Below are 121896 nucleotides of genomic sequence, written 5' to 3'. Positions count from 1 at the left end.
ACTTCAGCATTGCTGTGAAATAGATACCACTAAAAGTGGCACAATGAGCAAACCTGTGAGTAAATTCCATTAACTTAATAGACCCATTGTATTCAAAAATCGTCTTAGCCAATTCCTAACATCTTTCTTTGTTCTTTCTAACATATGAAAAGAACAACTGAAAAAGACCATTCATATCATCAAGCACACCCAACTCATTTATAATGCAGTATATCACACAACTACCCCTAAGTAACAACCCATTATTCAATGGGGAGGCAATGGCCTAGTGGTATTATTGCTTGATTATTAATCCAGAAACTTTGTTAACGTTCTGGGGGCGAGGGTTCAAATCCCATCATAGCAGATGGTGGAATCTGAATTCAATAGAAATTATCTGGAATTAAGAATCTACTGATGACCATGAAACCATTGTTGATTGTTGAGAAAAATCCATCTGGTTCACTCATGTCCTTTAGGGAAGAAAACCTGCAGTCCTTACTGGTTTGGCCAACATGTGACTCCAGAGCCACAGCAAAGCGGTTGACTCTCAACTGCCCTCTGAATAAGGGCAACCAGGGGTGGGCAACCTCGGATGGTGATGGCTAACACTAGGGGACATAGCTTTAAATTAAGGGGTGGTAATTATAGGACGGATGTCAGAGGTAGGTTCTTTACTCAGAAGGTAGCAAGGGCATGGAATGCCCTGCCTGCAGCAGTTGTGGACTCGGCAACTTTAAGGGTGTTCAGATGGTCAGTGGATAGGCATATGGGTAACATTGGAATAATTTAGGTTAGAGGGTCATTAGATTGGTTCCACTAGTCGGCGCGACATCGGGGGCAGAAGGGCCTGTACTGCACTGTAATTGTTCTACGTTCTATGTTGGCCAGCCAGCAATGACTTTGTCCCATGAATGAATAAAGAAAATTCTCCACTTTCCCACAATTCACTCTCTTTAATGGAAATGTTTTTCTCTCTGAGGTCCATTGGAATGCCAGCCTATAGCTTGCCTTGTTTGGCTCACGGCAAAGAGGTAGTTTTGAATTTAAGGCACTGGCCTTATTTACACTGAGCTGATGAGAGTGGGGTTCATGTTCTGAATCAAGACTGATCAGTTTGGAACTATCATAGCTAGCATCAAAGTAAGTGTGTCAGGAGGATCTTGTGATCACAGGAGATTGTTTTTTAAGGCAGCAACCACCTGAATTAATTTTTAACTATATAATAGCTTGGATTTTACTGCCTTAACGATCCAGCAGGTGCATTCACACTCATCAAAGTGTAAAATTGACAGTAACTTCTGGCACCATAATTGTACAGTTAAATATAAAAGTCCAATCATTTCTATCAGTGATACTCTATTCTTCCAGATATTCTTACAATCTTCATGGATGGAACTGACACAGAAATAAATGTTATGGTGTGGACTTGGATTATTTCCTCACTCTCCTTACTTTAAAGACATATAGGAAAATTAGAGCTTGTGAAATCAGAGTTAACTGAATGTGTAATGGCGTAATAATGGATAAATGTTACTGAACAATCTATCAAGCTTTGAAAATTTAATTCTATATGTGGAGTCTCACTCCATTAGAAGACAATTAATTTTGCTATTTAATTAAAAAGGTAAACGAAACTATCTTAAAAATTATTGCTGAAAATAATTGCTGATTATTGCTGAAAAACAGCTGTGGTCCTAAGAATCTTATTCAATACCAAATTTCATATTATGATTTTAAAATTCACATATTCTTAAAATTTTTAAAATAACCTTTTGAAAAAAGTATTATATATATTTTAAAACCTCTACCTTAGTCCCATAAATCTGTCCCAATCATTTATTTTATTCTTTGCAAAATTCAAGTAGAAATGAAGGATGATCAGCACCTTCTTCTTCCTGGTTTACTGGCTCTTATATCTTGTACATGTCTTATACCTAAGCTCGCTTATACCTTGCTTGGTGCATCACTATTGATCACAGTTCGTCTGTTAATTCACATGGACTGCATATTTACCCTGAATAAGATAGTTATGGTAAATGATTATCTTTCTGAACTTGCATATATCTGAGAACATGTAGCTGGGGTAAATGAGTATAGCTATTTGAATCATTTCCTTGTGTTTGTATTGAGATAGTTGCAACCTTTTTGTCTGGTGTAATATAGTTCTTTTTCTTGTTTTCATTATGTTAGAAGTTCATCAACAAACCCCTGTGAATTTGTTCAGTAACTTTTCTCCAAGCTTTCGAAAAAAAAGGACAGGATCTGATAAGTCACATTTCACTTTGGGATTTAACTTGCCTGGTGTTAACATCAGCCGGGATCATAACACTGGGCCTTTGTGAAAAATGTTCTTTGTCATCATCAGTGCACACCACCACTTTGTCACTGATTACAAAATCTGACCAATCCTTTCTGCCCCTAGGTTAAGTAACACAGTTAATTCCTCGCTAATTGGAAGAGTAGAGACAAACAGACACAGAAAACCCCATATTGCAAACTCAAGTCTGTTACTTTCTCTATTTGACACAGTCAGTCATTGTCTGCATTGAAGGTTTCATTGCTTGGAGGCTGCATTCACTGTGAAGATAATCTCAAACAGATGCACTTTGGTGTCTTTCTTTCATTTGCTCAGCCATGAGGAATTATGTCAGAAAGGGACTTTAAAAAAGGCAAATAGTTATTTAGCAACAACAGTGGTCAGATAAAAAAAACTGTCAAACACTCAGCAGGAAAGTCTTCAATTTCAGCTAGATGGGGCTGCTCCCATTGTAACTTCTGTTGAATGGGCTCCGGACACGTTCAATTATTTTTGGATATTATGCTCCCACTTGTTTTTTAAGTCAACTTCCATTGGGTTCATAATTTAGAGGAAACTTGCAACATTAACTTCCTCATATTAGAATTGGCAAATTATTGTCCCATGCATGTATGAATGACACAATCATTATTATTCTGAAAACAAAATAAGCCACGGTGTGTGCGCCAGTTGACAGGAGATTGTGCCTACGTTCAGTGTACATCTGTCTCCCATAGAGGGCAGTCGGGACGTTTGCAAAGAAGTGATTCTCACTTTAACCACCACTGCAATGCTTTCCTTTGGGTGAAGAGTATTCAGAGCTTTATTGTTGACAGAATGACTCACAAAACTGGAATCCTTCTTTCAATTCTGTAAATTCAATGGTATACATTCATGCACACAGCCTCTCAGCTAGTTTGTTGCGATAAGATCCCTCAGAGACAATTAGGATTTTTTATTCCCCCCTTTATGTTTTGCCTCTGTTTATTTGACACATTAAGTGTTTCAATAAAACGTAAATCAGAAATGCTGTATATTAAAAACAATAGGTTCTATTATCTAATTAAATAAGATCAAACAAATTGGACCTAAAAACATCGGGAATTTGAAAGTGCATTCATACCCATGCCATGTCATTGGCCTTTCCATCAAAGCTACAATCTACAAACATGCTCTAATTCCAGCGTCTGAGCTTGAATCACAGCAGGTCAATGTGAAGTAAGCTTGATTAATTGGGATGTGTGGGGTGGGTTGTTTCCTTCAGCATCAATTTGAGCTTTCTTCACGGATTGACAACACCACAATGTATATTGTGATGCTGTCACTAAACTTCTGGCTTGTAAAGGCACTCTTAGGGTGTTTGACTATAGCGTATTTCAAATTTCCAGCATGCACAGTGTTTCGCTTACATTTGGGAAAATTCCTCTCTAACTGGATGATCACTAGCAATCCAAGAGTCATGGTGACCATATGTTAATCTAGTCATCTTCTACAAGATGATGTATCTGTCCAGAAGTATAAATGCAGTATGGTGTAAAATCAAATAATAGTTTATGTAGGGCTCCCTGAGATTACCAGAACAGCGTTTAAACCTATTTGTAGTTAGTATCAATATTTAGAAAATATGGATCCTGATGTCAACACGGTCTAAACAATTAACATGCAATAAAAACATGAAATGCTGTACAGACTCAGAAGATCTGGCAGTATCTGTGGAGAGTGAAAGAGAGTTACCATTTTGAGGTCAATATGACTCTTACATGAGACCTCAACACCAATGGATTGCAGGTTCTTGAAATTTTCATTCATATTTAAATTCCTGGTTGATTTTATTTAAATGTTGTATAGATTCTGTAAAAATAAAAACATGATGATGACTGACAAGTGGACTAAAATTTCCTCTACCTGGAAAACAAGATCATAGAACCATATAATATACTGCATGGAAACAGGTTATTTGGTTGATTATTACAAATCTAGTTGAATCCCGTTTTCCTTCTTAATGCTCTTATTCTTTAATACTCCTGTACTTCAGTCAATAGTCTCATTCCAAATGAAGGAGAATTTATGGGCTCTGCTTTGCTATGCCTCAGCGTCGAGGAAATTCTCCGCTCAATCGACGCTTCATGTTAAGGAACTTCACTAAACCGAAACACATTATGCGACCATCCTAAATTGGTAATCTCTCATTACTATCTTACTCTTTAGTATTTCATAGTCTCAAAGATCTCAAATAGATTACTCACTAACACCTTCATTTCTAATAGTAATAGTTTTTTTTTAGGTCCATCTAACAAAAGCCTGAACAAATTAAATATTGCCCTTTGTTTTCATCTCTGTGTCTCTGGATACTAATTCAAGCAATCAATTTACCTTTTTGCGTCCTTAACTATATGTGTTGCCATTTTGTTGAACTTTTGACTGCATACCTTGGTCCCTCTGCTTCTTTACTCCATATTAAGTCTATTGTTTAAGGAAGTGGGTAAGTGTAGGAGTAACAGCAAGATTTGTGATGAGTGGAAAAGAACCAAAGCTATATTTTCTTTACCTTATGGTACATGGACTGGCAAGGCATCACGGTGGCACAGTGGTTAGTGCTGCTGCCTCACAGCGCCAGTGACCCAGGTTAAATTCGATCTTGGGTGACTGACTCTGTGGAATTTGCACATTCTCCCTGTGTCTGCATGGGTTTCCTCTGGGTGCTCCTATTTCCTCCCACAGTCCAAAGGTGTGACTGGCTGTGCTAAATTGTCCATCAGTGAAAAGGGTATTAACAGGGTAAATGTGTGTTAAGGGGATAGGGCCTGAGTGCAATTGTTATTGGTGCAGGTGTGATGGGCCGAATGGCCCTCTCCAACACGTTAGGGATTCTATTATTTATTTATTAGTGTTACATTAACACTGCAATGAAGTTATTGTGAAAATCCCCTAGTCGCCACACTCCTGCACCTATTTGGGTATACTGAGGGAGAATTTAGCATGGTCAATGCACATAACCAGCATATCGTTGGGACTGTGGGACGAAACCCGAAGGAAACCCATGCAGACTTAGGGAGAACGTGCGCACTCCACACAGACAGTGACCCAAGCTGGGAATTGAACCCGGGACACTGGTACTGTGAGGGAGTAGTGCAACTATTGCCCCTCGCCAAAGGCACTAAAAGTCATTCACATCCAGCAGACTACCTGTTAATTTCTTCCGGTTCTAGCTCACAAATGACCAGGCTGATGGAAGTTCAATTTTGTCACTTACCATGATGGGATTTGAACTCATAACCATTGTGTTTTAAGCTGCTGTATCCAATTCAATTGCTACTCTGTGGCTTGCTCTTACTTTTACCCCAGCCCAGTCCAACACTGGCATCTCCATATCATGGCAGTATGGCAGCACAGTGATTAGCACTGCTGCTTCACAGTGCCAGGGACCCGGGTTCAATTCCCATCTTGGGTCACAGTCTGTATGGAGTTTGCACATTCTCCCTGTTTCTGCATAGGGTTCCTCCGGGAGCTCTGGTTTCCACCCAGATTCTAAAAGGCGTTCTGGTTAGGTGCGTTGACCCGAACAGGTGCTGGACTGTAGCGACAACAGAAATTTCACAGTGACTTCATTACAGTGTGAATGCAAGCCTTACTTTTGACTAATGAATAAACTTTATAAATGAGTTGAAATGTCATTAACCAAAAATTCTTGCCAAGAGTTTATTAAGGACTGCAAACACTTTGTAGAAAAAAAAATATTAAAATCATACAGTGCCCAAGAGGAATTGCAGTGCAAATTGGGACTTGTGTTCCCGCTATGAGGAAGAGACTTATGGTCTGGATAACTAGAACTTAATAAAAAGGTTTTGTAGTAGATTGAAAGAAAATGCTGCAACTTCTTGGTTATTAACCAGATAATGTCAACACCTCTGTTTTCACCATATATGTTCACCCTCTCTATATTAGGAACGCCTGATATATTATCTGTGTTTGTTCAGTTAAATGTGTGAGTTCCCAGCAGGGGTCAAGCTGAGTCACTGCTGGCAGCTGGATTCCCTCCTGGCAAGTAAGAGTTGTCACTGGACTTTGGGTTAGGCCCCAAAACAGACTGCGCCATCATTCATTTTAGACAAATTATATAACAAGACCTCTCAGTCTTATAAACCAGGATTGAACATTACTATTTTGAAATCAAAATACTGAAGCTGTTGGTTATCTGAAACAAAAACATGTTGGAAACATACGGCAGAACAGGGAGCATCTTTGAAGAGGTAATTAGAGAGTTAATGCTGCAGGTCGATGATCTTTGATCAGAAGAACTGATTGTTGACCTGAAATGTCATCTCTGTTTCTCTCTCCATAGATGCTGCGTGGACTTGCTGAGTGTTTCCATCATTTTAAGGTATTATCACTCTGGGTAATTATGATACCTTGTGTAGCCCACGACCACATGAGGCAAACCATTTGGCTAGCTGTGTACCTGGAAGAATGTGAAATGCCTTTTATTATAGGTGTGTCAGTTAATTACCATTCCCACTTCACAATACACGTTGGCTGAAGCTGGTTGAAATACAATTGGAAATACATATCCTTTTAATTAGATGCAATTAAAATGTGAAAAAAAGGAAAACGTGCCCCGATGACTTGAAAGGTTTTGCATGAAGATGATTTTATCTTTGGAAATATCACTAACCTTAACAATGTTGTCAAAAACCAAATGAATAATTTCTTTATGTTTCTGGCCATCAGTCCTTGATTTGATTTATTATTGTCACATGTATAGGTATACGTTGAAAAGTGTTGTTTCTTGCGCACTTTACAAATGCAGCACATCGAACTTAATAGAAAAGGAAAGGAAAGGGTGCAGAATGTAGTGTTACATCCACTAATTTTAGCATGCTTTCAACCAGTGCACAGCTGAAATATTCTATAAAACTTCAAAAGTAAAGTTTATTTACTAGTCTAGTCACAAGTAAGGCTTACATTAACATTGCAATGAAGTTATTGTGAAATTCCCCTAGTCGCCACAGTCCAGCTCCTTTTGGGCCAAAGCACCAAACCAGCATGCCTTTCAGACTGTGGGAGGAAACCGGAGCACCTGGAGGAAACTCACACAAAAAGATGTGTGGAGAACGTGCAAACCCCAAGTGACCCAAGCTGGGAATCGAACCCAGGTCCCTGGCACTGTGAGGCAGCAGGGTGCCCCTCCCTCCCCATGAAAGTAATTGGTCTTAATCTGATTTTAATCACCATTTTTCACCCCACAACCAGATCTAATCTTGCATGTTTTACATAGAGAGTGGATCCCCCACTTGTTTACCTTATTTTGAAGGAGAAAATCAAAGTGGTAGTGGGGAGGGGAGGGGGTGGGCAGTAAATTCAACACAATTTTACCTCGGGGTTTTCATGGTCCTTCTGCAGAATCCCAACACGGAAATAATTCACCTCAACCCCCAACCCGCAATAGCGTCTACCCCCGTCCCTGACAGAGAGTTCCAGGGATTCACGACTCAATTTAAAACCTGGCTTTTTTTTTCTCTCTCTCCACTAAACTTTATTTAGTGCCTGTAACGTGGGAAAACGGAAACAACGCATCCGCTTGAGAATATTTTTTCCGTGTATTGCAGGACTGTTAAAAAAAAAGTTCTGTGATTATTTCTAACCACCTTTCTGTGACAGTATGTGTTTGGGGGTGGGGGGTGGGGAGCGGTGGCGACGCTGGCCTTCGGCAGCCGGAACAATGATAATAAACCCGGGGTAAGCACATGTGCCCTGAGGCGGTCAGTCAGCCAGAATTTGGAGACAATACAGAGGGCTAAGAATTCCTTTCTTTCACCTTTTCCTTTCTTTTTCAAAAAAAAACACAAGAAAGTATTAACCCTTCGTGGCAGACCACAATATTGAGCAAATCCTCAAACCCGTCTTTGGCGGACGAGGGAATTCCATCTGCCTGCAAGGAGTTTGGGATGTGAAAAGCAGGAAATGAAGGGTCGTCTGAGGGGAAAACCTTGCTCGAGCTGCTGGGTGACTGACACCCAGCGCCACCCACATCGACAGATGGTGTGTGTGTGTGTGAGTGAATCCCGGTGGACTACCCGCCAAGGAGTGAGTGCACTGCCCTCAGCGCGCGACTGATTAAACACCGGGACTCATGTTCACCACAACTCATGCAACTTCACTCACTGAAGAAATTTTCAATGTTATTTTTAATATTAAATGACAGTAACTTTTAACCGCACTAGGAGGGTGGGAGGAGGAGATTATATATATATATATATCCTTTTTTTCGGAAGTTTAAGTTTTGATTGTCGACGCTTGTCCTCACGGGGTGAGAAATGATGGTGTATGTGTAGATATATAAAAATAAAAAAAGGAACCCCGAGCCAGAGAGATGAAGCAGGACTGACTTGGTAAGGAACCAATTGGAAGATCAAGCCCTCCTCCCTGTGGCTCTCTGTGGTACAGTCTTGGCTAACACACTATTTAAACGGCAGCTTTACAGACTCCAACATTCAAAGCTATCAGCCTTTCCACATTGAGCAATCGCCTCCTCTTAACTTTTGCAAAGTTAACCCCCACCCCTCCACTTTCTTCCTTCCCCCTCCCCACAAAGTTTTGCTTCTTTAAAAAAAATTATCTTTCCCCCCCCCCACTTTGAGGAAGAACCACAACACCACCCCCCCCCCCCCCCCCCCCCCGCCACCCCAACCACCCTCTCTCAATCTTTCCAAAGACATCAGCCTCCTGTCCAAGATGCGATTTGTATCAGCCGCTCGTGTGTGCCTGTACTCCACGCTGCTGTTCCTGGCTCTGGGGAGCACGGTGGATGTCAGCGTGTTGGTGCTGCTGCCGGTAGAGAGCTCCTACCTCTTCTCCATGAACAGGGTCAAACCCGCCATCGACTACGCCATCCAGAACCTGGGTCAGAGCCGCTTGAACTTCAGCGTGCGCTACGTGGACTCGGAGTGTGGCAACAAGGCGCTCTTTCACCTGGTGGACATCAGCATGCTGCAGAAGCCCGATGTGATCGTGGGGCCGGTGTGCGACTACGCGGCCGCCCCGGTGGCCCGGCTGGCGTCCCACTGGAACATCCCCATGGTCTCCGCCGGACCTCTCGCCTCGGGTTTCGCCAACAAAGTGTCCGAGTACTCCTACCTCACGCGGGTCTCCCCGTCTTACTCCAAGATGGGGGAGATGTTCTTGGCCATGTTCCAGCGCTACAGGTGGAAGAGGGTAGCCCTGGTGTACGCCGAGGATTTCGAGGAGAGGACCTGCTTCTTCACCATAGAGGGAGTCCATGTCGCCTTTCTGGGAGAAGACTACCAGATGCACACCTTCGTCATCTACAGGGAGGAGGACGAGTTCGACCACATCGCACAGCAGATCCAGGATCAAGCCAGGAGTGAGTCTACTTTTTGTTCACACCTTTCACAGCCCATGCGTTGTTTTCTTTTGTTATTGTTTTCGTGCATTGCACCATTTACACCGTAAAGGTGCGCTTCCTATAAATACATTCAGTAGTCCAACGCTGTCATCTCCACATCGTGTAAATAGGTTAAAACTTAACTTTAGACACAGTACCTAAAGCGCATAGAAGATGCATGAAGATGTATCAATGTAAACTCTGATCGGTCCATTTACACCATTCCACCTGTAGAAAACTGGTGGGAACTAAGTAAAAGGACAGTTTGGGTGTAAATGTGCAGGCGCGTACGTGAGTAGCACAAATGGAACACACGCAGGAATTTACCAGGTAGATTAAAGGACTGTCAGATTAAACAGGCGCTAAATCAACATCTCAAACGTCCGGCAGATAAGGAATTTTCACACTAATTTTAAGGTCTATTGTTTGAAGGAGACATATTAGACAAGAGTGCGGGAGGAGGATGGGGGGGTTACTGCAAGCCTTAATACCAGTTGGGTTGAAATACTCAAGCGGTTCCAAATCTGCGCAACAAATACATGTCATTGCAAGGTAAATGAAGTTTTCACTCGTTTATTTAATGCAATGAGTGTCTGGGATGCCATAGAAGAGAATGGGAGAAGAAATTAAACTTTGTTGAGATTGCTCCTCCAAGTGAACCTGTGCACATTTCGTTTTATCTGTCACTGGGATGGGACTTTAAGACGAGGTCCATCTGCCCTCTCAGATGCACATAGACGATCCCATGGTGGCAGTATTCCGTAGAAGAGCAGGAAAGTTACCCCTGTGTCCCAGTCAATATTTATCCCTTAATCTACAATCACAAAAACAGATTATCTGATCATGCTCACATTGCTGTTTGTGGAATCTTGCTGTGCACGTATGGATTTCGTTTCCTACATTGCAGTAGTGACCCCACTTCAAAAGTAATTTATTGGTTGTAAAATGTTTTGAGAAAGCCAGTGGTCTTGAAAGGTGCTATGTAAATGTAAACGTTTACACAAATAAAAACATCAAGGGTTGCTAACAGTAGATTATTTTGATACGTTGGACTAAGTCTTATTCCAGAGAAATGTAATGTATTAATATTTAATTTATGCAATGATTTCAGCTGTGCATCACTTGAAACATACACTTTGTGCAACAAGGAACTCAAGCTGCATTTCCTCAACAAAAATGTGCCATATGAAACTCAGCACTTAACCTTTGAAAGGTGTTTAGTTCTAATTTCCTGTTCCATTATTACTGCAAAGCATCACTAACATTAGAAGCTATCATTGCATTGCAATTCAAATGTGACAATGGGCAGAATTTTGGAATTTTCCTGTCCCACCTGCCACAGGACTCATCGCGAGCAGGACAGTACCATGCAAAGATCCGTTGACCTCGGGCAAGATTTTCTGGTCTTGGGGCAAGTGCGGCTCGAAAACCCTGTCCAGTGTATTTAACTGACCCAATAGGTGTCAATAGATCCATATTCAGAAATTAATTGGAACTCAGGCATTTCACTAGTCATAAAAACCTGCATGATCCTGTGGCTTGATTAAAGTTGCTGGCCAAAATTATTGCAAGTGTTGTAAGAGATTGGGCTCTACCGGATTTATTTCATTGGAGTGAGGTAGACCCTACAGTGTATCATATCCAATTTAAAACAAATTGGAACACTTTTGACTCTTATTTCTGTGCCCTTTAATACTTACAACACACGTGACAGTGCGTTCCAAATTAGAAAACCAGAAATTGTAGAAGCAAGGTGACAAATGCAAGGTTGAAAAGCAGGATTTAAAATATAAGCTTTGTAAAGAATATTTACCACAAGGCAAGGAAGCATTCAGCATGTGCATGTAGTCCAGTGAAAATATGTACCAGGATAATGCAGCAGTGTGTGTCAGAGTATTAACTACACCATTAACACTATCAGTGTTTCCCATTTTTACAGAGCAGCAACTGTACATCATCAGAGCTTTATAGGACTCTTCAGGAATTAAGGAACTGCATTAAGCAACTGAGCTAAATTTATCAAAAGATCATTCCTGTTATTGTTTCATTTTATTTCTTGCTTTGTAGCGACCTCTACACTGAACTGATATTGTCCTATTGTGTAAAATGCAATATAGAGACACTGGGAGTGTATATCATTTAGGCTCAACATCCAGTGACCTAATCTTGAAAATTCTCCTAAAGGAGCTCAACTTGAGACAAATGTGAGATCATGACTTTTGCTTTGTTAAACAGTTTCAACTTGTCCAAATATTGTTAACTTCTTAAGCATTAACTGTCCGCAGGCCAGCCTCCCACTCTGTAGATTTGAGCTCAAATGTAACTTTGCTGCCTATATCCTGAGTCTGATTAATTAATGCTCATTTCTTTCAATGCAGAACACATACAAACTTTACATTGCCTGCTCAGTACATGATTGCAGTATGCGACTTGTACACCAGTATGCTGCTGCATTGCTGCTCGCCTCTCAACAAAGGGTGGAAAATCATGAAAGGTTAACTAATCTGCACCACTGAAAGCCAGGCCACACTTTTTAAACAGACTCTGCATTCTGGCTGCAGCAGGTGCTGGCCGTGACTGGAAAAGGCACTCTGAGCCAGAAAAGTAGTAAAAACTGTTGCAACCAGGCAAAGAGCATGTTTCAAGGTTCTCTGATTCAGCATAGGAGGGGTTAGTGCAGAAGGTAAACTGGCGGAGAGAGGTCCTTGATCCGCAGAACACCTAAAAGCCTGTGCCAGACAGACACAGTGAAAGCGTTGGGACAGTTAGCTGCTTAAGACAATGTCAGTAGTGTATCCTCAAAGCTCCTGGATGTAGTGCCGGAAGACCTCATACAAGTTGTCAAGGTCAGCAAATTCAACTTCAAATGCTGTATCCTTACATCTGAACGACTAGCTTCACACACTGCTCAATTCACCACCAATCATCTCTTATAACCAGCAGTCACACTTGATATTTCACTCTCACAGAATTAGCATTGCAGCAAGCCTCACACCCACATCTCATAGCATGTACACAGCTGCCAGTCATTCAACCATGACAAGTACACTACCAACCACATTACAGCATCCTCACTGACATATCACCCTCTCCCATGCAGGACAAGGTGATGCATAACCACAAACAGCAGCCCCTAAATGGTGGGGGACAGACATAGTTGCATGTTCTAGTCATCATCATTGGTGTAGCCATGGCTGTGGCAGCAGGAACAGTAGTGGGACTGAAATCTTCAAAGGTTCAGGCTTACTCATATCTAAATTTCCTTCTCACATCCCACTTCCCCCTCAACCTCAATTGCTCTGTTCCACTAGCAGCAGTTTGTGTAAGCATGCACCTCTTGCTTCCCAAACTTTCCTTACCATGACAATTCCATTTTGGCTTTCTCCTTTAAGATTGCATTTGGAGATCTGAAGCAGACCATTGGACCTGGACAATATTCAATCTTGGTTGACAATTGGAAAGTAACATTTGTGCCACATAAGTGCCAAGCAGTGGTTATTTCCAACAAGAGAGAATCTAACTTTTGTCCCTTGATGGTCAATGGCATTACCATCGCTGAATCCCCCACTATCAACATCCTAAGGGTTATCATTGACCAGAAACTGAACTGGACTAGCTATGTAAATACTGTGGCTACAAGAGCAGGTTAGAAGCTTGGAATCCTGCAGTGAGTAACTCACCTCCTGTCTCCCCAAAGCCTTCCCACAATCTTCCACTCCATTCTGTTAGTTTTATGATGATCATACTTTAACATTGCGTCAAAGGGGAAATAAAGTTTTTGCACTGTTGCTGAATGGGGAGTTGTTCTTCTATGCACTGGTCCTGCAGTAGGAAGAGCTGATCACAGGTAGCCTGGCTGGAAAGGGGGTATTTTGCTTGCCTCCTCTGCCTCTTCTTACAACTCCTTCTCAGCTGCTTGGTGCTGTATATGTGATTCCCATGACACAAACTAATTTGTCATCTCCATCATGAGTCACAAACAGAAGGCAGCACAAATAATATGAAACAGTTGTTCCCCAGATGATTTATTGAAGGTAAGTTATACTGTTCTACATTGTTAAGAAGGGAATCTCTAGGGAGGTTATTTGGTCAAAGCTACAGCAATTCCTTTTCTAATATGAAGAGAGGAAATCTGGAGATGCTTATTTCAATGCTTTCCTGGCTGGCCTTCTACCATACATCCTATATAAATGAAAACACATTCAAATCTCTGCTGGGCATATTTTACTTTACACTCGTTACCTCTGCTCTGCTCACTGACCTTCATTGGCTTCTGGTCCGACATTGCTTCAGTTGTAAAATTCCCACCCTTTTTTCAAATCACCCTTGGCTTTGACTCTTCCAACCCTATAGCTGGTTAAAATACCTTTGTTCCTCCAATTCTGGCAGCGACGACATCCCCAATTTTATTTGCCCCATCTTTGTTGGTTGTACCAAAGCTACTGAGTTGAGCTTTGATAAAGGGTCATCTGGACTCCAAACATCAACACTTTTCTCTCCTTACAGATGCTGCCAGATCTAGTGAGTTTATCCAGCATTTTCTCTTTTGGTTTCAGATTCCATCATCTGCAGTAATTTGCTTTTATCTGAGTATAGGAATTAGGAGCAGGAATAGGCCTACTTGACCATTCAATGAAATCATGGCTGATCTGATTGTAATCTCCTGCCTACCCCTGATTAGCTTTCAGCTCCGTGTTTGTCAAGAATGTATGTCTGCCTTAAAAATACTCAAAGACTGCTTCCACTGCCTCTTGAGAAAGAAAGTTCCAAAGATTCACTATACTCAGAAGAAAATTCTTCTCGTCTCTGCCTTAAATGGATGACACCTTATTTTTAAACAGTAACCCCTAGTTCTCGACTCTCCCATAAAATAGAGATTTGTCTCCACATCCAGCCTGTCAATACTCAGGATACTTTATGCTTCAATCAAGTCGCCCTTTATTCTTCTAAATTTCAATGGATGCAAGCCTGGCCTGTCCAATGTTTCATCAAAAGACAACTCACCCATTCCTGGTATCAATCTAGTATGTCCTCCTCACAACTTATTTTCTGACCTATCTAGTATCATCAGGAATTTTAGCAATACTACTTTCAGTCCCTTCATCCAAGTTGTTTATACAAAATGTAAAAAATCGAGGCCCCAGGGCTGATCCCTGTTGCACACCAGAAAATGGTCTATGCCTACTCTCTGTTTCCTAGCCAATCTTCTATCCATGCCAATATGTTACCTCCTACACCATGAGCTTTCATTTTCTGCAGCGATCTTTGAATTGGCGCCTTATCAAATGCTTATCGGAAATCCAAGCACATCTACAGCACATGCTTGTTTCTTCAAACAGCTCCTGTAAATTGGTTAAACATGATTTCCCTCATACAAAACCATGTTGGCTATGCCTGATTGCCTTGAATTTACCTAAGTGCCCCGTTCTAAAACAAATGCTAAGTGAACTGGGCTACACAGTGAACAAATGCCAAGTGAACTGGGCTGGGAATCAAACCTAGGTCTTTGGCGCTGTGAGACAGCAGTGCTAACCACTGTGCCACTGTGCAGCCCTGTACTGTATAAGTTACTGTATAAAAGTTTAAACAATGCAATTACTACTAACAACAGCATAAACACTAATTCTGAAAATCTTAGCAGGGCACTCCCTTTTCTACTTTTACTTCCACCCAAGAATTCCCCTATATTTTACAGAATCTTGAGTGTTCCTTCACTTGATCCCAAGGTGTGTGCCATTTCTAAACATTCACTTTAATTCTCCTCAGTGTTACTGCTGTTCTTCGAGGTATGAGATGTCTTGTGGTCCTTCATTAGTATCCGGCTAAGCAAACCCTCCAAATCTACTTCAACACCTCATGATTGTGGACTCCCCAATTCAAACATTGACCTCATTTCATTGTGACTCCAACTCAGAAACATCCCGCGTTCTGATAGCCCTCTATGACTGGTCCATAAGTTCCTGGCAGAATTTGCAGACCCAGGCTTCAATTACACAGATAGAACAAAAAAAACCTCCCTGCAATTTATCCACACAGAATCATGGCACCACTGGGATGACCCAGGTAGAGGTTTAAACTAATTTTGTCCAGTTTCCAAATCATTGCTTTTTCTGGGAAACAATATGAAGATTTTAAACTCCTTATTGAGACAGGTGTAAATATCCCATCTTCATTAAGAAGCTCAAAGAAATAGCCTGTGATTTATTTTCCAATACTTCCCGCTATGACCTTTCAAATAAACATAGACCGCCATTTGATTTACAATGACTTTGTCTGTTTTCAATTTCTCAAGCCAGATGTTTTCATTGAATCTTACATTTAAAAATTTGAATTTTTCAGTCAAAAGTTATACTTCAAAAATATGTAAATCATAAAATTAGACATTCATAACATATGGTTTATATTCAGTGCATAATCACCAATATTTATCTATAGATTTTGGAGTGGAGATTAGAAAACAGTCTGATATTTAAAGAACCAGAGGTAAGTCATAAAAAGCCACAGACTGCCAATTAAACATCCAAGACCACAATCGTCTATACTACTGCATTCAAAATGTACAGATCACACATAATCACAAGTTGATATGGCAGTCATGTATGAAGAAATAAAAGCTAACTTGCAGCTCACATTATGGCCCAATGTTAAAATCTCAATTGCATAATCATTTTCATAAAACAAAATATGTAAAGAATACAAAAAGATCCAGAGCTAGAAAATGCTATTCAGCCTAAAGGGCCTGTTCTACCCATTCCCTGTGTATGATTTAAACATGAACCACCCTTTCAAAGAATCACCTGTTCCCTGCAAAGAAACAATTTTGTCAACTATTTTGATAACCCTCAAGCCTGTCATCAAGTGTTGATCCAAATCTTTTTCCTTTTCAGCTTCTTTCAAAAAACGATACAAGATAAAATTATTTCATGTTTGTTGTTCTTGGTTTCTGAAGAAAGCTAGAAAATGTTTTATTTTATGGCAATGATGTGAGTGCGATAAGAGGATATATCTATATCACCAAAGTTGTTTCTGGAATTAAGTAACATTGCCAAGCATAAGTATGAGTTAATTGTCACCTCTGTACTGATCATGATGACTGTTTCTCAAAGGCAGTTAGAGATAGGGAACAAACTTTGCACTTGCCAGTGATGTCCACATACCTGTGGGAGGAATGTAATTGAAATTTACAGAATACTGAGAAGCCTAGATAGAATGGGCATGGAGAGGATGTTTTCACAAGTATGAGAGACTAGAACTCAAGGGCACAATCTCAGAGTGAAGGGACACTCCTTTAAAACTGAGATGAGGAAAAATTTCTTCAGCCAGAGGGTAGTGAATCTGTGGAAGTCATTGCCACAGAGGACTGTGGAGGCCAGGTCATTGACTGTCTTTAAAACAGAGATAGATAGGCTCTTAATCAATAAGGGGACCAAGGGTATGAGGAGAAGGCAGGAAAATGGGGTTGAGAATCATATCAACCATAATTGAATGGCAGAGCAGACTCAATGGGTCGCATGGTCTTATGGACTTAGGCTACAATGCAATGATCAAGAGTCGGATATATGGTACAGCATTAGTTTTATCAGAATCTGGCAACAAGGAATGAAATTACTGCAGGAGGCAGGTGGGGATTTGGAAGGGCTGTCAGTTAACAGTTAGCATTAACAGAACACTACAGAGTGAAATAAATTTGTTGATTAAAAAATAAATATAGAAATGACAGTGCATGCATTAACTATTGAGCGTGTAAAACTGTTGGGATGAAGTAAAATCAATACAGTTGCTTTTGGTGGGATTTTCGAGGTGGGGTTTTTGTGGTGGCTGGATACCATTAGAAATTTCAGACAATACAAGACTCACAAAGCTAGATCTCAGTTTAAAGATGTAAGCTTTATTTTGCCACTAGGAGAAATCATGAAAGGGCCTGGATAGCTCCCGAGATAGAGCAGCTAGGCCTGTCCAAGGAATTTTGACGTATACAATTCAAAATAGATATGTTATAGATTTTTTTTATCAATTACGTCCCCTTTCATTAGTTTTAAATCAATCATCTTCAACATACATAAATTAACAATAATACCTGTCATATACCTTAGCTATTGTCATTGTATGTTCTGGAATAATAACATTTCATTAGTCCTTAGAATCTGGATGTTCTCTACTCTTTTGTCTATCTCAATGTCCTGTATCCCTCAGTAACCAGGTGTCAGCCGCAAAGTTCAAAGTATACGTTCCCGTACGTTCCTGTACAGTTCACTGTCAAATCTGATTAACATGTGATTGCATGGCTAGGCATGCATCCATTTTATCTGGACAGTGAATAAACCCTATTCATGAAATTTGATTAAGTGTCCTGAATGTTCTTGCCATTAGAAACCCTGCTGATAAAACTTGTATATTTCCAAGGCTTCAATATTAGAATCATAGAATCCCTATAGCACAAAGGACAGCCATTCTTCCCATTAAGTCTGTACTGATCACAATCCCACCCAGGCTCTATCCCTCTAATGCTCATTTACTGTATTCTCTTAGCATATGGCTTTGTCCTAATGTCCTTTATTGTGATGCTTTGTGGCAATCTGCCTTTAGCTAAAGTGTACAATGATTCTTAAAAATATATTAATACATTCAAAATATCAGCATAAATGTTTTTAAGTCATAATTACTTATTTAAGTCTCTTACTGCATTTCATATGTGGGTAAACCACTCTCTTCTTAGCTTATAAGTCTGTTTTACAGTAATTTAACTCAATGCTGGTTGTTCTGTTGGTGTCTAAATGTCTAATGTTTAAAAGTCTTTACTAACCTATTAGGATTTCTTCCCCTCACAATTCCTCTACTTGAGGAAATGAAAGAGAAGTAAATTAGCACTGTAAATGTCAGCCTGTAGTTGAAGCACCGTATCCTTATTTTTAAAATCCTTACAAGGGATGTGGACGTTGTTGGCTGGATCAGCATTTATTGCCCAATGCTAATTGCCCTTGAGAGACCATTGAAAAGTCAACCGCATTGCTGCAGAGTCACATGTAGGCCAGGCTAGGTAAGGACAGCAGATCTCCCTTTCCCTAAAGGACATTAGTGAGCCAGAGCGACAATGAAGGATGGTTTCAGTCATCATTAGACTTTTAATTCCAGATTTCTGTTCAATTCAAATTTCACCATCTGCTTGAAGAGATTTGAAGCCAGGTCCCCAGAGCATTACCCTGAATCCCTGGATTACTAATCCAGTGACAATACCACTATACCACCAACTAACAATTGTAATAATAATTCAGATTTGGCCATAGTTTCACTTTGTTACTTGAATAATGGTGAAAGGTTAAAATGAATGTTTGGGATTTATCATCAGTGCTGGTCCACAGCCAAGAAAGCATTATTGCCAACATTCCCTTTCATTTATTTTTTAGGTTGCATTCATTTCAATGCCCAGGTCCTTGAATGTTTTGGGGCAGTTGCACACTTGCAGTAGCTTAAAGGGGCCATACTGTTCTCAGCCCCACAGCTTAGAGGCATCGTTGATTATATCTGAGAACATTACAGGAAAGCGTTACAGCTGAGTGTTATTACATAAAATTATACATAACATACAGCAAGAGGCCAGTAAGCCTCTTGCTGTGCTATGTGTGCTGGTGTTTATACTGCACATGTACCTCCTCCCAGTGCTTCTATCTCTCACAGTCTTTTAGCAGATCTTTCTATTCTGTTTGCTCCCAAGCCCTTCTCCAGTTTCCTTTTCAAAGCATCCGGGCTAACTTCCTCAATCACTCTCTAACCAGTCTTTAAATAAAGGCATTTCCCCTTTTGCTTCCTCTTTTAAATTAATTAGTAACTATTTTGTACATATAGCCCTTAGTTCTCGATTCTCCCATGAGTGGAAGAAATCTTTCCACACCTAAACTGTCAAATCCAATCCTTTCATAATAAAGTCTGCTCCTAGATCTGTATGAGTTTAAGATAGCTTCAGTGCTTTGGAATTCTATACCCCTGGAAATTAATCCCGGACTTTTGTTAGCATTTTAACTGCTTTGCTGAATCAGTGATCCTGCTTTTAATGTTTTGGCCATCAGGGTTTCTCAATGCCTTTACTCTTCCACCTCATTTTAATAAGAACATAAGAACATAAGAAATAGGAGCAGGAGTAGGCCATCCAGCCCTTCGAGCCTGCCCTGCCATTCAATAAGATCATGGCTGATCTGTCGCTGCTCAGTTCCACTTTCCCGCCCTCTCCCCATAACCTTTAATCCCCTCTCCTATCAAAAACCCATCAACCCGCGTCTTAAAAATATTTAGCGAGGCAGCCTCCACCACTTCAACGGGCAGAGAATTCCAGAGATTCACCACCCTTTGAGTGAAGAAGTTCCTCCTCAACTCCGTTCTGAACCGCCCCCCTTTTATCTTGAGGCTGTGCCCCCTAGTCCTACTGTCTTTTTTGAGCGGGAAGAGTCTTTCCACCTCTATCCTATCCATCCCATTCATCATCTTATACGTCTCAATGAGATCTCCCCTCATTCTTCTAAACTCTGACGAGTACAAGCCTAGTTTATTCAGCCTCTCCTCATAGCTCAACCCCCTCAACTCCGGTTTCAGCCTAGTAAACCTCCTCTGCACTCCCTCCAAGGCCAAAATATCTTTGCGCAGGTACAGTGCCCAAAACTGCACACAGTACTCTAGCTGCGGCCTCACCAATGCCCTATACAGCTGCAGCAAGACCTCCCTACTTTTATATTCAATCCCCCTCGCTATGAAGGCCAGCATCCCATTCGCCTTCCTGACCACCTGCTGCACCTGCAAGCTGGGTTTTTGCGACTCATGCACAAGGACCCCGAGGTCCCTCTGCACCGTCGCCTGCTGCAGATTTTCTCCACGTAAGTAATAGTCCTTCCTACCATTATTCCTACCAAAGTGGACCACCTCGCACTTGCCAACATTAAATTCCATTTGCCATTTCCTGGCCCATTCGCCCAGCCTATCTAGATCCTTCTGTAGACTCTCGCCACCCTCTGCACAATTTGTCGTTCCACCAATTTTGGTGTCATCAGCAAATTGCGACACCCTACACTCGGTTCCCTCCTCCAGATCATCTATATAAATGGTAAAAAGCTGAGGCCCCAGCACCGACCCCTGGGGCACTCCACTAGTCACCATCCGCCAATCCGAATAGCACCCGTTGACCTCCACTTTCTGCCTCCTATTTGACAACCAATCCTCTATCCACGCTAACACCCTACCCCCAACTCCATGCCCCTCGACCTTCTGCAACAACCTCTTGTGAGGTACTTTGTCAAACGCCTTCTGAAAATCCAGAAAGACCACATCCACCGGCTCTCCTCTATCCACCGCCCTAGACACATCCTCATAGAACTCCAGTAAATTTGTCAGACACGACTTCCCTTTAATGAAACCGTGCTGCGTCTGCTCTATCAAGCAATTCCCTTCAAGATGCCTCGCAATTTCCTCCTTAATGACGGATTCTAACATTTTACCTACCACAGACGTTAAACTAACTGGCCTATAATTCCCCGCCTTTTGCCTGGCACCCTTCTTAAACAACGGCGTAACATTAGCCGTTACAGTTAACTTCTAAACATTGTTTGAAATTTAAACCAGGCAGCTTGACTCTGATTGGTCAAGCCATTGTCTTGTGGAATGAACCAGTGAATAGCGATCATTTATTTTGATTATCTGGAACCGGTGCAGTGTGTGTACCTGTTCTTTCAGTCTGCAAATAATAGGGTGCTGTGTGATAATACACACAGCTTCCAGTGCATGCAATTCTGACTGACAATTTAAAACCGTTTTACAGTGTAGTTTTTAGCACACTGTAGATTATTTAATAAATGTTGCCTAATAGGGAATCAGATCGAATGTTGGACACAATGTTTTGCAAGCGCAGGCTGGTGAGATACATTCAGTACTTTGCCTACTGTTAACTATGGAAACTGTTTGAAACAATCCACCAGCCTTTGGGAAGTAATCCGGAGCAGCACACTGGCATTTGAAATTCCTATGCCACATTAGTCATTTGTGTGAGAGACAGAATGTCTTTTTGGGTTGGCGGCAGCACCTGTTAGTGGTGAATGCCACACATGTTGATACTGCACAGTAGCAGAGTGAAAGAGCTAGCTTCACCTGCTGCTTGAACTTTTGAGATGCCTTGCCCTTCCGGGGTAATCTGAGGTGGACTGTGCACTCTTCATGGCCAGAAGTGATGGCGTTAGGTCCATTCATGAGTTTGTTTGATAGACAGTGCAAAGTGATCTGATCAGGGTAGCCATTATCCCACAGGATATCTTTTATGCATCCTATCTCAGCATCAAGTTTCCACAGTGAGCAAATGGCTTGGGCCATATTTCAGCACTCTCTTTTCACACGGTATAAGAACATAAGAACATAAGAAATAGGAGCAGGAGTAGGCCATCTAGCCCTTCGAGCCTGCCCCGCCATTCAATAAGATCATGGCTGATCTGTCGTGGCTCAGTTTCACATTCCCGCCCTCTCCCCATAACCCTTAATCCCCTCTCTTATCAAAAACCCATCAACCCGCGTCTTAAAAATATTTAGCGAGGTAGCCTCCACCACTTCAACGGGCAGAGAATTCCAGAGATTCACCACCCTTTGAGTGAAGAAGTTCCTCCTCAACTCCGTTCTAAACCGCTCCCCCTTTATCTTGAGGCTGTGCCCCCTAGTCCTACTATCCTTTCTGAGCGGGAAGAGTCTCTCCACCTCTATCCTATCCATCCCATTCATCACCTAATACGTCTCAATGAGATCTCCCCTCATTCTTCTAAACTCTAACGAGTACAAGCCTAGTTTATTCAGCCTCTCCTCATAGCTCAACCCCCTCAACTCCGGTATCAGCCTAGTAAACCTCCTCTGCACTCCGTCCAAGGCCAAAATATCCTTGCGTAAGTACAGCGCCCAAAACTGCACACAGTACTCCAGCTGCGGCCTCACCAATGCCCTAAACAGCCGCAGGAAGACCTCCCTACTTTTATATTCAATCCCCCTCGCTATGAAGGCCAGCATCCCATTCGCCTTCCTGACCACCTGCTGCACCTGCAAGCTGGGTTTTTGCGACTCATGCACAAGGACCCCAACGTCCCTCTGCACCGTCGCTTGCTGCAGTTTTTCGCCACGTAAGTAATAATCCTTCCTACCATTATTCCTACCAAAGTGGACCACCTCGCACTTGCCAACATTAAATTCCATTTGCCATTTCCTGGCCCATTCGCCCAGCCTATCTAGATCCTTCTGCAGACTCTCCAAACCCTCCGCACAATTTGCCGTTCCACCAATCTTGGTGTCATCAGCAAATTTCGACACCCTACACTCGGTTCCCTCCTCCAGATCATCTATACAAATGGTAAATAGCTGAGGCCCCAGCACCGACCCCTGGGGCACTCCACTAGTCACCATCCGCCAATCCGAATAGCACCCGTTGACCCCCACTCTCTGCCTCCTATTTGACAACCAATCCTCTATCCACGCTAACACTCTACCCCCAACTCCATGTCCCCTGACCTTCTGCAACAACCTCTTATGAGGTACCTTGTCAAACGCCTTCTGAAAATCAAGAAAGACCACATCCACCGGCTCTCCTCTATCCACTGCCCTAGACACATCCTCATAGAACTCCAGTAAATTTGTCAGACACGACTTCCCTTTAATGAAACCGTGTTGCGTCTGCTCTATCAAGCAATTCCTCTCAAGGTGCCTCGCTATTTCCTCCTTGATGACGGATTCTAACATTTTACCTACAACAGACGTTAAACTAACCGGCCTATAATTCCCTGCCTTTTGCCTGGCACCCTTCTTAAACAACGGCGTAACATTAGCTGCTTTCCAATCTTCCGGCACTTCCCCGGAATCCAGTGACGTCTGGAAAATAACCACCAAGGCATCCACTATCACCTCCGCCATTTCTTTCAGAACCCTCGGATGCATTCCATCCGGTCCTGGGGACTTGTCCACAATCAGCCCCTCCAGTCTGTCGAGCACCGCCTCTCTCGTAACAGTAATGTCATTAAGACCCTCGACGCCTGACATTAGTATTCTTGTGATGCGCACAAGACAGAAAAGCTTCGACAAATTGTCTTTTTTCAGCAATACTCATTTAATTTAAACTGACACTTTCATGCGTTACACAAAGAGTATTGCATTCCTAGAGGTGCTGTACTTCATATGAGAAATTAAACCAAGGCTTTATTCACTTTTCAAGTGGGCATCGGCTATCATCTGGCATAATTTGAAAATATTATTGGAGTTAAAATAAAAGCGAACTTGCTTGGAGAAGTGCCTTTGTGCATGTGGCGAGATATAAACTTGTCATAGGCATGTGACCTCCGGTGTCATCCTTTGCACATAAGAGCATGACAGCAGAAGGCATTTTATCCATCATTTGGAACATGGTGTCAGGCATGTACAGCTGAAATTGAGTAAATTTTGTTAGTGTAGGAGAAGCGGTTAGTGTAAGAAGCAGTAGGGAATAATTAAGACCTCAGTCTTCAAATCTGAATGGTACATGACTGCTAGGTAAGTCAGTTTAGCTATGAATATCCTAATACATGCTCCTGTGGAGATGATGAGAAATTTGAGAATGAATTAGAAATTCTCCAAGTCTCAGTGGCAGGACGATGAAATCACCACAGAGTTAAACAAGAGACATGAATAAACAGCTCTTGTCATCAATGCTCCTCCAATGTCTTCATATCCTTCCTAAAGTGCAGCACCTGGAACATGAAGCAATACTCTAGCTGAGGCCAAATTATTGTCTTGTACGAGTGAGGAGAGATTGAGGAAAATGAGCTTATATTCTATAGAGTTTCAAAGAATCAGAGGTAATCTCATTGAAACTTACAAAGTTAGATAGGATGTTTTCTCTGGCTTCCAGAAACCCAAGGAACATAATCTCAGAATAAGAACTACGCCACTTAAGACTGAGATGAGGAGAAATTTCTTTACTCAGAAGATGGTGAAACTTTGGAATTCTCGGCCCCAGAGGTCTGTGGAATTTCAATCACTGAACATGTTCAAGACAGAAATTGATCAATTTCTGTATACTGATGACATCAAGGAATATGGAGGTAGTGCAGGAATGTGGCGTTGAGGCAGATGATCAACCAAGATAATAATTGAATGGTGGAGCAGTCTCGATGGGCTGAACAGCCTACTCATGGTCCTATGTTTCAACATAACCTCTTTGTTCTTGTCCTCTCTGCCTATATTAATAAAGCTTAGGATATGGTATGCTTTATTAACCATGCTCTCAACCTGTCCTGCTACTTTCAATTACTTACACACCCAGGTCCCTCTGCTCATGAATTTATTTATTATAACAAATAGACTTACATTAACACTGCAGTAAAGTTAGTGCGAAAATCCCCAAGTCACCACATTTAGACACCTGTTTGGGTCCACTGAGGGAGAATTTAGCATGGTCAGTGCACCTAACCAGCACATCTTTGGACTTTGGGAGGAAAACAGAGCACATGGAGGAAATCCATGCAGTTACGGGGAGAATGTGCATACTCTACACAGACAGTGACCCAAGCTGGGAATTGAACCCGGGTCTCTGGCACTGTGAGGCAACAGTGCTTAGCTGCTATGCCACCATGCTGCCCTTCTAAGTTGATTCCTTTATTTTGTATTGTCTTTCCATGTTCTCCCTACCAAAATTAATTGCTTAATATTTCCCTCTATTAAACTTCATTTGCCATTTCTCCTCCCATTCCACCAACTTGCCAGCATGTTGGATTTTCTTAATTGGCCTGCATTTGTCCATGTGAATAATTTTGTCGTGAATTATTGTTTCTAGAAGTTGCCTCACCAGCCAAGTGAAATGACTGGCCTTGCTGGGCTCATCTTTACACCTTTATTGAATAGGATGTAATATTTGTTTCAAAGGACTAACAGAATTGTTTCCAACTTTTTCCTAGTTTTGTCTCTTAAATCCATTCTATTTTCTGTCTTTCCACTCAATAGAATTGTATGACACAGGAGACAAGTTGTCATGTTGTGAATTTGCCCTGATAACTTTGCTCCATTTTCATTTGTTTGATATATTAAAAGCCCTTTAGGATGTCTATCATGTGCTGGATGCTCTGTTTAAATGTCTATCATTGTTCTTGTCTTGGCTTTCTGCCCTTATTGAGGTGATTCAAATTTGTACATTAAAATTAGGGAGCGAAGAAAAGGATCAGGTTAGCAGTGTTTCATTCACATTGTGTTAAAGGAAAGGAAATAACTTGCATTAATCTCTGGTCTTCCTTGATCTCAGGGCTTCCCAGCTAATGAAGCACTTTCTGAAGTCTGGTCACTGTTGTTGTTTTATACATAGAATCCCTACAGAAGGAGGCCATTCTACCCATTGAGTCTGCACTGACCACAACCTCACCCAGGCCTTATTCCCATAACTCCATGTATTTGCCCTTCTAATCTCCCTGACACTAAGGGGCAATTTAGCATGGCCAATCAACCTAACTCGCACATCTTTTGGACTATGAGAAGAAACCAGAGCGCCCGGTGGAAACCCATGCAGACACGGGGAGAAAGTGCAAACTCCACACAGAAAGTGACCCAAGGTCGGAATTGAACCTGGGTCCCTGGTGCTGTGAGGCAGCAGTGCTAACCATTGTGCCACCGTGAGACCCAATGTGCTACGTTTCATGTTTCCCAGGGAGATGGTGGCATAGTGGCAGTGTCATAGAAGATAGGAACAGGAGGAGGCCCATTTAGCCCTTTGAACCTGCTCTGCCATTGATTAGGATCATGGCTGTTCTTCATCTCAATAGCCTAATCCTGCTTTTTCCCCATAACCTTTGATCCCACTTGCCTTAAGTGTTATATCCAGCCGTCTCTTGAATACATTAAATGTTTTGGCATCAACTACTTCTTGTGGTAATGAATTCCACAGACTCATTACTCTTTGGATGAGTCTCCATCCTAAATGGTCTACCCTGAATCCTCAGACTGTGACCCATGGTTCTGGACTCCCCCACTATCGGGAATATCCTCCCTGCATCTATCGTGTCCAGTCCTGTTAGAATTTTGTAAGTCTCTATGAGATTCCCCCCTCATTTGTCTGAACTCCAGCGAAAACAGTTCTAACCTAGTCAATCTCTCCTCATACATCAGTCCTGTCATTCCCAGAATCAGTCTGGTAAACCTTCACTGCACTCCCTTGAGAGCAAGGACATCCTTCCTCAGAGAAGATCACCAAACTACAACAATAATCTAGGCGCGGCCTCAACAAGGCGCTATATAATTGCAGTAATACATCCCTGCTCCTGTACTTGAACCCTCTCTTAATGAAGGCCAACTTTTGATTTGCCTTCTTTACTGCCTGCTGCACCTGCATGCTTACCTTTAGTGACTGGTGCACAAGGGCACCCAGGTCCCTCTGCATACTACCCTCTCCCAATTTACAGCCACTGGACTAGTAATCCAGAGACCCACGCTGATTTTCTGGGAGTGTTGTTTGAAATGCCACCATGGCATCTGGTGGGATTTAAATTCAAATAATAAATCTAGAGTACAAATTTAGGGTTAGCAATGGTGATCATGAAACTATCGAGTATGGTAAAGACACATCTGGTTGACTAACATCCTGCAGGGAAGAAAATCTACTGTCCTTACCCAGTCTGGTTTCAGACCCACAACAATGTTGTGGTTGACTCTTAATTGCCCTCTGAAGTGTTCAGTTCAAGCACAGTTAGAGATGGGGAACAAATGCTGGCTTTGCCAGTGATGCCACATTACATGAAATATTTTAAAAAACATTTGGAAAAAGTATTTCATTGGCTGCAAAGGACTTTGAAATAGCTAGATGTCATATGTTAAATCAGTTTTGTTGCAAAGAAATGAAACATTGGTAACTTAAAATATAAATGTTTCTATGTTTTTGAATATGCACTGTTGCCTCACAGCACCAGGGACCTTGATTCAATTCCCAGCTTGGTCGCTGTGCAGAGTCTGCATGTTTTCCCCATGTCTGTGTGGGTTTCCTCTGGATGGTCCAGTTTCCTCCCACAAAGTCCAAAAGATGTGCTGGTTAGGTGCATGAGCTGTGCTAAATTCTCCCTCAATGTACCTGAACAGGTACCGGAGTGTGGCGACTAGGGGATTTTCACAGTAACTTCATTGCAGTGTTAATGTAAAGCTACTTGTAACTAATAAATAAACTTTAACTTTTATAACGTACAGGACCATGATGGAAACCTCATTTCCAGAAAGTGAACATTTAAAAAATTCTTTCACGGGATGTCTAGATCAGCATTTATTGCCCGTTCCTAATTGCCCTTGAGAAGGTGATGGCTACTTTCTTGAACTACTATAGTCCATGTGGTGTGGATGTATCCACTGTATTTTGTGAGGGATTTCCAGGATTTTAACTCAATGAAATGAAGGAGCAGGAATATATTTCCAAGCCTGGATGGTGAATGGCTTGGAGAGAAACTTGCAGGTGATGGTGTTGTCATGCATCGCCTGTGTTTGTCCTTCTTGGTGGCAGAGATCATAGGTTTGAAAGATGTTGTCAAAAGAGGCTTGGCTAGTGCTGCAGTGCATCATATAGATTGTCTGCACTATGCATCGGCGGTGCAGGGAGATCAATTTTGAAAGGGTGCCAGTGAAGCAGGCTGCTTTGTTCTGGATAGTGTTAAACTTCTCGAGTATTTTGGAGCTACATTCATTGAAACAAGTGGAGAGTATTCCATTGTACTCCTGACTTGTGCCTTGCACATTGTGGACATGCTTTGTAGATTCAGGAGGTTACCTCAGAGGTTTCAGTTTCTGACCTGTTTTTGTAGCCAGTGTTTTTAGCTTTTCCAGTTCAGTTTCTGTTAACCCTCCAGGATGTTGATAGTGAAAATTCGGCGATGCTAATGTCATTGAATGTCAAGGGAAACTGGTTGGATTCTCTCTTGTTGGAGATATTCATTATATGACCCTGTGTAAAAATAAATAATGATCCAATATTTTTATGGGATGAAAGCAAATTACTGTGGGTGCTGGAATCTGAAACCAAAAAAAAATGCTAGAAAATCTCTGCATTCAGCTTTGACAAAGGGCCATCTGGACTCAAAACATCAGCTCTTTCTCTCCTTACAAATGTTTTTAAGAGTTTAGTTTAAGGGTTGTCTGAAGGACAGCAGAAGTAATGAATCAAGGAAGTGTGAAGATTAATGCATGTTCTGATTGATTATCTTAAAGCACTAATAACTATGTAGATTTAGTCTTTCCTTATTAGTTTAGAACATGAAATATGTTGGATTTAATCTATGGAAGGATCAGGTAACTGTCAAAAAAACCTGTCCTTATTTATTTCATATGGTCCTTTTATTGAGGTGTGGGCATTCCTCAAAAAGCAGCTTTTTATCTCACAGACCAGAATTGCTAAATTATCCACAAGACATGCACAAATTATTATTAATACTTTGCATTTAGTTGGCCTTGTTATGAAACTTGATTTGAAATTGACTGTGAATAAGAAATCAGGAAGGAGATGGAGCATGAACTTGGAAATTATTTCAGTATATTCTCCTGATAAATATAGTACCAAAATAATACATAATATGCGTTATCATGTGGAATAAAGAAAATATGGAATGCTTTACCATAAATCAATTGATGTTGAAGTACATCGTTTTAAACTTTTTAATAGCTGGACCCCATGTAAGGCATCATCATGCATGTCCTAGTTCACCTGACAGTGTTCATTAAGCTACATTGGCTTTTGGTTTAGCGGGGCTCCACTTTGGTAGGAATAATGGTAGGAAGGACTATTACTTACGTGGCGAAAAACTGCAGCAGGCGACGGTGCAGAGGGACCTCGGGGTCCTTGTGCATGAGTCGCAAAAACCCAGCTTGCAGGTGCAGCATGTGGTCAGGAAGGCGAATGGGATGCTGGCCTTCATAGTGAGGAGGATTGAATATAAAAGTAGGGAGGTCTTGCTGCAGCTGTATAGGGCATTGGTGAGGCCGCAGCTGGAGTACTGTGTGCAGTTTTGGGCGCCGCACCTACGCAAAGGTATTTTGGCCTTGGAGGGAGTGCAGAGGAGGTTTACTAGGCTGATACCGGAGTTGAGGGGGTTGAGCTATGAGGAGAGGCTGAATAAACTAGGCTTGTACTCGTTAGAGTTTAGAAGAATGAGGGGAGATCTCATTGAGACGTATAAGATGATGAATGGGATGGATAGGATAGAGGTGGAGAGACTCTTCCCGCTCAAAAAAGACAGTAGGACTAGGGGGCACAGCCTCAAGATAAAGGGGGGAGGGGCGGTTTAGAACGGAGTTGAGGAGGAACTTCTTCACTCAAAGGGTGGTGAATCTCTGGAATTTTCTGCCCGTTGAAGTGGTGGAGGCTGCCTCGCTAAATATTTTTAAGACGCGGGTTGATGGGTTTTTGATAAGAGAGGGGATTAAGGGTTATGGGGAGAGGGCGGGAAAGTGGAACTGAGCCACGACAGATCAGCCATGATCTTATTGAATGGTGGGGCAGGCTCGAAGGGCCAGATGGCCTACTCCTGCTCCTATTTCTTATGTTCTTTTAATTTCTCATCCTTGCATTCAATTTGCACTCTAGCCTTGCCTCTTAATCTCTCTTTTAACCTCCTCCACCGACAACCTTCTGAGATCACTGTTCTCATCCAACTCTTAACTTAAAAAAAACAAAGTGGCATTTAATGCCATCCTGACAGTGAGGCTGTGTGTGTGTGTGTGTGTGTGTGTGTGTGTGTGTGTGTGTGTGTGTGTGTGTGTGTGGGGGGGGGGGCGCTGGTGGGGGGAGGTGGGGGAGCATTTAATTGGACAGGAAGATGGGGACCCTGCCAAACTTGTGTCTTATTAGTGGTTAGGCTTTCAGCTGCCATCGTCCTCAGCTCTGGAATTCTTTCTCTCTGAATCTCTCTCTGCCTCTCTCGACCACTCTTTCCTACTTTAAGGCTCTCCTATTACACCCATTCCTTTGGCTAAGCTGTTAGCAGCCTACCTAATATTTCCTTATGTGGTGTGGTATCAGATTTCATTTCATAATTCTTCTGTGATGTCCTTGGGATGGTGAGCTGTTTAACAAGTTGTTTTATTGGAAAGTATTCGAGGAAGAAAATTATTCCAAGGTGCAACAGAGAATGGGATGAGAGTAAGTAGTTCCAAAGTAAAGTTAGCACATGAAAAATGAGTGCCCTCCTTTGTGCTGAAGTTTTAATGACACTTAGGCTTATATATTTATGTATTTGAGGTTCAATTCCTGACCACTGACATATTTATATTAACTAGGGGAACACTTAACCAAGATGGGTACATGGGATGTTTTTTGTGATGGGCATCTCGGCTTCTGGCTTGAGGATGGGTGGAAACCCCACATCACCTCCACTGGGGACAGCCTTCCAGAATTAAGTGCCCATCAGGCTCTTAACTGGTCAGCACCTGGCCTTGTCCATGGATTAAGGACTCAGAGTAAAAAGTCTGACGTGTTTACGCCAGTCCAACGCTGGCATACCCACATTAAGGACTCAGGACAGGAATTAAGTCCCCCGGCCCACAACATCTCCCAACCTGCACACCTCTAGTCCCCCCTACCTCCACTGGTTCTCAAGAGCTATAGCCAAACAAATGCCAGCATTGCCAATACTGAAGCAATGACAGCAGCTGACAATGCACCCAGCAGTGGCCCAAAGGTTCAGACCACAGGTGAGTGAGGGCAGAATAGGGGTCACTGCAGGGGGGTTGCAGCAGATGGACTGGAGGGAGCTTGAAGGCAAGGGTGGGGGTTTCTTTCTGCTGACTGTCAGTCACCATCAGTTAGTTATTTGGTGACCATTACTGAAAAGTGTGCATCAACATTAGAGGAGAACAAAACCAAGCTTGGTTGTGATGACTTAATTGGTTGAATAGTTTGCCAATAGCCTAGTCAATGTTGTCTTTTGAAGAGTGGTGACTTGGGAGAGCACCTGTGTAACTGCACCCCAGTATGAGTCAGTTTCACCAACAGAGAATCAGAAAGATGGTAACATTTCAGATGCTTGTTTGGAAGATGTGTCAGTGTTAATTATGTGCTTTTCCTTGTCTAAAGAGGTGCTTTGTTTCTTTTATCTCCAGTTGTGATTATGTGTGCAAGTAGTCACACCATACGGAAAATCATGCTTGCAGCACACCGGCAGGGAATGACCAATGGAGACTATGTATTCTTCAACATCGAACTCTTCAACAGCAGCCTATATGGTAATTACATATTTTTCTCCCAAGAATTCTGCTGTTTTATATGGTGTTAATGATGATTTCCATTAGTATTTCAACTCTGATTATTCTTGTTATTGTGATATAACGCAGAGTTCACACAGTTAAGCAACGCGTGTTTTTTTTAAAAATGCAGTGAACACTTTATTCCCTGTCTAACTTTCATCTCTACACTTCTGAAAACATTGACTGGTGCTTAGGTGTGAAGCTACTGTCTAGCACATTGGCCAGTTGGTCTTTCTTAATGCATGCGTCTGAATTTGATCTACATTTCCCTTGAACAATCACCCATTCAGTGGTGATAAATGGAGTAGAGTGGGCTCTTTGAGGTCACTGCAATAAAATCTGCATCTTAATTATACAAAAGAAAGCATTAGTCTCATTTTGTGCCCACTGAAAGCCTACTCCATCTCATGTAAATGGGGGTCAAGAGGATGTGGCCACATACTTCAGTGTAGTTCCATTAATCTTAGAACTCAGGCCACCACAAATAATTAACTCATATTAAGTGGCAGTGGAAGTTACCATAAATGTTGGCTGAGGCACAGATCACATTGAAGAGCTCATTTTGTGTGCTGTTGCTGGTGTTACTTTGGCTGCATTTCAATTTATTTAGTAACTTGGAGATTCAATGAGGAATTTTATTGCTTTTTCTTTATATCTCTGCTGACAGTTTTGATCTGAATTGGGGACATGGATCAGCTAAATCAGCTAGATTTGTCGATGATAGCAAGATATGTAGGAAAGTGAATTACTAAGGGGGAGTAAAGAGTCTGCAAAGGGATAGAGATAGGTTAAGTGAAAGGGCAAAATAAATCTGTAAAGTCTCACAACACCAGGTTAAAGTCCAACCAGTTTATTTGATAGTAATCTCACAAGCTTTCGGAAACGCTGTTCCTTTGTCAGGTGTGTGGAAGGTTCTGATCAGAGAAGGGCATATAAAGTCACACACAGTTACAGAATACTGATTAGAATGCAAGTCTTTACAGCTAACCTGCTATTCAAGTCTTAAAAATGCAGACGAGTGGAGATAGCATTAGCATAGGTGAAAGTGATGTGTATTGTCTCCAGACAGGACAGTAAGTGAGATTTTGCAAGCCCAGGCAAGTCATGGGGGTTACAGATAGTGCGACTGTGTTTACCCCAGCATCTCTACATCAAAAAAAATCTAACAGGGAGAAAATAATGTGAGAAAATGTGAGCTTGTCCACTTTTTCAGGAAGAACAGAAAAGCAGCATGTTATATAAATGAAGAGAGATTGCAGAGCTTGGGAGGATAGAGGGATCTGGATGTCTGGGGTACATTGAACGACAAGAAAAGTCAGAATGTAGGTACAGCAAATGATTAGGAAGGCAAATGGAATGTTGGGTGTTTATTGCCAGGGGAATGGACCATAAAGATAGGGACCAGGGGCTGAACCATAAAGATAGGGACCAGGGGCTGAATTTTACATGCCCCCTCTGGTCATGTTTTTGCAGGGAGGAGCGGCTAAAATAGGGTGGGTGCCAACCCCTGAGATCATCGCTATAAAAGGAGGATTGTGTAGGGCGGCAAATTCAGCAGTCTGTCAGCCATATTTAAACAAATAATCAAGGAGAAATCACGTTTGTTAATATGTTGGTCATGTGCTGCTCATTACAAAACATGTTTAGCGTTTGCAGTCAGGTACAAGTGGTCAGACTGCCTTTGTCAAAAGCTTTTTAAAAGGGTGGGAAGAAAGGTGTCCTTTGTATTTCAGATAAGTACTGAGATAGCACCTTCTCTTTCATCCTATCTGCCTGTTCTATAAGGCACATAAACTCATCTCGCAAGCAGTCCCAAGACTCTGGATTTCCTTGGTTCGAAAATCCACAGGCATTTTTTTGGGGCCTGTTTGCAGTCCTGCTAGCATCCACTGATGTGCTCTTCATGCTTTTGGACTGCTGGAGCAATGAACAATCCAATTTGCTGGCATCTCCTGAGGGTGTGATGTCCTCTCTTCTGAGGGGTGGAAGTCCCACTTACAGCCCATCTAGCTCAGCTGCAATGTGTGGTTGTATAATGGGCTAGAGTTCAGAGTAGAATTCAGTGTCCAAATTGACTTTGCTTCTGGGTGAAGGTGTTGCTGGGAGCCTCTTGATCTTATTTACGTATGTCAGAGGACCAGTGGCATTATATGAAAGTTTCCTGGATCTGCACTTCTACTTGCCTTATGAAGATAGGCTGAGGGAGTTAGGTCTCTTCTCCCTGGAGAGACAAAGGTTGAGAGGCAACCTGATAGAGGTTTACAAAATGTTGAGAGGAATAAATAGGGTGGATTCTCGGAGGCTATTTCCCAGGGCTGAAATGGTCACTACAAGAGGACACAGGTTTAAGGTGCTGGGGAGCAAGTACGGAGGAAATGTTAGGGGTAAGTTTTTCACTCAGAGGGTGGTGAGTGAGTGGAATCGGCTGCCATCAGTGATGGGAGAGGCGAACTCGCTGGGGTCTTTTAAAAGACTTCTGGATGAGTACATGGAATTTAGTGGGATTGAGAGATATAGATCGTTATGGATACGATCGGTGCAACTTGTGGGCCAAAGGGCCTGATTGTGCTGTAGTGTTCTATGTTCTACGTACTTTTGGAAAATTAGACTAAATCATGTGAGGCATAGCAACTGTCAGGAATGCATGACCATGATGGAAGTGAGGAGTTTTTAGTGTGGAGCATCTCAAATGTTTAAAAACCAATTTCTAATGCTGAAATATACCTTATTGAGCTTCTTGTGGGATGAGGAGATTTTTTTTGACTATATTCAACTGCACTTGCTTCTGCAAGTGTTAACTCATTGGCATTTTTATAGGCCCTTTAACTGCTTCTTAGAGCAATTATAACATTCACCTATGAGGACCTTTTGAAGCAATTGTGTGTAAGCAAGTAAGCAAACAAAAACAGCTAATCATATCTGAACTTGGGGAAACATGACTGCATTATTGTAAATGGTTAACCAACATTAAATCTTCTATTTTATTCTTAGGGAATGGCTCATGGAAGCAAGGAGATAAATTTGATCTTGAAGCCAAAGAAGCATACCAGTCACTTCAAACTGTGACTCTACTGAGGTCAGCGAAGCCAGAGTTTTACAAGTTCGCAGCTGACATGAGAAATAGATCACGTCATCATTATGATTTGACCCCTGAAGATGATAATGTAAGTCTGGTGTAGAATTTAAATAGAGCCACTTAATAATTGTCAATTCAGATCTGGTTACACTTAAATTTGGGAGGTAGTGATCAAGGGAAGGATTGGCTAAAGAGAATGATTTGATTTGATGTATTATTGCCACATGTACTGGTATACAGTAGAAGTATTGTTTCTTGCGCTATACAGACAAAACATACCATTCAAGAGTACATAGGGGAGAAAGAAAGGATAGAGTGCAGAATATAGTCTTACAGTCATCTGGGTCACTTCTGTGTCACAAGTCTTTGAAGTTCAAGAATCACCAAATCTGTAAGAGATTTAAATAGAACATGATTAGAGAGTTTAAAGGACTTAGAGTATAATTTTAAGAGCATGAGAATAAAAGAATTGGAAGATATGCCAGACACAGCTTTCAAGAAGTCGCCTCAATCCTACACCATTTTGAATTGAATACGACAGCAAAGTAGTCAAGTGAAAACCTACTTCCACTAGACAACTTTTGTTAATAAATTACTTTGTTACTCCAGCCATGACAATTTAAGACAGTTTACTTACCTCACAAATGATCAGTTCAGTAAAATAAAATGTGAAATAGAACATATGGGCGGCACGGTAGCACAGTGGTTAGCGCTGCTGCTTCACAGCTCCAGAGACTGGGTTAGATTCCTGGCTTGGGTCACCATCTACGTGGAGTTTGTTGCACATTCTCCTTGTGTTTGCGTGGGTTTCCTCCGGGTGCTCCAGTTTCCTCCCACAGTCCAAAGATGTGTGGGTTAGGTTGATTGGTCATGCTAAATTGCCCCTGAGAGGTGTAGGTTAGAGGGATTAGCAGGTAAATATGTAGGGATATGGGCAGTAGGGCCTGGGTGGGATTGTGGTCAGTGCAGACTCGATGGGCCAAATGGCCTCCTTCTGCACTGTAGAGTTTCTATGATTCTATATGGAAGCTGAGGGAACAAGATTGATTGATATTGTTAATTATGGTTGAAAAAAAATATAATTTCAAAGCTTTGAGTCTTACATCCGTCAGGACAGATAAACAACAATTTACACTGCATGAGAAAATAATGCTGATTGATTGGCAAATGGACTGTGGTTGGTAGAGGCATTGCCATGCAGAGTGTACCAGAAAGTACTTAACTGCCAAGCTTTAGTTTACATTCAAACCAAGCAAGTTGACCCTGATCAAGCATCGCCATGAGGAATGAACCAGGAAGGGCTGACGCCCAAGCTTCTGCTTATTTTAAAAAGCTGCAACGTGTGGACAAAATTCTGCTTGCATAGGACCTGTGTGTAAATATATGTAGCTTCTAGCATGTGTAAGTGAGCCACACTGCAAAAACTGGTTATTTAGTAAGTGTTGTCTAGTTGCAGAATAACATCTAATATTTTCTCTGTCTTTCAAACATGGGCTGGTCCAGTATGGTTCATACGTTGTCTGTTGTGAACAGCCAAAGGGATGTGTTGTTTATCACGATCCACGAAGTCATTGGGATGTAAGGCCAACAAACCTGGCATCACACCATATATCATGTGACATGTCCTAGTTGTAGCCAAAGCGCAGCATAAAGCAGCAATAGATATTGAAAAAGTAAGTTTGAAAGTGTAAGGTGAGGTGCTTTGTCTCAACTATTTGTACAATAGAATTTAAGATACTAAATCCATCTGAAGTAAATACCTGGCTCAGTAGTCTTCCCTGTTGTCTTGGTGGTACCACTTTGCATTTTCAGCCCCTTACTTAATCATCCAGACCATTAAGCTGCATGCTGAAGGGTTTTTAGGATAAATGCAACAGATGATAATTCTGGAAACTCAGTCGAGAAGGGTGGAAGGAGTCAAAGTGAGGCATTAACACTGTTTTCAATCAGTCTGGACATTTGAAGTACTGCTTTGAACTGCTTCTACTGGACTTCTTATTCTTCCTTAAGTTAGTAGAAGAAAACTGTACAGTACAATCTAACTAATGAGTTAACTTGTCTGGTTTATAATTTTCTTTCTACTCCACTGCTGTCCTGGATTAGATATCGGATTCCCCAGTCTTCCACAAAACACTACCAAAATTATATTACATATAATTATGCAGAATTGATAGCTCGCAAACAGACCATTTGGTCCAGCTGGTTTATATCAATATTCATTCTCAACACCAGCTTCCTTCTACCCTTCTTCATGGAATCCTGTCAACATAATCTTCTATTTAATATTTCCATGTAAATTTGTCTGGCTTTTCCAAAAGTGAAATAGAATTGCTACTGTCACCATGAGAGCCATGTTAGACCAATGTCATTCTCAGAGACAGTTTAAAAAATCCCAATGCTCTTCTTTAGAAATCTTAATATTTGTTTATGGGATCTGAGTGTTGCAGGCAAGACCAACATTTATTACCCATCCTGAGTGCCCTTGAGACGTGGTGGTAAACTGCTTCCTTGAACCGCTGCAGTCCACATGGTGTGGGTATACCCAGCGCTGTTAGGGAGGGAGTTCCATGTGCTTGACTCAGTGACAGTGAAGGAACAGCAATATAATTCCTTTGGAAGCAAACTTGTAGATGGTTGTGTTCCTATGTGTCAGCTGCCCTTGTTCTTCTACTTGATAGAGGTCATAGGTTTGGAAGGTATGATTGATGGAGACTTGTGGGTTTCTTGTAGGTGGTACACACTACTGCCACTGTGTGCCAGTGGTAAGGGAACTGGCATGCTGTTGCCTTTTAGATGTGTTGAAGCTTTGGGGAGTCAGGCAGTGAGTTACTCTTCACTGAATTCCCGGTCTCTGACCTGCTGTTCTATCCAGTTCAATTGGGGATTCAGTAATGTAAATACCATTGAATGTCATGAGGAGATGGGTACATTTGCTTTTCTTGGAGAGTATTATTGCCTGGCACTTGTGTGGAATGACTGTTACTTGCCATTTATCACTTCAAGCGTGAATATTGTCCAGGTCTTGCTGCATGTGGACACAAGCAGCTTCAGTGTCTGAGGAGTCATGAAAGGTGTTGAACATTGTGCAATCATCAATGAACATCCCAATTCAGACCTTATGATGGAGGGAAGATCAATAATGCAGTAGCCAAAGATGATTGGACCTATGACACTAGCCTGATGAACTTTTGCAGCGATGACCTGGGGCAGAGATGATTGTCCTCCCATAAATACAATCACCTCCCTTTGTGTTAGCATTACTCCAACCAGTGGAGACTTTCCCCTTGATTTCCATAAACTCAGATCTTTGAGGCCACACTCAGTCAAATGCCATCTGAATGTCAAGGCAATTACATACCTCGAGTTCAGCTCTTTTGTCCATGTATGAACTTATCAAGTGTCTCCTTGAATTGCTGCAGCCCATATTGCTGTTAAGGAGGGAGTTCCAGCAATTTTATCTGCGATAGTGAAGGAACAGAAATGACGCTTTCCATCACTTTGCTAATGATAGAAAATAGAATGTTGGGGTGGTAATTGGTCCGATTGCATTTGTTCTGCTTTAATGGAACAATTTTCCACGTTGTTGAGTAGATACCAGTGTTGTAGATGTACTGGAACAGCTTGGCTAAGGGGACGCTAATTCAGGAGCACAAGTCTTTAGTACTGTTGCTGGAATTTTGTCAGAGTTTGTAGTCTTTTAGAGTAACAAGTGCATTCAGCTATTATTTTTTATTCATTCGTGGAACATGGGCCTCGCTGGCTGACCAGCATTTATTGTCCATCCCTTGAGAAGGTTCTGTTGAGCTGCCTGCTTGAATTGCTGCAGTCCATGTTCTGTGTGTTGACCCACAGTGCTGTTAGGTAAGTAATTCCAGGATTTTGACGCAACGCCTGCGAAGGAATGGCGATATATTTCCAAGTTGGGATGGTGAGTGGCTTGGGGGGGAGCTTGGTGGTGTTCCCATTTATCTGCTGCCCTTGTCCTTCTAAATGGAAGTGGTCATGGGTTTGGAAGGTGCTGTCTGAGGATCTTTGGTGAACTGCTGCATCGCATCTTGTAGATAGCACTCACTGCTGTTACTGAGCATTGGTGATGGAAGGACTGCATGTTTGTAGATGTGGTGCCAATCAAGCGGGCTGCTTTGTCCTGGATGGTACCTAACTTCTTGAGTGTTGTTGGAGCTACACCCATCCAGGCAAATAGAGAATATTCCATCACACTCCTGATTTTTGCTTTGTAAATGGTAAATAGGCTTTGGTGAAACAGGAGGTGAGTTACTGGCTGCAGTATTCCTAGTCTCTGACCTGCTCTTGTAGCCACTGTGTTTATATGGTGAGTCTAGTTGAGTTTCTGGTCAATGGTAACCCCAAGGATGTTAACAGTGGGGGATTCAGTGATGGTTACACTATTGAATGTCAAGGGGCAGTGGTTAGAGTGACTCTTGTTGATGATGGTCATTGCCTGGCATTGTGTGGTGCGAATATTACTTGTCACTTGTCAGTCCACACCTGGATATTGTCCAGATCTTGTTGCATTTGCATTTGCATTTCTTGAATTGAATTGCCTAAAGTCTGAAACTGGTGATGCTGGGGACCTCAGGGTGAGGCCAAGATGGAGCATCCATTTAGAAGTGCCCATCGGAGGCACCTCCCCCACTCCTCCCTGGTCATACCCTCTGCTCCTGGCCGGGCACTGCTAAGACTACAGAACTGCTAGCCAACCTGATTGATGGGCAGCTCTCTAAGGCAGAACTTCTTCCTCAGATGCAGACAGAAGTCTGGCGCTGAACCAGTTAACCCTCACCGAGCATAAATTGGCTATGGTGGCTGTCTTGTGGGTGGGTGACCAATCTTTTAGTTGGGGAATGGGGAGAGTTGGGTGGGCGGGGAGGGGTGGAGTGGGCAGAGAACATATTGTATTATAAAATCATTACCTTACAATCTTATGATCTGCTATTAAACAAAGACTCCCAAACAAATGTATCACATGATACTACCTCGTAAGTACAGTGGTGGATTAAGCTGACCTAACAGTGAAGTTAACATTATGAAATACCAACAGTGCCAACGTCATTTAGCATCAATAGAGAAACTGGTTTTAAATAGGCTCAGCAGTGTCCATAGGACAAACGACACGAATGCGGCTCATTTGACCAAACTGAAAGCTTCAAAAGGCTCTACCACTCAATAAGATGAACAGAACAAAGTAGTCATTCACTTTGTGAATTGATCTAACATCCCAGTGCTGTGCCTCCACCCTTTGCCGTGGCCGCGAGGCTGAGCAGATAGTTGATTTGTAACTTTGTGATAATTCAAGAAATTCAGACCAAAGTAAATGCATGAAATAAAACAATATGCCAAGAATCAATTAAGGCCATTTGAACTGTGCATTCAGTTTAGGCTGTAGATTAATAAAAAGCGGTGCAGTTTAAGTGCTGCTTCCAGCCATTTCATTTCAATTAGATTTAAATACACTTAAAAGCAGATGGAGAGAGCTTGTGCCTGCCTGCAGCTCTGTAGCTGACGCATGATGATTACAATTGCATCAGAATTATTAAATATAACCTTAGCTTACCTAACATCCCACAGATGTCACGAAGCAGTTTTCTTCCTGATATACATGTAGGAGTTAAAATATCCAAAATGTTTTTCTTTCTGACCTGTGTTATTAAGAAATTAGGTGTTCCAGAAATCAATTTCAGTTTGATTCAGAGACCGTAGGGTGATTTTATTTTAACAGAAAAGGAACTAAGTAATATAATGCTTAATTTTCAAATTCAGGTCAAGCTCTGGGTTAATTTCCAGGTCTTGATCCTGCGATGCTATTTTGAAGTGTAAATGCGCTGTGATTGGGTCAGGGGCGACGTTGGTGCCCAGTGAGTAATGCTGAGTATTAGCAGGAGGCAGAAAGTGCCTGCGGAGCCCATTCCATTTACTCTGGGTTGTTCCTGGTCCCGAGCCGGCTGCAGTCCCAGCAGTGTCCACCGCTCCAGGTGGTGCTGCTGGGACTGAAAAGCTTCCGGCCATCTGATTGGCCAGCAGCGCCTTTAAGGCTGGATCCTGGATGAGGGCCCCTGGAAACCCCAGCCTGATAGGGATTTGGTCCCATCAGGGCATGCAGAATGACTGCGGTTGAGTTGCCACTGGCTTTTTGGCTGGTGGAAGGATCAGCTGCCACACCATTAAATTCAGTCAATTGTGGTTAACCAGTGCAGTGTGAGAAAACAACACATGTGAACTGCCTAACTGAACAGTAAGATACAAGTCAGAGGAAATTGCTATCAAATTGTATAATGGCCTCCCCAAGCCACACATTGAGCACCTCTGGTGACTGAAAAGCAAAGGGAACTCGTCTTCAACCTTCAGTTTTGTGCCTTGAAAATTAGTATCCTGAAGCTGAAAATTGTCTGTGTTGTGGGGGCAGAGAAGGGATGATGGAAGGGATGTACCTTGTCTTGTCCATCTAATGCCATATTCAAGCAACCCCAGAAATGGATGAGCGGCCATTTTGAGACAAGACAAGAGAAACATGGACTACTGACCAAGAGATATAAGAAATATATGATAATGAATTGTGCACGGAAGCTAAATGCAGATTGTTATTTACAAATTGAATTTTAAGAGTAAAGCAAAGGAGGCTGATGAAGCTGCTTTGAAGGGAACTCAATATGATAAATACTATGAAGACAGATCAACAGATATGCTCAAGGTTTGAAATAGATAAAGAGGAGGCTGCTGCAAGGAGCAGAATGTTGTGCAGGCATTGAGGGTCTTGCCATCTCATTGTTCCTTGGGAGCAAATCAGAGAGGGAGAGACTGGTGAGAGGTGAGCTGGTGAGTAAGCTACTGTGTTTCTTTTTTTTTGAAAACTAACATCTCTAGCTTTTTCTAAAATTTAAATCGGGTACAGGAAGTGGTCATAGGGAGGTCTAGGAAGTAGTTTTTTTTTCCCTCCCCCTGGACCCCCATAAATTGGAAAGGTGAAGTAACCCGATATTCTACACTTGTAGAGTATCCCGTCCTACCCCCTTCTCTAACCTAAAAAAAGAGTGACTTGGAGTGAGAGCAGGTAAGTTTAAATTTATGTTTATTTTTGTTTCTTGGTAAGGGAAGTAATAGGGATGGCAGTGCAGGCAGTGCGATGTTCCTCCTGTGGGATGTTTGAGGTGAAGAACACTGGTAATGTCCCAGCTGATTACACCTGCAGGAGGCGCATCCATTTGCAGCTCCTTGAGGACCGTGTTTGGGACCTGGAGCTGGAACTGGAGGAACTAAGAATTATTCGGGAAGCAGAGGCAGCTATCGACAAAAGTTACAGGGAGATAGTTACTCCTAAAAGTGATGCATGGGTGACTGCTGGAAGGGGTAAGAAGCAGTCAGAGCAGCGATCCCCTGAGGCTGTTCCTCTCCAAAATAAATACTCTGTTTTGGAAGTTGTTGGGGAGGAAGACTCAACGGGGGTAAGCCATGGGGTACAGGTCTCAGGGGTAGAGCCTGTCCCTGATGCTCAGGTGGGAAGGGGGAAGAAAAGAACAGGATTAGTGATTGGGGATTCCATAGTTAAGGGGTTAGATAGGAGAGTTTGTGGGAAAGAGAGAGACTCGTGGTTGGTATGTTGCCTCCCAGGTGCCAGGGTCCATGATATCTCTGAGCGAGTGTTTGAGATCCTTAAGGGGGAGGGGAACCAGCCCCAAGTTGTGGTTCATGTAGGCACCCATGACATAGGTAGGAAAAGGGATGGGGATATAAAACAGAAATTCAGAGAGTTAGGGTGGAAGCTTAGGGCTAAAACAAGCAAAGTGGTTATCTCTGGTTTGCTACCTGTGTCGCGGGATAGCATGGAGAAGAATAGAGAGAGAGAACATTTGAACTCGTGGCTAAAGGGATGGTGCAGGAGGGAAGGGTTCAGGTACTTGGACAATTGGGGCTCATTCTGGGGTAGGTGGGACCTCTACAAGAGGGATGGTCTGCACCTGAACCAGAGGGGAACTAATATCTTGGGGGGAAAATTTGCCAATGCTATTCAGGGGGGTTCAAACTGATTCTGAGGGGGGATGGGAATCTAAACTGTAGCTCCAATGTACAGGAGGATGAGAACAGGGAGGTCATGGATAAGGTATCTAGGTCACAGCAGAGTATTGGCAGGCGGAAGGGTGGTTTGAAGTGTGTATACTTTAATGCGAGGTGCATACGCAATAAGGTGGACGAACTTGCAGCCTGGATTGGTGCCTGGGACTTTGATATTGTGGCCATTACAGAGACATAGATAGAGCAGGGACAGGAATGGTTGTTGCAGGTTCCGGGGTTCAGGTGTTTCAGTCAGAGCAGAGAAGGTGGTAGAAGAGGGGGAGGCGTGGCATTGTTAGTCAAGGACAGTATTACAGTGGCAGAAAGGACGTTTGATGTGGACCTGTCTATTGAGGTAGTATGGGCTGAGATTAGAAACAGGAAAGGAGAGATCACACTGTTGGGAGTTTTTTATAGGCCTCCAAAAAGTTCCAGGGATGTAGAGGAAAGGATTGCAAAGATGATCCTGGATAGGTGCGAAAGTAACAGGGTAGTTGTTATGGGGGACTTTAACTTTGCAAATATTGATTGGAAAAGCTATAGTTCAAGCACATTAGAGGGGTCAGTTTTTGTCCAATGTGTGCAGGAAGGTTTCATGATACAGTATGTAGATAGGCCAACAAGAGGTGAGGCTACATTGGATTTGGTACTGGGTAATGAACGAGACCAGGTGTTAGACTTGAAGGTAGGTGAGCACTTTGGTCACGTTTACCTTAGTGATGGAAAGGTATAGGCATATACCGGAGGGCAGAAGTTATAGCTGGGGGAAAGGTAATTATGAGGCTATTAGGCAAGATTTAGGATATATAGGGTGGAGTAGGAAATTGCAGGGGCTGGGAACATCTGAAATGTGGAGCTTGTTCAAGGAGCAGCTACTGCGAGTCCTTGCTAAATATGTACCTGTCAGTCAGGGAGGAAGTGGTAGAGTGAGGGAACCGTGGTGTACTAAGGAAGTTGTATCTCTGGTGAAGAGGAAGAAGGAGGCTTATGTAAAGATGAGACGTGAAGGCTCAGTTAGGGCACTGGAGAGTTATGAAATAGCCAGGAAGGAGTTAAAGAGAGAGTTAAGAGCCAGAAGAGGACACGAGATGACTTTGGCGGATAGGATCAAGGAAATTCCTAAAGCTTTCTGTAGGTATGTTAAGAATAAAAGATTGGTTAGGGCAGGATTAGGGCCAGTCAGAGACAGCAGTGGGAAGTTGTGCGTGGAACCTGAAGAAATAGGAGAGGCAATGAATGAGTATTTTTCAACAGTATTCACGCAGGAGAAAGTCAGTGTAGTAGATGAGAATACTGCGATACCAGGTAGTAGACTAGATGAGATTGAGGTACATAAGGAGGAGGTGTTGGTAATTCTTGAGAGTGTAAAAATAGATAAGTCCCCTGGGCTGGATGGGATTTACCCTAGGATTCTCTGGGAGGCTAGGGAGGAGATTGCAGAGCCTTTGGCTTTGATCTTCATGTCGTCATTGGCTTCAGGTATAGTGCCGGAAGACTGGAGGATAGCAAATGTTGTCCCCTTGATCAAGAAGGGGAGTAGAGACCATCCTGGGAATTATAGACCAGTGAGCCTTACTTCTGTTGTGGGCAAAGTTTTGGAAAGAATTATAAGGGATAGGATTTATAATCATCTAGAGGGAAATATATTGATTAGAGATAGTCAGCACGGTTTTGTGAAGGGTAGGTCGTGCCTCACAAACCTTATCGAGTTGTTTGAAAAGGTGACCAAAGAGGTGGATAAGGGTAAGGCAGTTGACGTGGTGTATATGGATTTTAGCAAAGCGTTTGATAAGGTTCCCCATGGTAGGCTATTGCAGAAAATGCAGGTGCATGGGATTGAGGGTGATTTAGCAGTTTGGATCAGGAATTGGCTAGCTGATAGAAGACAGAGGGTGGTGGTTGATGGAAAATATTCAACCTGGAGTGCAGTTTCAAGTGGTGTACCTCAAGGATCTGTTTTGGGGCCACTGCTGTTTGTCATTTTTATAAATGACCTAGATGAGGGTGTAGAAGGATGGATTAGTAAATTTGCTGACGACACCAAGGTCGGAGGAGTTGTAGACAGTGAGGATGGATGTTACAGTTTGCAGAGGGACATAGGTAAGCTGCAGAGCTGGGCCGAGAGGGGGCAGATGGAGTTTAATATGGAAAAGTATGAGGTGATTCACTTTGGTAAGAATAACAGGAGTACAGAATATAGGGCTAATGGAAGGACTCTGAGTAGTGTTGACGAGCAGAGAGATCTCAGGGTACCTGTGCGTAGCTCCCTGAAAGTTGGCACCCAGGTTGATAAGGTTGTTAAGAAGGCATACGGTGTGTTGGCTTTTATTGGTAGAGGGATTGAATTTCAGAGCCGTGAGGTTATGTTACAACTGTACAAAACTCTGGTGCAGCCGCACTTGGAGTATTGTGTACAGTTCTGGTCGCTGCATTATAAGAAAGATGTGGAGGCATTGGAAAGGGTGCAGGGCAGGTTTACCAGGATGTTGCCTGGTATGGTGGGAAGGTCTTATGAGGAAAGGCTGAGGGACTTGAGGTTATTTTCATTGGAGAGAAGAAGGTTACGAGGTGACCTGATTGAGGCATACAAGATGATCAATGGATTGGATAGGGTGGACAGTGAGAGCCTTTTACCTCTGATGGAGATGGCTAACACAAGGGGACATAGCTTTAAATTAAGGGGTGGAAATTATAGGACAGATGTCAGAGGTAGGTTCTTTACTCAGAGGGTAGTAAGGTCGTGGAATGCCCTGCCTGCAGCAGTTGCAAACTTGCCAATTTTAAGGGCGTTCAAATGGTCTGTGGATAGGCATATGGATAGCATTGGAATAGTTTAGGTTAGAGGGTCATTAGATTGGCTCCACTGGTCGGCGCAACATCGAGGGCCGAAGGGCCTGTACTGTGCTGTAATGTTCTATGTTCTATCTACTGGAAAGCCAGCGAGAGATCCACATTGCTTCATAAGCCAGTCCGGCTTGGCGGCAAGGTCGCCAATGGGCCTTCCCCTAAAATCAAGACTCTGGGGGATTGGAGGGTAGGTGGATGTGCAGAAGACTCATATGCACTGAGAGGTTCTTGGTATTCAGTATCATGCTGAGGTTGCAGGCTGCAGGAAATAAACTTATCAAGTCCCAGGGTCGAGAACCAGGTTGGTAATGGGGTGCAGGTTTCTGCAGTATGGGACATAGGGAGACACATGGAAGGGAGCCACCTGCTGGGGTAAGGGAGTTTCTCGCAGCAGCACCCATGAGTGCTTTTGATTGAGGGACTTCCTGGCCTCGAAGTGAGAAGCTGTTCGCACGGTTTGAGCTGTTGTGCATACTGCATGTCGACAGGCCCACCTGTAGCTGGGTTCATACCAGTGGCAACAGGATGAGGCCTTTAAACGGTCCTTAATTGGCTACTTAATGGGACTCAACTGGTGGTGGAGTGGCAAGGTGGGAACCATGGGCCATCCCATCCAGCAGAGTTGAAGTACACCACCATCCAGCCTGATTACATGCCCTTTCCACCTCCAAGCTCGCTAGCAGAGAGAGCAGGAGATTGTAGCTGGGTTTTCACCCTCTCCCTCAGACTTGACTTTGTCATCATGGTCCAGGAATTAGTGCTAGCACAGCCACTTGGCAGTTCCGGAATCAGCCAGTGCAGGGATGGAAGGGAGAAAAATAGTCACCAAAGCCCACCCAATCACATTTGCGTAGGCGAGGTAGGGAAAGATGCAACTAATGATAACCTGACAGAAATAAAATCATGGGAAACTCAGGCTGGGGTAGTGAGCTGCAGTCACCTTTTTTTTGCCCAATTTTACTACTTTTCCCTTCAAATGCTTCATCACTTCTGTGAGCTACAGGAGCATCCAGCACCAAAACAGCTATATCCAGCTTGTTTTCACCAGAGAAACAGAGAGAAGTGGAAAACTAATTGCTCAATTGAGTCACTTGTGATAATAATGCCTCGGATTCTACTGCAGTCGCTACTGCTGAGTGAAAAAATAATTGCCAGCCAAAGCAAAAGGCTAGAAGCAAGTACCAATAATCTATTAATAATTTACAGTTTGAAATTTGCACTAGGCTATAGGTCTAACACACAAACCAGTGCCTGGGTTTTAACTAGTGTTGTTGCCATGGTAAGCTATGCAACACTTCATACAATTCATATGCAGAAAAGAGCACAGTCACATGATGGAATGATATTATAGCATCAACTGTGTTTCACATTACACGTTTACATGTGTATTTACATGCATATCTGATACATACAGATATACACACATATACATGTATGTCTGAGAAGCACAACTATGGAATCCAGAGAATGAGGATGAATCTGTACTGTTTAAACACTTAACTAGGTGAGTCGGTGATCTTAGTCATGCTGAAATTGTTGAGACTCAAGAGAAGGTCAGTTGCTTTCTGACAGGAAGGGAGGAAATGTCGGAGGGCCAATCAATCTTACGCCATTCTGGCATGTATCCAGTTGCCATGACAGAGGCTGGAATATTGATCTGCAGTTCATCCGCTTTGACACAGAAGGTACATATTGGAAAAAAATGTGGGAGAAAACATATATTAGAAAAATAAAAAGGTTAACAAAAGAAACATTTCCTATTGCACTGAAAGTAAGGTGTAGTTTTGTGTAATTCCATAACTGGTACAGATGCCTGTCCACTGGATATTAGAAATTGCAATGTGCATCCCCAACAATTCTGCATCCATTCATCTTATTGCTTGATTGTCTCATTCATTGTGGTAATACCTACCCATTCCACAATGGAGGATAGTTAAATCAGCCCATGAAGGGATCAGCTGAGGCAAGATGCTGTCTTCATCGGGATCTTCCCAACATCAGAATAGCCACTGCTGATGCTGGAAGTGGCTCCCTGGCAGTAAGCCAGGGGACCATTTTCACCTTCTGTCAAATTCCCCACCATAAAGGCTCTGTTATGAGAAGGCCACAACCGCGTATACAAGGAATTGAGTGAAGAGATATCCCCTTTACAATGATACCTGACAGCTGTGGCCATTCTTTATTTGTAAATGATCACAAGGCTTCATAGAGTACTTCCTGTTTGAGGCACCCTCATGGTCTCCTACCTGCCTCAGCAGTGTCTACTTTTTTCAGTTGAGCTGCGAGCAATCCACAGCTTCAGGCTCTTCAGTTGGACCTCCTGCCTCAGGAAAACATGTGCTATTCTTGATTGGATGGCGAATGCGAAGATGGCCTTTATATGGCTACCTCCTGTGAGATTGGGATGCCATATGGCTAGCTAAAACAAGAGAAGTCCCAACAGCAGAAAGATTTCAAAGTCATAAGTTTCAGCCCTTGGATGAAGGTCAGTTACAATAACTTGTTCAGTTTCTAAGCATAGAGAAAACCCTGAAGAAGCAAAGCAGAAGCAACACGAAGGTCGGTGGTGTTGTGGATGGTCTGGAAGGATGTCAAAAGTTGCAGCAGGACGTAAATAGGATGCAGGACTGGGCGGAGAAGTGGCAGATGGACTTCAACGCGGATAAATGTGTAGTCGTCCATTTTGGCAGGACCAATGGGATGAACGAGTACACTATCAAGGGCAGGAGTCTTAGTAGTGTTGAAGAGCAGAAGGATCTTGGGGTCCGGGTCCACAGGACTCTTAAATCGGCCTCGCAGGTGGAGGATGTGGTCAAGAAGGCGTATGGTGTACTGGCCTTCATTAATCGAGGGATTGAGTTTAGGAATCGGGAGGTAATGCTGCAACTTTATAAGACCCTTGTCAGGCCTCATTTGGAGTACTGTGCGCAGTTCTGGTCGCCTCACTATAGGAAGGACGTAGAAGCTATTGAAAGGGTACAGAGGAGATTTACAAGGATGTTGCCTGGACTGAGAGGCATGCCTTATGAAGTTAGGTTGAGGGAGCTGGGACTCTTTTCCCTGGAGAGACGAAGGTTGAGAGGCGACCTGATAGAAGTTTATAAAATGTTGAGAGGAATAGATAGGGTGGATTCTCAGAGGCTATTTCCCCGGGTTGAAATGGTCGCTACGAGAGGACGCAGATTGAAGGTGCGGGGAGGCAAGTACAGAAGTGATGTTAGGGGTGAGTTTTTCACTCAGAGGGTGGTGAGTGAATGGAATCGGCTGCCGTCAGTGGTGGTGGAGGCGAACTCGCTAGGGTCTTTTAAAAGACTTCTGGATGAGTATATGGAATTTAATGGGATTGGGGGTTATAGATAGGTCTGTAGATTGGTAGGTGTTGATGTGATCGGCGCAACTCATGGGCCAAAGGGCCTGTTTGTGCTGTAGTGTTCTATGTTAGAACATAAGAAATAGGAGCAGGAGTAGGCCATCTAGCCCTTCGAGCCTGCCCCGCCATTCAATAAGATCATGGCTGATCTGTTGTGGCTCAGTTCCACTTTCCCGCCCTCTCCCCATAACCCTTAATCCCCTCTCTTATCAAGAACCCATCAACCCGCTTCTTAAAAATATTTAGCGAGGCAGCCTCCACCACTTCAACGGGCAGAGAATTCCAGAGATTCACCACCCTTTGAGTGAAGAAGTTCCTCCTCAACTCCGTTCTAAACCGCCTCCCCTTTATCTTGAGGCTGTGCCCCCTAGTCCTACTGTCTTTTTTGAGCGGGAAGAGTCTCTCCACCTCTATCCTATCCATCCCATTCATCATCTTATACGTCTCAATGAGATCTCCCCTCATTCTTCTAAACTCTAACGAGTACAAGCCTAGTTTATTCAGCCTCTCCTCATAGCTCAATCCCCTCAACTCCGGTATCAGCCTAGTAAACCTCCTCTGCACTCCCTCCAGGGCCAAAATATCCTTGCGCAGGTGCGGCGCCCAAAACTGCACACACTACTCCAGCTGCGGCCTCACCAATGCCCTATACAGCTGCAGCAAGACCTCCCTACTTTTATATTCAATCCCCCTCGCTATGAAGGCCAGCATCCCATTTGCCTAACATGCAAAGCAAACTAGAAGCAGCTGTTAGAAGCAAGGGTGAATAGTGTCGAATTTTTAAAAAGTTAACAGGTGATTGCCATCTTGTGATGTCATGTAAGACATACCATCAGTCAGCACTAGAATTTCTTTGAATCTGTGGTAAACGTTATATCATGCTGATTTTTTCAATGCCATTGATGATAAATGGGAACTTTAGGTGTGCGAATAAATTACAACTTCATTTGTAACTAATTTGTTCCAAATAATGCAGAAACATTTTGAATTATAAATGCCTGACTTGTTCTTTAGTCTGCTTAGCCAAGCACCGACTACTGATAGACAGACCTTTGTGTCTCCTGCCATCCTAGGAATAGGAAGAAATGCTTGAGTATGACACTGGATAATTTGTCACAATGAATGGCTCTATTCAGTAGTCAGAGTACTCTTGAAGGAACAGCGTAATAAATAAAATGAACTAAGTACAGTCCTGCCTGAAATGGTAAACTTCTGAGAACATGTTCTCTGCTTATTAATCTCATCCTTTCAACCATAACTTAACAAGAACGCTAAGTTAAGCAATCCCATTCATCCCAATTTAGCTCCTATTTCTTGATGATTTAAGTTAATGTATTCTTGGCTGAATAGTATAAAGGTGCAAAAGTGTCTTGCCTGTTGCAACGTACTTGTGTTCAAAAAATATTTATTGCAGAACTTTAATTTCTTTTCATCCATGTGTGACAAACTTGCAGCAGACTCCTGTCAACAGTAAGAAAGAACAGTAACTTCTGTTTGTCATCTTCATGTTGCCGCTTCACTGACACCCCTTCACTTAGATGAAGGGTCTGAATGTACGGTCACTAAATTTGCTGATGATATCAAGATGTAGAAAAGTAAATTGTGAAGAGGGCATACACAGTCTGCAAAGGGCCATAGATAAGGGAAGTGATTGGGCAAAAATTTGACAGATGGAATGTAGTGTGGGAAAATGTGCACTTATTCACTTTAGCAAGGGAATAAAAGAGCAGTATATTATTTAAATAGAGAGAGATTACAAAATTCTGAAGTAAAAATGAATCGAAGAGTGTCCTGGTACATGATCCACAAATGTGTGTAGGTACAGCAAGCAATTTAGAAGACTAATGGAATGTTGTCATTTATTTCAAGGGGAAGGAAATATAAAAGTGGGGATGTTTTGCTGCAGTCGTACAGAGCTCTGGTGAGACCACATCTGGAGTACTATGTACAGTTTGGTCTCCCCTACTTTAGAAAGCATATGCTTGCATTGGAATCAATTGAGAGATGGTTGACTCAACTGATTCTTGGGATGAAGGGATTATCTTATGAGGAAACGTCAGACAGGTTGAGCCTGTATCAATTAGAATTTAGAAGAATGAGAGGTGACCTTATTGAAACATAAGATTCTGAGGGGACTTGATAGAGTGGAAGCTGAGAGGATGTTTCCCCCTGTGGGAGATGTTGTCTATTTGCTCTTGTGAGAATAAAAGAAAGTGGAATCACACTCAAGGGTTGGTTGCAGTCAACAAGGCAGGCTTATTGAGATGTTATTCACTGTACAAAGGCTTGAACCAGATTGACTAAAACCCTGTGAAAAGCTGATGATCTCATGAACTAAACACGTGACTTGACTCTTAAAGTGGCAGCACAATATTTACTCAAATGTGTAACAACTCTCCCCCTTTACTTCTAAGGTCCCATAGCAGCAAATAGCCATGTACTTTGACATAGTTATGAAAACATATATACAAGGACAGGCAACTAATCATTAAACACGAATAAAACAGTTAATGGGAAAGACACATTGGAGGGCATCTAGTCTGCACTGGTTGTCTGTGAGTTGCAGGGATTTGGTTGTTCTTGACCTTTAGAGATAGCCTCAGGATCTTCTGAGGATTTCTGTACCATGGAAGTGCAGTTACATTTGTAGAAAAAGGACTATGAACAGTAAAAGTTTCTTTGGCAATCTTTGTCTCTGCTGATTGACCCAAAGTCACAGTCACAGTGTCTGGGAGAATGGATGATGATTCATTCTGAGATAGTTCTGGCATAAACATTGGTGAATGCAGCTAACAACTAATCTATGTGTCATTTCCATACTATTTCATCTTCAGTTTAGGAGATAGGCCAGTTTGTGTTAATATAGTTGCAGGAATCCACTTCTCACTGGTGGAGGAAATCTGAAGTTAAAATATACCACTACTACTGACTTAGTGCTTCTTTGTCTGACTTGTATGCTTTAAATGTACTGTGGTGTCCATTGCTATGCTTGTTTGGTACTTGCAATCATATAAACAGGATTGCTAAATTTGAGACAAATTTTCCATAGTAATTAATTAACTCTAGGAATGCTCTTCACTGTGTTATGGTCATTGGTCGTGGAGACTCCATGATAGCCTCCATCTTCTTAGCTGCCTTGTGTAAACCTTGCTTTCAATCACATGACCTAAATATTGTATTTATGCTTGAAAAAAAATCACAATTATCTTGCCTGACACAAAGACCATGGGCCAAATTCTCTGACCTGACTCGGAATCCGGATTAGCCTGTCCTGCTGCATAGAAACATAGAACAGTACAGCACAGCCCTTGATGTTGTGCCGAGCTATGTCCAAACCCAAGATCAAGCTATCCCACTCCCTATCATTCTGGTGTGCTTCATGTGCCTATCCAATAACTGCTTGAAAGTTCCTAACGTGTCCGACTCCACTATCACAGCAGGCAGTATATTCCATACCCCAACCACTCTCTGAGTAAAGAATCTACCTCGGACATCCTCCTATATCTCCCACCATGAACCTTATAGTTATGCCCCTGAGTAACAGTCACATCCACCTGAGGAAATAGTCTGTGCACATCCACTCTATCTATCCCTCTCATCACCTTATAAACCTCTATTAAGTCACCTCTCATCCTCCTCCGCTCCAAAGAGAAAAGCCCCAGCTCCCTCAACCTTTCCTCATAAGACCTACCCTCCAAACTAGGCAGCATTCTGGTAAATCTCCTCTGCACTCTCTCCAATGCTTCCACATCCTTCTTAAGTGAGGTGACCAGAACTGCTCACAATATTCCAAATGTGGTCTTACCAAGGTTCAGTATAGTTGCAGCATAACCCCATGGCTCTTAAACTCAAACTCCCTGTTAATAAACGCTAACACACTATAAGCCTTCTTCATGACTCTATCCATTTGAGTGGTAACCTTCAGAGATCTGTGGATATGAACCTCAAGATCTTTCTGCTCCTCCACATTCCTCAGAACCCTGCGTTGACCCTGTAATCCGCATTCAAGTCTGTCCTACCAAAATGAATCACTTTGCACTTATCAGTATTAAACTGCACCTGCCACTTTTCAGCCCAGCTCTACGTCCTATCAATGTCTCTTTGCAGCCTACAAGAGCCTTCCATCTCATCCACCAATCCACCTATCATGGTGTCATCAGCAAATTTACTAACCCACCCTTCAGCCCCCTCTTCCAAATCACTAATAAAAATCACAAATAGCAGAGGACCCAGCACTGATCCCTGTGGTACATCTCTCGTAACTGGCCTCCAGCCTGAAAATTTTCCCTCCACCACCACCCTTAAAGATTTGGCTGAGCGGCAAATGCACCATCCTTGCTGGCAGCAGCAGCAAGACGGGAATGGCCAGAGAATCCCAGCTATGTGTCTGAAGGCATTTCACTGTGGCTTCTAGGTTATATAAGTGTTCTTGTTTGTTTGTGCCAGGGATATATATGAAGTCAAAGTAACGTTGTATCCCTGTAGGCCACTTAAAATCTGGTCCATGGAACATTAAAATAAAGTGGTTGCTGATGTTGTACCGAAAGATAATCTCAAATAGTGGGATAGGCCTTTATGTGTTATAATGGTGAACAGATGTCAGTTGTGACCTTCATTTTCAGGTAAGCCTGTGATAGGTCAATATTTGCCGGGTCTTTATCCTCCTGCTAGATTGGCAAACTTATCCTCAATCAATAGGAGAAGGTATTGATCCTCACACAAAATGCATACAGTTCTTTCCTGCTTCATTATAGACATAATAGAAACATAAAAATAGAAGTAGGAGTAGACCATTCAGCCCTTTGAGCCTGCATGATCATGGATGATCATAATGCTCGCTAGCTGATTGGTAAATCGTGGGTAAGGTTGGGCGAGTATTTATGACTTTCATTTCCATGATGTGGAGATGCCAGTGTTGGACTGGGGATAGGCAGAGTAAGAAGTCTCACAACCAGGTTAAAGCCCAAAAGGCTTGTTTGGAATCATGAGCTTTCGGAGCACTGCTCCTTCACCAGCGCTGCGAAAGCTCATGATTCCAAATAAACCTGTTGGACTTTAACCTGGTGTTGTGAGAATTCTTATTGTATTTTCATTGCTTTTTGCTTGTAATGTCTTCTTTGTGGTTTATATTCTGCAGTATGGAGGACCAGGGAAGAAAGGCCCTAGAGAAACTGATATTCATTGATATTAAGCATTGGCTAACTTGTTTAATTTGAAAAAGTAAGTCATAGCAGGAGAGCTTAAAGCTGTGGTGTACTTGTCATGTTCCATGTGAAAAACCGGGAATATTTCCTATCCCTGGGGCCAGCATGTGTGCAGGAAGTGTCAAAAACTGCAGCTCCTGCAAGCCAGGGCTTTGGAGCTGGAGCAACGCCTGGGGACACTGTGGAGCAGTGCAAGGCAGAGAGTATCATGGATAGCATGGATAGAGAGGTGATTATGCTGCAGGCTCAAACTCCACAGACAGGAAGGCAACAGGTAACCATCAGGTAGATCAAGAGGACGAGGTGAGCAGTGCAAGAATCTCCTGTGGTCATTCCCTTGCAAAATAGATATATAACTTTGCATTCTGTTGAGGTGAATAGCCTTTCAGGAAAAAGCAGCAACAGCTCAATTCATTGCACCATGGTTGGCTGTGTTGCACAGGCAAGGAATAAAGGTGGATCAGGCTTCCTGCTGGATAATGTTGGGAAATCCATTTACGTGCATCAGAATCTCATGCCTGCTTATTTAAAGGCCACCTTGACCAGAATTAAGTTCATCCTCCAAACTAAGTTCCTGCCAGTGAGAATTGAGAAAGTATATTTCTATGACAGTGTATCAGTAGTGTGCACTGGGCAAATTCACCTCTTCCATTACTCTGAGGTCTGTAGATGTTGTTTTCTGCTTCTTGGGAAATTGCATAAATTCATTCTAGTGCTGTTAGCAAACACCATGTGAAGGCTGGACAAGGGTAGTAGGTTAAGTCTGGAAAGTGGGAGAGCACAGGATAGAAATAGGACTGATAGCGGACTGATAGCTGGATAGGGGAGCAGACTTATGCGGACGTGAAGAGAGAGAGCCCAGAAGTCGGGGAGGAGGGAGGGAGAATGTCTGGGATGCGTGTGGTCAGTGATGTTGACGGGGGGAGAGCCCAGGGTACTGGTGGTAGGAGTGAGCAGTCAGTCAGAGGGGGCAGTGGGATGCGATAAAGTGGCAGCTTCAGAGTGAGAATATGGTAGGTGAAAATCTCACTGGGGGCTTACAGAGGGGGATAAGATAGGTGGTTTGGCTATCAGGAGTGTTCAGGGTGGGAATGGAGATAGTAGCAGGTGTCAGATGGGGAGGGAAGGCTTGTGAAGGTGGATCATGATAAGGTCCAGGTTAATTGAGGGGGAAGGGGGATTAAAGGTGACAGAGGGGAAAGGAATGGTGACATTGCGTAATGTATGGTGATGGAGGGAAGTTGGTGGTTGACAGGGGAAGGTAGAAGCTGATACAATGAGTTTGTGGGTGACCCGCACCATTTTTCCAAACTGACTTGAACCACACAGTTAGTCACTGAGATCTCTAACTGGGTGGAGGGCCTTTTTGGTTGGGTGGGGTTCAAGGTCAGCACAGGTAGCTGAATAAAGGGGCATCCTAATAATTATGAGAAAACCCATTGCCAAAGATGCTCATAAGTGTTCTGTCTAAGGTGAAGCCCACAAAGCAGCTGGTTTGTTCCCGATTCATGGGTCTCATCACATCAAGATCCCAGCAATCTGTGAAAAAGCCATTCGTTCTCTGCCATTTGACATCATCTTCAGTCAGAGGTAGGGATGAAGGAAGGAAGGGAGGTGGATGCCTCCAAGGAAAATTGCTGGTAGAGGGCAGCCAATTAGCGACTCCATACCTCCACCTTTCCTGGTCAATGGTCATGGCTGATAATGGATCATGCGGTTAGCTTTTCTATGCCACCAAGGCAATGGTCTCTTGATAGAGTTTCAAGGGCAGTGGAGACAAGTGGAAAAGTGCTGGCATCGGGCTCCTTTCACGTGGCTCTCGTCATCCTGGACAAAGCGCAAGTTCTTCAAAAACATTCATGTATGAACTGGAGAACACCTATCTTTTGTCCTCCGGAATGTACATTACCTGGAAAGGGAGAGTTGGATGGAAAGTCATGTCTAGACAGAGACCAGTTGAAGGTTTTGCTTTTGCTTGTTGTCTTTAGGATGGAGGAAAATCTGTAAAAGGCATGCTCACTTTTGTATCACTTCAGTTTGTTGACATAACCACAGAGGCATCGATTGATACTGGCTGCAGGCAACGTTGCTTTGATGATAGCTAACATCCAGATGGGAGATAGGTCCCACCACGGTTGGCACAGAGCCAGGAGGAGCAAAAACCTGAGCAACAAGAGACAACAGAGCCTCAAGAAGTTTAAGATTCTGGTGAAAAGGATTGATATATATTTAAGTAGTTAGAATCATAGGATCCCTGCAGTGCAGAAGGAGGCCACTCAGCCCATGAATCTGCACTGACTCTCTGGCAGTCTCTTATCAGGCCCCATTACTCCATGTATTTACCCTGCTAATCCCCTTAATCTCCAAATTCTGGGACACTAAGGGGCAATTTAATATGGCCAATCAATGTAGCCTGTACATCTTTGGATTGTGGGAGGAAACTGGAGCATCCAGAGGAAACCCACGCAGACACAGGGAGCATGCAAATTCGACATAGTCACCCGAGGCCAGAATTGAACCTGGGTCCCTGGCTCTGTGAGGTAGCAGTGCTACCACTGTGCTGCTGTGCCACCCTGAGTTGCACAGTTGCTTTAAGAACCAGTTATATGATTTGATGGTGGCATCATTCGGTGTTGCACATGCAGCTGTTTTACTTTCAGTTTGTACTTTGTACAGGAAAGAGCTCCTAGGATAAGTCTGTTATAGTTAATGTGAATCTACGTGTGCAAACCACATCTTTTCTTTTTGTTTAAAACCCACAACCCTGATCATAGTTCGGACATTACAAGGGCATGTTGCACTGGGAAGCTTTGACCTGACCATGATAATGATAATAGGCAGTCTTTTTATCAAAAGTTGAATGAAAGACAATCTCCTCCGGTTGTTAGGGGATTTTCACAGTAACTTTGTTGCGGTGTTAACATTGTGACACTCATAAATAAAGAGTGATTTTTTTTTAGAACATGGTGCAAGGTGGCAAGATAATACTAAAACCACACTCTCACCCTCCATGAACCCCTCCACTCTTATACTTCTTTCTCCTATGGTAACTTTCTCAATGGCCATCTTTTCAGTTTGGTTTGCAGTCACTATCCCTCACCTCTGCTCTGGTTCACAGATTCACGTCATGTTATAATTTAAATTTTGTTGGGTTCATGACAAGGACAAAAGACCTCCCTTCATTTTAGTTAAAAATGCTTAATCCTTATATTTCTCACATAGCTCAGATCCCCTAATGGCTTAGCTGGCAAGTGTGGCGTCCAGTAAGTTGCTAAAACATAAGCTTCAGGAATGTGTCGGGTTTGATCCCCAGTCAGTGTTAAATTCAATGATTGGTGATGGCTGAAGGGTTGACATTGCCCTCAACACGCTGAGTGAGGAATGGAAAAAAACATCAGTGTTTTCACTTGTGATTGCGATCCATTAACAATGTTGGAATGAAAGTGTGTGTGAGGACATTAGTCAAGGGGGGGACTCGTGCCCGACAATGATATTCCTAATATTGGTCAGTTTTCATTTTTCACATTCCCACGTGGGGAATGGTGCTTTAGCAGGATGTGGAAAGTGGCTACATCTGTTGAACCTTCCGCCAGCATGGCAAAGGAGATTTTATTGTCCATATATCTGATGTGTGATAGAACAGGAGCCCGAAAGGGGATAGAAATTAATGAGAAACTGAAAAAAAGTGAAATTTTTGTGATCAATCATTATATTTTTCAAAGACATTTTCTGTAATTTGGACTATTTAACTGTGATTTCCAGTTTTACAAAAATCACAACACTCTAAAGTAAAACAGACTTACAATGAACAACAGCGCATGTGTTTCCTACTGTCTACTGTTTGTTTGTACAGCATCTGATCAAGTTCATAATCAGCAAAGACAGACTTCACTAAAGCAGTGCTGCTTCTGAATAGTTACACAGATTTCGTCCCATAGGCAGCAAACCAAATTCAGATTGTTTTTGCATGCTGATACTAATGTCATCAAAATATTGGGGCAGAAGTGAGTAGTATGTTTGTGGATGCTCCGTTTTTATTGGCAGTAATCTTTTCAAAGTAAAAATACAGAGTCTGACATTAGTGCTTGGCTCAGGTTGCGAATAATTCTATAATGTTGAAAGTTTAAATATTTTTTCAAACTTTTTTAAAACTTTTGACTGTTAAAGTACCTCATAAAAATTGTCACTCGAAGTTTAACTAGAGGAATGAATTTTAACAGGGAATAATGCTCCATCTTGGCACAGAGGATTACTCTTCAGGAATGGGGTGAGCTATAGTAAGAGTCCAAAAATGCAAATGCTGCATGAAAGCATAAAAGAAACTATTGTTGAAATCGAGAGATCATTGTCCAGTCTTTGCTCCAACAACAAAGCATCAACTTACATTCGGGTAGCATCTTTAATAAAGCATCCCAAGGTACTTCAGAGGAGCGTCATAAAATAAACTATGACGCTGAGTCATTTCAAGTGGTATTAGGTCAAAAACTTGGTCAAAGTGGTGGGTTTTGTGGTTAATCTTAATGAAGGAAAGTGAGGTAGAGAGACGAAGAGGTGGAGGGAGAGAATCCTAGCGTTTAGCGTCTAGCAACCGAATGCTCAGCTACCAGTGGTGAAGTGACTAAAATGAATGGGTCTTTTTCAAGATGCAGCAAGAAGTTTGCCACAGGGATCAGTGCTGTGACCTCAGCTGTTTACAACTTATATAAATGACTTGGATGAAGGGATGGTGGCCAGATTTGCTGATGACACAAAGATAGATAGGAAAATAAGTAGTGAAGAGGTCATAAGGAGGCTACAAAATGATATATATACTTTAAGTAGTCTGGCAACTGGAGTTTGATATGGGAAAATGTAAAATTATCCATTTTGACAGGAAGAATTTAAGAAAACATATTATCTAAATATTGGGAGACTGCAAAGCTCTGATGTGTAGAGGAATCTGGTTGTCGTAGTGAGTGAATCATAAAAGGCTAGTGTGCAGTCAGAGCAAGTAACTGTGAAAGCTAATAGAACATTATTAGCTGGTTAGCTCAGTTGGTCCCTTTATCATTTGCTTGTCATCCCTGTGTCCAGGTTGCTGGGAGCCAAAGAGCCTGGGGCTGATGATGGTGTGAGCTTTGTAAATCTTTTCCTTGCCCCTTCTGATATTTTAAATCATTTTTGGACTGAAGTTCTGCCTGCTCCATGCAGACCCTCTTATATTTTGGTTTCAGCACCCCAATAAATCCTGTGTCATTAGGTGTCCTCCATCTGATTCCGCTCTGGCAGCCACCATTCACATTAGATTGCCAGGCTCTAAACCTTTAAAATGGGATAATATCTTGGTACTTTGTTCAAAGGTTTAGAATCATGATTGTCAAATACCTGAGATTAACAATATACTAGTAGAATTAGAACATAGAACAGTACAGCACAGGAACAGACCCTTCGGCCCACAATGTTCTCTGGAACTTGAGCATACAACATTCCAATGGTTGTTTATCCATGGTAATAATGGTATTTATTAATAATTGTGAAGCTGGAACAAAAATCCAGTATCTTTACCAATTAATCTGGCCTGGTCCCATTCTGAAATTCCTGTCCGAAATATGGTGAAGCAACAGGCTTCTGTTTTAGCCATTTCAAACCTCTTTGCAAGGGTAGTAACAATTGATTAATATCGTTGAAGTATAAATATTTCCTTTAAGTCAGGAATTCATTCTTCTCTGTTCACTAAACTTGGAAAGTGACTTCTCCAAATCCAGTTAGCCTATAGAATAAACACCAAAACCGGCCAGGCACATTCAGACACCATCTGCTTGATCACAACTATTAATAATTAAAAACAAGATATACTATAGTTCCATTGTAACGGCACTATTGTGTGTCTGAGTAATGGTAATGATTGGAGTTCTATCATTATTGCAACAGTACTAAATGCCACTATTAACCACCAGCCATTTTTGCCCCATTTTGAAATTAAAATGGCTCCGAGTGGAAGTTGCAGACTTTCCTCTGTCAGCAATTGTAGAGCTGCACCTGACTGCCCATTTGATGCCCACAGCTCACTGATCAAGTTCAAATGATGCCCAATTTGGTGCCACTTTTAGAGTGAAGTTGAAATTTCCTATTCCCATGTATTGTCAAAATTTGGGATGCTAACTTCCCATTTCTACTCAAGTGGCCAAATCAAATTAAACCTCGATGGAAAGAACTAAATTTACATCTTATGACTACTTCTTTCTTGCTCACCGATGTAAAGCATCAATTTTGAAGCTCTATTCAGCCTGTCATTAGTTGAATAGAATGGTGTGTTGAGGGGAAACTAAGTGAGAGGGGTATTATTTGTACAAGACTATGGGGACAAGTTTGTGTTAGGCAATGGTGGAAAATGGGCAATATCAATTTGGCCATCCCCTGCAATGGACTGACTGTAATCTACAGTGCCCAACTCACCTGTTATGCACCATTGCCCAAGAGGAATTTCTGCCTTCCTATCATTACAATGCACACAGCTACATTTTTCTTTTTATTTGATAAATACATGCCAAAGCAAGGCACAATATTGTAGGTGGCAGTAAAAATTGGAAGTTATGTATTTTCCTCTGTTAGATAATACTACAGAGGCCTCAGGTTTGAATTTGGCGTGAAAATTGCACAAGTGTGGAGACCATGCTAAAGGAATGTACGCAATGTCTTTGTGGACATTAGACATAATTGCTAAGACCCAGACTTATTGTACAGTGGCTTCCATGCTGGCCATTCTTTTAAGCGATTTGTGATTAGAATTGGCATTACAAGCAGCCGGGGAATTAGAAGTATTCAATTAATTTCCAAGAATGAGAGACTTGCTTCTTTAAACAGAATGTATTCTCTCAGGCTATGTTATTATAAAAACATTGGAAGACAGCCTGACTTCACCAATTAAAAAATAACAAACTGCCTCAATGCCATTAAAATAATTCTTGGATTCTTTGTTGCTCTCTATTTTCAGACTGTGCTTGGTGGTACCTTTTCAACATGTTACTGATCCTCCTGAGTGCTGTACTGGTATTTCAGAGGCAGATATCATTCAAGTATCACTTACACAAGCCATTATCTTGACTGACTTGCTTCTGATATGTGCTTTACTGTCAACTATATTTTCTAATTTAACTAATTTATTTTAGTAATTGATGGCTGATTTAACGATCCTCTGGGCTTATAAAGTACCTAGTTTCCTTGTGAGCATTATTTCCATAGATCTTTTGTCTCCATGTATACTGCATCTCAGAGAATGCCCAACTTTGTTCAGTTTGCAATCTCTTTTCATGAAAACTGATAACAGAATTTCAGAACAAAATGAAAGTAGATATCCTAGTAGTACAGTAAGAATGTTTTTTCTTCACTTTTCACTCTCTCTGAGATATATATGAATAAAATCAGAAGATAAATAATTCCATTGTAATTCATGAATCCACAGTGATCCTAAATTCTTCCCCCTCCTATTGTAATATATAATTGGGTAATTAGCCATAGTCCACAAATGACCATAGGCATCTCCCTCCATTTGAGAGAGAGAGAGAGAGACAGTTGGTCATCTATAGCTTGAGGAGCACCATTCCATTAGCATGGGTCAAGGGGAATTGGAGGATTCCATGAACTACCACTACTGGAATGGGTACTAAGCTATACAGCTATACATAACCTATGGGTACTATTGCTATAATTCTGTATCTCACTCTAGCCAATTGAACTAACCAACACCAATTCATAATTAAAACAAAATACCATGGATGCTAAAATCTGAAATAAAAGCAGAAAAAGCTGGAAAATCTTAGCAGGCCCAGCAGCATCTATAGAGAGAGAAACAAAGTTAACATTTGAAGTCCGCCTGACTCTTCTACAGAACTGGTGAGTGTTAGAAAATAATGAATCATGTATTCAGAGAAGGAGATGGAAAACATGGGTCAGGCTCCAACTTAGACTGTGAATTTTTTCCTCCATTTTGATCCCTTTTTTTGTTTCCTTGGTTTGTCCCAATTCAAACCCTTTTCCTCCCTTTCCAGTCACCTGACCCGCATGTGGCCATCTGTCATTTGTTTTCAGTTTTGTCTTCACTGAGCATTGACCTTTGTTCCCTTATTAATATATTTTATTTTACCTTTATGCTACTGTTAACACCTTCTTTCGTCCTTAATGCCTCCATTAATGCCCCATTTGCATTGTGTCCATGACATCCTTGTCAATCTGTTCTTAGCTCCAACCTATTCCTGACCTTCTATTCTGCTCCACCTCCTCCATCCACTGCTCCAACTATCATTCATTACATTTCTGTCCTTCTACAGTTATGTAGAAGAGTCACATGGACTTGAAACATCAACCCTGTTCCTCTCTCCACAAATGCTGCCTGGCCTGCTGAGTCTATTCAGCATTTTCAGTTTTTTTCCCAACATATAATTGTTTGTTGAACAAATCTGAGGATTTTTTTTTGCCATGACTATCCAGTTATCATACTGATAACTGATACTATCCAGTTATCATCCAGTTATCACACTCTTGGTGTGAGGGAACATAAATCCTTTTAACACTCCAAACATTAGCTTTCACTAGTTTGATCACTTTCCACCTTGATGTATCCCACAGTTGAATTAAACGTAATAGCTGGAATTCTCTGGCTTTTTTAGCCAACGGGATTCTCTGGTCCCTCCAGCAGTGCACCCCCGTCTGAAGGTTTTGCCTCCGAGTGTGGTGACATTAATTATTTGAATTATTATTGTCACGTGTTGGGATATAATGAAAAGTATTGTTTCTTGCATGCTTTACAGACAAAATATACTGTTCATAGAGTCCAGAGGGGACAAGGAAAGGAGAGAGTGCAGAATGTAATGTTATAGTCATAGCTAGGGTGTAGTGAAAGATCAACTTAATTTAAGGTAGGTCCATTCAAAAGTCTGATGGTAGCAGGGAAGAAGCTGTTCTTGGAGGCGGTTGGTATGTGAGCTCAGACTTTTGTATCTTTTTCCTGATGGAAGAAGGTTGAAGAAAGAATATCCGGGGTGCTTGGGGTCCTTGATTATGTTGGCTGCTTTGCTGAGGCAGTTGGAAGTGTAGATGGAGTCAGTGAATGGGAGGCTGGTTTGGCTCCCATCACTGGGATGGGGGGACAGGGCTCCATTCACTACCCTTTGTAGTTTCATGCAATCTTGGTCAGAGCAGGAAATGGGAAATCCATTGACAAGCAAATAGCATGCCACCTTCCGCTGCTGGGAAATACGCGGCTGGGAGGCCAGAAAATCTCGTCCAATATTTTTGAGTTAATGTTTTCTATAGCCTTAATGGTCTTGTATACTTCCATATAACCATCTCTCAGGCATCTCCTTTCCAATCTGAAAAGCCAGGGCTTTGCTCATCTTTCATCATACTCAGACCCCTAACACTAGGGGTCAGCCTTGTGACTTTCTCCTGCAAATCCTCCAGTAATGGATAGAAATCATAGAAATCATAGAAACCCTACAGTGCAGAAGGAGGTAATTCGGCCCGTTGAGTTTGCATCGACCATAATCCCAACCAGGCCCTACCCCCATATCCCTACATATTTTACCCACTAATCCCTCTAACCTACACAACTCAGGACAATAAGGGGCAATTTTAGCATAGCTAATCAACCTAACCTGTGCATCTTTGGACTTTGGATTTATAGGGCCATAGGAACAGGCAAAGACCGTTAGCTGCTCGTGCCTGTTCTGCTGTTCGCTGTGATTATGACTGATTTCTACCTTGGCTATTTTCTTTGATGTAACTTTGAACTCCTACGCAACAGAAATTTATCTCCATCCTGAACATTTCAATTAATCCCGCATCCACAGATTTTTGTGGGAACAGCTTCAAGTCTTCATTACTCTTGGTGTGAAAAAGTGATTCTCGATATCAGTCGTCTCTCTAACAATGCTTCCCTAAATAGTATGTATCTGTTCCCTTTAGAATCTTAAAGGCAGAAAATCAAATCGTCACTCAAACATGTAAACTCAGGGGAATACAAGCAAGCTGTTTCCAACCTGCCCTCTCATCATTACCCTATTAGCCATGATATCATTCTGGTGAATGTTGGTATCATTCTAGTGAATGTGTGCTGTACTCTTTTCAAGTCTAATCTATCTTTCCTGAGGCTCTACACCTAAAACTGAACACAGTTATCTTTTTGCAGTCTAAGGCTCTGAACAGCTGAAGCATCAGTCCTCACTTTGGTAGTGAATACCCACCTGAGCTGAAGAGCAAGATTTCACTAGCCTTATTCATTACCTCTTTCACCTTAGTGAACCAAGTTGGATACTAAACATTTCAAGGTGCAATCTAATCCAAGTACCAGAAAAAATTAATGTTTACATTCCCTGACTTGTGTCCTACTGCTTTGGCTTGATAATTCAGCATTCCATTGCATGTTAGGCCACATTTAGGCTTGATCTCTTTAACTTTCACCCCTAGCTAATTCAACACCTTCATGGATTATAAATGCTACCTATTTCTACATCGGAAATAGGAGCAGAAGCAGGCCTTTCTGCCCCAGAGCCTGCTCTGGCATTCAGCTAGATTGTGGCAGAATTTCTACCTCAAAACCATTTTCCTGCATTATCCCCATGTCCCTTGGTATCTTTAATATTTAGAAATCAATTAATCAATGTCTTGAATACACTCAATGACTGAGCCCTCCACAGTAGATAATTCCAAAAATTCATCGCCCTTTGAGTGAAGAAATTCCTCCTAATCTCAGTCCTAAATGACTTATATCTTAAAAAGTTTATAGTTTATTTATTAGTGTCACAAGTAGGCTTACATTCACACTGCAAGTAAGTTACTGTGAAAATCCTCTAGTGGCCACATTCAGACACCTGTTTGGGTACACTGAGGGAAAATTTAGCATGGCCATGGTACCTAATCAGCATGTCTTTCATACTGTGTGAGGAAACCGGAGCATCCAGAGGAAACCCATGCAAACATGGGGAGAACATGTAGACTCCATACTGACAGTGACCCAAGTCGGGAGTTGAACCTTGGTCCCTGGAGCTGTGAGGCAACAGTGCTAACCACTGTGCTGCACTTGGTTGGTATGTGTCCTCAGACTTTTGTATCTTTTTCCCAATGGAAGAGAGTATGACCGGGGTGCATGTGGCCGTTGATTATGCTGGCTGCTTTTCTGTGGCACCAGGAAGTGTAGACAGTATCAGTGGATGGGAGGCTGGTTTGAGTAAAGAATGGGCTTCATTCACCACCATTTGTCATTCATACCAAATATCCTTAGCCTCCTGAGAAAGCAGAGGTGTTGGTGGGCTTTCTTAGCTATAGAGTCGGCATGGGGGGACCAGGACAGATTGTTGGTGATCTGGACACCTAAACACTTGAAGCTCTCGACTATTTCTACTTCATTTCTACTTCATCATAGTGGCATGTGCTCCACTATGCTTCCTGAAGTTCATTCATTCATTTTGTTGACATCGAGGGAGAGATTATTGTTGCCGCACCAGTTCACCAGATTCTTGATCTCTTTCCTGTTCTTTATTTTATCATTGTTTGAGATCCGACCCACTGCAGTGGTGCCATCAGCAAACTTGAAAATTGAGTTGGAGGGGAATTTGGCCACACAATCGTAGGTGTATAAGGAGTATAGTAGGGAGCTAAGAACACAGCCTTGTGGGGCACCAGTGTTGAGGATAATCATGGAGGAGGTGTTGCCTATCCTCACTGATTGTGGTCTGTGGGTTAGGAAGTGAAGGAACAAGTCACAGACAGAGGAGCCAAGCCCCAGACCATGAAGTTTGGAGGTGAGTGGAAATAATGGTGGTGAAGGCTGAGCTATAGTCAATCATAGATATCTTTATTATCTAGGTATTCCAGGGTTAAGTGTAGGGTCAGGGAGTTGGCATCTGCTATGGACCTGGTAGGCAAACTAGAGTAGATTCAGGCAATCTGGGAAGCTGGAATTGATTTGTGCTGTGACTAACATTTTGAAGCACGATGAATGTCAGAGCTACCGGACGATAATCATTAAGACACGCTGCCTGACTTTTCTTTGGTATCGGTGGTGAACCCGGGTCTCTGGAGCTGTGAGGCAGCAGTGCCACCAGATGGACTGGATTTTCCGACTTCCGCAGCTGGATTCTCTGGTACCGCTGCAGTGAATGAATATTTGGCTGAGCACCAAATTCACCATTCTTGCTGGCAGCTGTGGTAGGGCATGAACGGCTACAGAATCCTAGCCCAAATTTCATTTGCTGCGTTCTTGCCCATTCACATAGTCTGTCCAAATCCCCTTGAAGTGTCTTTGTATCCTCCTCATAGCTTACATTCCTATCTAGTTGCATCTGATCAGCAAACCTGGAAATATTACATTTACACCCTTATCAAAATTGATATAGGCTGCGCTGTGCCTGGACAGAATGTCCGAATGGAGTGGGCCAAGAAAATCGTGGATGAGTGGTTTAACCCATTTTGAAATTTTGTTGGTCTCCTCCCACCCATACTTCCCACCAAAAATTAGATCAGCATATTTAAATGCTCATTTAAGTCCGTTCAAGGCCGGATCTTCCCTGCTCTCAGATGTTCTGTCGGGCGCAGTTGGAGCCCAGCAAGAATAGCCAGTGGTCTCTACAAATGGAGACTAGGCATGATGGTCACATCAGGGGAGTCAGAGACCATTTAAGCGCCTGGGGTCGAGCTATGACTGGGCATTTTCCATTTGGCAGTGCCAAATCAGCGCATGGTGGGCACTGCCAGGGTGCCAGGGCAGTGCCAAAGCATCTGGGACAAGAGGGACTGAGGCATGTGGGGGAGGTTGTTATGAATATAGTGAGGAGTCATGTGTGGGACCCACTGGGAGTGCCCCAGTACCCTGTTGATAGCAATCTTTGTTGGGATGGGTAAACATTCCTTTAGAGGGGAGGGGAGTATTCTCCAACTTACCGTTCTCAAGCAGCGAGTCATTGGGTGCTCAGCACTTACCTCCTCACTAGCTGGAGTGCCCAAAATGAGCTTTTGTTGAGCATGTCTGTTTCGCCTTGAATCTGGATGGGCAAACAAGGTGGTAAAGGTAAAAGTGCCAGTCAGGTTGGCCATGCAGCCCATTAAGTTAATTTAAATGCATGTAAATGTACATGTAAATGGCCATCGTGTTGGTTTTGGGCGCAGTCCCGATCGCGGCCATTTTCAGGCCTTGGTAAAAGGGGGAACTAGCGTGGAAGCGGGCGCGGATCGCACTATTCACCTTATGCCTGACTTGTTGGTATGCACCTGAGTTTTTACACCCGAAAACGAAGAAGTGTTGGGAAAATTGCTGCCATATCTGGCATGAATCATTCTGGTTTTCTTGCATGAAATGATGCATTCCAGAACTAGTGGTTAACACTTGATAAAAGCAAATTACTGCGGTTGATGGAATGGCCTCCTATACACGGCAGGGATTCTATAATTCTACAGAATTTTGGAGGATGACCACCATTCAGGAATTGATATTTTACCAGCACACCTGCCTGAGGCTTGCAGAAGGGAATTCTCCAACCAAAAGATTCGACAAAGGGTCACCTGGACTTGAAACATCAGCTCTTTTCTCTCCTTACAGATTTTGCCAGTCCCACTGAGATTTTCCAGCATTTTATCTTTTGGTTTCAGATTCCAGCATCTTCAGTAATTCACTTTTACAAAGGGAGCTCTCCATTAGCCTCAGGCGGGAGTTTACGAGCCTTGCCGCAGTGAGGTCATAAAATCCTGACCCCTGTCTCTACAGCCACCTCTTTATACAAAGAGTCTTCCGGTTTTCTTTTGGTGTCTTTATAAGACTTTTTCTTTAATATAATATTTCTCACTCATGTACTGAACTTGTCCTTTGTTAATAGCACAACTCCACCTCCTTTCCTTTTTTGCCAAACATGTCGGATATCCTAATCATTCAGTGTCCAAACTTGGTCACCCTGTTTCCACATGGCAATGAGATCATATCTGTTTCCTTCCATTTGTACCATCAATTCATCTACTTTCTTGTGCATGCTGTGTGCTTTTGGATAGATTGCCTTTAATTTTTCATTTTTATTATTTCTGCAACCGTCGCTGCTTCTCTGCTGTTGCATTCTTAAGTCCCTTCCTGCTACACTCAATTTCCTCTTGCCCTCTCCTCGCTCTTTAAATTATCATATTTTCCTTCCCTTGATCCTTTGCCCCCACTATTTATTTTGAAACACTTCCTATCACCTTTGTTAACTTTGCAACTAGTTAACACTTGTGTTAAATTCTATTTGTCTGCTCACATATTCTATCTTGACTCATTCTATAATTCTTCGCTGCCTCAATGGCTCCATTACTAAGTAAATTAGAAATGAAACAAGAAGTCCCACTGAGATCTGAATAAACAGTTGTTTAAAAATGGCTTTGATGCTTGAAAGAAAATCTTCAAAGTGTGGAGTCCTCTGACAGTCACATTTTATAAGATCAAGTGTACAATGAAAGATAAAAAGACTGAGAAAAATATATTGATCTCACTCAAATAGTCTAATATGTTAAAAAATCATTTACATTTTAGAAATAGATAGGATGATTTGATGATAAGATATTCTAAACATTAGATACTTATCTTAATCTCAAATCATAGCAGGTTATTTGGTATCCAGATATGAGGCATAAATATGGCAGGAAATTATCAGTGTTGTTCTAATTAGTAATACTCCCATGTCAGATGGTTTCTGTGTTACTTAAATATGGTCATTAACTCATTTAAGGGGGAGGATCAGGATTTCTATCCTACAGTTTATCTTACAGTTAAAATTCAGAAATCATTTAACTTAGTTGCAGATCATTTAGATGGGGGTTAGGGTGGGTGGCAAACCTTCCTAACATTTACAGTGTGAGGCCTTGGAGAGTTGGGGGAGGGGTGGGATTTTTCTTCTAACATTTCTATTGGGAAACTGAGCAGTTGCTTCTTCTACATGCAATTTCCATTGGCTTCAGACTGGTGTTCAATGAGCAACTGATCTGATTGTGTCATTTTTCATTCGGATGAGTTGTACTACAGGCAGTCTATAACTCCTGCACACCCGTGTCAGCCTGCTGTCCAGAAGTGGCACTGAGGTAGGAACACAATGTTTGGGAGTAGGAGATCACTGTTAGGGACTGAAGGAATGGCACTTTGCAGTGAAAGAGAGTTTTGTGACCCTTGAGAACAGGGTAAGGGAAGATGCCTAGGGTCCAGGAGGCCTAAACTTTTATTATGGAGACCATAAAGAGAGTATTGTCTACACATTGAAGATACCATCCGTTGCACTGTGTGGCATCACTGAAGTGCTAAATGTTAAAGATAAAGTTAAAAGTTAAAGTTTATTTATTAGTCACAAGTAAGGCTTACATTAACATGCAATGAAGTTGCTGTAAAATTCCCCTAGTCACCACACTCCGGGTCAATGCAGCTAACCAGCACGTCTTTCAGATTTCAAACAGATCCGGCAACTCTGGCTGTGGACCATCAGCAGTAGTGGAATTGTATACTACCACAATGTAATCTCATGGCTTGGTGTATCCCTTGTTCTACTATTACCATGAAGCCAAGGGAATTAGTCCTGACTCAATGGAAAAAGCACAAATTAACGAATGTGCAAAATTTTTAAAATAAAATTCTCGGACACTAAATAATGAAAGAAAAACTGAGAAGTTTAACTTCTGATACATAATGCAGAGTTTAAATATATTTTTGGCATAACAATAACAGAAATAATCCAGCTTTAACATGGCTCAGAGGGTGGAAGAGAGCTCTGAACTTTATTTGCAAACGAGGGTTATATTAGACCTCAGAAAACCTGCACCCATATCCCACTTTTCTATTTGTACTAACTTTTTTTTTATTCATTCGTGGGACATGGGTCCCATTGGCTGGCCAGCATTTATTGCCCATCCCAAGTTGCTCTTGGAGGGCGGTTGAGAGTCAACCACACTGCTGTGGCTCTGGAGTCACATATATGACAGGTCGGATAAGGGCGGCAGATTTCTTTCCCTAAAGGACATTAGTGAACTAGTTGAGTTTTCTGACAATCAACAATGGTTTTATGGTCATCAGTAGATTCTTAAAACTGGTTGTGTCTTTTGCAGGTGAACATGTTTGTTGAGGGATTTCACGATGCCATTGTTCTGTATGCAAAAGCACTTCAAGAAGTCCTGAAGCGAGGATATAGTAAAACCAACGGATCAAAAATTGTACAAAAGATGTGGAATACGACCTTCGAAGGTAAAGAAATAACTAATTATAAGGACTTTGTTCTCAACATACCATTGCATTCTGTTTAGAAAAAAACAAAATATTTCTGGATATAAACTTTATTAAAAATCACTTCATAATCTGATAAGGTGAAATATGAAAGTTAATGCAAATGTACAAAGAGTGAATTCTGATAGAAATCAGAGAAGCAAAACAGGTTGAATTTAGATCAGCAATAATGAGCTTTGATGTAATTTCTGAATGGAAATTATATCAGGCAATTCAAATATCTTTCACTAGTGATTTCAAAGATTGCCATTCTGCTGTGTGCATTCATAGAACATAGAACACTACGGCACAAACAGGCCTTTGGCCCACAAGTTGCACCGATCACATCTATACCTACCAAGCGATAGAACTATCTGTAACTTCCAATGCCATTAGATCCCATGTACGCATCCAGAAGTCTTTTAAAAGACCCCAGCGAGTTCGCCTCTACCACCATCGACGGCAGCCGATTCCACTCACTCACCACCCTCTGAGTGAAAAACTTTCCCCTAACATCTCTTCTGTACTTGCTTCCCAGCACCTTAAACCTGTGTCCTCTCGTAGCGACTATTTCAGCTCTGGGAAATAGCCTCCGAGAATCCACCCTATCTGTTCCTCTCAATCTTTTATAAATTTCTATCACCTCTCGCCTCTCAAGCTTCATCTCTCCAGGGAGAAGAGACCTAGCTCCATCAACCTATCTTCATAAGGCATGCCTCCCAATCCAGGCAATATCCTTGTAAATCTCCTCTGCACCCTCTCAATAGCTTCCACATCCTTCCTGTAGTGAGGCGACCAGAACGGCGCACAGTACTCCAAGTGGGGTCTGACAAGGGTCCTATAAAGTTGCAGCATTACCTCCCGACTCCTAAACTCAATCCCTCTATTAATGAAGGTCAGTACACCATACGCCATATTCCTGGTGCTAATTCAGATCTTCCCAGGCTTGGGCACTAAAGGTGTGCAAATAATATTGAAAATGACTAAAAAGTTAATTGCACAAATAATAGAGAGAATTTTATCGACTCCCACAAAGTGGGATCATAAGGGAAGGGATCGTTAAAATCAGAGGGCATTAAAATCAGCATGGGGGGGAAGCAATAATGGATAATGATTGACTTGCCTCCCCTGCCCCCCCCCCAGGAATCTTACCAATGGCAGGATTGGCTTCTGACAGGCTTCCCACCACAAGTAGGCAGGAAACAATTTAAATGTTCAAGTGTCCCATGAAGGGGAATCACTTTACCATTTTATCAGGCTATTAGCATTTTGCCAACGTGAACTAACACACCCCTACACCCCTGATGGGCGAAGAGGCCACCAGCAGCTCCCAGTGACAGCCTGGTGAGGCATTTCTTTTCATTCACAGGCACTGCAAGCAACCCCCCCACAGTCCCAGTGATTAGCTTTTTTAGTTTCTTCAACGTACCTGGTGTAGGTACTGGGGGCCTCTTCCTTACCCAGAGGTGACCATTCTTTGTGGCACTGCTGAGCTGCCTGGCCTCTGAATGGGCTGACAGCTCTATGGAAAAAGGCAACTGGAAGGGCACTGTGGTAAGGTTGGGCTGAAGGGTCTGTTTCAGTGCTGTATTTCTCTCTGACTCTATAACCATCTTACCCAAAGCGATAAACCCATCTTGCACAAAGCCACAACTTATTTTAATGAGTTGTCACCCATTAAATCAACGGAGAAGTTCTGCTAGCCAGTTGAGAGTGTTATGAACACACATTTCTAGATGTTATTGAAATTCTGCCCAATAAATCTGAATCACCTCAACATGGCGAATTAAAAAAAAGTGCACAACTCAAGGTTTAAAATGCTCAGTCCACTAGGACATTCAATAGTGCACAATAATGGTATATTAGATTGACAAGATGTTAAGTGCAAAGCATTTTTAAAATTGAGAAATGACAGTGATGGACCATTATTCATTTTACACTTACGAAAAATGTGTACCAGCTATCAGTGGATTTCTTATAAGTCAACTCTGTGCACCAGAGAGCTGAATAATACTAATTGTTTATGATTGATTTGTGGGAGAGATTTCCATGTAACGTAGCAACCCTGGGGGAAGATTTCCTTTGTGTATATGGGTACCAGAATCATAGGCCTCATCTTTTGGGGACAAGTTTAGAAATTCACTACATGTAGCACACAAAGGAATCAATCCTGCCAAGTGCCTTCATTACCCTTAAATGCTTCAATAAGATCACTGCTCATTCTTTTGAACTTTGATGAGTATAGACCCAACCTGCTCAACCTCTCCCTCATCAGCCAGCTCCTGCGTCCCAGGAATCAACCTCCAATGCAAATATAGGTTCTAGGTGTGGCCTCACTAATATCTTGTGCAGCTGTCATATGATCTCTCTCCTTTATAGTCTAATCCCTCTTAGAATAAACTGCAATGTTCCACTGCCCTTCTTACTTACATGCTGTACCACCCTGCTAAATATTTGTGATTCATAGATGGGGAGCACAGCGATCCCTCTGTACCATCATATTCTGTAGTCTCTAACCATTTAAATATTTTGTTTTTCTGTTCCTTCAATCAAAGTGTATAATCTCACATTTCCCCACTTTATACTTCATCTGCCGGTTTTTTACCCACTCACTTAGCTTATGTGCCCTCCTAGGACTCTGAAATAATGTCACCACTTGCTTTCTCACCAAACTTTGTATCATCAGCAAATTTGCTGACAAAACAGTTGATCCCGTCATCCAAGTCATTAATATAGAGTGTAAAGGCATTATATTTTGCAAGAAAACTGGTGGGACAAAAAGGATGGACAAGAGGTCATGTTAATCAATTTCTCACATTGAACTTTACCTTAAGCATTCATGTCTTCTCCTAGTGGTACACTGCCATTGCAGTGTGCCCCATATACAAGATGACCTGTAGCGACTCATCAAAACTCTCTGACAGCATCTTTTAAACTCCTGAACCCTGGCAACTAGAAGGGCAAGGGTAGCAGGTGCATGGGAACACCACCAACTGCAATTTTCCCTCCAAGGCACGTGCCATTTTGACTTGGAAACGTATTGCTGTTCCATCATTATGGCTGTATCAAAAACTTGGAAGTCCCTACCTAACTGCACTGTGGGTATACTTACAGCAGATGACTTGCCACCAACGTCTCAAGGGCAATTTGGTTTAAGCAATGAATCCTGACCTTACAAGCTATGTCCATATCTTATGAACAAATTATAAAAATGATTGTAAATCTAAATGCTATAAGATGACAGCAGCAGGATCACTGGATCCGGATTACTGCATTCTAATCTACTTTCCTTCCTAAGATACTTATTAATGGGAATACTTTAGCAGCTGAGAGTACAGAATAGGTTTATAAGAATGGTTCCAGTGATGAAAAACTTCAGTTATAAAGGATAGATTGGAAAAGATAGGACTGTTCTCCTTGGAGAAAAGAAGGCTGGAGAGGAGATTTGATAGAGGTGATCAAAATCAAAAGGAAGCCGGGCAGAGTAAGATGGAGAAACTGTTCTGACTGGTGAAGATGTGGATATGCCGACGTTGGACTGGGGTAAACACAGTAAAAAGTCTGACAACACCAGGTTTAAGTCCAACCGATTTATTTGATAGTAAGCTCTTAAGCTTTTGGGGTTTGTCCCTTCGTCAGGTGAATGGAGAGTCCTGGCCTCAGACAGAGCATATAAAGCACAGACAGTTTACAGATTACTGACTAGAATGCAAATCTTTACGCCTAACCTGCTGTTCCAAGTCCTAAAGTGGCCGACAATATGCGTGGAAGGAGCACTGATCACAGGTTAAAGAGATGTGTATTGTCTCCAGACAGTACAGTAAGCGAGGTTTTGCAAACCCAGGCAAGTCACGGGGGTTACAGATAGTGTGACATGAACCCAAGATCCCTGTTGAGACCGTCCTCATGTGTGCGGAACTTGGCTATCAGTCTCTGCTCAGCAACTCTGCACTGTCGTATGTCGTGAAAGCCGCCTTGGAGAATGCTTACCCGAAGGTCAGAGGCTGAATGCCCGTGACCACTGAAGTGTTCGCCAACAGGAAGGGAACAGTCTTGCCTGGTGATTGTCAAGCAATATTCGTTCATCCATTGTCATAGTGTCTGCATGGTGTCCCCAGTGTACCATGCTTCGGGACATCCTTTCTTGCAGCGTATCAGGTAGACAACGTTGGCCGAGTTGCAAGAGTATTTACCGTGTACCTGGTGGATGGTATTCTCACGTGTGATGATGTCATCCATGTCGATGATCCGGCATGTCTTGCAGAGGTTGCTGTGGCAGGGTTGTGTGGTATTGTGGTCACTGTTCTCCTGAAGGCTGGGTAGTTTGCTGTGAACAATGGTCTGTTTGAGGTTGCGTGGTTGTCTGAAAGCAAGAAGTGGGGGTGTGGGGATGGCCCTGGTGAGATGTTCGTCTTCATCAATGATATGTTGAAGACTCCGGAGAAGATATCGTAGCTTCTCCGCTCCGGGGAAGTACTGGACAACGAAGGGTACTCTGTCCACTGTGTCCCGTGTTTGTCTTCTGAGGAGATCGGTGCGGTTCTTTGCTGTGGCGCATCGGAACTGTCGATCTATGAGTTTAGAGTGATTTGCCAAAGGAGCAAACATGATCTGAGAGCAAGTGGTTAAGGTCTGGAATGCAATGCCTGAAAGTCTGGTGGAGGCAGGTTCAATCGAGATATTCAAAAGGGCATTGAATAATTATTTGAATAGAAATAACATGCAAGGGTAAGGGGAAACCAGAAGATTGGCACTAATTCCTTTGGAGAACCAGTGAGTAGAATGGCTTCCTGCGTGTGTCAATTCTGTGAAGTGTGCAAGGCTGCTTCATTTCAAACTGAATCTTCTTAGATAGCTCATCAGATGAAATATCAGCAACCTGTTTTGCAGTTCAATGCAAATTCAGAAGGCCGAAGTATGAGGACACATTACATAAACTTGACTTGTATTCCTTTGAGTATACAAGATTTAGGGGTGATCTGAATTTAATATACGCAGAGAAGTTTTTTCCTCAAGACCAAGGGGACAAAGTCTTACAATTAGAGCTAAGCCATTCTGGAGCAAAATCTGGAAGCAGTTTTTCACCCAAAGGAGAGTAGAAATCTGGAACTATCTCCTCCAAAAGGCTGTCAGAGTTGAAACAATTGGAACTTGCAAGGTGGAGATGGATTTTTGTTAAGTAAAGTTATTAAGTGATAAATTGACTTGCCAGTTCCATTTTCTATATGGCTATTTGCTAAAATTCTCTTGAATTGATGAGATATTGATATGTTATGATGGCAGGTTTTTGTCACTTTAGAATACCTGGGCATAAGTGATATCATCCAAGAGATCTGACCAGCTCAGAATAGGCAACTTGTTGAGTTGTCCTTACAGTTTTTGGTGAACTCTTCAACAGCTGAACTTTGGAAGGGACACAGTTCATGGCCTGTTTGAGAAACACATCACAGTAGACCAGAGGGATTGTAGTGGAATTTTCTCTGTCTGTCCAAACATATTTCAGACAAATCTGTATTTGAATTGGCTTCTATTCAGAATCCCTATGCCTAAAAGAAAACAATGGCAAAATAGTTTTAATGCCTCTAATGTTAATTATTGTTTAAAAAGTCATGTATTCTAATAGCTGGAATTATCTAACGTTCCGTTAGCAAAATTAGAAAAAAATATGGTATTTGGAATGAATGCAGACTTTAGGAAAAGAATGACAATTTCTTTGGGAATGCCAACAAAAATTTTGGAAGAAGAATGGGATTTCCTGTTGTATATTTCTTCATGAATCTGTTGAATCATCTCTTGTTTCATTTGGAATTGAAGAACATTTGTAACTAATTGATTTAATCATTTGGTGCATTCCATTTATCAGGCATAGCAGGCCAGGTGTCAATTGATGCCAATGGGGACAGATATGGAGATTTCTCTGTGATAGCGATGACTGAACCTAGAACAGGAACACAAGAGGTAACTAAAGTAGTTACTTTTCTGTACCATACATGTGGTGTGTATCAGAAACTATTAGAAATATTTGCATAAGAATGGTTTGCTGTAAAGTTTGACGACTGTATATGTACAATTCAGTATAGTTGATTTAAAAATCCAATTCCTCGCTAATTGGAATATTCAATTAATTGTTCATATTTGCAAATGATTTCATTTAGATAATTGCAAAGAAAACCTGTAGCAAAGTAAATGTTGCTGGAAATGTTACTTCCAGCATTCCAATTTTTGAAGGTCAGCAACAACATTTTGGGCTTTAGACAGATGTGTTAGTTTAATTGATGGTTTAATAACATGTTTTTAACTTAGACAATGGGTGCTTGTATGTAATTTATTGAACATTCTCTAATTTTGTAATAGCGATGGGGAAGATTTTAACATGAACGACTGGTAGGTTAAAGGGGAAAAATTCCCAGAGCGCCGTGAGCTCAACTTCAACTTGCTGACTTTCTAGTTTTACTGAGACAGGCTGAGATATGTTCAGACTAAACAAAAAGATTATTTATTAATCACAAGTAAGGCTGAGATTAACATTGCAATGAAGTTACTGTGAAATTCCCCTAGTCGCCACACCGTGGTACATGTTCAGATCAATGCACCTAACCAGCACGTCTTTCAGACTGTGGGAGGAAACCGGAGTACCCGAAGGAAACCCAGGCAGACATGGAGAGAACATGCAAACTCCACACACAGTGACCTAAGCCGGGAATCAAACCCGAGTCCCTAGCGCTGTGAGGCAGCAATGCTAACCATTGTGCCACCTTGCTGCCCATTCTCTGGGAGCAGATTGGCATTTCAAATATTAATAAGGTTAAAAACCTTGAATTTAACTCAATTCAGCTGGCTTCCTGGGTCTCTGTAAACCTGGCAACTACAGCAAAATAAAGACACGCTCAGAGAGAAGACAAGAGTAAGAAGGAGCTGAATTGCTTCTCCATTCTCCACTCCACCTGCAAACCCAGGTCAGAGGTCAGACCTACCTGCTCTCCCACAGCCTCGTCCAGAATACTTGCTTGACAGGAAGTCAATTCTGTCTTTTCAGCTCATCTCTTCAGTAAGTTATCATGCACTAAAACTCCCCTCACCTTTCCTATGGTGGCCAGAGAGTTTATGGATTGTGTTTGCTCACCTGAGGTTAATAGGTTAATGCATTCTAACAGCCAGTATCTTTTGGGTAACAGGTCAACTCACATGGTCCTAAAAGTACTGACTGATTTGTTAAATTGTTCTTTGCTTGCTATTGCATGCATTTCATTCCCTATGTTCCAGTGCATATACTGAGGTAATAGAAAATATATAATCATTGCTACCAATTGTTCATCTTGAGCTTTATGTACATATTAGAATCCGTTGTGATGTTTTATTCAGTCAAAATTGCTTGTCCAGCTGTGAGCACAAGTCAGTAAAAGCATTCACTGAGCGTGGGTTCTGTTTTGACAGCTGAAGTGAATTGTTGATCTTACTTGATTGAGTGACACCATTAAGTGGTTATAATAAGTTCTTTGTTCTGTGATCCCTTTTGTTAATGTCTCAATGTATACTTGGACAAGATTGAGCTATAAAGTATTTCAAGCCGTTGTTATTGATGATATAATGATCGCTCCAATTGACATTTTTTTCAAAGAATATTTTTGAACGGATCTTTTATTTTCTTCAGTGCAGTTCCACATTTGCCAAATGATTGATTGATTGTGTACCTGATACACACTGGGTGAATGGGCGCGGAAGAAGCATGAGTTGGCATGGAGAGTATAAGTGTTGGGGTTTACAAGTTGGCATAGAAGGCAATAACAGAGCCATGAAAGTGAATGGGGGATTAGGAGGTCTGAGGACTGGAGGGCCTAATTATTTTTATTACAAATGAGATTGGGGTTGGTGGGTCTAACTCCAACCTACACTTGCCTTCTCCAGAGCAAAGGTGTGTGTTACCAAGTGTTTTAAACTGAGCTGGCCCTGCCAAGTCAATAAATTTCTTGCTTCTAGTTACCCGCCCTGGTAGTGAAACTCTAGTCCCATGAGTCTTTGGTATTGTATTGAAGTCACCTTTGATTTTTTGTGCACAAGTTCTGGAGTGGAACTTGAACTGAGAGAAATTCTGACTCAGAGTCAAGAGTGCTGTTGACTGAGTCACAGCTCACAACAAAATGAGTTGTTTCAAGTAAATTTTGTGGTTGTTTATGGGACTGAAAATTACTCAGTGGTCTTACCACTAAATTGTAAACAATAAAGTGAAGTAAGTAGAGAGGAAAAACACAAAAGATATCATAAGCAGACCATAATTATGATGAAGTGCATAATATAAATGTAGGGTTTTAATATAGTGAAAGGAACTTTAATTGCTCAAATTCTTAAAGTATCTGTGTTTCTCTGATTATAGGTAATAGCTGACTACTATGGCTTGAATGGAACCTTTGCAGTCAGGCCAAATGTGAGGCTTCTCTGGGCAAATGGAATGCCACCTCCAGATGAACCAAGCTGTGGTTTTGCGAAGGACCATGCAACTACCTGTAAGTCATGTAATTTATCTTCAAACATTAAACATTTTGCATCCCAGGGTACTAAAAGAGATGGTGGGGGCAATAGCAAATGTATTAGTGGTAATTTACTATAATTGGCTGGAATCTAGGGTGGTTCCAGCAGATAGGAAGACAGTAAATGTGTCACCACTGTTTAAAAAAGGAGGTAAATAAAGGTACGTGACTATAGGCTGGTTGGCTTAACTTCTATAGTGGGGAAAATGTTTCAATCTATCATCAAGGAAGAAATAGCGAGACATCTGGATAGAAATTGTCCCATTGAGAAGATGCAATATGGGTTAATGAAAGGCAGGTCATGTTTAACTAATTTCATAGAATTCTTTGAGGACATTATGAGTGAAATGATGAACATCTGGATCTGGATGTGGTGGATTTCCATAAAGCATTTGAGAAGATGCCACACCAAAGGCTGCTGCGAAAGATAAAGGTGCACAGTGTTAGGGGTAATGTATTAGCAAGGATAGAGGGTTGATTAACTAACAAAAAGCAAAGGCTGGTGGTAAATTGGTGTTTTTTTTGGTTGGCGATCAGTGACTAGTGGTGTGCGTCAGGGAACAGTATTGGGACCGGAATTGTTTATAATTCATATAGATGATTTGGAGCTGGAGACCAAGTGTAGTGTGTCAAAGTTCGCAAGTGACACTAAGATGAGTGGTAGAGCAAAGTGTGCAGAGGACATTGGAAGTCTGCAAAGGAGTATGAATTGTTTAAGTGAGTAGACAAGGGTTTGACAGATGGAGTACAATGCTGGTAAATGTGAAGTCATCGATTTTAGTAGGAATAACATCAAAGTGGAGTATTATTTAAATAGTAAAAAGTTGCAGCGTTCTGCTCTGCAGAGGGACCTGGGTGTCCATGTGCATGAATCATAAAAACTTGGTTTGCAGGTACAGCAGGTAATTAAAAAGGCAAATAGAATTTGTCCTTCATTGCTAGAGGGATGGAGATTAAAAACAGAGAGGTTATGGTGAAGTTGTAGAAGATACTGATGAGGTCACACCTGGAATACTGTGTACAACTTTGGTCTCCTCACTTGAGAAAGGATATATTGGCACTGGATAGGGTGCAGAGGAGATTCACTAGGTTGACTACAGAGTTGAGAGAGTTGACTTATGAGGAGAAACTGAGTAGATTGGGACTATACTCATTGGAATTCAGAAGAATGATGGGAGATCTTATAGAAACGTATAAGATTATGAAGGAAATAGATAAGATAAAAGCGGAGAGGTTTTTTCTACTGGCAGTTGAAACTAGAACTAGGCAGCATGATCTCAAAATAAGGGGGAGCAGGTTTAGGATTGAGTTGAGGAGAAACTTCTTCACCTACAGGATTGTGAATCTGTGGAATTCGCTGTCCAGTGAAGCAGTTGAGGCTACCTTGTTGAATGTTTTTAAGGAAAAGATGGATAGGTTTTTCGACAGTAGGGAATTAAGGGTTATGATGAGCAGGTGGGTAAGTGGAGCTGAGTCCACAAAAGAGTAGCCATTATCTTACTGAATGGAGGAGCAGGCTCGAGGGGCCAGATGGCCTACTCTTGCTCCTAGCTCTTATGTTCTTATGTTATTTTCTCTAATTTCTGGGTGATTTGGGGCACTATTGTCACATTGCATTTTTTTTCTTAAAACAGAATCACGATGTAATATGCTGAAAGAGTGGTATTAGATTACCCCAGACAAACTGCAATCAATTGTAGTTACATTTTTAACTGGCATTAAGTTCAAGCAACATGTTCATCGCAGACTAGTACTTTTAATTTGCAGCAAAAATGTGAAACAAATCAATCAAATGCAGTCATTATGAAAAAGGTTACTTGTTTAACATGTTAGCAAATAATAATTACCAAAGAAATGCATTTTCTGAATGGTAGCATTGTTTTATTTGAACACATACTTGATGTGAACAGTAACTACTTGTCTTGTTCTGCGTAGGTGGGCTCGGAGAGTCTGCAGTCACAGGCATTGTAGTCGGCTCATTGCTGGGATGTGCGTTGCTGCTGGCGTTTTACTTGTTCAGGTAGGAAGTGCCATTTGGGAATGGAGCCTGGGAGAGGGAAACAAATGAAAACATTGTATTTTCTTTTATAAACAAATGTGTGCATGGAATTATTCTTCTACTTAAAGATCAAGGACAGTTTAAGGAAGGAGCACTTCAGGTCTGGAGTGCTGTTCCCATTGTACTTTTAAAAAAAAAGTACGTTAGTGAAAATGTGCCATGGCGTTTTGTTCAGTGTCAAATTCCTTATGACAATGAGCATAGAATCCCTAACAAGTATTATTTTCCTGAGTTCAGGAAGTTTTGGCTGCATCTCTGGACTGATTTGAATGAACCAAGGTCCTCCAAATCAGTGAAGTGATTGGCATGTCAGGGCATCTGTTGAGGTAAAAAAATGCGATGTTTCTGAAATAAATGTGAAGGTATAAAATAATACATCTATCACTGTGTATAAGAATATGTTTGAATTTGGCAGCAAAGAGCTGTACAGCACTCCCTGGGTTTTATTTTCTTTGTAGTAAGTTATTTTGTATGTTTTACTTTGAGCTAAAATAGCAGAAGGAACAACTGGAAACATCCTTTGCAAAATCATTTCTCATGGTCTTCTGAAGAGCCAGTGTTTAAACTCTAGTGACTTGGGTTGACTTTATCATTTCATCTCCCCCGTGGATACCACACTCCAGTGTTAATGGTGAAAGGTAAAGTGCAATGGAATGCAGTGTTACTGATAGAGGTCAGAGTGTTACAGCCTGAGGCAAGGTTCTATGATTTGAGAGCAAAGTGCAACACCAGGGCGGCATAAAAGGCAAGGGTTTCTTATTCCCACTTTTCAGCACCAGTTCATAAGCTTTCTGTATCTTTCTTCTTCCTTTATTAATGTAGGCGTCATGTAATCAACCATATCTTTCGGAAGTAGGGGCCTATGTCTCCAAACCAAGTCAGCAAATGTAGGGAAGTTTGATTTAACACAGTGATCCTTAATTAAATGTGGTCTCCAGATCTGTCTGCTAATCTGTCTCGGTGAAGTAGGCACAATTAGAATACATATCCACTAAGTTGCCAAAGCTATTCCAGACTGAACTAATCAGACTTTCTTGCAGTATTTAATGCTGCTGTCACTGTAATGTATTTCCCAGCAACTTAACTAATACAGGAAAGGCAAGGAGGGGGGAAGGTATTGGAGAAAAAAAAGTTATCATAAAGCCATGAATAGTTCCTTAGTGAAGAATTCCAAAAAAGAAGAGGTTGATTACATGCTGTTTTCAAATGGGAGTTAGTGTAATTTTGTCTGTGTTAAAGAACCCTCCCGTCCTGACTTCTAAACATGACAGGTCTGGAGGACTTGGTGAGACAGAATGGAAGACATGAGTTCAAGTTAGAGATTAATTATTGGATTTTGTAGGCAAACTCACCCTCTGAGAGTGGAAAGTTTGAAAATTGTCTCATGTGTATACTTTCCTTTATTCTTAGAAGAAGGCCCGTTTAAATTCTTCAAAGTATCCACAGGAGAAGGATGCCTAAAAGGAATTCATTGACTGCAAAGGTTTTGGGTGAATGAAGCCATTGAAGTGTATGAGAGGTGGAGCATAGTTTGGTATTTTCACATTTACTGATTAGCCAGATGGACTGCAGTATTCTAGTATATTCCAGTCCTCTAATTCATTTTCGTAGAATCATAGTTTGATGCTGTGCCTTCGTCCCACTGTGATTAACCTGGCTTTTTGATCGGGCTATCCAATTTTGCTCCCTTGTTCTTTCCTATAGTGCAACTGAAGAAAATGATTTCCCTTCAAGTTCTTGTCCAATTCTCTTCTAAAGGCTATTACAGGTCCTAACAACTTATGATGTAAAAAGAAATTTCAATTCCCACCTCTGATACATGCACCAATCATCTTAAATCTGTGTCCTCTAGTTCTGCTATGGGGGGCAGATTTTCCTATGACCCATGATGGAGATGAGGCAATTCTTTTCTCTGAGTCTTTGGAACTCTCTCGCCCAGAGAACAGTGGAAGCAGGGTCATTGAATAGTTTTCTGGCAGAGGTAAATAGATTATTGACTAAGAGAGGAGTTAAAGAATGAGGAGGTAGGCAAGAAAGTGGAGCTGAGGCCATCATCAAATCAGCCATGATTTTCTCAAATGATGGGACATGCCTGAAGAGTCAAATGGCCTAATGCTAATTTATATGTTGCATTAAAGTAGAAGTTAGACCTCAGCTGAAGTATTGCGTACAGTTCTAGGTGCCACACTATATGAAGGATTTCAGTACATTGGAGACAGTGCAAAAGAGGTTTACAAGAATGATTCAAGTAATGAGAAACTTTGATTATGAATATAGATTGGAGAGTTTGGGATTGTTCTCCTTGGAGAGAAGAAGGTGAAGAGGAGATTTGATAGAGATGTTCAAAATCATGAGGGGTTGAACAAAGAATATAGGAAGGTGGAGGCTTAGTGATATTGTCATTCGAGTAGTAATCCAGAGATGCAAGGAAATACTCTGAGGACTCAGTTTCAGATACCATCATGGCAGAGGGTGAAATTTGAACTCAATAAAAAATCAGGAATTAAAATTCTAAAGGTTGTTGTCAATTTTTGTAAAAACTCATCTTGTTCACTAATGCCCATTAGAGAAGGCAATATGCCTTCTTTACCTGGTCTGACCTACATGTGACTCCAGACCAACAGCAATGTGGTTGACTCTTAAAAAATGCTCCCTGCAGCCCACGGTGGCACAGTGGTTAGCACTGCTGCCTTACAGCGCCAGGCACCCGGGTTCAATTCTGATGGGCTGAATGGCCTCCTTCTGCACTGTAGGGATTTTATGATTTTACTCAGTTCAAGCACAATTAAAGATAGGCATAAATACTGACTCAGCTAGTGATGCCTGAACAAAAAAAATGCTTCCCCTCATAAAAGGATCAAAAATGAGAGGGCACAGATTTAAAGTGATTTGCAAAAGAAGCAAATGCGATGTGAGAAAACTTTTCCACACAACCAGTGGTTCAGGTCTGGAATGCACTGCCTGGAAGTGTGGTGGAGGCAGGATCAATTGAGGCACTCAAGAGGACGTTGGATGATTAGTTGAATGGAAATAATAGGGTGTAGGAAAATGTCAGGGGAATGGAACTAATGCTTGTTTGGAGAGCTGGTACAGACGCAATGAGCCAAATGACCTATTCTGCACCATAACAATTCTGTGATTGTGAACCCTTCATGATTTTGGACATCTCTATCAAACTTCCTCTGGTCCTTTTGCGCCCTAAGGAAAACAACCCAGTTTCTGCAGTCTTCCTACGTAACTGAATTCCCTCGTCCCTGGTACCATTGCAGTAAATGTCTTTTGCACTTTGTCCAAGGATTTGACATGTTTGCTGAGGTGCGATGTCCAAAATGAGGCTCAACCAGAGATTTAGGAAGGTTTATCATCATTTCCTTGCTTTTGTACCCTGTGCCTCCATTAATAAAGCAAAGCATCCCTAATGCTTTTTCAATAGCCTTTTCAACTTGTCCTGCCACCTTGGAGATTATGTGTGAATACACTGTCAGTTCTCTGTTCCAACACCCACTTTTAAAATTTTATCACTTATTTATATTGCATTTCTTCATTCGTTGTGGTGAAATTAAAGGGCATTTGGAAAAGTATGGGTAATGAGTAAATGAAAGTCAGCGAATTTGATGGACTTAATTGATTTCTTAGATAAAGTAACAGAGCAGGTTAATGGAATAGGGAATTTAATTTTCTATTTAGTAATTTTAAAAGGGGAGGCAATAATGCAATGTTATTGTTACTAGACCAGCAATCCAAAAACCCAGTGGCCTAAATGGTCCAATAAAACACTCAGTTCAAGAGGACGTGCTTAGGATTTTGTGAGCAACATTGAACCAAACAAATCTTCGAGAAAGCATTTAACACATAACAATCAGAGGATTTCTTATTGAAGGGTAAATGGGGAATTTCCTTCTGGCTTTCATTAATCTTTAATTCAAATGTGAATAATTTCTTTATTTCATTACAGAGTTTATATGTGTATTTTGTTGAGTATCAAGGGGTAATTTTTCACACTTCACACTTCCCTGTGTTAAATTTTAACTGCCCTGACTTTACCAATTTCACAATGTGTTTTTGATCTTCTCAAAATTTACTATATTCACAAGTTTTCTGTATTCTATAGATTTGGATTATGCCCTAAGTACCTACCTCCAGGTTATTAATATATACCAGAAAGATAACACAGACCTCTAGGAAATACTAGAGTATACTTTCCTCCCATCTGAGAAACAACCTTTAATTCTTCAGTTTCAAATTATTGTCTGTAAAGATTTCTCTGCCACTAACATAAATTGGACAGACCTGCAGTTGCTGTATTCATCCCATTTCCCCTATTTTTAACTGCTGTTGATTGTCAAATTTAGACTTTACAATATTTACAATGTTTTGCTGCTTGAATTCTGTCGTGATGCTGGCCACCCAGTTTCTGATCTCCAATTTGGTGAGCTGTCTGTCGGGGAACATATTTAACATTGGAAAAATCATAATGAGGAGCTCAAACCAATGGTTCCCATTCATATCACCAATGTGGGACCTTCTATGTTGGGTCCGTGCACCTGTTCTTATCACCAACTGCAACTAACAATCTTGGCAAGCTAGGCTTCATGCCTGAAACTTTAACTTGTAAAATCTACCATTCATAAAAGTAGTGCATGGCTTAAATAGTGAAATTGCACAGGGATGCTTAACAAAATCACCTTCCTGAGTCATCACTGGGCTTTTTGGTCAGATGCTGTGTGGAATTCATGGGGATGGTTTGAAAAGCCATGAGGAATTTTTACGTATGTCCTTGTAGTTGGTTGCAGAACAGTCTTAGCAGAGGGCTGGGATCAGCAGATTATCAACCTTTCTCTCTGGCCTGGCATGGTATGCACAATCTAAAGGAAGGTTTGAGGAAGCAAGGCCAATTCTAAATGATTTCTTGAACATTTGTTCTATTCGGTGTTTCTGCAAAAATCAGAAGCACATTCCAAAAGGACATGCTTAGGATTCTGTGAGCAACTTTGAACCAAACAAATCTTCGAGAAAGCATTTAACACATAACAATCAGAGGATTTCTTATTGAAAGGTAGACGGGGAATTTCCTTCTGGCTTTCATTAATCTTTAATTAAATGTGAATAAATTCTTTGTTTCATTAAAGAGTTTATATGAGTACTTTGTTGAACATCAATGAGTAATTTTTCATCCTTGCAATTATGATGAGCAAACTTGCCCATCCCATATTGCAAAATCGCAGGCAGCATTTTTAATATGTGTGTTGGTGGCAGGTTCCCTGCTGCCAGTCTACACTGGAAAATTACCTCACATTATGTAAAAAATGCAAAAAGAAACACATAATTTGAGACATCTATATAAATTAAGAATGTCCTGTAGCATGCTTTGTTGATTTTGGAAGTAATCTAGTAAAGAAACCTAGCACATCGGAAACAACCGCTGTCAAATATTTGTCCAGGAATGTGCTCTGAAGTCATTTCAAATTCAGATTGATCTGAAATGAAGCCAATTTGGGTCTGTTTAGAATTATCCCAATTTGTCCAGTCCGGACCTGTTACAATTTTAGGCACAGTTCACTGTCTGGTTCAGTTAAATGCAGTTTCAGATTTTGCAGCACAGATATTAGGCTCAAACAGTCTGAAGCTGGTTCCAGCAAGCTAGTCAAAAACACCTGCATTCACATTTCAACTCAGACTTCTTTCTGCAGCTTCACAAATAGGATTCAAGGGATCCTTCAGTTCAGATGCTCAGTCATTGAAAAAACTAAGGGAATATTTTCCTCCACATCTAAAGTGGGGAACACAAGATTCTTTTTCCATTTTAAGTTTCATTGTAATGCACAAATATTCGCAGATTTTCCAGAATTTGTTCCTGTTGGGTGATTGCTCTTTCATTGCTTGTGAGGCATCAAAAAATGTTTTTGACAGACGCCATGGTAGCTTTTATTAGTTGCAAGTACTGAAATTATCCTAAAAAGTTTGCATACTACCATATTCTTGTTTGCTGGGTGTAAATTTCTATAACGTAAAGGAAAATTCCAGTTCTCTTCCTGCTTGTCGGTTTCCACAGGAAACTAAGGAACTGTTCTCAACTCAATAATGGTGCATCAGTGATGGGCACACAACAAGCTAACTAACTGTTTCTGATGCCACTGTAAACAGTTTGGAAGTAGTTAGCAACACGTGCATTTAGTGCCATGCCACCTTCACTGCCGTAGATCGTGCACTGCAAAATATGACCTCAAAATTTGGCATTTGTTCTGAACCTTTTTTTTCAGTTGTTTCTAAAAATTGTATGATCTCCAATGTCTAAACTAAAATAAGTGCTGGAAACAAATAGGCGATATGTCAACATCTGACATGTCCTGATGTCAGGCTCCAAGTCTCTCACCAACAAGTGGCATTGGTAACTAATTGCCTCCCTGTTGAAATATAGCTAGCTCCTTCGTACAAGGAAGATATGACGTTCTACTTCTATAAAGTCATATGTTGTAAGGTCACTTGCATCTTCGGCTTTCTGCTTCCATGTGTTCCTGGTTCTCGGTTGGAAGCATCAGGACAAACCCAGAAGCATTTTCATGGAAAAAAATAGAATCAACGCAAACTGCAAAACAATTCAGGATGTCAACAAACCCTTTCCTCTAAACCATAGACAGAGCAGCCAAAAATGTGGCCCAAGTGGTGAGCCTGCATTTGTTTCAGGAGGGCAACAGAAACACGTGGTGAGCACCTAAACTAAAATGATGTTGGGTGCAGTTCCAACATGAGAAAACCCTGCGAAGTATGACCTCAAAATTTGGCATTTGTTCTGGACGATTTTTTTCAATTGCTTTAAAAAATGTAATGACCTCCGATATCTAAAATAAGTGCTAGAAACAAACAGGCAATATGTCAACATCTGAAGGAGAGAAGTAATTTAGCATTGGATCTGAGTCTTTACATATATTTTTTAAAACACAGAATGAATTGGTTAAAATAAACCTTTTAGCATTGTTATCTTTACTTTCTAGGAAGAAATACAGGATAACTATTGAGAGACGTGCACAACTGCATGAAGTTGACAATGGTAAGCATCACCATTTGCGAGAAGACTCTGTCCGATCCAATCTGTCGACTGCTTAAACTGTAGAACTGAATCATCCTTTTTTTATAAACTTTCAATTTTTAGAGGGATTTACCAAAGGTGTCACTGCAAATAAAGGCTGATAAGAAATGCATTCTTTTGAGGACTAGGCTATTAATTTGTCATAGTTTTTTTGTTGTTTTTGAAAACTCAGGAAAGATTCACTTAATACATTGCACCACTGTACTGGAAGCTTCACCTCAGTGAAGATGATAAAATGTGATTCAGCCTGTCTCATAGAGGCCAGAAATGATTTGCACTGGCAACTGAAGGGAATCTTCAGAAGAAGATAATTTGTAGGTGGTTGTTTACCCCAAAATATGTTATATGGGACATGTTCAGACTCCATCTTTAAATGTTATTGAATAAAATTAATCTTAGAACCAAGTTAATGTGTCTTAGTAAGGTTCTGAAATTCACAATTTATATTAACAGATGTAAATTTAAAAATAGTGTTAGTTTCAAAGCCACTATAGGGTAAAACGTACTTTTGAAGATTTTGTTGTCTGCTTAATGCACATAAATTTCTCAGTTGACAGTTACAACAGAGGCATTTACCTGTTTGTTTCAGATTGTTTTCAGTAAAATAGCAGAAAGAGTATTTTGGACAAGTATTAACGATTCATACAAAAACATAGATAATAAAAATTTCAGTTTCTGTGCAGATAAAAAAATATATACTTCAGTTCATTCATCTGTGTGAATATATTTCCTATTTTGTTTATAAAGCACTGCAATTCGTACTTTGCAATTACTGCGTTGGCCAGAGAATGCTTACTGGAGCTGGGCTGCTGATTGCTGTATTATATAAAGTATCTTGGTTTATCTGACATGATTGTAAAAGCTTCAGTAATAGATAAGTGGCAATGCATTCATATAGTGCTTTTAATGTTCAAACTGGCTCAAGGCGCTATTAATCCAGTAAGCTTTATTGCTGTGCCATATTTGTAAGACTGTAAACAGTGGCTAAATCCCTGGCAGCTCAGGGTCATTTCTTCTAACATAAGTAGTTCCTGGCTTTATTTACCAAGGAATGTAATCACTGTAATTTTGAAATTTATGATGCAGGATTTAGTTATAGTTCTTATATTAAACAATATGGACTGTACAATGAATATTGACTTTCAACTTTGAAAATAAGCATTATTTACCTTTAAGAATTTGGGAATAATATTTTGAAAGGGTATACAACAAATAAGTCAATATTTTTAGACTATAATAAAAAATATTAAGTAATTCCTAGTATTTTCAACAATATGTGAAACAATATTTTGTACATATTAAATAATATCAATGCTCTTGTACAATGCTAGGTTGGATGAGCATTCCATGCCTGTTTTAGAAAGGCTCTTGAACATAATTCAAGTTGATTTCTTTAAATGCTAATATTAGTGTGTTAGTGGGCAATGAAAATATGAATCCTGCAAAGTTCTTCTTGTGGAAAGTAGGGAAATTGGTTACACATGTTGACAAATTATATATATATATGTGATATATATATATTGTAGTTGTCACGGTGGAGACAATTATGAGTTAATGTGCCTTGTAATGTCCTCATTAGATTCTAACTGCAGCATCAAAATTTGAGCTAGTTGTAACATTTTTGTGAGCTGTATATAAACATTTACCTCACATTTACAGTGATTCATTTTGCTCAATTTAGTTCATTCATGTGTTTTTACAAATAAATGATACTATATTTGTCCCAAGAATCCACTTTGTGCAAGTGTAAATAGTGTACATCCGACCTGAGTGTTTTTAGTAAATGTCTGATGGATTTTATAATGGATTATACCATCAGATAATGACTGTGAGTTTGTCGCATAACTTTGAAACCAGCTGCAACGGAATCAAAACTAGCTTTTAAAATTGGAAACACGTTATACAAAAATAACAAACAGAAATATATTGGATATAAATTCTTAAATATATTGGAATTAAATGTGGAATGCTGAAGTTGAATTGAAAATTAGGCATGAATGCTCGCATCAGGCTTTCTTCAAACAAAATCCTTGTATTGAAATGAAAGAGCTTTGCACCTAAATTCAGAAGAGAAGCAGTTTATTTACTGAAGATTTTGAGTTTTTATATATTTTTGTCACTTCTAGCATGTACCACTAGAAGCAACGTTAGCTATGAAATGGACAATTGTGCATTTGCTGGTGCTGTTAATGTTCAGATTGTGAGCTGCTGTTTTTAATATGTAATTAAAAATGGAAAGAATGTTTATCTATGTTTAGCAATTTGAGAATACTGGAAAAAAGAAATTATTTGAGTACTGATAGGTATGGATGTTTCAAGAGCTAATGCAAGGTGCCAGGCGCTATAACAATAATATACTGGCGTAAGTAGAAATATCTGCATATAATGTGATATTTATTTAACAATTGTGTAGAATTTAATATTCATAACTGTAGATAGAGGATTTTTTTAAAAATTACTATTGTGTTATACATTCATTCAAGATGTGTTGGTCAATTTTAGATTACCTATGTGCTGTATTATTCCATTATCAGTGTCAATGGAACTTAATGATGTGTAAATGTCTTTGTAAACTATTTTCTTTTCTGTAAACCAACATATGGTATATACTTCACAGAATATTAAAGCAAAGCAGATACTGGCAATAAAATAACGTATAAGTGAAAACCTTTGCTCTTTTGTCTGTGTAATTCTGTAGAACGATGCACATGGTGCACACACCTGTCTGAAAAATGCTTAGCATGCTGTAGCTGCTATGCTTGTAAACACTTTATCCAAAGGATTGCTGCAATGCACCCGGACAAGCAATATTTAAACACCACTGGAGATTTACCTGTTCTAATTGTGTACTCAGGCCTAACTCTGTCACTGGTATTGTATCACTTTTAACTGTATGAATGAGAATGCTGTTGTCTTTGCTAACTTACACCCACATGCTACACAGAAATTAACAATCCTGTCGCCATTTTGTAACCTCTTTACTGTTGACCCTATATCTAATAGAAATGTATTATTTACAATATTTGTCGCTTGCAGTAAATGCTTCCCATTTTATCCCCTTAGGTCCCCACTGCTGCCACCCATTGCTGTGTCTCTTACAGCTGAGAGCACGGGATGATCTGGGTCACAACCTACTCCATAGGCACCATTAATATCGCACCATAATTGGTCAACAGGAGGTGCGCATCTGCAGGGCGGGACAGTTCCCACCAGTTCTTCCTCAAGCTCAGATGGAATGTTCCATTGCTTCCAGGCCTAGAAGTGATCAAACTTGCCCATTGACTTACAGCTTTCAAAAGTATTTAACTTTCACGTGGAATATTTGCCTGAGAGAAATTTCAAAACTTCCATGCGTTAAGATATTTGCTGTGGATTCCTACTTTCCAAAATATTGTACAAACTGCATTCCGTCAAAAACATGCTGCCCCCCCACCCCTGCCCCACCCCAGCCAGGTAACATCTTAAATGTCTCTCACAATATTATGTTGGACCAAAAGACCTTTGATCAGTGTCAAAATACTTTCTGAACTCATACCTTGGTTCTGTCCTTTTCCAAGGAACATTTTGTCAACATCCTTGTTCTTACCACTGAACATTCTGGAGTGTCATCAAACTGTTGATAGAGTTATTGTAAATACTAAAGTGCTGATATTTCTATAAGACCATTCCAATCGCTTCAATAAATTAATATTTCCTGAGTCTTGTTTGAAAAGCAGCCGTTGTTAGTGAGATGTAGCAGATCACGATGTACACTATGCAAAAACTGACTGGTTTTTGATGCATCTATGACACTGATACAAGTTCTTTCTGTACTGTAGTGATTGTATTATTCTGTGAGTCTTAAATGACTGATGATTTATCTTGGGAGTGTCAAGCCTAGATCTGGAATCTCCAGCTAGGGGAACCCTCAGCCTCATAAACCTTTGAAGAAATGAATGTATTTTATTGAAATTATCTCGTATGCTTCTCATTCCAGTAATCAGTCTAATGAACCCTGCTGAACCATTCATTGAGGTAAGTATATTCTTCCTCAGTAAAGGAGAACAAAATTGGACATAGTACTTATGGGAGCTCAGAAGATTGTGAATCTTTAGAATTCTCAAACCTAAAGTGCCATTGATGCACAGTTGACATATATATGGAGGATATATATATATATTTATACAATGGGTCCCGTTTTTTGCAGACAGAAAGAAGAGGTACACACATTGTGCTTGTTTCACCAAAAGAAAATAAGTGATAGCCATTTGCTGGTCCATTCCTAATGGTAATGCATTGACTAATCAGAGTCAAGCTGTCTGGTTTAAATTTCAAACAATGCTTGGCAACTAACTGTCAGTCACCATCAACTGTGCATTCTCCATAACAACACATCTGCCACTCAGAGTACACTTAACAATCAATCAGCACTGTTTTCTTGTACAGTATAAATTTATTGATTTTCCTCGTATTCTTGCAAAGGTCCTAAAGATCGAAAACTTTGACAAAAAAGTCTCTTTTTTCAGGAATACTCAAGTTCTGTGCACCAAGCAATTATTTGTAAATGATATTGGAAATGTGCCTTATCCAGATCAGCCATACTGAAACCAATTTGCTTTTAAATCAGTTGAAACCATAGAATTTGGCATTGACTTGTGAAAATGTTCATTCGGAGCTCCTGAAATAATAATTGCCATTTTTTTTGATGAGACCAAATGGAAGTGAAATAATGGTCTACACAAATAAAAACAGGAAGTGGTAAATATATAGCAGGCCAGAATCAACAGATTGCATTGATTTGAGAGGACATCTCTTCATCAGAAATGAAAATTGAATTACAGACACATTTTGTTCAAAAGCTAATCATCTAATGCATTATGGAATTTCAGAAAAGAAGATGCAAATTAAATGAATTTGATTTCATAGGGACAAAATATAGTTTAGTCTAACTGAACAAAAATCAACGGGAACCACATATCTATTTCTGAGAAGAAATACCTTCTTTGATCAAAATAACTCAGATATGGATCTGAAAAACAGTACATGAGAAAGAAAAATAATACAGTGTGTAAGGATACGTGGAAGTTGTGATTCTCAGTTTAACAATGAATTGAATTAGAATAATACTTTTGAGATTGTGCAGAACTTGCAACTCAATGACATGCACAACATCATGGTTCTCCCCATGAAGAAACTGACAAATAGATTTATAATTCTGTTGGAAATAAGAATTGAGGTGAAAGCCAGCTTTATCCCCTGTTCATGTTATAGAAACTAGAAACAGGAGTAGGCCTTCGAGCCTGCGTCGCCATTCGTTCTGGTTGATCATCAAATTCAATATTCTGATGCCTTCTTCCCCAGCATATCCTTTGATCCCTTTAGCCTCAGGAGCTATATCTAATTTCTTCTTGAAATCACACAATGTTTTGGCCTCAACTACCTTCTGTGGCAGTGAGTTCTATGCATTTCAGCTATTTGATTGGTTAATGGATGATAAGGTGTGGATTTTATGAGCTGAATATCATTTACTTTGAGATGATCCTCAAACTCTTGTGAAGATAACAATGAACCATTATCACTAACAATCTGTTACAGTTTATCAAATCTTGCAAAAAAGTTCATCAAATTTGTCAATGGTTTCTTTAGTTGTAGTAGATTTCACGAAAATAACTTCTGGCCACTTTAAGTGTGCATCAGTTATGACGGAAACATGTAACTTGAAAATGGATTAGCAAAATCTATACGCAATCATTGCCATGGCATTTTAGATCACTCCCAAGCGTGTAAAAGAGGCAACGGCAATGTATTTCTTATTTGTGCACAAGATTGATACAATCCCACCTTTTCTTCAGTCGGAGCAGATTGAATTATGTATGCCACAAAACGTAACTACATGCTAATTCCTTCATCTGGACTGTACCAGGATGTCCTTCATGTAATTGTTTAAAAACTTTTTCATGCAGACTAGAAGGAATGATCACTCAGGTTTCAAAAATAGTCACCCACCTTAGACATAAACTCAAGTTTTCTTGACACATATGGCTTCAAATCAGGATGCATCCAGATATTGTTCCTTTCAATATCATGCCCATCACCTTCCCCATCATGGGATCATTTCTGGTTAGCCTTTGAACTTGAGAAGCAGTCACAAGCAAATGATCTACCAGTGAAAAATAAAGAATATTAACAAAACTAGATGGTGGTATCTGCTGAATAGGTAAAGGTAAGCGTGATAATGCATAAGTATGGCACTCTGACTGACAGTATTATATATTGTAAGAGCGTGCAGATAAGATTAGTGACCATCTTTGCAATTGACTTGCACCTAAAAAAGTTATGTCATTATATTGCCGTTGTTTAAGAAGGGTGCCAGGCAAAAGGCGGGGAATTATAGGCCGGTTAGTTTAACGTCTGTGGTAGGTAAAATGTTAGAATCCATCATTAAGCAGGAAATTGCGAGGCATCTTGAAGGGAATTGCTTGATAGGGCGGACGCAACACGGTTTCATTAAAGGGAAGTCGTGTCTGACAAATTTACTGGAGTTCTATGAGGATGTGTCTAGGGCAGTGGATAGAGGAGAGCCGGTGGATGTGGTCTTTCTGGATTTTCAGAAGGCGTTTGACAAGGTACCTCACAAGAGGTTATTGCAGAAGGTCAGGGGACATGGAGTTGGGGGTAGGGTGTTAGCGTGGATAGAGGATTGGTTGTCAAATAGGAGGCAGAGAGTGGGGGTCAATGGGTGCTATTCGGATTGGCGGATGGTGACTAGTGGGGTGCCCCAGGGGTCGGTGCTGGGGCCTCAGCTATTTACCATTTATATAGATGATCTGGAGGAGGGAACCGAGTGCAGGGTGTCGAAATTTGCTGATGACACCAAGATTGGGGGAACGGCAAATTGTGCGGAGGGTGTGGAGAGTCTGCAGAAGGATCTAGATAGGCTGGGCGAATGGGCCAGGAAATGGCAAATGGAATTTAATGTTGGCAAGTGTGAGGTGGTCCACTTTGGTAGGAAGAATGGTAGGAAGGACTATTACTTACGTGGCGAAAAACTGCAGCAGGCGACGGTGCAGAGGGACCTCGGGGTCCTTGTGCATGAATCGCAAAAACCCAGCTTGCAGGTGCAGCAGGTGGTCAGGAAGGCGAATGGGATGCTGGCCTTCATAGCGAGGGGGATTGAATATAAAAGTAGGGAGGTCTTGCTGCAGCTGTATAGGGCATTGGTGAGGCCGCAGCTGGAGTACTGTGTGCAGTTTTGGGCGCCGCACCTGCGCAAGGATATTTTGGCCCTGGAGGGAGTGCAGAGGAGGTTTACTAGGCTGATACCGGAGTTGAGGGGATTGAGCTATGAGGAGAGGCTGAATAAACTAGGCTTGTACTCATTAGAGTTTAGAAGAATGAGGGGAGATCTCATTGAGACGTATAAGATGATGAATGGGATGGATAGGATAGAGGTGGAGAGACTCTTCCCGCTCAAAAAAGACAGTAGGACTAGGGGGCACAGCCTCAAGATAAAGGGGAGGCGGTTTAGAACGGAGTTGAGGAGGAACTTCTTCACTCAAAGGGTGGTGAATCTCTGGAATTCTCTGCCCGTTGAAGTGGTGGAGGCTGCCTCGCTAAATATTTTTAAGAAGCGGGTTGATGGGTTTTTGATAAGAGAAGGGATTAAGGGTTATGGGGAGAGGGCGGGAAAGTGGAACTGAGCCACGACAGATCAGTCATGATCTTATTGAATGGCGGGGCAGGCTCGAAGGGCTAGATGGCCTACTCCTGCTCCTATTTCTTATGTTCTTATATGGCCCAAAATTGGTAGAGAGCTGATAATCAGTCCGTAATGTGAAATGGTAACCATTTAATGATGAAACCTTTGTACGCCAAAGATTATACTCAATGCTTCTTTTTCTAGCTGAGCATAGTTAGGTTCAAAACTAGTCAGATTACACAAAGCAAAAGCTATTGATCATTTTTCTCCTGAAGGCATTGTATCTGAAATTATTACAACGATTCCATAAGGTGAAGCATTGCAAGCAAGCAGTAATGGTGGCTTTGGATTAGAATAAGCCAATACTTCAGACTTCTGCAAAGTATCTTTGGCATCCTTACATGCTTTCTCATACTCTGTTGTCCAGTTTCAAGACCTTTTCCACACATAGTAAATTATGCAATTGCTTCAACAATATAGCTAAATGAGGAACAAATTGCTCAAAATAATTTACTAATACTGGTGTGGCTTCAATTGTGTCACATTCATCAGAAATGGTGCTTTTACAATCCAATCCATTTTTTTGAGATGTTTTACATAAGCCTTTATTATCAATAACGTAACCTAAATACTGGACTGATATCTGAAAAAGTCACACTTTTCTTTCTTGATGTGCAATTCATGTGTTTGAAGACATTCCAATGTTGCTTCTAAATTATTCAAGTTATTCATTGGACTCTGTAATTAGAATACCATCTCGGTAAAATTGCACACCACAGAGACCTGTTATAATCTGATCTGTTGAAGTTTGGAATAGGATTGGTGAGGATGTCATTCCAAAAGGCACCCTTTTATAATGAAAATGACCTTTATGAGGAAAGACACTAAGATTTGGTTGAGATTCAGTGGCTACATTCATCTGTAAAAATGCTTGTGAGAGATCAATCTTGCTGAATTTCTGCCCACCTGACAATCCAGAAAACAAATCTTCACTTAAAAGAAACAGATAATGATCAGCACACAACATTGGGTTTATAATTGCTTTAAGCTCACCACAAATACGACCTGAACCATCTGGTTTCATGACAGGTTCAATGGGGGTAGCCCAGTAACTCATTATAACTGGCCATAACACACCAGTGTTGACAAGTCATACCAATTCTCCTTTGACCTTGGGATGAATTACAAATGGCACCGCTCTTGCTTTGAGAATTCATAATTGACTATTGGGCTTTATCTTGAATTTCACTTGAACTCCATTAATTGAACCAAGTGTTTCTTTGAAAGGTATTGTAGATCTGTTTTGACACTGAATAATCTGTTGAAAGCACTCCAGTTCAGCTTTATCTTCTTCAACCATGATCTCTCAAATAGAGCTGGAAAATGACCACAAACCACATAGGAAAGCACCACCATGATTTGTTCACTCAACTCTACATTGACCACCATGAAACATTTTAATGACACAATCTCTTCCATGTATGTCCTTACATTAACATTAGTTGGTTTTAAAGGAAAATGTTTCACCTTTTGCTGGTATGTAGTCTCAGAAATTAAAGTTGCAACAGCACAAGTATAAACATCCATCGTAATAAATTGACCCATTAACTTTGGAATCACCGAGGATCCATGTGATTCTGTCTGTATAGATAATGCATTCAGTTAGAACTCTATATCATATGCCTGGGCAGCCCAGTGACACAGTGGTTAATGCTGCTGCCTCACAGTGCCAGAGATCCGGGTTCAATTCCGATCTCAGGTCATTGCCTGTGTGTAGTTTCATGACAGATACAATGAAGGTTCTCCTCATGTCTGCATGGATTTCTTTTGGGTGTTTTGGCTTCCTCCCACAGTCCAAAGACGTGCGGGTTAGGTGAATTGGCCATGCTAAATTTCCTCTTCGTGTCAGGAGAACCAGCAGGCTAAATACATGGAGTTAAGGGGATAGGGCCTGGGTGAGATTGTCATTGGTCCACAATCGATGGGCCAAATGACCTCCTTCTGTACTGTAGGGATCCCATAAAAAAATTCTTTTCTTCACAGTCATTATTATTTTCTTCCATGTTGTAAATTCTTTTTGTAGAATGCAATGTCGACTTCCGGAAGCGTAAAGGGGAACGTGCCCCTGTCTACTTCAATGGGGATGAAGTAGAAGGGGTCAAGAGCTTCAAATTTTTAGGTGCCTAGATCATCAACAACCTGTCTTTGTCCCACCATGCTTGATGCTATAAATAAGAAAGCACACCAACACCTCTACTTTGTCAGAAGACAAAGCAAATTTGGCACGTCAGCTACGACTCTCACCAATCTTTATAGATGCATCATAGAAAGCAATCTTTCTGGTTGTATCACAGCTTGGTATGGCTCCTGCTCTGCCTAAGACCGCAAGAAACTATAAAAGGTCGTGAATGTAGCCCAATCCATTATGCAAACCAGCCTCCCACCAATTGACTCCCTCTATACTTGCCCCTGCCTCGGCAAAGCAGCCAACATAATTAAGCATCCCACGCAGCCCGGACATTCTATCTTCCACCTTCTTCCATCGGGAAAAAGATACAAAAGTCTGAGGTCATATACCAACCGACATATACCAGTCAAAGCTAAACAGCTTTTTCCCTGCTGCCATCAGATTTTTGAATGGACCTACCTTGCATTAAGTTGATCTTTCCCTACACCCTAGCTATAACTGTAACACTACATTCTGCACTCTCTTGTTTATTTCTCTATGAACAGTATGCTCTGTATAGTGCGCAAAAAATGATACTTCTCTCTGTATGCTTATACTTGTGACAGTAATAAATCAAATCAAATCAAATCAACTTGTCCTTCTTCTTGTAAGTATCGAGATTCTTCTTCTGAATATTCTTCTCAGGGGAAGTTGGACTAGTTCACCAAGTTTTTCCAACGCGGTGCATTTTGTCACAATTTTTGCACTGATTATCCTTGCTCCAGCATCCACTTGCTAGATGGCCCATTTTGGTACATTTGTGACATGCTTTTTGCTGCTTTAACTTCTTATGAGCAGTTCAAAACTTGTTGATTTTCTTCCCAGCACCAAATTGTGAAGTCTGTTTGGCAGCCAGTTCCATTGATTCTGTGAGAAGCACTGGAGAAAATCGAAGATTTTACTCCTTAATGGACTGAGAAAGTTTGGTACATGCAGTTTGTTTGCAATTTTACTTGCTGATACAAAGTACTGAAACTGTTTAGCATAGGAAATCCATGATTGACTTTCTTAATTGGAAGTATCAATGGCATCTACTTGACCCAACAATTCTTTTGCAGACATTAGGGACTCAAGAACTCTCAGTATATTTTTTTAAATTTTACTGACTTCCAGTACTTCCCTTGTTACCCTGGAGACCATTGACTTGATGTAATTTTTTAAATGGCCCCAGTCACACAGCAAATCATTCCTTTTTAATTATGACAGATACTGCACTGTGGCACAGTGAGACAGCTCCAGGGACCTGGGGTTCGATTCCCAGCTTGGGTCACTGTCTGTGTGGAGTTTGCATGTTCTCCCCATGTCTGCGGGGGTTTCCTCCAGGTGTTCCGGTTTCTTCCCACTATCCAAAGATGTGAGGGTCAGTTGCATTGGCCATGCTAAATTGCCCCTTAATATCCTGGGATGCATAGAGGGATTAGCTTGGTAAATATGTGGGGTTATGGTGATAGGGGTCGGGCGGGTTTGTTGTCAGTGGAGGCTTGATGGACTAATTGGCTTCCTTCTGCATTGTAGGGTTTCTATCAAAATTGGAAGTTTAAACATTCATACACATTTTCAGTGTGACAGTTTCTTCTTCCAAATTCTTTATTTGTGCAGATTTTTAAATGTGATTATTAAAATTGTCCATTCAGTCATTCATCAGTTATGCTGATATGAAGGATAGTAGGATATGGAATCCTACTGACTGTCCTGGATTGAGACAATTCACACTTCTTTAACCTGTGATTATCCCTCTCTCCACTTGCACTGTCTATACCTGTAAAGACTTGATTACCTGAAAAGACTTGCATTCCAACCATTATCTTGCAATTGAGTCTTTGTCTATGTATGCCGCGTTCGTGAAACCTACATCTCCATTCACCTGATGAAGGAACAGCACTTGGAATGTTCATGATTCCAAATAAACCTGTTGGATTTTTAACCTGGTGTTGTGAGACTTCTTGCTGTATTCATCAGTTAAGCACAGGACAAGTTATGATTTACTGTAATAATATTTGTGTGTGTAGAGTGACAAACATCAAACATGTCCTCAAGTTACTCAAGCTCTTTAGATGTTCATGGAAGGGGACAGATTTTTTGAGCCAAGTGTCCTTTTTCCATTAGTTGAATAATTCATATGGCCTAAAAGTTTCTAGGCAATGTTTTGCCAGAAATGTGGCACTGCAGAATGTCTACTAGCCGTTAGAGCTATCTGAAATTCTGTCCCAAATACGTAAGGTCCATGAAATAATAAGAGCATTAGAACTGGAGCCTTAGAAGGGAACTCAAAGGTTTTCATGACAGCAAAAAAAGAGAGGGTATTCTCCTACATGACTAACCCATCAATTGCTACTATTTTTGTCATATGTTTAAGTGATTGCATGACTGCTTTAAGAGTTGATCAGGTGACTTGCTGCTGATGTCATAGGGTGTTTCACAGTCTACTGTTTAATTTAATATTGCTGATTGCACCACTACAGCGGTTGGATCTCAAACAATGATGGGACGGAGTGCAGGAAAGAGATAGAGCATCTGGTGAAATGGTGAAATGACAATAATCTCTCCCCAGCAAAACCAAGGAGATAGTCATGAACTTCAGAAAGCATAATGGAGGACATGCCATTGTCAACATCAATGGGGATGAAGTGGAGATGGTCGAGAGCTTCATGTTTCTAGGTCACAAACAACCTATTGTGATCCTTCCATGTCAGTGCTATAGTTAAGAAAGCCTCTCAATGCCTCTATTTTCTCAGAAGGCTAAGAAAATTCGACATGCCCACTATGACTCTCACCAATTTCTACAGATGCACCATAGAAAGCATCCTTTCTAGTTACATCACAACTTGGTATGGCTCCTACTCTGACCAAGACCAAGTCCATCATGCTTACCAACCTCCCATCCATTGACTCTGTCAACACTTCCTGCTGCCTTGACAAAGTGGCCAGCATAATCAAAGACCACGCGTACCCTGGACATTCCCTCTTCCACCTTCTTTCATCAGGAAACAGATACAGAAGTCTGAAAGCACATACCAACTGACTCAAGAACAGCTTCTTCCCTGTTACCATCAGACTTTTGAATGGTCCTATCACACATTAAGCTGATCTTTCTCTTCACCCTATTGGTAGCTGCAACACTATATTTTGCACTCTATCCTTTCCTTCTCCCCTATATACTCTGTGAACGGTATGTTCTGTCTGTAACAACTTGCAAGAAACAATACTTTTCACTGTATCCCAATGTGACAATAATAAATCAATACAATTCAGTATACTCTGTAGAGGCAAGAGTTTCTAGAATAAATCTATGTTATTAGTTTGAATCGATGTGTGCAAACCATATCTTTTGGTTCAAACCCCAAAACCACTCACTGGGCCTGATTCTACAATCACATTGCACTCGTTTTTGGGTGCAAACTTGGTAAACTCAGGCGTGAGACAAGTAGTGTGATCTGCACCCACTTCTGCGCAAATTCTCCCTTTACAAAGGCCTGAAAATGGCTGTGATCAGGATCACATCTAAAATAGGTGTAACGGCCATTTAACTGCATTTGCATGCCCAATCTGACCGGCACTTGCTCCTTCACCACCATGTTCGCCCATCTAGAATCGACACGAAACAGACATGCTCCATGAAAGTCTGATTTGAGTGCTGCAGTTAGTGAGGAGATAAATGCCGATGTTTTGACAGTTCTCAGCTTGCGATCATGGGGCAGAAGGCGAACCCATTGCCACTCCACCTGAAATCAGTGGGGGAAGGGATTCTGCTGCCACTCTGCCTAAAATCATTGGTGGGGAAGGGCGGAGGCCCGCGATTGGTCTGCATGCGGTGGGTTGGGGGTGGTGGCGGGATGAAGGGTGGTGAGGGGATAAGGGGGTCGGTAATGTTGTGGTGGTGTGGCAATTTTTGTGGGGGTCAAGGGGAGTCATTATCCAGTCTGGGAGGGATATAGCAAGAAAGCAAAATTCTATCATTTTCTTTTCTGCGCATGTGCATTTGGAAACGCTGATCAGAGCTATAGGATTTTATGCTTGTTAAGCTTCGTCCACAGGCTTGTGCAGCATGATTCTGAATCGCTGATATTTTTGCAGGCAGAGCATGTATGGGAGTGCCTGAATTTGGGTCTAAAAGTTGGACCTGAAACACTCGCAGTTTCAAGTCTGCCTAGCACTTAGAATCAAAATGGTAAAAGAGGGCCCATAGCTAGGACATTATAAAAAGACAATTGCCAAAAGTTGGGATTTTGTTTCATTGAGAACAATGAGAAAAGGTCCTAGTGGGTCTTTGCATTACCAATATTAGAAGACTGGGGCAAATCAACAACAGGATTAAAGATTCAGTGCCGGCGAAGAAAGACCAAATAAGAAAAAGATATATTGCGTTTCTCACTGGAAAAAATTGGGCAGATTTCTCTAAACCGCAGAGTCCGTGCATGTGTTGTAGTATGCAGCAACAGAGTGGGACACTCTCTACACAGTTGAACAAGGGTGGAAGTTCTCTGTGTGGTATTGAAAAATGGAGTTATTCTGATTAGAGAAGGGTAAGATTCCAGGCATTATCTGTCATATTTGAAAAGAAAGGAAGCTTTGCTATACGGCTGGAGCCATTAAAAAAACTCCATCGAGTCACTGGTCTCCAAGGTAATAAGGGAAGTACTGGGAAGTCAGTAAAATAAAAAATATATATATACTAAGCGGTCTTGAGTCAATAATGTCTGCAAAAGAAATGGTAGGTCAATTAGGCGCCATGGGTCCTCTCAATTAAGAAAGTCAATCATGGATTTCTTACGCTGAACAGTTTCAGTATTTTGTACCAGCAAATAAAATTGCAAACAAGCTGCTTGTACCAAACTTTCTCAGTACATTAGGAAATAAAATCTTCAATTTTCTCCAGTGCTTGGTTCATCCAGCAAAACCAGGAGCTAAAATGTCTGATGACTTAACAAAGATCCTTGAAAAGCATGACTCTCCAAAGCCACTGATCATCGTTCACATTCCACCAAAGGAATTAAGCAGAAGGTAAAACATTTTTCAGCTTTTGGCAGCCTTAATGGCTGACACAAAAATGTGTGTTTGGTGAGTCATTAGAAGATACTCTTGGAGATGGTCTAGTTTGTGGTCTCTGAGATAAGGTTTTCCAAAGAAGATTGCTTACTGAGCATGCTTTGACTTTAGAGATAGCAGTAGAAATCACAGTGTTGATGGAATTGGCTGCTAAAGAGACTTCACAATTTGGTGCTGAAATAAAAATTCCACGGTTGATCAAACAGTCTTAAAATGTATTTGCAAGAAGTAATACGTAAATGGGTGCCTTTAATTCTCGATCTTCCAGGAATAAAATGACAGCCAAGAAAAGCTTCTGCTCACAGCATCTAAAATAGCATCATTTTTGTTGGGATATCCACTTTAGAAATGGTTGGTTCAATGTATCATCTTTTAAATTGCTAAAATTTCATTTTTATTCAACCTGAATATTAAAGCAAATTGAATAACCAAGTTATTCAGCCCATTGGCATATGGGCTGAGTTTTCACAGCCCATTTTTTAAGAGTTGGGAGGCAGGAGGATTGGTAATATGACAGGGGAAAGTCTCAGGAAGGAAATCTGATACTTCCCTGCCTTGATGGCGTATTGTCAGTGCTTGGAATCCAAGCAGAGTAACTGAACCACTAGAGTGGCCAATAAAGAATCGCTTCCTGGCTCTGTGGACATAATGCCCACACTGTGAGAGACCCCACCATATGAGAAGCATGCCTCTCAATATGTTACATTAGACATAGGAACATAGGAACAGGAGTAGGCCATTCAGCCCATCAAGTCTGTTCCACCATTCAATGAGATCATGGTTGATCTCAGGGCATTTCTGTGGCAGGTCTTTTGGCCCATAAACCTTAATACGCTTGCTAAACAAAAAATAATCCATCACAGATTTAAAATTAGCCACTGACTAAGCATCAGTTGCTGTTGTGGAAGAGAGTTCCACAACTGTTTGTGTGTAGAAGTACTTCCTAACATCTCTCCTGAATGGTCTGGTCCTAAATTTTAGACAATAGTCCCTAGTTCTAGAATCTTCAACCAATGGAAATACTTCATCTCTATCTACCGTGCCTTTCCTGTTGATATCTTGAATATCTTGTTCTGAGGGTCCCCTTGATTGCATGGTCATAGTTAGAGTGGCAAGAGATGCCTTCACGGCCCAAACACTTCTGCTACGCAAGAAATCAATTCCTCCCCTGCACGCTGTCAGCACACACCATCTCGCCCTTGCTTGCTGAAAAGAACTTACCTTGTCTTTGAGAGCACCACAACAAGGGTGCAGGGGTGGGAGAAATTACAAAATCTAAAGTAAAGGAGAGGGTACGGGTGCAGGAAAATGTTGAGGATGTCCCAATTATAAAAGGAGTAGGGGGCATGAGAGAGGTTAGTAGCGTTTCTTCAAATAAGGTCCACATAAAGGCTGGTATAAAGACACTTTACCTGAATGCATGAAGCATTCGGAACAAAGTGAATGAGCTGATGGTGCAGATCAGCACAAATGGATGTGATCTAGTGGCCATTACGGGAACGTGGTTGCAAGGTGACCGGGACTGGGAGCTGAATGTCCAGGGGTATTAATGTTTAGGAAGGATAGACGGGAGGAAAAAGGGGATGGGGTACCTCTGTTAATTAAGGATAATATCAGGGCAGTAGTAAGGGAAGATCTAGCCTCCAAAGAGCAAAACGTGGAATCGTTGTGGGTGGAGATAAGGAACAGTAAGGGGAGGAAGACGCTGGTGGGTGTGGTCTACAGGCCCCCTAATAATAACTTTGAGGTGGGGCAGGCTATAAACAAGCAAATAATTGATGCGTGCAGAAACGGAACGGTGATAATTCTGGGGGATTTCAATCTACATATTGATTGGATGACCCAAGTCAGACGTGGTGGGCTTGAGGAAGAGTTCTTGGACCTTTTGTAGTTCCTTGCATTCTTGGGCAGAGCAGGAGCCCATACCAAGCTGTGATACAACCGGAAGAGTTCTTGGAATGTTGTTGGGATAGTTTCCTTGAACAGTATGTGACGGAACCTACGAGGGAGCAAGCTATCTTGGATCTGGTGTTGTGTAATGAGGCAGGTAGAATTAGGGATCTTCTTGTGAGGGATCCTCTTGGGACGAGTGATCATAGTATGGTTGAATTTCTGATGCAGATGGAGGATGAGAAAGTAGGGTCCCGATCCTGTGTCCTCTGTTTGAACAGAGGGGAGTATGATAGGATGAGAGAGGAATTGACAAATGTAGATTGGGGGCGCAGATTGTTTGGTAGGACGGCTGAGGAACAGTGGAGGATTTTTAAGGAGATCTTTTTTGGTACTCAGCAGAAATATATTCTGATGGTAAAGAAGGACTGCAGGAGAAGGGATAACCAGCCGTGGTTATCTAAGGAAATAAAGAAGAGTATTAAAAGCTGATGCGTTCAGAGTGGTTAAAAGTAGTGGGCGAGTAGAAGATTCAGAAAAATTTAAAAATCAACAAAGGATGACTAAGAAGGTGATAAAGAAAGGAAAGATAGACTATGAAGCTAAACTAGCACTAAATATAAAAAAGGACAGTAAGAGGTTTTACAAATACATAAAGAAGAGAAGGCTGGCTGGAGTGAGTGTTGGACCCTTAGAGGGTGAGAGGGGGGATTTAGCGGTGGAGATGAGGAAATGGCTGAGGCTTTAAATAAGTTTTTTGCCTCGGTCTTCACAGAGGAGGACACTAATAGTTTGCCGGATCTTAAAGATAGAAGGATGGTAGGAGTTGAGGGCCTGAATGCGATTACTGTCACTAGAGAGGTAGTGCTTGATAGACTAATGGGACTGAAGGTGGACAAGTCCCCAGGACTGGATGGAATGCATCCCAGGGTTCTGAAAGAAATGGCAGAGGTGATAGTAGATGTCTCAGTGATTATTTACCAGACTTTGCTGGATTCTGGGGAAGTGCCAGAAGATTGGAAAACGACTAATGTTATGCCGCTGTTTAAAAAAGGTAGCAGACAAAAGGCAGGGAATTATAGGCCGGTTAGTTTAACATCTGTAGTTGGAAAAATGCTAGAATCCGTCATCAAAGAAGAAATAGCGAGACATCTAGAAAAGAATGGTTTGATCGAGCAGACGCAGCACGGATTCGTTAAGGGGAAGTCGTGTATGACGAATTTATTGGATTTCTATGAGGATGTGACTAGTGCAGTAGACAAAGGGGAACCAGTGGATGTGGTGTTTTTAGATTTCCAAAAGGCGTTTGATAAGGTGCCTCATAAAAAGTTGCGACAGAAGGTTAGGGTGCATGGAATTGGGGGTAAGGTGTTAGCGTGGATAGAGGATTGGCTGTCTAATAGGAAGCAGAGAGTTGGTATCAATGGGTGCTATTCTGGTTGGCGGTTGGTGACTAGTGGAGTGCCGTAGGGATCGGTGCTGGGGCCTCAACTATTTACCATTTATATAGATGATCTGGAGGAGGGGGCTGAGTGTAGGGTGACGAAATTTGCTGATGACACAAAGATGAGTGGAAAAGCAAATTGCATGGAAGCTGTGGAAAGTCTGCAGAGAGATCTGGATAGGCTGAGCGAGTGGGCGAGGACCTGGCAGATGGAGTATAATGTTAGCAAGTGTAAGGTTATCCACTTTGGCAGAAATAATAGTGGGAGGGATTATTATTTAAAAGGCAAAAAGCTGCAGCATGCTACAGTGCAGAGGGACCTGGGGGTCCTTGTGCACGAGTCGCAAAAACCCAGTCTGCAGGTGCAGCAGGTGATCAAGAAGGCGAATGGGATGTTGGCCTTTATAGCGAGGGGGATAGAATATAAAAATAGGGAAGTCTTGCTGCAACTGTACAGGGTACTGGTGAGGCTACAGCTGGAGTACTGTGTGCAGTTTTGGTCGCCGCACTTGCAGAAGGATATTTTGGCCTTGGAGGGAGTGCAGAGGAGGTTCACTAGGCTGATAGCGGAGATGAGGGGGTTAGACTATGAAGAGAGACTGAATAGACTGGGTCTGTACTCGTTGGAGTTTAGAAGGATGAGGGGGGATCTTACAGAGACGTATAAGATAATGAAGGAGATGGATAGGGTAGAGGTAGAGAGATTCTTCCTGCTCAGAAAGGATAGCAGGACTAGAGGGCACAGCCTCAAGATAAGGGGGGGACAGTTTAGAACAGAGTTGAGGAGGAACTTCTTCACTCAAAGGGTGGTGAATCTCTGGAATTCTCTGCCCGTTGAAGTGGTGGAGGCTGCCTCGCTAAATATTTTTAAGACGCGGGTTGATGTGTTTTTGATAAGAGAGGGGATTAAGGGTTATGGGGAGAGGGCGGGAAAGTGGAACTGAGCCACGACAGATCAGCCATGATCTTATTGAATGGCGGGGCAGGCTCGAAGGGCTAGATGGCCTACTCCTGCTCCTATTTCTTATGTTCTTATGTTCTTATAAGGGGGGAGCAGTTTAGATCGGAGTTGAGGAAGAACTTCTTCACTCAAAGGGTGGTGAAACTCTGGAATTCTCTGCCCGTTGAAGTGGTGGAGGCTACCTCGCTAAACTTATTTAAGTCACGGGTAGCTAGGTTTTTCATAGACAAGGGAATTAAGGGTTATGGGGAGAAAGCAGGAAAGTGGAACTGATCCGCTTCAGATCAGCCATGATCTTATTGAATAGTGGGGCAGGCTCGAAGGGCTAGATGGCCTACTCCTGCTCCTATTTCTTATGTTCTTAAATTCTTATGGGAGGCATCCTCCCCCTCATCTCGCAGTCTCAGTAGTGGTCACCCTGAACAATAGTGCTACTGAGCTATTTGGACAGGCAACTCTTAAACGCAGCCCTAACTTTGACATCGATTCTGGCAGTGGCCTTCCGATTGGCTGCCCCCAGCAAAATGACTCCCCAGGGTGCCAATTCTTGCCGAAACGAGGTTGGCGCCCTCTCTCAGCCTTGACAGCAGGACTTGAGCACCAGAGAAATAGCTCAGCTCATTGTACTTATGGTACAACTTAGAACCTGCTCTGAAGTCATTTCTATTACATGTCATAATTTGTTTTATAAATAGAGAGTTTCATTGTAACTCCAACATGACAAGCCAATATACTTTAAACTTTTGTAATTCTTTAATTGAAAATATATTGCAGCAACATATAACTGGTCCTGTAAGAATGATATTTTACCATCAGTGTTCATAGTGTTTTAGATAATAGCGTCATTAAACTTTTGACTTATCACATTCTCACTTTGCTCAACTGAAATATTTCAATGATTGAGTCCTTTTTAAACTTTGGTTTTAAAGTTTAAAAAACTTGGCTTTACTCAGTTGTACTTAGTCTGTTCCCAGACTGACGCCAGTCCAGCTGAAGTCATACTGTGATTCTTGCACCACTGTGAAAAAGAAAGTGCTTCTGAATGACACTAAATGTTAGCAACTGTGCTGAAGGAATCGCAGGACTTTGTCTAGGCTTGCGTTTTGTTTGCTGGGGCGTTAGGTCATTTTGTCAAACGCAATGGTGTTGAACACCGGTTTAATTACTTTGTCGTGAAGCCAACAGATGCAAAAGGGGCACAGTGTTTGGTATTACAGATATTTTTGATTTTGGTTCTCTGTTTCTTGAGAAAGGTAAAGAAATTGCTTAAGTTGCCGAAAAGTTATCCCCTTTATTTGCTTGAAATGGGCATAAGGATCAGCTTAAATCCTGACAAATTGATTATGAGAATCATAGAAATCCTACAATGCAGATAGAGGCCGTTCTCTCATTGTGATCCGCAAGTTTTCTGGCGGGTCTGGTCTGGAGAATCATTAGCGCGTTTGACACCACACCACCCCCTCACCCCCCCCCATCACCAAATGCTCAGTGACTTTGGATTTTGCATTGAAGCCTGACAGTCGGGCCAGGACGTGGTTGCTCAATGGCCCGAGGGGGGAGGCCAAAGTACAATGGGGTTGGAGACCCAGGCTCTGCAGGACACACATGTCCTTTGATGGGCTGCCAGACTCTGTTTCATCCAGGAGACAGGGCACCTCACGGACCTAGCACCTCATGGGCCAGGAGGCCACCTGCTCCCCTGACAGTGAAGATCGTGGCAGGCCCTCATATTCTACACCACCTGACCCTTCCAGACCTCTAGCAGAGATCTCTGCAGCATCTCTGTACACAATTGCATCCAAGAGGTGATAGAAGGCCTGTACACCCAGGCAGCCAATTACGTCCACTTTGACATGGGAAGACCCAACAGGAAGCCTGGGCTGCAAGCTTTTCCACCATCACTAGGATGCCCCATGTGCAGGAGGCTATAAATGGCACGCACATCACCCTACAGGCCTCACATGATCAAAGGGTGCCCTTCATCAACAGGAAGGTGTTCCACTCACTGAATGTCCAGAAAGTCTGTGACCACCGGACGAATATTATGTAGGTGTGTGCATGGCATGCAGGGAGCTGCCACCTGATCCATCATCGAGTGATGCATTGAGTTCCTGAAGATGCAGCTCTGTGGCCTAGACTACATTGGCAGGGTGCTGCAGAACAGTCCCCAATGGACTCCCACATCATAATGATCTGTTGTGTGTTCCACAGCTTGGTGCAGCAGCAGGGAGACATCCTGGAGCAGGAGGCGGGAGTCCAGGCAGATGCCCCTGAGAAGGAAGAGGTCCAGGAGGATGAGGTTGAGGAAGAACATAGCTGGTGGCAAGGATCTAACAGGGCTGTACAGTGATGGAGGCCCTCATCACAGCAACGTTCTCCCAGTAGGTGGTGTGGGGTCCATTAGCTCCAACCCCCACATGTAAGTTGACACCTGGGCCCATGTTTTAGTGAGGGTTGGGGGCAACACCATGTAGCCCAAAGCCATGGGGCCAGAAGAGTGGTGCTGGAGGAACTGATTCTAGGGTCTGGTGGGTGATGAAGATGCCATGCTAGGCTGGCACTGTTGGCCTACACTGTAGGCTCCACTGCTAGGACTGCTTGGGGGCCAGCTGGGATAGGAGCAGAGGAGTTCACACCGCCATGTTTCTCATCAACAATAGGGGCCAGTGACCTTATGATCCGAATGACATTTTCATGTGAGCACTTGAAGTACCACAGCAGTCAGCGATCTGGCACAGGTACTGGGAACTGGGAATGTGGCAGCAGTGAGCTGACTGATATGTCACTTGATTTACCAGGCTGCCTATTAGCACTCCATTCCCCTGAAGGAGAAACCACATAAGCCCAATTACAATGCTAAGATGAATGCTTGCTACGCTGATTGGCCCTCAGGAGTTAACCCCTTGCAGCACTAGCTCCCCACACAGTGGATTCCAAGGCTGAGACTCAGCTTTAGGTGCCAGGCCTGGCAGCTGATACCTCGGGAACAAAGGCCATGAGTCTCACATCTCTTTGGTGTCACTAACTCCCGCAAGTACAGTTTATTGTTCCCCCACCCTCCCAACTTCCCAGCACACATCTCACTGTCCAGATGCCCACGTCAAGTGTGATGATTAAACACAAGTGCCTCCTGAAAGATCCTTCAATTGTCCCATGTGCAATGGAAGGCTGCCCTGGAGTGATGTCCTTCTGCCCCTCTGAGTGGGCTAGGGCTAAATCACCACACTGTTTTGGAAATGGGATGGGAATTGATATTGGTGAGTGTGTGAGTGCTGCAGACAATGGTTCACACCTGGCTGCTCCCAAGTAAAGATGGCCAATGGGCCAGGGGATGGTAAGGATCTGTTAGCAGATCACAAACCTCTCTCTCTCTCTATTCCCTCACAGATTTGTTGATGGCTTTGTGATGGAGCCATTGCAGCTTGTGATGACATTGTGGTGGTGTGCTGCACCCTCCACAACCTGGTTCTGCAGTGGGGTGCTGATCTTTATTCTGCTATTAACACCTACTCTAAACCAATGCTTTGTTACTTTCCTACTACCATTCCCACTCTCTTTACCTTTTGTTCCATGATAGCTTTGCAGTTGAACCTCCCCTGCCTGACTTTCCCATTTTTTGTTCCAACTGCTCCTTTTGCTTTTCAACAGCACAAAAACCCACTGGGTGAATGTTCCCGTTCTGCCTGCCATGGGAATCGGAGCGGGTGAGGGGCAGACCATGGAAAGGTCTGTTGAGCTTGAGTGGGATTTTCCGGTTTCGGGACGAGTGCAGCTGGAATATCCCTCCCATCACATTTCTGCCCCACTCCTCCCCCACTTCAATTCTGAGGAAAAGTTATATTAGATTCAAAAATTTAACTCTTTCTTTCTCCACAGATGCTGCCAGAACTGTTGAGTTTTGCCAGCACTTTGTGTTTTTATTTCCGATCTCCAACATAAGAACTAGGAGAATCAAGAGCCGGAGTAGGCCATCTGGCCCCTCGAGCCTGCCCCACCATTCAATAAGATCATGGCTGATCTTTTCGTGGACTCAGCTCCACTTACCCACCCGCTCATTATAACTCTTAATTATTTTACTGTTCAAAAATGTATCTATCTTTGCCTTAAAAACATTCAATGAGATAGCCTCAACTGCTTCACTGGGCAGGGAATTCCACAGACTCTTAGAGTCATAGTCATTGAGGTTTATAGCATGGAAACAGGTCCTTCAGCCCAACTTGTACATGTCATCCTTTTTTTCAAATGTCTAAGCTAGTCCCAGTTGTCTGCATTTGGCCCATATCCCTTTATATCCATCTTACCCATGTAACTGTCTAAATGCTTTTTGAAAGACAAAATTGTACCTGCCTCAACTACTACCTCTGGCAACTTGTTCCAGATACTCCCCACCTTCTGTATGAAAAAATTGCCCCTCTGTACCCTTTTGTATCTCTCCCATCTTGCCCTCCAATTCTATTCTTCCATACTTTTGGGAAAAGATATTGACTATCTAGCTGACCTATGTCCCTCATTATATTGTAGACTTCTGTAAGATTACCCCTCAGCCTCCTGCGCTCCAGGTTCACAACCTTTTGTGTGAAGAGGTTTCGCCTCAACTCATTCCTAAATCTGCTCCACATTATTTTGAGGCCATGCTCCCTTGTTCTAGTATCCATATAGTTCACTTTTATTATAACCATGTTTTAACACTTGACTTCCTTACAGCAGCTCGAAATATTGTTTTGAAATGGGGACCCAATTTGCACTAATTATTTTCCCAATCGAATGCATGTTGTGCTTTTTGAAGGCCAACACTAACAATCAATTTCTAGGGATAAGAGACCAAATAAAACATTAGCAGCACAGAGACAATTAAGTATTTTCACCTGTCAGCACAGCACTTTGCTGCATCTCCCTTACTTCAATTGATTAATGACATTTACACCAGACAGCAGTGTTTGAAATTGCTAATTTTTTTTCTAATGCATTATTGTTGCCCATTCTTCCTATTGAATAGTGTAATGGTATCAGCCTCAACAATCCCCTTTGGCAAAGCACTCCCCACTCCTAACCACTCTCTACACTCCTTTACTGACATGTGACATAGTTTCACCGCATCAGGAAAAGGAGATACTCGACACTATTACTGAGGAAGTGACACCGGGTGATTCACAGGTCCATTGTAGTCGAGGGTCAGGCAACACTTCTTGTGAGAAACATCCTGCTCCTGCTGATGGAGGAACTAATAAGAGAAAGAAAGGGAAGATGTGACAAAAGAGTATTGTGGCTTTAGTTAATCTTCAATTTGCTTGTAATAAAATAAATGGTGCACTTATTTTGAGTTCAGTCATTTAAGGATGGTCTGGCCATTTTGCATCTAGGTAGGTTTAAGTTCATTTATTAGTGTCACAAGTCAGTTTACATTAATACTGCAATGAAGTTACTGTGAAAAATCCCCTAGCTGCCACACTCTGGTGTCTGTTCGGGTGCACCAAGGGGGAATTTAGAATGGCCAATGTACCTAACCAGCACCTCTTTCAAACTGATAGCAGTCCAGTATGCGGCGAGGTTCTCAGGTACAGATTTGAAGGAATCTGATCTTACGTGCATGTGAAAAAAAGATTATGGAGGCAATAGGTATAATCGGACAGACTGCTGAATATTTCATTGATAATTTGAGTTTTGATGCCACTTCTAGTGTCACTGAGTGATGGTCAATGTGATTCTCCACTCTATGACCTTCTTCCTCTAAATTTCTCACTCATGGGGGGGATTTTATGGCAACGCTCACCCCGAGGTCAAAGGACCTTTGCATGATCCATGTTCCGCTCTCCACAATTCCCGTGGAGGTGAGACAGGGAAAGGCTGCCCAGGGTGAGGGATCTTTGAACTTTGAAACAAACAAATCTGATACACTAGTGTTAGGCTTCTTACCATATTTATCCAGAACCCTAATCAATTGGATATGTTTCCAACTCTATTAATAAGGGCATCCTTGCACCCATTTCACACCTCTTTGGGAAATATGTGCTCACAGTACATACAGTCATAGAGGTTTACAGCAGGAAACAGGCCCTTTGGCCCAACTTGTCCATGCCACCCTCTATAAGATCATCTCTCAGCTTTCTACACTCCAGAGAAAAAAGTCCCAATCTATCCTGCCTCTCCTTATAAGTTAAGCCATCAAGTCCTGGTAGCATCCTAGTAAATCTTTTGTGCATTCTTTCTAGTTTAATAATATTCTTTCTATAATAGGGTGACCAGAACTGTACACAGTATTCCAAGTGTGGCCTTACCAATATCTTGTACAACTTCAACAAGACATTCCAACTCCTGTATTCAGTGTTCTGACCAATGAAACCAAGCATGCTGAACGCTTTCTTCACCACTCTGTCCATCTATCACTCCACTTTCAAGGAGCTATTAACCTGTATCCCTCAATCTCTTTGTTCTGTAAGTCTCCCCAGTGCCCTACCATTAAGTCAGTAAGCCCTGCCCTGGTTCAAACTACCAAAATGCATCTCCTCAAATTTATCTAAATTAATCATGCACACATAGATAGATAAAAATGCACACAGTGATACAGAAACCACAGAAACATCTGTCCACTCATCAATCAACACAGACAAAAACTTTCATATATGTACAATCTCTCACTGACTGATACTGCACACACGCATGTACTGAATTACAGAATTGTTCTCTGCCTTCAATCCATTGCACTAAATCCTTCCTAAAGTTTGGCAACCAGAGCTGTACACAATAATCCAGCTGTGGTCTAACCAGTGCCCTGTGCAAATTCAGCATAAACTCCTTGCGCTTGTACTTTATATCCCTATTTATAAAACCTGGGATACCGTATGCGATAGGTACTGATTAATGTATATATCAGGAAAAACAAGGGTTCTAATACCAATCCCTGGGAAATTCCACGACAAATCTTCCTCCAGCCTGAAAAATATCCATTGACCATTATTCTCTGCTTCCTGCTATTCAGACAATTTTGTATCCACATTGCTACTGCCCCATTTATTCCATGAGAGTTGACTTTTTTCACAGATCTGTGGTGTGGCACTGTTTTGAATACCTTTTGAAAGTCCATGTACAAGTCCTTCTTTCCATATGGCTGCTAATTCTATTTCAAATAATTGTTTCTAGAAGCTTCCCCATCCCTGAAGTTGAATTAACTGACTCTAACTGCTGGGCTTATCCTTACAACTTCCTTGAAGAAGGGTATAATATTTGTAGTTCTCCAATCCTCTGGCAGCGCTCCCCTGAATGGAAAGAAGACTGGAAGATTATGGCCAGCACCCCTGCAATTTCCACTCCCACTTCCTTCAATATCCGGGGATGTATCTCACCCAGCCCTGGTACCTTGCTAACTTTCAGTACTGGAACTGATCTGATCTGAGACTTAAGAACTCAAAAATACAATCCCTACAGTGCAGAAAGAGGCCATTCAGCCCATCAAGTCTGCACCGACAACAAATAATGTCACCCAGGCCCTATCTCTGAAACGCCATGCATTTGCTCTGCTAATCCCTATAACATACACTAAGGGGCAAATTAGCATGACCAATCAATTTAACCTGAACATCTTTGGACTGTGGGAGGAAACCGGAGTACCCAGAGGAAACCCATGCAGACACTTTGTGCGAACTCTACACAGACAGTGACCCAAGTGGGGAATCAAACCCAGATCCTTGGAGCTGTGAGGCAACAGTGCTAACCAGCCTGTCATTGTGCTGCCCACTTTGCCTTGCTTTGTTACAAGAAATATGATAGGGAAACACTTCACCTACCCGCCTGTCCTGGTCTGAGCCACACTCCAACATGCCTAACTGTGGCAGGTGCCCATACCATTTGAGGTAGTGCTGGGGTCAACCTAAGCAAATGTTGGAATTTCGTAACAATCGTAACAACTTGCATCAATGTAACAACTTTGGTGTGGTAAAATGTTGCAAAGTGGAGCATTATCTTCCTACACTGTCGTGGTGGGATGTAGGGCCGCGGCGGGGAGGGATGGGCAGGGATATGAATTACCAGCAACAAGTTACTTTGCCTGCGCATTAATTACTTCCACATTTCTTTGAAACTCTGCCCCCTACACACAATAGGCCAAATAATAAAATTAACCATCACCAGCTAAATCAGGTTGCAGAATAGGGCATTAGACAAAGAGAGATTCCTGGTTTCACTATCGATTGCTTGGTACAATGTCTGGCCAGCTTATTGGGCTCCCAGCAACCACCAGAATCAAAAGCATAACACATCTGTCTTCATTGTAGTTGCACAATTTTCTTTTTATCATTTGAAGGGCAAAGTAACTTTATGAGATTTAGATCTGTTGCATCCCCTAAGATAAAAAGCTGTTTTATCAAATAACATATTACTAGAGAGAGAAATAAAATGTCTATTTGGCCAAATCCATTAAGAATCAAAGGCACACAATAAGATTTGATGGAAACCATATAGGATCCATTAAACTGCCAGAGTGGGACACATTTAATTGGAACATCAACCACATATTACAAAAAAGTGCATTTACCTTGGTTGCCATGGCTGCAGGCACAGATAACAGCTGCTCATCTCCCATGCACTATGATAGCAGAGAAGTGCAGCAGAATCGAGGAAATAATAGCAACCCAAAACACAAAGTACAGCAATTGGGTAAAATGCGTGTGTTTACCTGAATTGGAGTAATTTAAGTCACTTTGTGCCTGAAGTTGCAGCTTCTTACCGTCTTTGAGAGTCTAATCACCTCCCCTTGATAATTAATAACAGTGTAATTTTGAGTATTGCTGAAAAGTGGAGACATGCTGTCAAAGCTTTTGACTTTCACTCATCAGAACAGATGAAAGAATGCCAAATCTCTAATGGAGCATCAATTTATACAGTTTGAGAAGAGGGTTCTATTTGTGTGACAAGTGGACTCTGATTCACTGAGGCATTGCCATGGAGCACATACCTGGGGAACAGTAAACTGCCAAGTTTTTGTTCAAATTCTTACCAGTCAGACCAACTCTGATTGATCAAGGTATTGTAATGGGGAATGAACCAAGGAATGGCTATCCCCCAGATTTTGTTTGGTTGAAAAATGCATATTGCAAGGACATGTTCTTTATATTTGCAAAGGACAGGGCCCTGTGCATGAATACCTGTAGATTCTAGCATATGTATGTGAGCCACAATGCGAGCTTGGCTAATACTTTTCAATTGGTTGTCAGTATAATTCTTAGCACAACCAGGTTTGTTTAGTAAGTTCTGTTCAATGGTGAAATCATACCTAATGTTGGACACTGTGGTCTGAGCTTTGAAAACACAAGCTGGTTGAATATGGTCAGCATTTTGCCTGTTACATAAGAAGATAAGAAATAGGAGCAGGAGTAGGCCATCTAGCCCTTCGAGCCTGCCCCACCATTCAATAAGATCATGGCTGATCTGAAGTGGATCAGTTCCACTTTCCCACTTTCTCCCCATAACCCTTAATTCCCCTGTCTATCAGAAACAATTGAAAACAATTGAAGGGATGTGCTGGGATGGCATAGTGATACAGCAGTTAACACTGCTGCTTCACAGCGCCAGAGAACCAGGTTCAATTCCCTGGTCACCAGGGCATGGAGTTTGTGTGGAGTTTGCACAATCTCCCCATGTAAGCATGGGTTTCCTCTGGGTGCTCTGGTTTCCTCCCACAGTCCAGAGATGTGCAGGTTAGGTGGATTGGCCATGCTAAATTCTCCTCTGTGTGCCCGAACAGGTGCTAGAGTGTGGCAACTAAGGTATTTTCACAGTAACTTCATTGCAGTGTGTAGCCTACTTATGACTAATAAATAAACTTTCCTTTGTTTGATATGATCTGCCAGTTGTTGGGATGTATGGCGTTATGGCTCATCACCACCTTCTCAATGGCAATTATGATTCTGCTGGTCTAGCTAGTGGTGCCCACATTTTGTGCTCTTGTCCTACTAGATCGTAGAGGTTGTGGTTTTGGAAGATGTTGTTGAAGGAACTTTAGTATATCTTCTAGATAATACACTCTGCCATTGCAGTAGAAGTAGGGAGTAAATGTTGAAGGTGATGAATGGGGTGACATTCAAGTGGTTGCTTTGTCCTTGATGGTGCTGCACTTCTTGAGTGCTGTTGGAACTGCATTCACACAGGCAAATGAAGAGTACTCCATCACACTACTGTCTTGTGCCTTGCAACTGGTGAACAAGCTTTGGGGAGCCAGAAGGTGAATAACACTTTGCAGAATTCATATGAACATATTCACATTGGACACAGGAGCAAGAGGAGACCATTTAGCCTTTTGGACCTGTACTGTCATTCAATAGGATCATGGCTGAACTGGTTCATGGTCTCAGCTCCACTTTGCTGTCTAATCCCTAAATTTTGACTCCCTTGTCTATCAAAAGTCTGTCTAACTCAGCCTTGGAAATGATTAAGGACCCAGCCTCCACTATTTTCTGAGGAAGATAATTCCACAGACTAACTGAGAAAAAATAAATCCTCATCTCTGTCTTAAAAGTCAGATGTCTTATTCTTAAGCTATGCCCCATACTTTTAGTCTTTCCCATAGAAGGAAACATCCTACAGGTATCCACCCTATCAGGTCCCCTCTAGATCTTATGTGTTTCAATAGGATCACCATACTTCTAAATTCCAGTGGGTATAGGCCCAATTCATTCAATTTTTCTTTATAAGTTAGGTCCTTTACACAGAAGTGGTGAATGCCTGGAACATGCTGCTGGAAGAGGTGGTGGATGCAGATTCTATAACAATGTTCAAGAGGCACCTGGATAGATACATGAATAGGCAGGGAATAGAGTGATATGGCCCACTTAGAGGCAAGAAAAGATTAGAGATGCATCTATGTCAGCACAGATTTGATGGGCCGAAGGGCCTATTCCTGTGCTGTATTCTTTGTTCATCTCAGGAATGAGCCGAGTGAACCTTCTCTGAACTATTTCCAATGCAATTATGTATTTTTTCCAATAAGGAGAACAGAGCTGTATGCAGTACTTCAGGTGGGGTCCCATCAAGGCTCTGTATGGCTGCAGTAAAACCTCTCTACTTTCATATGTCATTTCTCCTCCAAAAAATGCCAGCATTCCATTTGCCTTCCTAATTATTGGCTATATCTACATAATAACTTCATATGAATCCAGGACATCTAGATCCTTCTGTACAACTGAGTTCTGCAATCTTATTCCATTTAAATAGTATAATGCTTTCCTATTCTTCCTGCCAAGAGTTTGCCCATTCACTTAGTATTGAGTGGAATTTTGTGGTCTCACTCGCCCTGAAAGTGTAAAATCGTGCCTGAGTCAACGGACCTTTCCATGGTCCACCCCTTGCCTGCTCCGATTCGCATGTTGGACGTGATGGTAAAATTCCGGCCAACCTGTCCATATCACAACCTTTGACCTGCTCTTGTAGCCACAATTTATATGGATGGCCCAGTTCTGTTTCTGCTTAATGGTTACCCCTGTATGTTGATAGTGGAAGAGGGTATTCAGCGAATGATAGTGCCATTGAATGTCAAGGGGGGGGTGGTTAAATTCTCTTGGGGATGGTCATTGTCTGACACTTGAATGTTACTTGCCACTTACCAGCCCAAGCAATTTTAAAAATGGGTGCAATTTTGGGTAGAATTCGAACATGAATTGGCAGTTGTGTGCAAAGTGGAAATTTTACCCATCTGTGTGTAATTATGTCCAAAACATACCTATTCTGTAGGCAAGCCGGATATGTATTCCAGCCACATGACTGTACTAAGTGGGCAAAGCTTGGGAAGCTTTCTTTTTAATATCATGGATTTCAAAAGTCAACTTCTCATCAATAACAAAGCTGGAAAATTGCTTATTTTTCCATTGCAAATCTTGTATGTTCCAGCATGTAAAGAATTATATTTTGGCAAGGCAGTGTTTGTTTTACACACTATTTCATTGGCATTCTGTGAATTCCATGGTATTATTCTGTCCAGTTTTTAATACTATTAAATTTTCTATTATTTATTGTCACCTACTTTGTGAATGGCTTGGCTTAAGGTTCCATGTTTGTTGAATCTAGCCAACTGGGATTGGAATTTAAGAGATTTTCATGATTTGTCACCACCAAACACAACTGTGGTCCATTTACAGTTCCTGGTGGTGAACATCTGGATTTAATTTGCTGTGAAGAATAGTGCAATTGTAGCTTTATTTAATGTTTTTGTTTTTGCAGGAATGATCACAGCCACAGTAAATAACAATGAATCGCTAGAATCGCCTAGGTAATTTTTTACTTTTACTTTTCATAACTGTAAGAGAAGTTCAGATGTTACATGGGCTAGTGTTTAATTAATTACCACAGATGGTGGCATATGAGTCAACCCAGTGTCTAAGACAATACTATTTTGTTGCTGCCAAAAGTCATGTTTAGGCCCTTACACAGCATATAAATCAACCCCTTTTATCTGCAATATTCGCATTGAGAATTACCCTCAATTTTTCATCTCAGAAATGCATGCTTACTGTACTAGTTGGCATATAGGTTTAAGCAGGCGATACATGTTGCCAAGAAGGTGCACAGAAATTTAAGGCACGCTTATACAGGGTAGATTGTAGGTGGCAAATGATGACCAGAAGTGGGTACTCTGGCCTAAAATAATGCAATATGAAGCTGGTTTCATTTGCCTACTCATCAAATAACTGCATTGCTGTGAGGCAATTTGGTCTTTACGATCATGGGATGTGGGTGTCACTGACTAGAGCAACATTTATTGCCCATCTCTATTTGCCCTTGAGAGAAGGTGATGGTGAGCTGCTTTCTTGAAGCATTCCGATGCATGTGTTGTACTGCAGGAACCTTCACAATGCTGTTAGGAAGGGAGTTCTAGGATTTTGTCCCCGTGACATTTGTTGTAGCATATCTTCAAAGCCATATGGGTTGGCATGGTGGCACAATGGTTAACACTGCTGCATCACAGCGCCAAAGGCCCAGGTTCGATTTCTGGCTTGGGTCACTGTCTCTGTGGAATTTGCACATTCTCCCCGTGTCTGTGTAGGTTTCCTCTGGATGCTCCGGTTTCCTCCCACAGTCTGAAAGACGTGCTGATTAAGAGTATTGGCTATGCTAAATTCTCCCTCAGTGTACCCGAACAGGCTCCAGAGTGTGGCAACTGGAGGATTTTCATAGTAACTTCATTGCAGTGCTAATGTAAGTCTGTTTGTGACCCTAATAAAAAAACTTTATTCCATACCTTTTTTTGGGATAGTGGGGAAGTGGTGGAAGGATTTCTGAGCTGATTAGCAGCCCATTGGACCACATTGAATGCTCCTTCTGTGACCTATCAATCTTGGTGTTAGACTTGAATCAGGAGCTCCTGGTTCTACTCGTGAGGCCATTACATCTGATCCCATTGATGTTACCATTTCACTGCATGGGAGAGAACATCTACCAGTGAAGCCACAGAAGCAAGTGAGCCTGGTGATAGCATCCCATGCTCACTTGTAATATTTAAGCTTCTTTCCAGTTTGCAAGTGGAAATCAGATATTAAGTGAAAATACAACAAGTAAATCTTTTGAACTGCTTTTTAATTTTTTTTTGTTCATTCGTGGGTCATGGGCATCATTGGCTGGCCAGTATTTATTGCCCATCCCTAGTTGTATTTGAACTGAATGGTTCGCTAGGTCATTTCAGAGGGCAGCTGAGAGTCAGCCACATTGCTGTGGCTCTGGAGTCACATATAGGCCAGACCTGACAAGGACAACAGATTTCCTTCCCTAAGGGACATTAGTGAACTAGATGGGTTTTTATGACAATCAACAATGGTTTAGTGGTCATCGGTAGATTCTCAATTCCAGATATTTTTTATTGAATTCAAATTCTACCATCCGCTGTGGTCATTAGCTGAGCTTCTGGATTAATAGCCTAGCAATTATATCACTGGGCTATTCCCTCCCCTGTCATAGTATGGTGGTTCTGTATATGATGCTTTCATAGGCAGGGGAGCAGAGTGGGAGGCCAGCTCTATGTGTCGTGAGACAAAATGATTCAAGACCCCACAAAATCCTATTATGTATTGGACAGCAAGGCCTGAATTTTATATATATCAAATGGCCAAGCTAAGTTGCAACTTCATGTCCCAAGATGTGCAGACTAGGGGGATTTTGGGTACAGGGATAGGGTCTGAGTCAGATCCACTTTCTGAGTTTCGGTGCAGGCTTGATGGACCAAATGGCCTGCTTTTGCATTGAGGGATCCTGTGATTCTATGATTCAATTACAGCACCAGGATTAAGG

At 41.7% G+C, this 121896-nt stretch overlaps 1 protein-coding gene across 2 annotated transcripts; it reads left to right on the top strand.

The window, feature by feature from the left end:
* The first annotated feature begins 8964 nt into the window (after positions 1–8964).
* npr3 (natriuretic peptide receptor 3) lies at positions 8965–92442 on the top strand. 2 transcript variants are annotated; one of them, XM_080208846.1, is made up of 9 exons: positions 8965–9659; positions 31773–31895; positions 34908–35080; positions 70561–70696; positions 76578–76672; positions 79086–79215; positions 81175–81259; positions 88291–88346; positions 91449–92442. In XM_080208846.1, exons 1-9 carry the CDS (start codon positions 9011–9013, stop codon positions 91535–91537), a joined length of 1536 nt encoding a protein of 511 aa, XP_080064972.1. In that variant the 5' UTR covers positions 8965–9010; the 3' UTR covers positions 91538–92442. The 2 variants fall into 2 exon arrangements, with proteins under 2 accessions (XP_080064972.1, XP_080064934.1); XM_080208808.1 differs by lacking the exon at positions 91449–92442 and adding an exon at positions 89133–91044.
* Positions 92443–121896: the final 29454 nt, after the last annotated feature.

The sequence above is a fragment of the Carcharhinus amblyrhynchos genome, chromosome 1 (genome assembly GCF_965287045.1).
Source record: "Carcharhinus amblyrhynchos chromosome 1, sCarAmb.v2.hapA, whole genome shotgun sequence".
Taxonomy (NCBI): Eukaryota; Metazoa; Chordata; class Chondrichthyes; order Carcharhiniformes; family Carcharhinidae; genus Carcharhinus; species Carcharhinus amblyrhynchos.
Note: the sequence above shows the minus strand (reverse complement) of the source record. Positions and strands in the feature narration are given on the sequence as shown.

Excerpts from the sequence above, each read along its gene's own strand:
- npr3 (XM_080208808.1), top strand. The coding sequence starts at position 9,011 with ATGCGATTTGTATCAGCCGCTCGTGTGTGCCTGTACTCCACGCTGCTG. Across the intron at positions 35,081-70,560 it reads TGACCCCTGAAGATGATAAT|GTGAACATGTTTGTTGAGGG; the intron begins GTAAGTCTGGTG and ends TGTCTTTTGCAG. Across the intron at positions 81,260-88,290 it reads CTGGCGTTTTACTTGTTCAG|GAAGAAATACAGGATAACTA; the intron begins GTAGGAAGTGCC and ends TTTACTTTCTAG.